The sequence below is a fragment of the Nicotiana tabacum genome, chromosome 19, assembly GCF_000715075.1.
Source record: "Nicotiana tabacum cultivar K326 chromosome 19, ASM71507v2, whole genome shotgun sequence".
Lineage (NCBI taxonomy): Eukaryota > Viridiplantae > Streptophyta > Magnoliopsida > Solanales > Solanaceae > Nicotiana > Nicotiana tabacum.
Genome location: NC_134098.1, coordinates 89,195,031 through 89,339,209, shown reverse-complemented (window position 1 = coordinate 89,339,209; position 144,179 = coordinate 89,195,031). Strand labels below are relative to the sequence as shown.

Below are 144,179 nucleotides of genomic sequence, written 5' to 3'. Positions count from 1 at the left end.
ATCCATTTCTTTTAGTACCACAACCAATAATCTTCTTGGTGAGAAGATCCTGGAAAAGGAAAAACTTTTGAAACATTAGTGCGCAACAGTTTAATTCTTCAGTAACTTGGCCAATAGATAAAAGCTTATTAGAAAGAGATGGAACTAATAAAGTATTTGAAAGAGAAAAGGATGGTAAAAGTGCCACTTTTCCAGCCCCTATAACTGGATATGTTACTCCATTGGCGTTAACAATGAATGACCGCCTTTGTTCGCTTCTTTCAACAAAATCCTGCGAATCAAATGTCATATGGTCAGTAGCTGCGGAGCAACTTTGATTACCTGGGATATGAAACGCTTCTGTTTTGTTCGCGATAGCTGGTACTGTTTTCTGTGGTATGAGTGACAATTGTTGCTCGGTGGATCCAGCGGCAGAGTGATCTGCTTTGTTCATAAGAGCGGATCGACCAACATCGTGTTTCTTTTTTGCTTTGAGATCATGCCACCAATCTGGATATCCATGTAGCTTGAAGCAACCATTCCTGCTGTGTTTTGTATTTCCACAATGTGTGCAACCCCCTTCTTCTACCTGTGATCTTTTTGTTGATGTATTTGGTTTCCCATCAGGTACTAGCTGAAATGAGGTTTGTCGTTGTGACTTTTGTCCTCTTGAGACCATAGCTACCCCATTCACAGTGTCTCCTTTTGTTAGCATAACAGATTGCCTTAAATCCTCTCGGCGAACGTGAGCATATGTTTGTTCTACCGTAGGAAATGATTGGAGTTGAAGTACATCTCCTCGGATTTTATCAAGTCGATCATCAAGCCCATCTAAAAAAGTATAAACTCGATCTTCCTGTAAAATAGAGTTATATATATATTTTAATATCAGATTCACATCCCATTGGGTTGGGACGACGAAAATCAATCTCTCTCCACAAGCCTTGAAGGTTATTATAGTATATATGCTTCGATGGATCATCCTCCTTGTCTCAGCCTTGTTACCTTTCTCTTGAGGTCATAGACTTGTGATGTATCAGTTCCATCAAAATAGGTTGTAGCAATGGCATCCCAAACTGCTTTTGCGGTTGGAAATCGGATGTAGTTGCTTATGAGAATTGGTTCCATAGAGTTGATTAGCCAGCCCTTTACTATTACGTTTCGGATCTGACTCATGTGGTTGTGGTAAATCGCCATTTATGTATCCCAATTTGTCTTTGCCTGAGATATACATCTCCACAACTTGGGACCAAAGTCCATAGTTAGTATCATTAAGCTTGATACCGTTCGGTGCAGCAAGTGATTCATGGGTTGTTGCTGCTGGTGTTTGGGTGATCAATTGAGATAGTCTAGACGTGATGTCTGCAAGTATAGAGTCTTGCACTGCAGTTTGGGAATTTCCTGTTGAAGGAGTTTGATCCCCCTTACTTTTTCTTTCTGCAATTCTACAGAGAGATATGATAAGGTTCTAGGTTTTTTTGTTTTTTTCTTTCTGATACCATGATAAAAAGTAAAACTATTATTTTTTGTACCCATAAAGTTATTACAGAGGAGCTGCTTTATAGCATGAACAGCAAGCTAATTTAGGAAGGAAATCACTAACGGCTATATAAATGATTTTAGGGATTCTCCAATATTCATGGAGTACAGGATCCCAGTAATTCCTCCGTATAATCTTCTAACTTATTCAATAGCACCACCAACATAATCCACAAAAAAATAAAGTTCAGCAACCTCCCCAAATGGGGAGAGTTGATCCCATTCTGCCTATGGGAGATTTGGCTCACTAGATATAGCAATTGTTTAAATGGGAAAAGAGAGCCAGTCTCCTTTAAAAACGCCATAGCTAAAGCTGTTGAATTCATTCATGTGGCTTGAGGATGCACTAACATACGTAGCACTATTGTACAAATTAAGTGGCATCCAACGAGGAGAGGCTACTATAAGCTCAACACAGATGGTGCAACTCTCCAAAAGGTGTTTATAGGATGATTAGGGGGAGTAATAAGGAACAACAATGGGGATTGGGTGATGGGATTCAAGGAGAAATACACTACACCAACACTCTCCACTATGAACTGACAGCTCTTATGCAGGGACTAAGAATGGCAGTCTCAAACAACTTCATGCCTTTGGAAGTTAACATCGATTCAACTGAGGTAATACACTGTATCAATAAAGGCAACCTAATTTATGAAACTATTATATGTGAATGCAGGTCACTTCTAACAGCATTGGGGAATCCTCATGTAAATCACAACTACAAAGAAGTAGGGTGGCGGACAAGCTGGCCAAGGAAGCAGGCAAGATAACATAAACAAACTTTTTGGTATTTTTTCCTGTGTTTGTCAATGAAACAATATGGGCATACATCCTAAGAACTATTTTTGAAAAAAAATACAAGGGGTTGTAATATTTCTAATGTAGTAATATACTACACTCTTGTTGTGGATAGTGATATTTCTCCACATGCTTCTGTTGTAACAAACAGTCAAGTAATTAGCTAATCTTCTCAAAGGATTACGCGATCACAGCACGTTTTCTGGATTATTGTAATGGCTTGAAAAATGGATTAGTGGCTGAGCTGAATAAGAAGATGAAAACTGGCTACAGTAACAATTTCTTCGTTGAATTGCTTCGGAAGACACCTGACAATCTTTTTGCTGATTATAAGGCTAAGTATAAAACTGCTTAATTAATTAAGGCTTCTCAGATTACATGTACATGAAGTAATATGACAGAAGATGTATGAGATCAGAAACGGAATAATGCTAATGGTAATCTATATCTATATTATATTAAAAGTACCAAGACTCTTAGTGAAATGTGTTCGCCTTTTTTACTCTTTAAATATAGATTTCACACTAGGCAAAATAGTCATTTAATTATATTTTTTTAATATTTAGGATTTTAATTTCAATTCAACTAAAAGTTTACTCATTAAATTTTTAAGCTCTAATATTTAGGACTTTAAAATCAAGAAAATTTTACGTTACCAAAAATCCTTGGCTTCCTAAATTTCATATTAAAATTTGCTATTTGTACGCGACCATATAGAATACCTACACGAAGAACAATTTCTTCAAAAGAAACATAACATACACAATTAGCACTTTACAAAATCCATGCAGTACGTTGCTGTAATACATACTGCTTTATACCAAACTAGAATTATTTATGAAGTAGACAAGCTTTTTCCATATTCTTTCAAATTAAAGTTTAGCTGATATAAATATATCTTTCGTCCTTATTCATTATTACATACAAAAATGTCAATATATATTCTTAAATACTGTTAAATATGAATAATCTCATTATATACCATTATTAAAACTCTAAATTGTATAAGTACTTACGCGAGGACACTTCATAATTTCAGGTCAAGTTCAAAAAATATAATTTTAGAGAAGATGAATAGATATTATTATTATTATTATTATTATTATATAACTTTATCATAATTGTTTTATATATCAAGCATATTCTACTAATTAACCCACGAGGGACAACCAGATAACTTTAGAAATTGGAGGCAAAATCAATAAGGGATCTAAGATATGTGGTGCAGGATTTATTCCTTTATTAAGTGATATACACGCACCATAAGTTTTACTTATATATCTTTTTTATTAATCTATATCTATATTATATTAAAAGCACGAAGGCCCTTAGCGAAATGTCGTTCGCCTATTTTATCCTTTAAAAATAGATTTCACATGGGATAAAATAGTCATTTATTTATTTTTCTAATATTTAGACATAGTCAGTTAATTATTTTCCTAATATTTAAGATTTCGAAATCAACTAAATTTTATATATTAAATTCTTCCTTATTAAACTAAGAGTACGTAATATAGCATTTTTCGTTTTCTTCATCAAGGGACTTTCACTATTGAAATTTACTTTTGGACCTTCTTTTTTCTCCCTCAACTCTATTCTTTTACGGTGTATTTATATAAATTTATCTTCATTCGTTTGTTTTTTGTTTGAGTATTTTTTTAAAATCTATAATCAAGATTAGTTGCATCTAATTCAGTTTCACATATCTTCGGTATCATTCTTCATGCGTCCTATTTTAATCCTACAAGAGAGGATAAAGTGCCGGACAAGATTAGTTTTGAGATAAAGAATCTATGTTAGTTTTGAGGTAAAGAATCTATAACACATTTTCATTATTCTAGATATAATTTTTATATTTTTTTTTCAAATATTATTCTTGCACTTTTTGGCAATTGTTTCCAATATAAAGAGAGCATTGTTATATATTTAAATATCTTTTTACTGGAAATTTTGTTTTTAATTCCTAAAGTTTCGTAAGATTGGAAAATAATAGGAGAGTACTGCTTTTCTAGATAAACGAAGAATGAAATTTTAGCAAACATGAGCAATCTTCCTAAATATTATTGCCTGAATTTTCTAGAAAATGAAAAGAGATGACAATTTAAACAGTTAAACAATTAGTTATGGTGTTTGGATTTCAAAATAATTAATCATTAAATTTCTGAAATTTTAAAAATGATAATTCCTTTATCCAAAGCAAAGAGGTTTCTTCTTACCCAAAAATCATAAAAAAATTTACGGGTACAGCATTCTCCTAATTGTCTCACACAAAATGAAAGTCTGAATCACCATTCTTTATTCCAACAACTATGAGTTTCTAATTTCATGACAAAATAATTTATTATACCCGAGAGATACAAAAGAATGGTGTACACTTAACTGAATAGGATTAACATTTGTTATTCTAAAGAATTTATACTTTTTTCTTAAAAAAATAATTATTCATTAATATAGGGTACATGCGCAATACGCATACGCTAAGACTAGTGTGTATAATAGGATTTTAATGCTTCTCCATCCCTTAATTAGAAGTTAAAAGTTCTAGACGTGTGAATGAATGTTTTTATAAGAAGCATTTTATTCCATAAAAAATTGCCTTTTACGGACAAATTTGAATTAGTCGTATCAATATGCTTCAATTTAATATCAAAGCAAATACCCATATGCTTCACTTAATGTACACTATTCTCTTTTTAATTTGTGACGAAAAATTAATACCTTTCTATAGTTTAAATTTTTAAATTTAACTTTTATTTAATCTCTAATGAGATGCTCTTATAGTTGTAATCATATCATGGCGTGTTTAAATTCACAAATTACAATAATACTTTTAATATATGACAAAAGTTTTTTTTTCTTTATTAGACTTCATGCCGATCAAATATTGACACATAATAGAAGTGGATCAAGTTAATAATTGTCACGACCCAAAATTCCCACCTTTGGATCGTGATGGCGCCTAATATTTCACTTGCTAGGCAAGCCAACATTAGAACAATATTATCAATTTTTAAAATAATTTTTTAAAAATTTATTAATAACAAAGAAATAAATGCGGAAGTAAGGTCTGAAATATAGTGAATAATCCATAAAAATAATGGTGTCTAAATACAATCCCAGAATTGGTATCACAGGTGCACGAGCTTTTAGAATAATACAAATAAGGGTCTGAATAAAATAAAGCTGCCTGAAAATAAACACACAGCTAAAGTAAAGTAGACGGAGACTTCAGAACTGCGGACGTCGTGCAGTTATACCTCAAGTCTCCTCTGAGTAGCTGAAATCCGAGCAAGTCTATGGTACGCCGCTGGGACCAACTCCAAAATCTGCACAAGAAGTGCAGAGTGTATTATTAGTACAACCGACCCCACGTACTAATAAGTGTTGAGCCTAACCTCGACGAAGTAGTGACGAGGCTAAGACGGGTCACTTACATTACCAGTACGCAATATTAGTAACAACAACAATAATAGAAATAAATTATGTAAATCATTTATAATAATTGAAGCCAATTCAGCAGTCATAACTAATTATCATTTCCATCAATTCTGTTTCAGCGTGCAACCCGCTCTCACAATATATTTACATTCAATTCTGTTGCAGCGTGCAACCCGCTCTCACAATATATTCATTTTCAATCCTCTCATATAATTATTTTGAATCAAGTATATATATTGACTTTTAAATAAGTCTATTGCGGCGTGCAATCCGATATCCCAAATATTGACTTTTAAATAAGTCTATTGCGGCGTGCAATCCGATCCCCCAAATATTGACTTTTAATAAGTCTGTTGCGGCGTGCAACCCGATCTTCCAATATAGACTTTTTAATAAATCTATTGCGGCGTGCAACCCGATCCTCCAATATGGACTTTTTAATAAGTCGGTTGCGATGTGCAACCCGATCCTCCAATATATCCATTTACCAATTCTTATAGAAGAAATTTTCCAAATAAATGCAACAATTAATATAAAATAATAAGACAACAAGCATACAATAATTATGATTTAATTATGAAATAAATAATTAATTTGACGACGTATAGACACTCATCACCTCGCCTATACGTCGTTCACATGCATTTCACATAACAAATAGTTTAAGGGTTCTATTCCATCAAATCAAGGTTAACCACGACACTTACCTCGCTTTGCAAATTCCAATCAATTACTCGACCATAATTTTTCCTTTTAAATTTGTCTCCAAAAGTTTCAAATCTATTCACAAATAATTCAATATACTCAATACGAATCGTAGGAATTAATTCCATATGAATTTACTAATTTTCTGGATAAAAATCCAAAATTTATTTAAATATTCGACAGTGGGACCCACGTCTCAAATCCCAAAAAATACTCGCGAAATCCGAATACCAATTCCGAGACGAGTCCAACCGTACAAAATTGTCCAATTCTGATATCTAATGGACCTTCAAATCTTAAATTTTCGTTTTCTGAAAATTTTTATAAAAATCTGATTTTTCTTCTATAAATTCGCGGATTCATGATATAAATGAGTATGGAATCATGACATATAAATAATATAGGATAAGGAACACTTACCCTAATTTTTTTCAGTAAAAATCACCCAAATTTACGCCTTAACCGAGCTCAAAATGACCAAAATATGAAAATAATATCGGACTCAAAACGGCACCTGGGCTCGCACATGCGATCTCGCATCTGCGAGAAAAATCTCGCATATGCAAAATGAGGCTACCAGGCGAGGCTTCGCATCTGCAGAGGACAAATACGCACCTGCGCTGCCTTCCGCTTCTGCGATTGTCAAGTCCGCTTCTGCGGACGCGCGGGTGCGTGCAAGTTTCCGTACCTGCGGACCTTTGCCCAGGCCGCTTCTGCGATGGAAGGCTCGCTTTTGCGAGCTCGCACCTGCGGTCAAAAATCCCCAAGTGCGATTACAACAGAAGGCAAAATTTTAGATTTTGCTTAAGTCCAATTCTTGTTCCGATATCGATTCGAGTCACACTCGGGGTACTCGGGACCACATGTGAATATACCAACAAGTCCCGTAATATAATATGGACTTACTCGGGGTCTAATATCACGTCAAACAATGCTGAAATTATAATTTACAGCCCGATTCGAACTTTTGAGTTTTAAACTTTTCCATTTGCAAATCTTGTGCCAAAACATATTAAATGAATCCGGAATGATTTTAAATTTGGCACACAAGTCATAAATGACATAACGGAGCTATTCAAATTTCCAGAATCGGATTCTGGCTTCGATATCAAAAAGCCAACCACGTGGTCAAACTTGAAAATCTTTAGCCTTTGAATTACTAGTTTCGTTAAATGGTCATAACTTGAGCTAGGAACCTCTAAATTAAGTTTTGGGCATACGCCCAAGTCCCAAATCATGATACGGAGCTACCAAAACTGTCAAAATACTGATCCGGGTCCGTTTGCTCACAATGTTGACCAAAGTCAACTCAATTAAATTTTAAGGCTCTATTTCACATTTTAATCTATTTTTCACATAAAAACTTTTCGGAAAATTTTACGGACTGTACACGCAAGTCGAGGAATGATAATTAGTGCTTTTTGAGGTCTTAGAACATAGAATTACTTATTAAATTTAAAGATGACATTTTGGGTCATCACAATAATAAATTAATAATAATATTATTATTAATAATAATAATAATAATCTATACTATATTAAAAGTACGAACGCCCTTAGAGAAATGTCGTTCGCCTTTTTTATTACCCTTTAAAAATAGAGTTCATACTGGACAAAATAGTCATTTACTTATTTTTCTAATATTTAGGAAAAGTCATTTAACTATTTTCCTTATATTTATCACTTTGAAATCGGTTAAGAATCTAAAATTTTGCTTATTAAACCTTTTCTTATTTATACAACCTAATAATTATTAATTTAAATCAAATAAAACTCTTCTAGAAACATAGATTTTATAGAAAATCACCATATAAAGCCAATGCAAAGCTTAACAGAAACGGTAAACCCAACCAAAAATAAGCTTTTGCCGAACACCCATTCCAGGTAATGTCCTTCATCCTATGAAATTCTCTCTCAAAACATTGATTCTATGTATTTTTTTCTTTTGTGGTAGTTTCATGTATTTCAAGAATGAACGACTTGTATGATATAATTAATATTGAATATTTTAGAAAAGTATTGTTGCTAATTATTATTTTTTAAGCTAGATGTAGATGCTGGCATGTGATGATGTGTAACTTCAAGTTATACTATAGCTTCAAAAATCTCAAAGCTATAACTCGGGTTTATGTCAACACCCAAAATCTGACCTGTCGTAATGACACATATCTCAATACTAGGCAAGCCGATAACATCAATAACCCCTGATTTCCTTTAAGTTTGAAAAACATAATATTTAAATATAATACAAAATCTCACAAATACTGATATGAACACTCCCCAAAACCTGGTGTCACTGAGTATATGAGCATCTAATATGAATACAAGTCTGGAAAATACGGTCTATGATAATCTGAGGCCAAATACAGTAACAAGGAGATAGGAAAAGAGAGACAAGGTCTGGGAAATACGGCAGCTACCTTTGAATCTCTGGACAATCAACCGTGCGAGAGAATCAACACCCGCTATGTCCGGGAACACCTGAATCTGCACATGAAGTGCAGGGTGTAGTATGAGTACAACCAACTCAGCAAGTAACAATAATAACTAAGGAACTGAAGATAATGACGAGCTATAGAGTTACAGTTCATTTTTAGTAATTCCAGCAGAGAGTAGACATGTTTTCAATTCTAAACGTTTAAGTCAAATCAATTTTATATAGTTCAAGTTCATGTGATCCGGATATAAAATCTTTCAGAAAATTTCACAACAATGACAGATAGTAACTAAGTGCAATAACAAATGAAAAGCAAGTACAGCCTCTCAGGCAACAGATACTCAACTCGTCACGATAGCTCAACCACTCGGCTCTCAGCCCTCAGCACTCACACTCAATGGGTACCTGTGTTCACTAAGGGTGTACAGACTTCGGAGGGGCTCCTACAACCCAAGCGTTATAATCTGCACGGCCAACTCACGTGCTGCACGGATAACTCACGTGCCATAGTATCAATATCTAAATCCGCACGGCCAACTCACATGCTGCACGGACAACTCACGTGCTATAGTATCAATATCTGAATCCGCACAACCAACTCATGTGTTGCACAGACAACTCGCGTGCTATAGTATCAATATCTCACAAACAGGCCCTCGGCCTCACTCAGTCATAAATCTCTCCAGTCTCTCGGGCTCTCAATAATCATGAAATCAGCCCAAACAACAATGATATGATGCATCCATAATGAATAATAGAGACTGAGATAAAATAAACAAGTAAACTGTGACTAAGTACCAAATAATAATTTAGCAAATAATTCAACACGTACACGACCTCTGTGGGTCCCAGCAGTACCAACATATAGCCTAAACATGATTTCTAACATGTCTTACAGTCAAATTTCCACAACACATAGAGAGCATATAGCTAACAACAAATTATTCAACTTTACAGTTTTATGGGTCGGACCAAATTATTCAACTTTATTCCGCTATGCCCTTGCCATGAGAATTGGTCTCTGAAAGCCTCAAATCTAGTCACAAATAATTCGTTTCAATCAATAAAATTTATTGGAATTAATTCCATAAGAAAATACTAATTTTCCATAAAAATCCAAAATTTAGCTCAAAAATCGCGTCTCGGAACCCGACAAAAGTTACAAAATTCGAAAGCCCATTCAACCACTAGTCTACCCATACCAATTTTACCAAAATCCGACCTCAACTCAAACCTCAAATCTACAAATCTTATTTCCAAATTTCTAGGTTCAAATCTCTGATTTACACCTCAAAAACATATAATCTAGTCGGATTATTCGATGATAATTCAATATTATGGAGTAAAAATGATCACAAGGGACTTACCTCAAGTTTTCCTTGAAAAGCTATCAAAAATCACCTCTCCTCAAGCGCCAATTTGCCAAAAATGGCGAATGGGACAAAGTCACATGCTTTATAATTCTGCCCAGACAGCCTCGGTCCTACCTCGATCTTGGCCTTCGATCGTGGTCCTCAATCCTGGGCCTCGATTCTGAACCTCGATCCTGGCCCTCGACCCTGGCCTTCGATCATGGCTTCGATCCTGGTCCTCGACCCTGCCTTTGATTGTTGCCCTTGACCATGGGCTCGATCGTGGCTTGATTCTGGCTCGATTCTGGGCTCGAATCTGGGCTCAATTTCTGGCAGAAGGAATTTCTAGCACAAGGAAATTGCAGCAGTTGTTGTAGTTCAATTTTTGATTCGTTAACCATCCAAAACTCACCCGATCCCCTCGGGACCTCAACCAAGTATACCAACAAGTCCTAAAATATCATACGAACTTAGTCGAACCCTCAAATCTGCTCAAACAATGCTAAAACCATGAATTACACCCCAATTCAAGCCTAATGAACTTTGAAAATTCTAATTTCTACCAATGACTCCGGAACCAATCAAATCACGTCCGATTGACCTCAAATTTTGCACACACGTCATAAATGACATAATGGAGGTATTCCAATTTTCAGAATTGGATTCCGACCCCGATATCAAAAAGTTAACCCCCTCCCCCTGGTCAAACTTCCCAAAAATTAAACTTTTGACATTTCAAGCCTAATTCCACCACGGACCTCCAAATAATTTTTTGGACACGCTCCTAAGTCTAAAAGCAGCATACGGATCATTAAAATTCAAATCCAAGGTCATTTACACATCCATATCGGTTCAACCTTTCTAACTTAAATTTTTAATTATGAGACTAAGTGTCTCATTTCATTCTGAATTCCTTCCGGACCCGAACCAACTAACCCGGTAAGTCATAAAATAACTATAAATCATAAATTGAGCAGTAAATGGGGGAACAGGGTTATAATACTCAAAACAACCAACCGTTTCATTACATTCTCCCCCTCTTAAACAAACGTTCGTCCTCGAACGGCTTTAGAATAATACTTGGAGTCTCAAATAAGGGTGGATATTTTCTCCGCATCTCCTGATCAATCTCCCAAGTAGCGATCTCTGGCTGGATGGCCTCTCCACTGCACCTTCACTGATGCTATGCTCTTTGACCTCAGTTTTCTAACCTGCCGAACTAAAATAGCCACCGGTTCCACATCGTAAGTCAAATTACCGCCCAACCGTACTGCACTGAAATCCAGAATATGAGACGGAACCCCGACATATTTTCGGAGCATGGATACGTGGAACACTGGATGAACACCTGATAGACTAGGTGGAAAAGCAAGTTCATAAGCCACCTCTCCAATCTTCTTAAGTATTTCAAAAGGCCCAATATACCGAGGGCTCAACTTGCCCTTCCTCCCGGACCTCAACACACCCTTCATGGGTGAAATCTTGAGCAGAACCTTCTCCCCAACAATGTGAACAACATCACGAACCTTCCTGTCGGCATAACTTTTCTGTCTAGACTATGCCGTGCGAAGCCGTTCCTGAATCACTTTGACCTTCTCTAAAGCATCCTGAACCAAGTCAGTACCCAATAGTCTAGCCTCACCCGGCTCAAACCAACCAACCGGAGATCGACACCGTCTCCCATATAATGCCTCATACGGAGCCATCTGTATACTCGACTGGTAGCTGTTATTGTAAGCAAACTCCGTAAGTGGCAGAAATTTATCCCAAGAACCTCCAAAATTAATGACACAAGTGCGTAGCATATCCTCCAATATCTGAATAGTGCACTCGGACTTCCCGCTTGTCTGAGGGTGAAATGTTATACTCAACTGAACTTGTGTGCCCAATTCTCGTTGCACTGCTCTCCAAAACTGTGATGTAAACTGCGTGCCCCGATCTGAAATGATGGACAACGACACACCCTGTAGGCGAACAATCTCGCAGATATAAATCTCAACCAAACACTCCGAAGAATAATTGGTACCAACTGGAATAAAATGCGCGGATTTGGTCAACCGATCTACAATCACCCAAACCGCATCAAACTTCCTCAATATCCGTGGAAGCCCAACTATGAAGTCCATGGTAATACGCTCCCATTTCCACTCCGGAATTTCAAGTCTCTGTAGTAATCCGCCCGGTCTCTGATGCTCGTACTATAGTTGTTGACAATTTTGACACCGAGCTACAAACCCAATTATATCTTTCTTCATTCGCCTCCACCAATAGTGATGCCTTAAATCCTGATACGTTTCGTGGCACCTGGATGAATGGAGTACCGCAAACTATGAGCTTCCTGGAGAATCAACTCACACAAACCATCTACATTAGGCACACAAAGCCTGTCCTGCATCCGTAATACATCGTCATATCCAATAGTGACTTCCTTGGCATCACTGTGCTGAATTGACCTTAAGGACAAGCAGATGTGGATCATTATACTGCGTTCTCTGATGTGATCATATAAAGAAGATCGAGAAACCACACAAGCCAAAACTCGATTTGGTTCGGGAACATCCAATCTAACAAACTGGTTGGCCAAGGCCTGAACATCCAAGGCGAAAGGCCTCTCTTCTACCGGTAAGTATGCTAAGCTGCCCAAACTCTCTGCCTTACGACTCAAGGCATCGACCACCACATTGGCCTTTCCGGGATGATAGATAATGGTAATGTCATAATCCTTAAGTAACTCTAACCACCTCTGCTGCCGCAAATTAAGATCCTTATATTTAAACAAATATTGTAGACTCTGATGGTCGGTATATACCTCACACTGGACACCGTACAAGTAATGCCGCCAAATATTTAGGGCATGAACAATAGCGGCTAACTCAAGATAGTGGACTGGATAATTTTTCTCATGTACCTTTAACTACCTGGACGCATAGGCAATCACCCTACCGTCTTGCATCAGCACTGCGCCGAGACCAATACGCGATGCGTCATAATACACAGTATAAAACTCTAAACCTGTAGGTAACACCAAAACTGGAGTTGTAGTCAAAGCTGTTTTGAGCTTCTGAAAGCTCTCTTTACACTCATCCGACCACCAGAACGGAGCACGTTTCTGGGTCAAGTTCGTCATAGGTGATGCAATAGACGAGAAACTCTCCACGAAGTGATGATAATAACCGGCCAAGACAAGAAAACTCCGAATCTCAGTAACTGAAGATGTCCTGGGCCAACTCTGAACTGCCTCTATTTTCTTCGGATCCACTTTAATTCCTTCACTGGACACTATATATCCCAAGAATTCCACTGAATTAAGTCAGAACTCACACTTAGAGAATTTGGCATAAAGTCTCTCCTCTCTCAGCCTCTGTAATACAATACCCAAGTGTCGTGCATGCTCCTGCTGGCTATGTGAGTACACTAGAATATCATCAATAAATACTACGACAAATAAATCAAGATATGGCTGGAATACACTATTTATCAAATGCATAAATGTTGTTGGGGCATTAGTTAGCCCAAATGACATCACAAGAAATTCATAGTGGCCATAACGAGTTCTGAATGTCGTCTTTAGAATATTCGAGTGAGCACTATAACAATTGTGGCTAGCTGATGCGCCACGATGAGCTGGATGACCCATCTGAGCGTATCTGTAAGAACGACCCCTACCACGGTAAACCTGACCCCCTAAATAAACACCGTTATAATCACCTGGACCACGAGGCCTCTTAGCCTCTCTCTCTCTCCACGTTCCTGGCTACGAACCATCTCTATCTGCCGAGCAATGTTAACTACCTCATCAAAAGTAGCACCAGACACCCTCTCCATAGTCATAAGTAACTGCAGCTGATACGTGAGGCCATCAATGAACCTCCTAATCCTCTCCCTATCAGTGGGAACCAACCAGACTGCGTGACGAGCCAACTCAAAAAATCTCATCTCATACTGCGTCATAGACATGCCATCCTGATGTAACTACTCAAACTGTCTGTGCAGCTCCTCTTTGCGAGACTGCGGTACGAACTTCTCCAAAAAGAGAACGGAGAATTCCTGCCATGTAAGTGGTACTGCGCCAACTGGTCTGCGCCTCTCATAAGCCTCCCACCATCTGAAGGCAGCCCCAGAAAACTGAAACGTAGTGAACGAGACCCCACTGGTCTCCAGAATACCTGCTGTCCAAAGCATCTGCTGACACCTATCCAAAAAACCCTGAGCAACCTCTGACTCTGCACAGCTAAAAGATGGAGGTGGAATCCTCTCAAATCTCTCAAGTCTCCTCTGCTCATCATCTGCAATAACAGGAACTACCGGGGCCTGAGCAGCTGCAGCAAGCTGGGATGGTAGTGCCCCCGGTAACTGAAGTCCCTGTACTACCTAGTTTGGAGTACGGGCAATAGGGGTATGAGTGCCTCCTCCGGCCTGAGAAGTGGCAGGTGCGGCCTGAGTCGAAACCACCTGAACCAGACCAATGCAAGCTGCCAATATCTGGGCCAAAGTCTCCTGAAGGCCTGGAATCTCGATGGGCACAGCTGGTGCCTGAGCCGATCCTGTCAGCTCAGCTATATCTGGCATATGCTCCTGAGCTGGAGCAACTGATGGTACTACAGGTGCTAACCCAACTGTGGTACGAGCTACACCTCGACCTCTACCTCGGCCACGGCCTCTACCACGACCCCGACCTCTCGCGGCCCAAATTGGTGGCACTGGTGGCTGACCGTCCAATTCGGTAGTACGGGTCCTCATCATCTGTGAGAGAATACAATAATTTAGTTTCTGGAATCAATAAATTCGCACAACAGAATACAAGAAAGTGAAATTTTCCTAAGGGTTCTGCAGCCTCTCGAAAATAGGTACAGACGTCTCCATACCGATTCGCAAGACTCTACTAAACCTGGTCATGACTCGTGAGACCTATGTAACCTAGGCTTTGATACCAACTTGTCATGACCCAAAATTTAACATGTTGTGATGGCGCCTATCTCAATACTAGGCAAACCGATAACATCAATAACCCCTGATTTCCTTTAAGTTTGAAAAATATAATATTTAAATATAATACAAAATCCCACAAATACTGATACAAACACTCCCCAAAACCTGGTGTCACTGAGTACATGAGCATCTAATATGAATAAAAGTCTGGAAAATACGGTCTATGATAATCTGAGGCCAAATACAGTAACAAGGAGATAGGGAAAGAGAGACAAGGTTTGCGAAACACGGTAGCTACCGCTGAATCTTTGGAAAATCAACTGTGCGAGAGAATCAACACCTGCTTTGATCGGGAACACCTGGATCTGCACATGAAGTGCAGGGTGTAGTATGAGTATAACCAACTCAGCAAATAGTAATAATAACTAAGGAACTGAAGATAATTGTGATGACTCAAAAGGTCATCTTATCTTTTAGAACTCTAATCTGCATTTTTAAGCCTTACAAATCTTATTTTTATCATCCTCGATTTGCGTGCATTGTTCGGACATGTTTTCGGAAAGCTTTTATGTTGAAAATTGATGAAAATAAGAATTTATGCCATAAAAGTTGATTTTAGTTGACTTCGGTCAAATGTTTTGGTAAACGAGTCCGAATCCATGTTTTGACGATCCCGGTGGGTCTGTATCGAATTATGGGACTTGGGCGTATGTACGGAATCAAATTCAGAGGTCCCTAGCTTGAGTTATGAATTTTTAAAAATAATTAAAAATCTGAATATTATTTATTTTTAAGAATTGATTGATGTTTGGCATTGTTAGTACCGGGTCCGGAGCCCGGTACAGGTTCATTATGATATTTAAAACTTGTTTGTGAAATTTGGTGAGAAACGGAGTTGATTTGACGTGATTCGGACGTCCAGTTGAGAAAAAAGAATTTTTAAAGTGTTCTTGAGAATTTTATTTGATTTGGTGCTAAATTCGGAGTTCTAGGTGTTATTTCAGCGATTTGATTGCGCGAGCAGGTCTGTATAATATTTTTAGACTTGTGTGCATGTTCGGTTTGGAGCCCCGAGGGCTCGGGTGAGTTTTGGATAGGCTACGGGATGTTTCGAACTTAGAATTTCTGTTGTTTTGCTGTTACTGGTGCACAGGTATTTTGTGCTTCGCGTCTAGGATGGGAGAAGATTTCTTCTTCACAAACGCGAAGGACTGGTCGCGAGCACGAAGCATTGGGGGTGGTACCCATCGCGAACGCGATCAGTCTCCCGCGAACGCAATAGGATAAGGGACGTGGGGGAGGGGGTCATGTTCTTCTACGCGAACAAGAAGGCTTGGGGGGAGGTGCCTTACGCGAATGCGAATAAAGACTCGCAAACGCGAAGGCCTTAGGCAGCTGTGCATCGCAATCGCGACATACCTCTCGCGAACACGATGAAGGCCTGTCTAGTGTTTTAAAACAGACTTCAAAACAGGATTTGTTCAAAATTTCATATTTTCTTCCATAGAACTCGACCTAGGGCGATTTTTGAAGAAGGATTTTGACACCCAATCATAGGTTTGCACTTTCTAACTTGTGTTTCTTCAATTTGCATCATCATTTATTGAATTCCTAGTCTTTAATCTTGTTCTTTAAGGGTAGAAATTAGGGATTTGGGGGAAAATTGAGAATTTTATAAATTTGGGGATTTAGACCTCGATTTGAGGTCGAATTCCGGAACTAATTACATACTCAGGCTCGGGGGTGAATGGATAAATGGAATTTGGTCTGAACCTCGGGTTTTGACCAAGCGGGCCCGGGGTTATTTTTTTGACTTTTTGGAGGAAAATTTGAGAAATTTAATTTATGCAATATAATTGATTTCTTTATCAATATTTGATATTATTGAGTCATTTTTGAATAGATACGAGTGGTTTGGAGGTAAATTCCAAAGAAAAAATTGTGATTGAGAATTAAGTGGCCTTCGGAGCGAGGTAAGTGTTTTGTCTAACCATGACTTGAGGAAATTAGGAACCTTAGATTATTTGCTAAGTCAAATTTATGTGAGCGGCGTATATGTGAGGTGGCGAGTACTTATGCCCCGCCAATTTACCTGTTTTGCCATGTTTCTTCCGTTTTCTTATATTGTCTCTTCCTATGCCTAATTGCTACATGTTTATACTAGTGTTGTTAAATTGATCGTCATTATCATGTTTACGGATTTTCTGTTGGTAATCGAGTATTTATTTAAAAGTTGAGATTTATATTGTGGAACCAAATGTTGAAGTAAGGTTTGTACTTATTATTCTATCTCCCTATTGTTATTTATGCATTGCATTATGGTAAGGGAGAATGTTAATGCACGAAGGGTAATGTCGTGCCATGATATGAGAGTTAATGCACGAAGGGTGATGTCGTGCCATATTGTAAGTGTTAATGCACGAAGGGTGATGTCGTGCCATATTGTGAGTGTAAAAGCACGAAGAGTGATGTCGTGCCATATTGTGAGTGTAAAAGCACGAAGGGTGATGTCGTGCCATATTGTGAGTGTAAAAGCACGAAAGATGATGTCGTGCCATGATATGAGAGTTAATGCACGAAGGGTGATGTCGTACCGTTTCTATTAATTTTATGGTGAGATGAGAGTAAAATCACGAAGGGTGATGTTGTGCATTTTTCCTTACTGTATTCACTATTCCTGTTGATTCATGGTATATTAACTGCTCCGGTGATCATTCTGTTTTAGTTCTTTATCTTGTATTTCCCTCAGTATGTTCCCCTACCAACATTTCCTATTTAGTTCTTCATTTCTGTTATTTGTATATACACTGTTAAATTGTACAGGTTGATTTGTAGGTGCCTTGTCCTAGCCTCGTCACTACTTCGTCGGGGTTAGGCTCGACACTTACCAGTACATGGGGTCGGTTGTACTCAAACTGCACTCTGCACTTTTTATGCAGATTTTTATAATGGCTCGGGTTGATCAAAATTTTGCTATTGGTCCGCTGTCCAGAGACTCAAGGTAGATCTGTCGGCGTTCACAGACCTTGAAGTCCCCGTCTATCTTTTTTGTTCTACTATTTTTTTCATTCAGGCAGTTGTATTTCTTTCAGACTATTACTGTAGTAAATTCTAGAATGCTCGTGAATTGTGACTCCAGATCCGGGTGGTAGTAATTAATACAGTTTTATGACATTCCGCTCTTATTATATTTCATCTTATTTAATTATTGTTAATTACTGAATGGGAATAAGGAATTGGTTTAATGGTTCTCTAACATTGGCTTGCCTAGCAAGTGAAATATTAGGCGCCATCACGGTCCTGTCGGTGGGAAATTTTGGGTCGTGACAAGTTGGTATCAGAGCACTAGGTTGCCTAGGTCTCACGATACACGAGCAAGCTTAGTAGAGTCTGGAGGATTGGTACGGAGACGTCTGTGCTTATCTTCCAGAGGCTATGAAGTTTAGGAACAAGTTTCACTTCTATTCTTCTCTGTCGTGCGATTTTGCTTTCTTAATGGTGATTAAACTCTTCTACCCTTATTCTCTCACAGATGGCGAGAACACGTACCGCTTCCTCAGCTAAGCAGCAGCCAGAGCCTCCAGTAGCAGCTCCTACACGGGGCAGAGGCCAAGGCAGGGACAGGGCTCAGCCTAGAGCCCGAGCAGTAGCCCCAGTAGTGTAGCCTCAAATAGAGCTTGGCGAGGAGGTTCCAACCCAGACTGTTCTTGCCGGACCAGCTCAGGTTCCGGAGGGGTTCATTGCTACCCCAGTACTTCAGGACGCTTTGGTCCGTTTGGTGGGCCTTATGGAGAGTGTGGCCCAGACTGGCGCATTTCCCATGGCACCAGCAGTCTCTCAGGCGGGAGAAAGAGCCCAGACTCCCACCACTCCCACTCCGGAGCAGATAACTCCCCAGTATCTAGCTCCAGCAGCTCAGCCAGTCGGATTAGTTCAGTCGGTTATTGCGGCACATGTCGGAGATGGGCCAGCTATGTCTTCTGAGGCTTTATAGAGATTAGACAGGTTTACCAAGCTCTTTCCTGTTCACTTCAGTGGTGCTCCTTCAGAGGACCCCCAGGAATATCTTGATAGCTGTCACGAGGTTCTACGAAACATGGGTATAGTGGAGACCAATGGGGTCGATTTTGCTACATTTCAGATGACTAGTTCCGCAAAGAAGTAGTGGAGAGATTACTTGTTGACCAGACCAGCTGGGTCGCCTGCTCTTACTTGGGACCAGTTCTCTCAGCTCTTCATAGAGAAGTTTCTGCCTATCATATTAAGAGAGGAGCGTCGCCGTCAGTTTGAGCGTCTCCAGCAGGGCAGTATAATTGTTACTCAGTATGAGACCCATTTTATGGATTTGGCCCGTCATGCTATTCTTATGCTTCCCACCGAGAGAGAGAGAGAGAGGTTGAGGAGGTTTATAGATGGACTTGCTCAGCCTATCATATTGCAGATGGCTAAGGAAACTGGGAGTGAGATTTCTTTTCAGTCGGTTGCTAATGTTGCCAGACGAGTCGAAATGGTTCTTACTCAGGGAGGTCAGGAGTCTTACAAGAGACCTCGCCATTCCGGTGAGTTCAGCGGTGCCTCATCTAGAGGCAGGAGTACTTTTTGTAGAGGCCATCCTCGCAGGTTGTTTCATTCAGCGCTCCAAGCATCTCACGGTGCCTCAGGTAGTCGTGGCCCTCAAATGCATTATTCCGACCAGCTAGCCTACAGTGCACCACCAGCTCCTATTAGTGCACCTCCACTCCAAAGTTATCAGGGTGGTTATTCAGGTCGACATGGTCAATTTCACGGTCAGCAGTCACAACAACCGAGGTTATGTTATACTTGTGGTGATCCAAGACACATTACTGGATTTTTCCCTCGAGCAACGGGCAGCTCACAGCATCATAGTTCTCGTGCCATGGTTCCGGCACCAGTTGTTGCACCACCTGCTCATCCAACCAGAGGCAGGGGTCAGGCAGCCAGAGGTAGAGGCCATACTGTTAGAGGTAGAGATCAGGCCATTAGAGGTGGAGACCAGCCAGTTAGAGGCCATCCCAGGGACGTAGTTCAGGGTGGTGGGGCCCAGCCCCGGTGTTATGCTTTCCCAGCCAGACTTGAGGCTGAGTCATCTGACGATGTTATCACAGGTACTGTTTCAGTTTGCAGTAGAGAAGCTTCAGTTCTATTTGATCCGGGATCTACTTACTCCTATGTGTCATCCTATTTTGCTTCCTATTTGGTTTTGCCTTGTGATTGTTTGAGTGCTCCTGTGTATGTGTCCACACCGGTGGAAGATACTATTTTTGTAGATCGTATTTATCATTCATGTGTGGTCACCATTGGGAGTCTTCAGACTCGTGTAGATATTCTACTTCTCGACATGGTTGATTTTGATGTCATACTGGGTATGGATTGGCTGTCACCTTATCATGCTATATTAGATTGTCACGCTAAGACGGTGACCTTAACCTTGCAGGGGTTGCCTCGATTAGAGTAGAGAGGGAATCGTAGCCATTCTGCCAGCAGGGTTATCGCTTATGTGAAGGCTCGGCATATGGTCGAGAAGGGGTGTCTAGCTTATTTGGCTTATGTCTGCAATTCTAGTACGGAGGTTCCTTCCATGGATTCGGTGCCGGTTTTTCGTGAGTTTCCAGAGGTGTTTCCTGCAGACCTTCCAGGGATGCCACCCGATAGGGATATTGATTTCTGCATTGATTTGGCTCCGGGCACTCAGCCTATTTCCATTCTGCCATATCGCATGGCCCCGCCAGAGTTGAAAGAATTGAAGGAGCAATTGCAAGATTTGCTTGTAAGGTCTTCATTAGACCTAGTGTCTCGCCCTGGGGTGCACTCGTGTTGTTTGTGAAGGATAAAGATGGATCAATGAGGATGTGTATAGATTATCGGTAGTTGAACAAAGTCACCATCAAGAACAAGTATCCATTGCCGAGGATTGATGATTTATTTGATCAGCTTCAGGGTGCCAAGGTGTTTTCAAAGATTGATTTGAGATCTTGCTGCCATAAATTGAGGATTAGGGCATCCGATGTTTCTAAGACAGCTTTTCGGACTCGGTATGGGCATTATGAGTTTCTAGTGATGTCATTTGAACTGACAAATGCCCCAGCAACATTCATGGATTTGATGAACCGGGTGTTCAAACCCTACTTGGATTCCTTTGTTGTTGTGTTTATTGATGATATCTTGATCTACTCCCATAATCGAGAGGAGCATGAGCAGCACCTTTGGATCGTTCTTCAGACTCTGAAAGACAGTCAGTTATATGCTAAGTTCTCAAAATACGAGTTTTGGTTGAGTTCAGTTACTTTCTTGGGTCACGTTGTATCAGTAGAGGGTATTCAGGTGGATCCTAAGAAGATTGAGGCAGTTCATAACTGGCCTAGACACACATAAACTACATAGATTCGTAGTTTCCTGGGTTTGGTAGGCTATTATTGTCGATTTGTGGAGGTGTTTTCATCCATAGCAATCTCGTTGACCAGATTGACCCAGAAGGGTGCCCCGTTCAGGATCTTACACACCAATACGGCACTGGTATTGGTGTTACCCACAAGTTCAGGATCTTATAAAGTATATTGTGACGCATCTCGTATTGGTTTGGGCGCGGTATTGATGCAGGGTGGCAAGGTTATTGTATATGCTTCACGGCAGCTGAAGGTTCACGAGAAAAATTACCCTGTTCATGATCTAGAGAAGGCAGCCATTGTTCACGCACTAAAGATTTGGAGGCACTATCTTTAAGGCGTGCCATGTGAAGTATTCACTGATCATCAGAGCTTGTAGTATTTGTTGAAGCAGAAAGAACTCAATTTGAGGTAGAGGAGGTGGCTGGAGCTATTGAAAGACTATGATATTACCATATTGTATCATCCTGGGAAGGCCAATGTGGTGGCCGATGCTTTGAGTAGAAAGTCAGTCAGTATAGGTAGCCTTGCATATATTCCAGTTGGTGAGAGACCGCTTGCATTGGATGTTCAGGCCTTGGCCAACCAATTCGTGATACTGGATGTTTCTGAGCCCAGCCGTGTTCTAGCTTGTACAATTGCTCGGTCTTCTTTGTTTGAGCGCATCAGAGATCGGCAGGATCACGATCCTTATTTACTTGTCCTTAGAGACACAGTGCAGCACGGTGGTGCCAAGTAGGTTACTGTTGGAGATGACGGAATTTTGAGAATGCAGGGTCGTATTTGTGTGCCTAATGTGGATGGAATTCGTGAGTTGATTCTTGAGGAGTCCCACAGTTCCCGGTATTCTATTCATCCGGGCGCCGCCAAGATGTATCAAGACTTGAGGCAACATTATTGGTGGAGGCGAATGAAGAAAGACATAGTTGCTTATGTAGCTCGGTGCCTAAATTGTCAGCAGGTAAAGTGTGAGCATCAGAGAACTGGTGGTTTACTTCAGAGGTTAGATATTCCTGAGTGGAAGTGGGAGCGTATCACTATGGATTTTTTTGTTGGACTCCCACGGACTCAGAGGAAATTCGATGTAGTTTGGGTCATTGTGGACAGGCTGACTAAGTCAGCGCATTTTATTCCTGTGGCAGTTACCTATTCCTCGGAGCAGTTGGCAGAGATTTACATTCGTGAGATCGTCCGTCTTCATGGTGTGCCCGTGTCTATCATTTCTGATTAAGGTACACAGTTTACCTGGAACTTTTAGAGGGCAGTTCAGCGTGAGTTGGGTACGCGGGTTGAGTTAAGCACAACATATCATCCTCAGACAGACGGGCAGTCCGAGCGTACTATTTAGAACATGGAGGATATACTCTGCACTTGTGTTATAGACTTTGGAGGATCGTGGGATCAGTTCTTTCCCACTGCAGAGTTCGCCTACAACAACAACTACCAGTCGAGCATTTAGATGGCTCCCTATGAGGCATTATATGGTAGGCAGTGCCAGTCGCCAGTTGAGTGGTTCGAGCCGGGAGAGGCTCGATTGTTGGGCATACACTTAGTACATGATGCTTTGTATAAGGTCAATATTATTCAGGATCGACTTCGCACAGCTCGGTCCAGGCAGAAGAGTTATGCCGACCGTAGAGTTCGTGATGTTGCATTCATGGTCGGAGAGAGAGTGTTACTTAGGGTATCACCCGTGAAAGGTGTAATGAGGTTAGGAAAGAAGGGCAAGTTGCGCCCTAGGTATATCGGACCTTTTGAGATTCTGGAGAGAGTGGGAGAGGTGGATTACAGACTTGCATTGCCACCTAGTTTAGCAGTTGTTCATCCAGTATTCCACGTGTCCATGCTTCTAAAGTATCACGACGATCCGTCCCATGTGTTATATTTAAGCTCTGTCCAGTTGGACTAGGATTTGACTTACGAGGAGGAGCCAGTGGCTATTTTAGCCCGGCAAGTTTGCCAGTTGAGATCAAAGAGTTACCCTTCAGTTCAAGTGCAGTGGAGAGGTCAGCCTATTGAGGCAGCTACTTGGGAGACCGAGTCCGATATGCGGAGTAGATATCCCTACCTTTTCACTAGCCCAGGTACCTTTCTATGTCCGTTCGAGGATGAACGGTTGTTTTAGAGGTGGAGAATGTGATGACCCAAAGGTCATCTTATGTTTTAGAACTCGAATATGCGCTCTTACGCCTTAAAATTTTTCATTTTTACCCTCCTCTATTTGCGTACGCAGTTCGAGCATGTTTCCGAAAAGCTTTTATGTTGAAAATTGGTGAAAATAAGAATTTATGCCTTAAAAGTTGATTTTAGTTGATTTCGGTCAATATTTTTGGTACGGGCCCGAATCCCTATTTTGATGGTCTCGGTGGGTCCGTATCAAATTAAGGGACCTGGGCGTATGCCCGAAATCGAATTCGGAGGTCCCTAGCTTGAGTTATGAATTTTTGAAAAACATTAATAGTCTAAAAATTATTTATTTTTAAGAATTGATTGATGTTTGGCATTGTTAGTACCGGGTCGATATTTTGGTTTCGGAGCTCGGTACATGTTCATTATGATATTTAAAACTTGTCTGTGAAATTTGGTAAGAAACGGAGTTGATTTGACATAATTCAGACGTCTAGTTGAGAAAATAGAAATTTTAAAGTGTTCTTGAGAATTCTATTTGATTTGGTGCTAAATTCGGAGTTCTAGGTGTTATTTTGGCGATTTGATCGCGCGAGCAGGTCCGTATGATATTCTTAGACTTGTGTGCATGTTTGGTTTGGAGCCCCGAGGGCTCGGGTGAGTTTTGGTTAGGCTCGAGATGTTTCGAACTTAGAATTTCTGTTGTTTTGTTGTTGCTGGTGCATAGGTATTTTGTACTTCGCGATTGCGAAGTGTATAAACTAGGGTGGGAGGTAATTTCTTCTTCGCGAACGCGAAGGACTGGTTGCGAACGCGAAGCATTGGGGGTGGTACCCTTCGCGAACGCGATCAGTCTCCCGCGAACACGATAGGATAAGGGACCTGGGAGGGGGGGGGTCATGTTCTTCTACGCGAACGCGTCTACTGGGTTGCGAACGCGAAGGCTTGGGGGGAGCTGCCTTATGCGAACGCGTAGAAAGACTCGCGAACATGAAGGCCTTAGGCCGCTTTGCATCGCGATCGCGATAGGCCTCTCGCGAACGCGATGAAGGCCTATCCAGTGTTCTAAAACAGACTTCAAAACGGGATTTGTTCAAAATTTCATATTTTCTTCCATACAACTCGATCTAGGGCGATTTTTTAAGAAGGATTTGGACACCCAATCATAGGTTTGCACTTTCCAACTTGTTTTCTTCAATTTCCATCATCATTTATTGAATTCCTAGTCTTTAATCTTGTTCTTTAAGTGTAGAAATTAGGGATTTTGGGGGAATTGGAAATTTTACAAATTTGGGGATTTAGACCTCGATTTGAGGTCGAATTCCGGAACTAATTACATACTCGGGCTCGGGGGTAAATAGGTAAATGAACTTTGGTCCGAACCTCGGGTTTAGACCAAGCGGGCCCTGGGTCAATTTTTTCGACTTTTTGGAGGAAAATTTGGGAAATTTAATTTATGCAATATAATTGACTTCTTTAGCAATATTTGATATTATTGAGTCATTTTTTAATAGATACGAGTAGTTTGGAGGTGAATTCCAAAGAAAAAGCTGTGATTGAGAATTAAGTGGCCTTCGGAGCGAGGTAAGTGTTGTGTCTAACCCTGACTTGAGAAACTTAGGAACCTTAGATTATTTGCTAAGTGAAATTCATGTGAGCGGCGTATATGTGAGGTGACGAGTACTTATGCGCCACCAATTTACCTGTTTTTTCCATGTTTCTTCCGCTTTCTTATATTGTCTCTTCCTATGCCTAATTGCTACATGTTTATACTAGTGTTGTTAAATTGATCGTCATTATCATGTTTACGGATTTTCTGTTGGTAAACGAGTATTTATTTAAAAGTTGAGATTTATATTATGGAACCAAATGTTGAAGTAAGGTTTGCACTTGTTATTCTATCTCCCTGTTATTTATGCATTGCATTATGGTAAGGGAGAGTGTTAATGCACGAAGGGGGATGTCATGCCATGATATGAGAGTTAATGCACGAAGGGTGATGCCGTGCCATATTGTGAGTATTAATGCACGAAGGGTGATGTCGTGCCATATTGTGAGTGTAAAGGCACGAAGGGTGATGTCGTGCCATGATATGAGAGTTAATGCATGAAGGGTAATGCCGTGTCGTTTCTATTAATTTTATGGTGAGATTGAGAGTAAAACCACGAAGGGTGATGCTGTGCATTTTTCCTTACTGTATTCACTATTCATGTTGATTCATGGTATATTAACTGCTCCGGTGATCATTCTGTTATAGTTCTTTATCTTGTATTCCCCTTAGTATGTTCCCCTCCCAACATTTCCTGTGTAGTTCTTCATTTCTGTTATTTGTATATACACTGTTAAATTGTACAGGTTGATTTGTAGGTGCTTTGCCTTAGCCTCGTCACTACTTTGTCGAGGTTAGGCTTGACACTTACTAGTACATGGGGTCGGTTGTACTGATACTGCACTCTGCACTTTCTGTGCAGATTTTGATACCGGCTCGGGTTGATCGAGATTTTGCTATTGGGCCGCTGTCCGGAGACTCAAGATAGATTTGTCGGCGTTCACAGACCTTGAAGTCCCCGTCTATCTTTTTTGTTCTACTGTTTCTTTCATTCAGACAGTTGTATTTCTTTCAGACTATTACTTGTAGTAAATTCTAGAATGCTCGTGAATTGTGACTCCAGATCCGGGTAGTAGTAATTAATACAGTTTTATGATATTCCGCACTTATTATATTTCATCTTAGTTAATTATTGTTAATTACTGAATGGGAATAAGAAATTGGTTTAATGATTCTCTAACGTTGGCTTGCCTAGCAAGTGAAATGTTAGGCGCCATCACGGTCCCATCGGTGGGAAATTTTGGGTCGTGACATCACTTCTTTGATTTTCAGTAATTCCAGCAGAGAGTAGACATGCTTTCAATTCTAAAAGCTTAAGTCAAATCAATTTTATACAGTTCAAGTTCATGTGATCCGGATATAAAATCTTTCAGAGAATTTCACAACAATGACAGATAGCAACTAAGTGCAACAACAAATGAAAAGCAAGTACAGCCTCTCAGGCAACAGATACTCAACTCATCACAACAGCTCAACTATTTGGCTCTCAACCCTCGGCACTCACACTCAATGGATACCCGCGCTCACTAGGGGTGTACAGACTCCGGAGGGGCTCCTACAGCCCAAATGCTATAATCTGTACGGCCAACTCACGTGCTGCACGGACAACTCACGTGCCATAGTATCAATATCTGAATCTGCAAGGCCAACTCACGCGCTGCACGGACAACTCACGTGTTATAGTATCAATATATGGATACGCACGGCCAACTCAGGTGCTACACGGACAACTAACGTGCTATAGTATCAATATCTCAGAATCAGGCCCTCGGCCTCACTCAGTCATAAATCTCTCCAGTCTCTCGGGCTCTAAATAATCATGAAATCATCCCAAACAACAATGATATAATGCATTCATAATGAACAATAGAGACTGAGATAAAATAAACAAGTAAACTATGACTGAGTACCAAACAATAATTTAGCAGATAATTCAACATGTACACTACCTCTATGGGTCCCAGCAGTACCAACATATAGCCTAAATATAATTTCTAACATGTCTTACAGTCAAATTTCCACAACACATAAAGAGCATATAGCTAACAATAAATTATTCAACTTTACAGTTTCATGGGTCGGACCAAGTCACAATCTCCTCGATGCACGCCCACACACTCGCCACCTAGCATGTGCGTCACCTCCAAAGTAATCACATGATACAAAAATTCGGGGTTTCATACCCTCAGGACCAGATTTAAAACTCTTACTTACCTCAAATCGTGTAATTCTTTATTCCGCTATGCCCTTGTCACGAGAATTGGTCTTCGAAAGCCTCGAATCTAGTCACAAATAATTCATTTCAGTCAATAAAATTTATTGGAATTAATTTCATAAGAAAATACTAATTTTCCAACAAAATCCGAATTTTCATCCAAAAATCACACGTCTCGGCCCACGTCTCGGAACCCGAAAAAGTTACAAAATCCGAAAGCTCATTCAACCACGAGTCTACCCATACCAACTTTACCAAAATCCGACCTCAACTCGACCCTCAAATCTACAAATCTTATTTCCAAATTTCTAAGTTCAAATCTCCGATTTACACCTCAAAAATATGTAATCTAGTCGGATTATTCGATGATAATTCAATATTATGAAGTAGAAATGATCACAAGAGACTTACCTCAAGTTTTCCTTGAAAATCTATCAAAACTCACCTCTCATCAAGCTCCAATTTGCCAAAAATGGCGAATGGGATAAAGTCCCATACTTTATAATTCTGCCCAGACAGCCTCGGTCCTGCCTCGATCTTGGCCTTCGATCATGGTCCTCAATCCTGAGCCTCGATCCTGGCCCTCGATTCTGACCCTCGATCCTGGTCTTCAATCATGGCTTCGATCCTGGTCCTCGACCCTGCCTTCGATCGTGGCCCTCGACCATGGGCTCGATCGTGGCTTCGATCCTGGTCCTCGACCCTGCCTTCGATCGTAGCCCTCGACCCTGGGCTCAATTGTGGCTTGAATCTGGCTCGATTCTAGGCTTGAATCTGGGCTCGATTTTTGGCAGAAGGAAATTGCAGCAGCTGTTGTAGTTCAATTTTTTATCTTTTAACCATCCGAAATTCACCCGAGCCCCTCGGGATATCAACCAAATATACCAACAAGTCTTAAAACATCATATGAACTTAGTCGAACCCTCAAATCACCTCAAACAACGCTAAAACCATGAATTACACCCCAATTCAAGCCTAATGAACTTTAAAATTTCTAATTTCTACCAATGACTCCGGAACATATCAAATCATGTCCAATTGACCTCAAATTTTGCATACAAGTCATAAATAACATAACGGAGGTATTCCAATTTTCATAATCGGATTCCGACCCCGATATCAAAAAGTCATCCCCCCCCAGTCAAACTTCCCAAAAATTAAACTTTCGGTATTTCAAGCCTAATTTCACCACGGACCTCCAAATAATTTTTCGGACACGCTCCTAAGTCCAAAATCACGATACAAAGCTATTGGAATCATCAAAATTCAAATCCGAGATTTTTTACACATCCATATCCGGTCAACTTTTCTAACTTAAATTTTTAATTATGAGACTAAGTGTCTCATTTCATTCCGAATTCCTTCCGGACCCGAACCAACTAACCCGGTAAGTCATAAAATAACTATAAAGCATAAATTGAGCAATAAATGGGGGAACGGGGTTATAATACTCAAAACGACCGACCGGGTCGTTACAGTTTAATGATATAACTTCAAGTTATGTATTAGTATAGATTGGGTTCAAAAATCTCATCGCATGTATTTGTTCATGTTATGATATGATCTACTATTTAAGAAAAGTTAAACTCTATTTTGTGGTCATATTTTTCTTTCGGGCTAAAAATGCTGAGTATTGAGTGTTGCTATTTAAGTTCTTAGTTACGTTGATGTGATTGACAGTTAAATATTTAACAGTCATCTAAATTTTACGTTCTATTATTTTTTATACAATTCAAGTTTATTGTTATATAATTTGTATGAAAGTTTCTTCGCTCTTCATGTGGTCATAACAAGTCCTATGAGGAAAAGGTTGATTCTTTAGATTTTTCTTGATGATACAAAATCAGCAAAGTGATTCGATGAATATTGTACGGATAAAAATTAACTATATCATCGTCTTTTATCTTATGTTGTCCAATTGCTAAAGCAAAATGATTTATATGTTTGAAAAGAAGAAAATCGGAAGTGTTCCCATGATTTTGAACTTATAAGTATCAAATTATGTGCTAAAGACTGTTGGATCCATAGAGGAAGAGATCTTCTTTTTAATGAAATTAAAATGCATTGGTTTTGGTTATTCATCAATGTTATACTCATCTTTCACATTCATTCGAAAGCAATATTGAACTTGTATTTTTTTCTTTCAGATTTTGTGTAACTTTTCACGCATATTACTTATATCTTTCTCTTTAAAACGGATTTCACATTTTACAAGATTATCATTAATTTGCTATTTAGGATTATAACAATGATTTAAAACTTAAACTTTAAAATCAATTTATTATAATGATTTAATTCCCTATAAGTACGATTGTCGAACAACTAACATACTTGTGCCGAGAAATTTTATTGTATATAATCCGGTCAAAATCCGGAGTATTTTTTTTAAGTTGCGGAGTTAGTTGCACGATTGCGTTAACCAGTCACTTTTTTTGGAAGGTTTTCCCCTCTATTCATATTCCAATTCGTCTTCACGTGTAGGTACTTCATCGTTCCTCAAATCTTCTCCTTTTAACGTATATTTAATTTGTCTTTTTTTTAGTTTATGCGTTTGATTTTAGAATTGTCATTTGATAATTTATTGTGTCTTAAAAACGAACTAATTTTGTTCTTTAGTGTCCAAACAGATATGCATTTTAATTGTTTATTCATGGCTACAAGAAAGGTGATAGTATATTGGGTAACAAGGTAGTTGTGCTATGAAAAATAGGTACTCAAATGAGCTAGATGATTATTTTCTATTAGACTTGAATGCCATACTGATGTTCGTAAGGCTCGATTTGTAGCCAGCGTGTATATAGAAAAAACTTTTTTCTTGACAATTTTATGTCCTTTTTTATGTTTTTCTTGCATGTTATCGGGTTATGTTCATTGTTTAGGTAGATAGAATATCTTATTGTTTCTTTCATTGAAACTTTATTTGAATCATCAATAAGAATTTTAAATTGCTAAATCTATTTTTATGTGTGTTTCTGTGAAAGTGATAGATCGAAAACTATTCTAGATAGCAAGAAGATTATGGAGCGGTAAGTCTCTCTAATTGGTCTAATTTCTTATAAATATCTTTATCTATTTTCAGTCTCTGCCGCCATGTTACATTACGTCATTTATCTACTAAATGGTGATTATATTGGCATAAATATCATTTGTGTTTTGCTAAATTATTTAATTTGTGAAAATCAATATGAGGTTTTGCATTACTTAAGTGTCGAAGTCTATATTTATGTTATGTCGCTCCTTAATTCATTATCATTCTGGAAGTAATTAAGGAACAAGCAACTACAAAAATCTTGAAATAATAAAAAAACATGAAATAAGAGAAACTGAAAATTTCAACATTTGTTGTCTGCCGACATTTGTGAAGCAAATAGTTTTAATGGGGTGAAATTTATTTTCTAGATTTTTCGAATATATGTATATATTGGGTAAAATCATAAAGCAACAGAGAAAATGAAGAGAAATTGGCAAGATACTAAAGGACAAATTAAAGAAACTAGATTATCATTGTAAAAACGTATTTACCGGTGAAAGAAATTTTAAAAAAAGTATTTTTAGTAGCTTTTTAAATTTATATCTGGTGTTTGCACCCCTATGATCATATTCTTCTTTGTTGTATTTAGAATAATTTGCAATAAGATCTGTTGGTAATAACATGTCATGTTTATTTTGAATTTTACTTCTCGATTTTCAATTGTGGGATCAACTTGGGTAAGTGATTCGTTGGCATAACATTTTATTTTTGCCGATTTTTTTCTTTTTTCTATCTCTTAATATTTTTCTATAATAGATAATAGTTTGAGGTGTTACATATATAAAAAAAACGAAGTCTTTCCTAATTACTCCTGGTATTTCGTTTCGATGGATGGTTTTATTTTTTAGTTTTTTATATTAAGATTTTAGACTTTTTATTGATAGTCTTCTTTGAGACATCCGAACACAATTTCTTAAGACATTACGTGCTAAGCGAGCAAAATCGCTCCAGAACTCTTTTTGGGTAATTAAAGTATTTGGCAAAAACTTTAAGTGTTTTCAAAGTGGAAAATAATTGAAAAATATGGAAGCAATTTTTTTTTCTTTAAAACGACAAAAACTTCTTAATTTTTTTCAAACAAACACGTTAGTTCGAGCTACATACAAATAAAGGTTATTCACATTATAAAAGTAGGAAGCCCCTAATCAAAAAGTTGAATTACCAATATATCCTTTAAAAATAATAATAGTAATAACTAAATAAATTACTTACAAAATTATATTGTTTCTTTTCCAAATAGCTGTGTTCTTTCATTGGTAACTACTTACTAACTTTCAAATTAATGACATGCAACTTTGCTATACATATATATGAGCGTTGTTTCACGTACTCATTCACAAAATATTCCTATCACTATGTTTTTTATTTACAAAACAACATTTTAAGAGAATGAAACCACTAAAAACATGTTGCTTCTCCTTCTTCACTATAACTTTCCTTTTTTATTTAATAAATAAAACCTAATGCCTATTGGATAAGCCAACGCTTCATACACATTTTTTTTAGAGCAAGAGTTGCCATCTGTTAAATACTTACAACAGTCCAAGGCAGCGCTTCAAAGTCACCCATTAGTGGAGTTGACAAAGCATCCTTTTCTTCTAAAGTATGACTTAAGCACCAAGCCTCTTCTGCTGCTTTAACAAAAAATTCATTTCTCATATGCTATTTTGATTTCATTATAGTTGTTTATTTTTTCACTGCGAGTCTCTACATTTCTTACTAAACTGGCTTCGCAGGTAATAAAGTTTAGTCTTTTTTCTTTCAAAGAAACCCTTTTTCATTTAATCCTTGTTTGGTTGGAAATATATAGATAGTTGAATAGTTGAATATAATTTTATGAATATTCATTTTGATTTTCACAAAAAAATAGAAAAAAAAAATTAACATGCAAGTGAAATCATCCAGCATACCAAGTATCACGGTAGTTTGTATTCCCTTTTTATTTCAATCCCTTTGTCAAAATTATATCTATATTTTTCAAACATAGTCTTTAGATAATCCACAAAATGCATTTCTTTTATTTTTTTTCATAAAAAGGACCGAGTGCAGACAAGACTAAAAGTCATAAATGAATTACTTAAGCACAAATTCAATTAAACAAAAGTAATGTGTTGAATTTTTAAATCATGCTCTCCAACAATTTTAAACTCCACAATGGTATGATAAAATGGAGATATGAATATCTAATATCATTTTCAATTTACACAAGTTTAAATATGTTCCAATTGTCAAGGTAAATTTAATATACAATGCCCTAAAACCAAACCAATGATCGAGTTGTTTGGCTAAACAGTTTTTCCAAAATATTTAAAGTATTATAGTTTAAATACATTTTATGTAGTTTTAGGTATGTATTTTGAGTATATAATTTTATCTTAAATTAAAAGAATTAATATTTATATTCAACCCAAAAATTATGTAATTAAAACCTTGTATTTTCAAATGCTATGTTTGTTTTTCTACATGGAGAGGTTAATAATATCAAGATATATGCAAACTTCTCATATGAAATATGACTTGACCAAACTAAAAAGTTCAAGAGTGAAACAACTTCTTATAAAAGGAAAAGATTGTACGTGTAAATTCATTTGAAATTTTAACTGTTGTTCCTTTCTTCTTCTTCTTCTTCTTCTTCTTCTTCTCGAGCTTCTTGTTGTAGAACAAGATTACAAGGCAACTCTAATGAAATATCAAAAATATTTATAGCAAAATCTTTTGTAACATAAATAGCTCTAGAATATGAATGTTGGATGAACGATGTTGCCATATGACTTATAATTCTGCTATTATTTACTTCTTTGCTCTTGCACACAAGATCCTACGTAAATTTAAACCCTTCAAATGGCATATGCAGCAATACGAGGATAATATGTAGAAGATTGGCAATAATGTCTTATATACAAAAATTATAACGTGTTATTAATCTGCTACCAAGCATATAGTTATCCCAAAAGTTCAATTTTCTCCCTCTGAAAATGAAGGATCTTCTTTCAAGTTTGTTTGAAAATAATTTCCTATAAGTTTATGTTGCAACAAGAGGTTGGTCATGGCAGAGGAGCCGAAGAGGATGAAAGGAATATATATCAGGTATATCATCTATAAGAAAGTATTAGGTGCGGTGCATTTTATTACATGTATGTACCAAATAAACTCTATATAACTAAAAACATTATATGTAATGATTGTTGATCTCCGTAGGTTCAGATGATATCCTATCATCTTTATTTCGATAAATAAGTTACCATCCGATGATCCACAAATTGAATATTCACAAAACCTTATATATTATTCTTTTATGTGTAACTACTTACTCAAAGTTTTATTTTAATGATATTGCACGTGTCGAGAAACTAGTGTATAAAAATAAAGGAATTAATCACTACTAAAAATCTACTAAAAACCGACCAACAATTGGTCGGTCAAAAAATGCGACCAAAAACCGTCCAGGTTGGATGCAAACTGGGGAAAAAAAATATTTACATTTTTTTAAAATAAAATACCGACCAACGTCGGTCGGTAAATTGGTCAATAGCTGGTCAGACAAGAAAATTTTGGATTACCGACCAACGTTGGTCGGTAATCTGGATCCAATTTTTTAAATTTTAATAATTATTTTATTATTTAAAATATTTTATAATATTTAAGAATTTATATTTAAAATTACCGACCAACGTTGGTCGGTTAAAGATTTTATAAAAAAAAACCGACCAAAGTTGGTCAGTTTTTGGTCAAACGGTCAGCACTTAATGTACCGACCAAAATTACCGACCAACTTTGGTCATTAATTCTAAAATCAGAGAAGTGAAAAATGGGGGAAACCCCCATTTCTCTAAAAATTTTCCCTCTTCTTCCTTCCCTTCTCTTCTTCTCCCAGCCCCTCCCCCTCACCGTCCAGGCCTCCCCCTCGCCGTCCAGCCCTCACCCTCGTCGTCGCCGCGCCGTCGCCATCGCCGCTGCCACTGCCACTGCCGCCCCTCGATCTCCTTCTCCATCTCCTACAAATTCTAGGTTTGAATTACAACCCATTTATTTATTATTTCCAAGTTTTGTTAATTAGTTTCAATTGATTAGTGTTTCAATTATTTGAACATTGCATTTTATTGAGGATTAGGGTTTAGGTCTTGTTTTAATTAGTTTTGTTAATTAGTTTTATTAACTAATTAGTTTTGTTAATTAGTCAATTATTTATGAATTAGTTTAGTTTAGGGTATGGGTTGAATTTCTTTAGTTTAGTTAGTTTATGTTTAAACTCGTAGGATATGAATTGAAATTTTAGTTTTTAGGATTTGTTCTTGTGAATTGAACTTTTAGGATATGATTTGAACTTTTAAGATATGAATTGGACCTTTTGGATATGAATTGAACTTTTAGGATATAAATTAGTGTAATTAGGAAACAATAATTATTTTTAATTAACTAAAAATAATATAATTAATTTATAATTGTAGAATAAATTAATTTGTTCTTGTGAATCGAACTTTTAGGGTATGGGTTGAATTTCTTTAGTTTAGTTAGTTTATGTTTAAACTCGTAGGATATGAATTGAAATTTTAGTTTTTAGGATTTGTTCTTGTGAATTGAACTTTTAGGATATGATTTGAACTTTTAAGATATGAATTGGACCTTTTGGATATGAATTGAACTTTTAGGATATAAATTAGTGTAATTAGGAAATAATAATTATCTTTAATTAACTAAAAAAGATATAATTAATTTATAATTGTAGAATAAATTAATTTATTCTTGTGAATCGAACTTTTAGGGTATGGGTTGAATTTCTTTAGTTTAGTTAGTTTATGTGTAAACTCGTAGGATATGAATTGAAATTTTAGTTTTTAGGATTTGTTCTTGTGAATTGAACTTTTAGGATATGATTTGAACTTTTAAGATATGAATTGGACCTTTTGGATATGAATTGAACTTTTAGGATATAAATTGGTGTAATTAGGAAAAAATAATTATCTTGAATTAACTAAAAAAGATATAATTAATTTATAATTGTAGAATAAATTAATTTGTTCTTGTGAATCGAACTTTTAGGGTATGGGTTGAATTTCTTTAGTTTAGTTAGTTTATGTTTAAACTCGTAGGATATGAATTGAAATTTTAGTTTTTAGGATTTGTTCTTGTGAATTGAACTTTTAGGATATGATTTGAACTTTTAAGATATGAATTGGACCTTTTGGATATGAATTGAACTTTTAGGATATAAATTGGTGTAATTAGGAAATAATAATTATCTTGAATTAACTGAAAATGATATAATTAATTTATAATTGTAGAATAAATTAATTTGTTCTTGTGAATCGAACTTTTAGGGTATGGGTTGAATTTCTTTAGTTTAGTTAGTTTATGTGTAAACTCGTAGGATATGAATTGAAATTTTAGTTTTTAGGATTTGTTCTTGTGAATTGAACTTTTAGGATATGATTTGAACTTTTAAGATATGAATTGGACATTTTGGATATGAATTGAACTTTTAGGACATAAATTGGTGTAATTAGGAAACAATAATTATCTTTAATTAACTAAAAAGATATAATTAATTTATAATTATAGAATAAATTAATTTGTTCTTGTGAATCGAACTTTTAGGGTATGGGTTGAATTTCTTTAGTTTAGTTAGTTTATGTTTAAACTCGTAGGATATGAATTGAAATTTTAGTTTTTAGGATTTGTTCTTGTGAATTGAACTTTTAGGATATGATTTGAACTTTTAAGATATGAATTGGACCTTTTGGATATGAATTGAACTTTTAGGATATAAATTGGTGTAATTAGGAAATAATAATTATCTTGAATTAACTGAAAATGATATAATTAATTTATAATTGTAGAATAAATTAATTTGTTCTTGTGAATCGAACTTTTAGGGTATGGGTTGAATTTCTTTAGTTTAGTTAGTTTATGTTTAAACTCGTAGGATATGAATTGAAATTTTAGTTTTTAGGATTTGTTCTTGTGAATTGAACTTTTAGGATATGATTTGAACTTTTAAGATATGAATTGGACCTTTTGGATATGAATTGAACTTTTAGGATATAAATTGGTGTAATTAGGAAAAAATAATTATCTTGAATTAACTAAAAAAGATATAATTAATTTATAATTGTAGAATAAATTAATTTGTTCTTGTGAATCGAACTTTTAGGGTATGGGTTGAATTTCTTTAGTTTAGTTAGTTTATGTGTAAACTCGTAGGATATGAATTGAAATTTTAGTTTTTAGGATTTGTTCTTGTGAATTGAACTTTTAGGATATGAATTGAACTTTTAAGATATGAATTGGACCTTTTGGATATGAATTGAACTTTTAGGATATAAATTGGTGTAATTAGGAAAAAATAATTATCTTGAATTAACTAAAAAAGATATAATTAATTTATAATTGTAGAATAAATTAATTTGTTCTTATGAATCGAACTTTTAGGGTATGGGTTGAATTTCTTTAGTTTAGTTAGTTTATGTTTAAACTCGTAGGATATGAATTGAAATTTTAGTTTTTAGGATTTGTTCTTGTGAATTGAACTTTTAGGATATGATTTGAACTTTTAAGATATGAATTGGACCTTTTGGATATGAATTGAACTTTTAGGATATAAATTGGTGTAATTAGAAAAAAATAATTATCTTGAATTAACTAAAAATGATATAATTAATTTATAATTGTAGAATAAATTAATTTGTTCTTGTGAATCGAACTTTTAGGGTATGGGTTGAATTTCTTTAGTTTAGTTAGTTTATGTTTAAACTCGTAGGATATGAATTGAAATTTTAGTTTTTAGGATTTGTTCTTGTGAATTGAACTTTTAGGATATGATTTGAACTTTTAAGATATGAATTGGACCTTTTGGATATGAATTGAACTTTTAGGATATAAATTGGTGTAATTAGGAAAAAATAATTATCTTGAATTAACTAAAAAAGATATAATTAATTTATAATTGTAGAATAAATTAATTTGTTCTTGTGAATCGAACTTTTAGGGTATGGGTTGAATTTCTTTAGTTTAGTTAGTTTATGTGTAAACTCGTAGGATATGAATTGAAATTTTAGTTTTTAGGATTTGTTCTTGTGAATTGAACTTTTAGGATATGATTTGAACTTTTAAGATATGAATTGGACCTTTTGGATATGAATTGAACTTTTAGGATATAAATTGGTGTAATTAGGAAATAATAATTATCTTGAATTAACTGAAAATGATATAATTAATTTATAATTGTAGAATAAATTAATTTGTTCTTGTGAATCGAACTTTTAGGGTATGGGTTGAATTTCTTTAGTTTAGTTAGTTTATGTTTAAACTCGTAGGATATGAATTGAAATTTTAGTTTTTAGGATTTGTTCTTGTGAATTGAACTTTTAGGATATGATTTGAACTTTTAAGATATGAATTGGACCTTTTGGATATGAATTGAACTTTTAGGATATAAATTGGTGTAATTAGGAAAAAATAATTATCTTGAATTAACTAAAAAAGATATAATTAATTTATAATTGTAGAATAAATTAATTTGTTCTTGTGAATCGAACTTTTAGGGTATGGGTTGAATTTCTTTAGTTTAGTTAGTTTATGTGTAAACTCGTAGGATATGAATTGAAATTTTAGTTTTTAGGATTTGTTCTTGTGAATTGAACTTTTAGGATATGAATTGAACTTTTAAGATATGAATTGGACCTTTTGGATATGAATTGAACTTTTAGGATATAAATTGGTGTAATTAGGAAAAAATAATTATCTTGAATTAACTAAAAATGATATAATTAATTTATAATTGTAGAATAAATTAATTTGTTCTTATGAATCGAACTTTTAGGGTATGGGTTGAATTTCTTTAGTTTAGTTAGTTTATGTTTAAACTCGTAGGATATGAATTGAAATTTTAGTTTTTAAGATTTGTTCTTGTGAATTGAACTTTTAGGATATGATTTGAACTTTTAAGATATGAATTGGACATTTTGGATATGAATTGAACTTTTAGGATATAAATTTGTGCAATTAGGAAACAATAATTATCTTTAATTAACTAAAAAGATATAATTAATTTATAATTGTAGAATAAATTAATTAGTTCTTGTGAATCGAACTTTTAGGGTATGGGTTGAATTTCTTTAGTTTAGTTAGTTTATGTTTAAGCTCGTAGGATAGGAATTGAAATTTTAGTTTTTAGGATTTGTTCTTGTGAATTGAACTTTTAGGATATGATTTGAACTTTTAAGATATGAATTGGACCTTTTGGATATGAATTAAACTTTTAGGATATAAATTGGTGTAATTAGAAAAAAATAATTATCTTGAATTAACTAAAAACGATATAATTAATTTATAATTGTAGAATAAATTAATTTATTCTTGTGAATCGAACTTTTAGGGTATGGGTTGAATTTCTTTAGTTTAGTTAGTTTATGTGTAAACTCGTAGGATATGAATTGAAATTTTAGTTTTTAGGATTTGTTCTTGTGAATTGAACTTTTAGGATATGATTTGAACTTTTAAGATATGAATTGGACCTTTTGGATATGAATTGAACTTTTAGGATATAAATTGGTGTAATTAGGAAAAAATAATTATCTTGAATTAACTAAAAATGATATAATTAATTTATAATTGTAGAATAAATTAATTTGTTCTTGTGAATCGAACTTTTAGGGTATGGGTTGAATTTCTTTAGTTTAGTTAGTTTATGTTTAAACTCGTAGGATATGAATTGAAATTTTAGTTTTTAGGATTTGTTCTTGTGAATTGAACTTTTAGGATATGATTTGAACTTTTAAGATATGAATTGGACCTTTTGGATATGAATTGAACTTTTAGGATATAAATTGGTGTAATTAGGAAAAAATAATTATCTTGAATTAACTAAAAAAGATATAATTAATTTATAATTGTAGAATAAATTAATTTGTTCTTGTGAATCGAACTTTTAGGGTATGAGTTGAATTTCTTTAGTTTAGTTAGTTTATGTTTAAACTCGTAGGATATGAATTGAAATTTTAGTTTTTAGGATTTGTTCTTGTGAATTGAACTTTTAGGATATGATTTGAACTTTTAAGATATGAATTGGACCTTTTGGATATGAATTGAACTTTTAGGATATAAATTGGTGTAATTAGGAAAAAATAATTATCTTGAATTAACTAAAAAAGATATAATTAATTTATAATTGTAGAATAAATTAATTTGTTCTTGTGAATCGAACTTTTGGGGTATGGGTTGAATTTCTTTAGTTTAGTTAGTTTATGTTTAAACTCGTAGGATATGAATTGAAATTTTAGTTTTTAGGATTTGTTCTTGTGAATTGAACTTTTAGGATATGAATTGAACTTTTAAGATATGAATTGGACCTTTTGGATATGAATTGAACTTTTAGGATATAAATTGGTGTAATTAGGAAAAAATAATTATCTTGAATTAACTAAAAAAGATATAATTAATTTATAATTATAGAATAAATTAATTTGTTCTTGTTTTATTTGTATAGATGGAACATCGTACTTGGATGTACAATAGAAATTATCCTAATCGGCGGGGATTGCGGGAGGATTTTGTAGAAGGGGTTGATGACTTTATTAGACATGCAATGTCACTTCCACCATACCAAAGTGAAGGAGTAATTAGGTGCCCTTGTGTCAGGTGCGATTGTATGAAGTTTAAAAAATCGGAGGAAGTTAAGCTTCATCTTTATAGGAAGGGGTTTATAGAGAATTACTTTGTGTGGACTAATCATGGAGAGATCGATGGTAGCCGTGGGATATTTCATAACATGGTTGTTGGTGAAAGTAGTAGGTCGGTGGAGAATACAAATCTTGATTCTAGAATTCAGGATATGGTTGCGGATGCATTTGGGGGTGAGCCTAATGAAAATGTTGAACAAACTCCTAATGATGACGCAAAACGTTTTTATGAACAGTTAGAGGAAGCTAGTCGTCCACTACGTGAAGGAAGTCCGCACTCTGAGCTATCTGTTGCAGTTAGATTACTAAGTATCAAATCTAATTGGAATATTTCTCAAGCAGCCATGGACTGTTTCATTGACCTTATGAGTGAACTAGTTGATCCTAATATCAACTTACCTAGTGATTTCTCTAAGGCGAAGAGATTGGTTTCTAAGTTAGGACTTTCGTCAATGAGAATTGATTGTTGTGAAGATGGTTGCATGTTATATTATAAAGATGATGCAACTTTAGACAGTTGTAAATTTTGCGAAAAGCCTCGTTTCAAGAGGCTTTCCAGCGGGAAAATGGTCGTTGTCAAGGCGATGCATTATTTACCTCTTATACCTAGGTTAAAGAGGTTATATGTGTCGATGAGTTCTGCTACTCACATGAGATGGCACTTTGAAAATAGAAGACCACCTGGTGTTATGTGTCATCCTTCAGATGGAGAAGCTTGGAAGCACTTTGATAGGACATATCCATATTTTTCTAGTGAACCAAGGAACATTCGGTTAGGTCTGTGTGCGGATGGCTTCACGCCATTTTCTATATCTGCGACACCATATTCATGTTGGCCTGTCTTTCGTACACCGTATAATCTACCACCTGAGTTGTATATGACTAGTCCATATATATTCTTAAATTGTATTATCCCCGGTCCACGTAATCCGAAAAGTTTGATTGATGTATATTTGCAACCTTTGATTGATGAGCTAAAACAATTGTGGTATGATGGTGTTGAAACATATGACATATCAACCAAGCAGAATTTTAATTTGCGTGCTAATTTAATGTGGACTATTAATGATTTTCCTGCGTATGGAATGTTGTCTGGGTGGATGACTGCTGGGAAGCTAGCTTGTCCTTACTGCATGGAAAATAGTAAAGCGTTCACTTTGAAACATGGCCGAAAGCAATCATGGTTTGATTGTCACCGTCAATTCTTGCCTGATGATTATGAGTTTAGAAGGATGAAAAATGCATTCAAAAAGAATAAAGTGGAATATGATTCTCCACCTCCGATATTTTCAGGTGAGGAAATTTGGGAGAGGGTCCAGAACTTCAGTAAAGTTACTGAGGCTCCACCTTATAGATTCCCCGGATATGGTGTTAATCATAATTGGACGAAACAGAGTATATTTTGGGAGTTGCCTTATTGGAAGGATAATCTTCTCCGACACAACCTTGATGTCATGCATATTGAGAAGAATTATTTTGATAATTTGTTCAACACAGTGATGGATGTTAAAGGTAAGACAAAAGATAACCCGAAGGCTAGAATAGACTTACAAGAATATTGCAGGCGGCCTGAATTATACTTGCAGACAGCAAACAATGGTAAGGTGTTCAAGCCCAAAGCAAGTTACACATTCACTTTGGAGGAAAGACGACAAATTTGTGATTGGGTTACGAAATTAAAGATGCCTGAGGGTTATGCGTCGAATCTTGGAAAAAAAGTAGATATGGAGGTAGGGAAGTTGAGCCATTTGAAAAGTCATGACTGCCATGTTTTCATGGAGACCTTAGTGCCTATTGCATTTTGTGGTTTGCCTGAAAGAATCTGGAAACCCATCACAGAGATTAGTTTGTTTTTCAAAGACTTGTGTTCTACCACATTAAGGGAAGAAAACCTACTTCGGATGGACCAGAACATCCCTGTAATTTCTAGTAAGATGGAAAAAATATTCCCATGTGGTTTCTTTGATGTGATGGAACACCTTCCAATACACCTTGTACACGAGGCACGACTTGGAGGGCCTGTTCAATGCAGATGGATGTATCCCTTTGAGAGGTAATATTATAAGTTTGATGTAATATTCTATTTTATTTGAATGTTATTGGCTAACATGAGATTATGTAGGACAATTGGCAAATGCAAATAATTTGTTAAGCAGAGGAATAAGATTGAAGGATCTATATGCGAAGCCTATCTTGCAAAGGAAACTGCACATTTTTGTTCTTATTATTTTGAGAGTAAAGTTCCATGTTCTAGGAATAGGACCAATAGGCACACGGTCGAATGTGTGAATGATCCATTATATCCACCAATGTCCATATTCAATCAACCAGGCCGATGTTCTAAGGATGTTAGAAAGAGAAGTTTGAGTGATATGGAGTACAAGTCAGCTACACTTCATGTGTTGCTAAATTGTCCCGAAGTTGTACCATTTCTCAAGTAAGTATTGATTTATTAGTTATCAAAATGTAAAATTTACTGTGACTACATATTGATGCAACTACTAAAAATATTTGATATGTCACAGTCACTTCGTGGGTCAATTTGGCTATGATGCTGTATATACGAGATTTGATACGTGGTTCAAATAGTTTGTAAGTGTGTATATATAAAATTTACTGTGACTATATATTGATGCAACTACTAAAAATATTTGATATGTCACAGTCACTTCGTGGGTCAATTTGGCTATGATGCTGTATATATATTGAATGTATAAAAATTGATTCATAAGTTGTGCTAACTTATGACTTTTTTTAACTCTATGTAGGTAAATAATCCAAATAATGGTGTAAATCAATTTTTGAAAGATATATCTTGGGGACCTGGGCTTCAGGTCACAACAATGTCTAAGTACGTAGTGAATGGTTATAAGTTTCATACAGAGGATTGCTCTAAAAATAAAAATAGCAACAACAGCGGGGTGTGGGTTCAAGGTGGTGATGGCAACCAAGTTGGAGATATTGATTATTATGGTGTGGTCAAAGAAATATTACAACTAGAATATACAGGTTGGCCATATAAGAAATTGATACTCTTTAGATGCAAGTGGTTTGACCCAAATCCAACAAGAGGTACAAGAGTACACAACTAATACAACATAATTGAGGTTAATCATATAAGGGAGTATGATCGCTATGATCCTTTCATAATTGCACATAACGTTAGGCAAGTGTATTATGCTCCTTATCCATTGCGGTGGAATAAGTCCGATTGGTGGGTTGTAATAAAAACTAAGCCTGTAGGTAGGGTGGAAGTCGAGAATGTGTTAGATGTAGCATATCAAAATGATATCTCCAATATTCACCAAATAGTGGACGATCAGTTAGAAAATGATTTGGAACATCCTGAACGCATATTGGAAGAAGTTGATATAAATGAAGTAACAATTATAGAAAATGAGGACGAGGAATCAACTGATGAAGCTCAAACAAGTGAGGACGAAGAATTCTCGGACGAGGAACAATACGTCGATGAGGATCGTCGATGAGGATTAAAAAGTTAGTTTTTTAAAGCACTCTCGTTTTATAGCTAGTTTCTTATATGTTTCAATCTAAATGTGTATTATATTATGCAGATGGCAGGCAAGGGTCAAGGTAACAATGACCCTACTAGTTCTCGGGATCGAGAAAAGGGTAGGAAGGGAAAGATGAGGGTAGAAAATAATACTCCCTCTTGTCCACCCTTTTCAGAGATGCCTATTTCTTATCCTCCACCACACGGCTATACTGAGCTGCCATAGCATCACAAGCCGTACACCTTCATTCAGACACCCAGTCTTCCATCACAGGGCCATAGGACTATACGTCCGACATACAGTCCAGCTGCCTCACAGCCATCTGCATCACATCCACATGGAACACATCCCTACATATCACAGCCACATGGATCGCATCCACCCATGTCACAGCCACTCGGGTCACAGCCATCGGTATCACATCCACTTGGGTCGCATCCAGCTATGTCGCAGTCACAGGGATCGCAACCATCTTCAACATCGACTCCATCTATTGCAAGCCTTCGCCTGGGAGGCATTAGCTCTGAACCGCCTACACCGTCTTCACATGCCTCTGATACACATGCTTCGGATGGTGATGACGAGGTAGTGCATTATGATCGATATGGCAGGATCATCATAGTCCCTGAGGGTGATGGGTAAGTGTTATTCATTATTTTTGCGTCTATTGATTTGTAACATTTTTACTAAGATATTAATGTGTTTTTATTGTTAAATTGCAGGTTCAGGCCGGGTAATAAGACTACGAGGATAATCACCAATGCCATCAGAAAGCTTTATGATGGCCCTTATGCGACTTGGACTAATTGCCCATTCTCACTGAAGGAGCAAATTTTCAATCACTTTAAGGTATAAATGTTCTTTTAAACAGTTTCATAATTTATATTTATGATGTTTCCATATAATATTTAACTTTTGAAATACAGAGCAAGTGTGTATGGGAAGACCGCTATAGCGCGGAAGTGGCTACAAATTTTCATCATAAAGCTCGCAAGAGATTGGCGGATGCTTTCTCGGATGCTAGAAAGAAGAACAAGAGGCCTGGTTGGTTACTTGAGAATTTATGGAATGATTTGCAAAGGCAATGGCTTACCGTAGAGTTCTTCGAGAGGAGCAAAAAAGGAAAGAAAGCTCGCGCATCCGAGAAGGGAGACTCCTTGCACACTGGAGGTGCGATCAGCCTAGGGACAATAAAAAGAAGATTGGTACGTAATTGCTTAAATTATTTTACTTTTCTAAGTATATCTATTCTGTTTATTAACTAAATTAATTTGTTTTCAGGAAAAGAAGTATGGGCGTCCAATGAGTCATGATGAGCTATTCAAGGAGACACATGTTGTGAAGAAGAAGAAAGAGGGGGATCAAGATAGGTGGGTCGAGGACCGGGCCTCGACTGCATATGTAAGCTTTCAATTTTATTTAAGTATTATAATTTACTTTTATAAACAACTTGAAATACTGATTTAATTTAAAATAATATAGGGTCGCTACCAAAGTAACGTGGAGGAATTCATCCGTAGTCATTCAGCTGGTGAATCGGGTGAGCCAACCCAACCTTCGGACGAGGATGCTGAAAGAATATGGTTGGAGTCTGTTGGCGGTCCAAAATAGGGGAAGGTATACGGGCTTCCTACTAAAAACTTCCATTGCTATAAGTGTGGAATGCGAGGAATAGGGACTTCCTCGCAAGGCGAGCAACTTAATAGGGAGAGCCTCTCCGCTATGCGGGAGACAGTGACAAAGCTCACATCAGAGCTAGAAGCGGACAAAGAAAGAGAAAGGCTTAGAGATGCTCAATTCCTTGGCATGCAAGCTCAAATCAGAACTCTCCTATCTAGTGGAGTTTTTCCGTTGCCCCGATCTCGTGAGTCATCTCCAGAGGGTCGACCTCCACGTGATCGTTCCTCCCGCCCTGCTCGTGATCGTTCCTCCCGTCCTCTCCGTGATCGTGCTTCCCGTCCTCCACAAGACCGTTCTCTATATCGTCTTGTAGATGAAAGTTCATCAGACGGTGATGATGATGTTGTACAAAATACCCCTTGACTTTTATATACTTTGAACTAGACAAATAGAACCAGTTTTGAACTAGTTGTAATTAGTTTTAACTTGGTTTTGGATTTTTATGTTCAATTGAACTTTAATTTGTTAGTTTTAAAGTATTTATTGAATGTTTTGGTTGTTGTTGTTGTGTTGTTGTTGTTGTTGTGTTTTTGTTGTTGTTGTTATTGTTGTTGTGTTGTTGTTGTTGTTGTTGTTGTTGTTGTTGTTGTGTTGTTGTTGTTGTATTGGTATGCTGGCAGGTGGTTTAGCTGCCAAAACAGGTATTTTATGCCAAAATTAATCCCAGAAAAACCGACCAACGTTGGTCGGTTTTTAATATAAAAAAAATAAATTATTCCAAAATACCGACCAAAGTTGGTCGGTTAATGAACATTGAATTCCCAGAATTCAACACTACCGTCCAACTTTGGTCGGTATTTTGCTTGCATTGTTGAGATTACCGACCATAGTTGGTCGGTAATGTTTAATTTTAATTAGTTTTAAAAAATGTATATTTTCAATTACCGACCAAAGTTGGTCGGTTTTTTTTTAATTTTAATAATTAATAAAAAAAATATAATTTAGTTAAACCGACCAACTTTGGTCGGTAAAATTAAATTAAAAAAATATGTTTTCGATCAAAGTTGGTCGGTAAGTAATTAAAGTTGTCAGATGGTCGTTTTAATATACCGACCAAAGTTGGTCGGTAATTTCCGACCAACTTTGATCAGTAAGCCATTCCGGCCATCAAAATACCGTCCACACTGTAATGGTCGCGTTTTGGTCGGTAATTTACCATAACCGACCAACGTTGGTCAGTTTTTAGCGAATTTCAAGTAGTGAATATTAAGTACTTAATTTGGATTAACTACAAGTCATGAGGAGATTATAATAAGTCTACCTCATTGTGTTTGTTCTTTGTACCTTACATTTTTCGTGATTTTGCCGTATTGTGTCTATCTAAGGCTGGCAAGTGGACCGGTCCAGGCCCGGGACTGGCCCGGGACCAAACTGGCCAAACGGCTAAACGGGCCAGGACCGTTTGGTCCGGTTTCAGCAGGCCTGGTCCGGTCTCGTGGGTCGGTCTTATGATTTGGGCCCGTCAGGCCCGGGACCGTTTGGACCGCCAGGGCCCGGGACCGGCCCAGTCCCTTAGCCGGCCTAGCGGGCCCAACGGCTATTTTTTTAAATAAAAAAAAATAGTCGTTGGGCTGTCAAAAATAGTTGTTGGCTATTTATGAAATAGCCATTTAACCCCTCCCCCCCAACTTTGTTTTGATCCCAAACTTTTTATAATTACACTTTTTCCTTATTTTCAACTATAAATACCCCATCATTATTTCATTTTTTCTTACAAAATCATCAATCTATCACAATCTCTCTCTAATTTACTTCTATAATTGCTACTATTGCTTACTTTATTGTTACAATTTGTGAAACAATTGTAAAGTTGGTGAATTGAAGTCTTCAACGATAATCAATTTCCAACAAGTTGTTCGTCAATTCGGTAAACTCGTTCCAACTCTTAAGTTTTAATATTATAATTTTGTTTGTTTTATTTACTTTGCTTGATTAATTAAGATGGTTTATTCCTTAAAAAATATGTTTAGTAAAAATAAGAGAAAATCTAAGAGTGGTGAATCTAGTGGCCAATATGTTCCTCTTCCACTTCCCCCGGCTCCCCGACCCAAACATGTTACCCGTCCTACACCTCCTATTCTTGATAGCGATAATAGTTTATTACAATTTACCGAGAGTCAATTTTTCCATAATATTGCACTCGGTGAACAATTAAACCATGAATATATGAATGCTCTTTATGGTAATCCAACTATTGATGAAAATGATGATGAAGAAATAGATTTTGATGAAACGCAATCGGATGATGATACACCCACTAGTCCTGCTCCTGAAGTTAACCCAACTAATAATAATCTAGATGATCCCCCGTCTGACCCTCCTATTAGTGCCCCTACTTTTTCTAGACAACCTTCTAAACGGGCAGAAACATCTCTTGTTTGGCAATTTTTTACTCAACTAAGAGAAAAAAATAGGGCTAAGTGTAAAACTTGTGGCAAAGAGTTAGTTTTTCAATATGTTGGAAGTCGGGGGAGGGGGGACGGGAAGTTTGACTAGACATATATTGCTACACCCTCAAGATAAAGCTGGATATTTTCGTATGAAAGCTTTGGCTGAGGGGACAAGTACACCTAGTCAGGCTGACTTTAGTACCGGGTCAAATCAATTTCAACCGGGAATTAACACTATTACCGGTGGTATTTTATATTATGATCCAAAAAAGATCGGAAAGAATTGGCAAAAATGGTCACTGTTACTTCTAACCCCCACTTTGTGCAGTATATTAGAAAAATTTATAATCCTACTTATAAAGGTTTTTATCGCACAACCGTAAAGAGTGATATTTATAAATATAAACATGAATATGAGCAATATTTGCGCTATTTATTTACTCATATAAATTGTCGTCTTGCTATTACAACTGATATTGGTAGAAGTGATAATGACTGTGATTACCTTACTGTTACCAGTCATTGGATTGATGAGCATTGGATAATGCAAAAGCGCATTATTGCTTATAGAATAATTGATTCACGTCACACAGGACAGTTTATTTCTAGCACGATTGCGTATATTTGTAGATATTTTTACATTAGTGATAAAATGATGTCAGTTTCAATGGATAATGCTACTAGTAACACAAATGATGTAGCCTTGCTTACCACTATACTAAGTCCTGTATTTAGTAACATTTTTCATGTTAGATGTATTTGTCATATTTACCATTTAATTGTGAGTGATGGTATGCGAATTTTAAATGTTGAAATTGAAAAGGTTAAAATGGCTCTTAATTGACTTTTTTATTCAAACCGTAGAAGTAGACTTAGAGAATATTTTAAAAGATGCGATGAATTTGTCCTAAGAGAAAGAAAGGTTCCTAAACCTTGTCCAACTAGATGGAATTACATGTATGAAAGTTTAGTTGTTGCATATGAATATAGAAACCCCATAAACTCAACGTTTAATGCTCATGTAAGTGATGATGATGAGCACCTTACAAATGCGGATTGGGCTAATGTTAAAATGCTTGTAGATTTTTTAGAAAAATTCTATATTGCTACAAATAAATTTTCTGGGCAATATTATCCTACTATTTCTAACTGTTTAGTTTATATTGCAGAACTTGCAAATTTGTTTGATCATTTTTCAGAGGGTGGAGAAATTTATCAACTGGCTATTGATTCCATGAGAAAAAAGTTTAAAAAATATTTTTTTCCTATTCCCCCTATTTATGGTATTGCTGCATTGTTAAATCCTACTGTGAAATTAGGAGGTCCTCAATTTTAGTATGAAACTGTTTATAATGGTTTAGCACTTGAAGATGAGGAGTTGTCTAAACTTCCGAACGCAATAGCCTCAATTAAAATAAATGTTCAAACTATTTATAATGCTTATCAAGTTGCATTAGATCATGCTAGACCAAATGTTCCAACTCCTTCTTCTTCTAGTTCTCAATCATCTAAAAGAACTGCGGGAGTAAGAGCACTTAGTGCTTGGGCAGGGTTCAGGGGTTCTCAAGGTTCTAGTACTAGTGATTTTTCACAACTAAATGAGATTGAAGTATATTTGTCACAAGGAATTGAGGAAGTGAATCCCGACGGCTCCTTTAATATTTTGGAATGGTGGAAGGACAAAGAAAAAAACTTTCCGATTCTTTCAAGGATGGCACGAGATATTTTAACTATTCAAGCTTCAACAGTGGCATCAGAGAGCGCTTTCAGTCAAGCAAGACTTCAACTCGGTGATTATAGAGCGTCTATGAGGGAGAGCTTGGAAAAATCAGTACTTTTCAGAGATTGGATCCGTTCGGAAAGAAGAAATTTTGGACTTGCTGAATCACAACCAGAGGTAGACGAAGCTTACGAAGAAATGCTAGCTGAACTTGCGGAGGATGATGCTTCGCCTGGAAGCGGTGATGACCAAGCTTCATTTCTGCCACCACCAACGGAAATTCCTCCGGACCTTGAAGGATTTATGAAATTTGTAAGAGATACCATGTAAATTAATATGTAACTTGTATTTTGGCACATCTTGATTAGTTTCTTTTTCTTCTCAATGGTGGTATTAGCACCTTGTTGTGCTCATTCCATAGGGGGAGGAAGACTAAGAAAGATATTGCCATGATTTTTAATGCTATAATAAAAATATAACGCATTGATTTGAATATCTATTTACAATATTTTTGTTCTTTTATATATCTTAAGCTATACATATAGTATATAGTATAATATAGTATAGTATAGTATATAATATACTATATATACAACTTAAGATATATAAGCTATATTCGATATACATATACATATATATGTATATATATATATATATATATATATATATATATATATATATATAAGCTTATATTTATACTATACTATAGTCTATACTATATATACATCTCATAAGATATATAAGCTATATTCGATATACATATATATATAAACCTATATATATACTATCGAATACGGCTTATATACTATAGTATAGTATATATATACTATATATACAACTTAAGATATATAAACTATATTCGATATACTATATATACATCTTAAGATATACTATATATACTATACTATATATACATCTTAAGATATACTATATATACATAGTATACTATAAGATATATATATATACACACACACTATACTATATATACATAGTATATAAGTCATATTCGATAGTATACATCTTAAGATATATATAATATATATAGTAAGATGTATATATATTATAGTATAGTATAGTATATACTATATATACAACTTAAGATATATAAGCTATATTATACTATAATATACTATATATATACTATAATATATATACATAGTTTATAAGTCATATTCGATAGTATACATCTTAAGATATACTATATATACATCTTACTATATATATATATATATATAGAGAGAGAGAGAGAGCTTATATATCTTAACATGTATATATAGTATATTTTAAGATGTATACTATGTATATATATCTACTATACTATACTATATATATATATAGTATATCTTAAGATGCATATATAATATATTTTAAGATGTATATATAGTATATAAATCGAATATAGCTTATATATCTTTATTATTATTTTTTTTCTCTAACTTCTATAAAAAAAAATTAAAAATACAAAGTTTCTGTTGGGCCCGTTTAGGCCCGGGACCGACCCACTTAACCCGGGACCGTTAGTTCGTGGTCTCGGTCCCGAGCCGGTTCCAGCAATAAGCCCGCGAAGTCCGGGACCGTTTAGGACCGGATCGTTTAGGACCGACCCACTTAGGACCGGGCCCGGCCCACTTGCCACCCTCATGTCTATCGATTTCATAGGAAGATATCATCGTTGTCATGCATGTTATGAGCTAACTGAAAAGTAAACAGAAAAAACAAAAGGATGAAAGATTTAAACCGCAGATGAAGATATACATAGTATATCTGGTGATTTATCACAAGAACCAAAAAAAAAAAAAAAAAGTGGTCGAACAAATTAAATTAAAATAGTATAAAGTGCAGATGAAGATATATTGATTACCACAAGAACAAAAAAAAGTAGAACAAAATCTCTTTAGGCTAATATATTAAACTTGCTTTAATAACAATTTTTCTTCCAAAAATTCCCCCTGCTGGGAACGCGGAGCGCAACCCCCCCCCCCCCCCCCCCCCGCGGCCCAAACAACCATTTGGATTCATTTGGATTAAGTTGAGCCTCTACTCTAATATAATTATACGATTGCAATAATTTGTATACACATACATAAATTGAAATACTAAATTACTATATAATAAATAATTCGACATTTTTCTTTGTTCAACATTTTTAAATAAAAAATTAAACTCCAATCTGGATTATCACATTACCAAATATTAAACAAAACTGGACCAATTCATAAATTGTTACAATTAGCGGGGCCTTCTTTTGATGCACTTTAGCTACTTGTTCTACAAATATAATAATAATTCTCGACGGCACTTATGAATCAAGTTCTTCTTTGGTGTGCTTTATGAAGTTCCCCTAGTCCCCTACCAATGAAATAAAGACGAGAGTAGTTTTGCAAATGAATTAAAAAGTACTTGTTCTTCTAGACGAAATCTCTGGCTTGCCTTATTAATTTTAGTGAGAATTTTTTAGTCTTCTTAATTGTCTCTTCTCAAAAGTGTTGAGCCTTTAATCCAGAGTGAAGCAAAATTTGGGTTTTAATGTAGTCGAGAAATGCACTTTGCTTCATCCAAAAAAGACAAGAAGAAGAATTACACATTCGTTCGGCTAAAGCGCATTTGTAGTAACTTTTGCTACTATAAGCACCACATAATTAAGTATTAAAGTAATTAATCAATATCTCATCTTACTGTTCGATTTAATTAATTACTTTATTACAACCTCTTATCAAAGGATTTCTACGGGTCTTGTTTTGTTCCGGAAGTAAATTATTGCTTTGGAAAAACCAGATTATTCTTTTCTAATAAGCCCACGATTGACCGTTACTCCCCGTCTCCCCTCCCCCCCCCCCCCCTTTTCTTTTTTCTGGTCAGAGGAATGTTCCTCATGTCCTAGTTTCTTTTTGTTTAAATAATTTTTTATAGTAACTCCTAATCTGTATTTGGACGCGTTCTGGACTTGATCCATAATTGTAAATAATGCGCGTTGAATTCGAGGTCAAATGAAATGAGAAGCTATAATTACTAGTTGAATAACTTGTAGATTAGTAGTAGTATTAGCTATAATGCATTTTCGTAGAAGAACATTTTTTTTTTCTTGAGTTTAAGTAGTATAAGATTAGTGTAATTAGTTTTTATATTATCAGCTCACTTAACTGATTCTCCCTCCGTTCATTTTTACTGGACACGTTTTGACTTTTTATGCCCCTTAAGAAATATTAAATAAAATGCATAATTTATCATGATACTCATATTAATTGATGCATATTTTATTGGATTTGAGAAAATGATTTGAAATGAGTAATAAATACTGTGGGTATAACAAAAAAAACTGTTTTATCTTGATATGAGTAAAGTGACAAGTAAAAATAAAAATCTATTTTTAGTATATATGTCAAGTAAAAGAGAACGGAGTGAGTATATACAGATAATTAATCTTCTTATAATGTGACATTCGGTGTCTTAAAAATAAGATACTATAATGATAAAGCTGATCTAATTGATTGGTCTAAACTAATTAAGTACACGACCTAATTTTTTCTCAAGAAAAGCATTAAATTCTCTAACTCGGCGGCTTTTAATTACTTCACAGTCAACTGACTTAGTCAAGCTTCACTATTTATTAAGTATATCGAAATACTATATAAATGATCGTCTTCTTACAGACTATATCACTCGCTTAGCAAATTAGTCATGGCTCACAAGATTTTCTTCATTTCTTCTCTATTTGTCCTGGCAATATTCACCCAAAAAATCCATGCAGTTGATTACTCTGTGACCAACACGGCCGCAAACACCGCCGGCGGTGCCCGTTTCAACCGAGATATCGGTGCTCAATATAGTCAGCAAACACTGGCAGCTGCTACTTCGTTCATATGGAATACCTTCCAACAGAATTCTCCGGCTGACCGCAAAAATGTGCAAAAGGTAAGCATGTTTGTTGACGACATGGGCGGAGTAGCTTACGCTAGCAACAATGAGATTCATGTTAGTGCCAGGTACACACATACATGAACTCAACATATAATTAAGCAGGGAATGCACGTTTTAAATTCAAAAATAAATATTTACTCTCACACGTGTGTGTATATATATATATATAGAGAGAGAGATTAAATAGTACTAACATATGCATATTTCCTTTTATGTATCATAGTTTGACTAGACACGATAAAAAACTTTTGATTATTATAATTTTAGATAAAGTTAGTTTATAATTTTGTTTGAATCTTATGATCTTAGACATATCATGTCATTCTTATAAGAAAGTGTCACTAATTAATATCGAATCGAAATATTGGAATAAGATACTTATTAAATATCAAAATGTAATATTCTTTTCTAAACAAACTAAAAACACTATATAATCGTATAAAACAGGAGAATATTAAGTTTTGCCTTATAATATTTAAATCTTAAATTCGTTTTTGCAGGTACATCCAGAGTTACTCTGGTGACGTGAGGAGAGAGATTACTGGAGTATTGTACCACGAGAGCACCCATGTTTGGCAGTGGAATGGGAATGGTGGGGCTCCTGGAGGATTAATTGAAGGGATTGCTGATTATGTGAGGCTCAAAGCCGATCTCGCACCTAGCCACTGGGTGAAACCAGGTCAGGGCGACCGATGGGACCAGGGCTACGACGTGACCGCTCGATTTCTTGATTATTGCAACAGCTTGAGAAATGGATTCGTGGCACAACTTAACAAAAAGATGAGAAATGGCTATAGTAATCAGTTCTTTGTTGACTTGCTGGGGAAGACGGTTGATCAACTTTGGAGTGATTACAAAGCTAAATTTCGTGCATAGCCTAACTAGATAAAAAAATAAGAAACATCATCTAATGCCATTGTACCAATAAAAGGCTATTTGTGTCATGGTCTTGTTGAAGAATCTATATATTATTAAAAGGAGAGGAAAAAACCCTCTCCTTTAGTTAAGTGGAAATCTAAAAAATGTCACATGACATAAGTAATTAATAATTAATTATTGATTATTGTGTTTATTCAAATTGGAGAGTAGTTCCAAGTTAGAGTTTTTAAATTATTTTAAAATTAAAACTAAAATTACAAAAAATAAAAAACTGCCAATTCAAAATTTCTTTATTTTTTTAAATAATTTTTGTTTTTGTTTTTAAAAATAAAAAGTTTATTTATTCAGAAAATATTATTGAGAATAATAGAATAAAATTTTATTATTGGGTATATCATATTGACAAATAAGATGGCAATTTATTAAAGCAATACGATCGAATATGTTCAGACAAGCCCGATCACAATTTAATGTAATTAATATTTTTTAATCTTGACCGCGCATCGCTATAGTAACAACAATAATATAAGCACAAGGGGTTAATCAGTACAAGTTATCTCACTCGTGTGACTGATTAGTTACCAATTCCACTGCATTGGAGGTGGACCCATGTGTTGTTAAGGGGATAATTACAAGTTATTTCCAGACTCCAGTCATAGTTTGTTTCATTACTCATATCCAATAACGATATTCTAAAGTCTATTTTACTGCCAAAATATTGTTAAACCTTTTTACAAAGTATATTTTTGGTTCTCTTCTCATGTTTTTTGCTCAAACATTCAAGTATATGTGTTGAAATTATTTATGATTTGTTGGCTTAATTTAAATTAGATGTGTCACACCTCCTTTTTCCCGCGGGGTAGGGGAGTTTTTCCAATTAAAGTGACATTAATCGAAAAGGGATTATTTATTTGATCAGAGTCGCCACTTGGAATAGTTGTTATGGTGTCCCAAGTCACCGGTTTATTTTAAATCCCAAATCGAGGAAATTGACTCTATTTTATGGTCCGCGAACACAGAAGACCGGGTAAGGAATTCTGTTAACCCGGGAGAAGGTGTGAGGCACTCCCGAGTTCCGTGGTTTTAGCACGGTCGCTTAACAATTAATACTTGGCCTAATTATCTGATTTATTACATATTTAAAGTCTATTGTGCTTTTGACCGCTTTCTGACCGCTTTTAATTATTTATGGAGTTTGTTTGAACAAGTCGCGATGTCGTACACTTGTCATTTTGGCACACGTCGCAAACCGCACCACATGAAATGCACCCGCGATTTACGACATGCTTATTTTATTAGTGTTTGAAGTTATGGTTAGGTCACATGAAATGCACATCCGAATTTAGATTTATGGTTTTAGTACATTTTACGAATCGCGCCACGTGAAACGCACCCGCGATTCACAACATGTTAATTTTATTGTTGTTTGAAGTTATAGTCGGGTCACATAAAATGCACACCCGAATTGAAATTTACGTATCGCGACTATGCCACGGGAACCGTACCCATAGTTACGATGCTTTATTTATCGCGCCTAAAGCAAGCTACGATTGTTAGTTTACTCAAATATTTGAGATGCATTGTGGGGCATACAAGTTATAGATATCACTTTGTAGATGAAGTATACAATTTGATCACTATAAATTATTTGGGCTTCTGGCCGAACTTATCTTACTATTATTAAACTCAAACAATACCATGTCCCAATATTTTTGTAACAAGCTCCGGCTCCTCTATTATGATATAATTTCAATAAATTAATCCCATCTCTTATACTATCAACAAACTATATATTTAAACTTCTGCCACCACTAATTATTTTTGCATTTTTCAACTAACAAATAAAAAAGAAGAAACCAAATCATGAACAATTAAAGCATTTTCTAACAAATATGCAGAATATCCAAAACATAAAATGAAAAGATGGCAACATTTTAAATCAGAGAGTAAATCAGAACATACAAGACCATATTAATGTGGCCACGTTTTATTCAAGCTTGGCATGAACTAGAACAAGATGAAGCAAAATGAAGATTCAAATCTAAGAGTTTTAAAAAAACGGACCTTAGTGAGCGGATTTATCTCTGATTAATGCAACTCTGAATTTACATTTCTGTTTAGTCGAAAAGCAAACGAGAATCTGGCCGAAAAATTGAGCAGCGACCAAAGATGCTAACGGGGACACGAACGCGACGGAACCTCCAACAAAACCTCGCGCCGGCGATAAATCGACCCTCTCCGCTTAGACCGGAATACTCGATCAACTTTTGAGACGAGAAAGAATTAGCTGGAAGTATTATTAAAGTAAAACCTTCTAATCCTTCTGTTTTCTTTTGTAAAGCTTTCGTTTCCAAGACTTTAAAATCGAAAAAGTGATGATTATGGAAGTAGCTTTTGTGTGTATGCGTGTAGTGAGTGTCATTTGGTAAAAAAAATCAATTATGCGGTAAGATGAGGTGTGGGCAAAGCGGCTAGGTTCTTGTGAATTAGCTTAGGGTTTTTGGGTGTTAATTTGGTTTTTATATAGTAGTGGGGAGTGAGTATTGGCCTTTGGATGAAAGGAGATCAATGACTATGATTAAGGGAGGGGTTTGATGGGTAAGAAAAAGGTTTGGGCTTGGATTTAGGAAATTGGGTTGGGTCCATGTCTTGTTGGGTTTTAATTTTGGGCTAAGAAGACTAAAATAATGTACTGTATTTATAAAAATCACTCCTAATAAACTACTAAAATAAAATTAAATATTAAAAGGAAAACTATATTTTTATATTTTTAAATGTTATAATAAAGTAAAAATAGAGAAAATAGGCTAAAGTCATGGTAAAGTTAAAATACTATAAACATAAATATACTAACTGACCTTAAACTAAAAATGAAAGTATTTTTGAGTTTTTAAATTGTAATTTGAAGTAAAAATTGATTAAAACTCCATAAATATCAAAGCTAAGTTAAATAAATATTTTAAACACTAAAATAGCTCAAAAACGTGCCGGATCAAAAATTACGTGCTTACAAGATGTATGTTGAAATTATTTATTTGTAATTACACTGAAAATTTTGGTTTAGTGCAGAACCATTACACAAAATATAAATTCTTCAATTATTAATTTGTGTTAATCTAGTTTAGTTTAAAACTCTTTCTTATTTGTCTAATTAATTAATTTCTCATTAGTCTAGTCTAATTAATTTCTTATTAATTAGCTTAGCGGGATTTAATTTCTTAAGCGGTAAGCTCATCATACTGTTCGATTGAATTATTACTTTGTTACAATCTCTTCAAAAGAATTTCTACGGGTTTTGTTTTGTCCCGGAAGTGATTTATTGCGGGGAATCTTACGGGAACATACCCAGGAAAATTACTATTTACCAACAACTAGCCATTTTAATCATGCTACTAAAAATAGCCAAAACAATTACTAATAATATATAACATTAAGAAAACATAGGCAAAAAAAGATTTTTTTACATAGGGTATTGTTGCGATTCATTGAAAATACATAGGTGAGGCAATATATAAAATTTGACGAAGTTCGAAGATGAGTTAGACTAGTTTGGAGTTAGAATTCATTAACAATAATATATAATATTAAAAACAGTTAGGCAAAAAAAGAATTTTTTTCAATGGGCATGGTTGAAATTCGTTGAAAACATATAGAAGAGGCAATATATCTGAGCGAGATTGGAGGTTATTTGAACTAGTTTTGTATCACAATTCGTAGTTAAAATAGTTTCAAAAATTCTTCTACGACACATGTATCAAACAAGTATGAGGCATGCATCTCACACACAAATAAACATGGATATACATGTGATACACATGTCACACCATTTGTTTTACCTCGCTAAATATATGTTATGGATTGTGTTGTGGATTAAAGGGTATTTTCAATTAAATCGACGATTTTAGATAGGGATTATTGTAACGACTCGACCGGTCATTTTGAGTATTACAACTCCGTTCCCCCATTTACTGCTTATCCTGTGTTCAATTATGATTATGTGACTTGTCGGGGAGGTTTCAGAATGAATTGGAATAGTTGACCGGATTTAAAGCTCAAGTTGAAATAGTTGACCGGATATTGACTTATGTGTAAACGACCCCGGTATAGAGTTTTGATCATTCCAATAGCTCCGTATGGTAATTTTGGACTTATGAGTGTGTCCGAAAAATTAATTGGAAGCTCGTAGTTAAATTAGGCTTGGAATGGTGAAAATGGGAACTTTAAGTTTGAAAGTTTGACCTGGGAGTTGACTTTTTGATATCGGGGTCGGAATACAATTCTGAAATTTTTCATATATCTGTTATGTCATTTATGACTTATGTGCAAAATTTAAGGTCAATCGGACTTGATTTGATAGATTTTGGCATCGCATGTAGAAGTTGCAATTCCTTAGTTTTATTAAGCTTGAATTATGGTATGATTCTTGTTTTTAGCGTTGTTTGATGTGATTTGAAGTCTCGACTAAATTCGTATGATATTTTAGTACTTGTTGGTATAATTGGTTGAGGTCCCGGGGGTCTCGGTTGAGTTTTGGATGGTTAACGAATCAAATTTGAGCTTAGAGGAAATCTGAAACTTCAGTCTTCTGGTGCAATCGCACCTGCGAAAATTTGTTCACAGGTGCGAGCTTGGCATCGCAGAAGCATGAGGTCCACAGAAGCGGACGGAACCTTGCAGAAGCGAGTCCGCAGAAGCGATACCAAGGTCGCAGAAGCGAAGGCGGGAGAAGCTGGGCAAAATCGCAGATGTGGACAACTTTTTCGTAGAAGCGAGTCCGCAGAAGCGAAGGAGGCGCAAAAGCGGCTTAATGACCGCAAAAGCGGTTGCACATAAGCGGTTAAAAAGTCCGCTGGTGCGGAACCTCTGGACAAGGTACAAAAAGAGAGTTCCGAGCTTTTGCCATTTTTGGTCATTTCCAACACAGGGTGAGGTGATATTTGAGCGAGAATTCATGGGAAAACTTGAGGTAAGTCACTTGTAATCATTGTTATTCAATAATATTGAATTATCATTAAGTATTCCAACTAGATTACGTGTTTTTGAGGTGTAATTTGAGAAATTAGGCCTAAGGATTTGAAAATAAAATTTGAAGATTTGGAGATCGAGTTGATGTCGGAATTTGGTAAATTTGCTATGGTTGTACTCGTAGTTGAATGGGCGTTCATATTTTATAACTTTTGTCGGTTTCCGAGACGTGGGCTTCAGTGACAATTTTGAGGTGAATTTCGGATTTTTGTTCGAAAATTAATATTTTCGTATGGAATTAATTCCTATAATTTGTGTTGATTGTATCAAATTAATTGTGACTAGATTCGAGGAGTTCGGAGGCCGATTCGCGAGGCAAGGGCATATTGGAATAAAGAATTACATGATTTGAGGTAAGTAACACTTCTAAAGTTGGTTCTGAGGGTATGAATCCCTAAATTACATATTATATGAATTGTTTGGAGGTGACGCACATGCTAGGTGACAGGCGTGTGGGCGTGCACCATAGAAATGGTGACTTAAATAAATTCCGTAGAGTTGCATAATCAAAGAATCATGTCATTATTCACATGTTCCCCACGTGTTAGAGAAATTGAGCTGAGGCTCGTATTAAAGATCATGTTTAGGCTACGTGTCGATATTTTTGGGACCACATGATCGTGTTGCTGTTGAATTAATTATTTTAAATATATAAATTTCATACTCACGCATGTTCATTCATTTGCGAGAAATTTATGGGATCGAGCTGCACGTCGCAGCAGGCCATATTGGCTTTATATTTATTATTATATGGATCAGGGTTACACGCCGCAGCAGGCCTTATAAGCTTTATTATTATCGGATCGGACTGCATGCCGCAGTAGGCCATATTGGCTTTATATAGCGCTTGGGCTAAAGGAACCCCTCCAGAGTATGCACCTCCACAATGAGCACAATTGATGTTTATATTTGGGATGGACTTTCCAGGGCATGGAGTTGCCTTATTTATTTATTTATCTTAGGGATGGATCTTCCCTGGGCATGGATCTTGCCCGAAGCATTTATATTTCTGGGCTGGATTGGCCTTATATAGTACTGAGTGACTGACCGTCAATTGATGTATATATATATGGGATGAATCTTCCCTGGGCTGGATTGGCCATATACAATACTGAGTGATTGAGTATTTTGAGATTGTGAGTACAAGAAGTTTCCACTGAGGTGCATCACATACAGCACGTACATTGTCATGTAGATATAGAGATGTCATATCTCTCGTATCATTCATAATTGATCTATTTTTCTTGTACTAAGTTTAACTGTGAATTTGAAAGCATGCCTACATTTCTGTATCTACATGATACAGACTGTACCTGTTGAGCTCGTTACTACTTTCAGCCCAAAGGTTAGTCTTATTACTTATTGAGTACATGGGGTCGGTTGTACTCATACTACACTCTGCATTTCGTGTGCAGATTCAGGTACTTTCGGATACGGCGGTTGCTAGATTTTAGAGTTTTATCTGTTGGAGACTATCAAGGTAGCTGCTTGGCGTCCGCAGACCTTGACTCTCTTTCCTTTTAGTTATTATACTGTTCTATATTTTCATACAGCGTTCCTATCAGTTAGACTATATTATCATTTAGATGCTCATGTACTCAGTGACACCGAGTTTTGGGAGTGCATTGTGTAAAGACAGTATTTTGTATCAAAAGTTGTGGGATTTTACTCTTAAATTTATATATTATTTTTTTAAACTTAAAAGAAATTGTGGTTTATTGAGGTTGTCGGCTTGCCTAGTATTAAGATAGGCGCCATCACGACAGGTGAGATTTATGGTCGTGATAATTATTTTATTTATAGAGTCGCCACTTGAAATTGAGTTTTGGTGTTCCAAGTCACCCTATTGAATCCCTAATCAAATTGAAATTTATTCTCTTTATTACTAGTGTGCGAAAACATGAGACTGCGTAAGGAATTCGGTTTACCGAGGAGAAGGTATGAGGCACTCCCCAAATTCCGTGGTTCTACCACGCTCGCTTTATTAATTACATTTGGCTTAAATTAATTTTGAACAAGCTATGTTTGTTGAAGTTGTGCTTTGCCTCTTTTACTTAATGTCATGACCTCGCCACGTAAACGAATTCGTGATCAAAACGAATTATTAATGTTTTTACTTTTAAAAAAATTACTATAATTGCGATTGATGTGAATTTAAGTTAAAAATTTATCAAATATCATAACCATGCTACACAAGCGAGTCCTGGTTATGGTAATGCACTAATTAAAATTAAGAAGCAATTAAAGTTATTGGAAAAGGATATGAGATTATTTATGAAGTTAATTATTGAATGTTAAAAATCATGCTACGCAAACAAATCTGTAATTGAAAGATTATAAAGCGCGCCTTATAGTTGCCTAGCGTTTAAATTATTTGAAAGTGATCTAAGTCATCAAATTATTATAATTATTTGACTTAATGGGCCAGCCCACCCGCTACTTCGGGCCAAATATTAATCAACTCAATCATTATAACCTCCCTTAACCCCGGTATTAGATAATCAATATGTAAAGAATATTCAGAAGAGATTTTTACATATATATACTACTTTTTAAATTTATATACTCTCAATATTTAAGTTTTAATGTAATTGCAAGTTGATATACAATTAATCAATTGTATATAAAATAATATTTAGTCAATGTTTTTCCCACAAAGCAGGACAACCCTTCATAACTACATTAATGGCGAATCCAATATGCAACTTACAATATTGTTCAGATATCCAAAACCCGTGAAACACATATGAATTGAATGACCAGAGCTCATTCATTTGCATAATTATTCATAATTCCATCACAAACCGAGTCACTAAGTGTAAGAATTCTGATGAGAAATTATTTCATTTCACGTGTTTATAACAATTTCAACTAGATTAAAAACTCCATTGACAACTATTTTTGAAACTTTGAATTCAAAAATTGAATTTTGCGAATTTATTATTTGCTTAGATTGGGTGTTGTTGCAAATGATTGGGAATATCTTTTAGAGTTTATACCCCGATTTTAAGAGAATTTGGTGAAGATTCGAGGTGGTTTTAATTTGAATTTCAGATTGAAACTCGAAGAAGAAGACATAAACTAATTGTGTATATTTTGTATTTCGAGTGTACAAATGATATTCAAAATATATGCAACTAACATAATTTTATATAGGTTGTATATAAATTGTATGTAATTTATAATGTTTGATCGGACTCCCTACAAAAAAGTATATTCAAGTTATAGATAAATTATAGATTTTGACCGAATTTGTATATATTTTGTAAAAAAACTTTAGTTAATTTCTGTAATTAAAAAATCTAGATATATCGGATAAATAAATTTAAAATTTAGTATATATACGAAAAAGTCCCTATTCAAAAGTCAAAACGTTATAGACTTAGATGGATACTAAATCCCGGGCATGGCGTTAAGTGACAGAATCAAAACGAGAGCAAATGCCTTGTTAAATATATCTCTAACTTAAACTCTAAAGCAACCTATTAAACTTGCTGCAATTTAAACCAAACACACTGGACTTTATTCACTGTTCTTTTCCCCTTTAAAATTGATGCATGTAACCTGGATGTAAATATGGAATACGTGCTAACAATAAACTTCTAATAAGACAGAATATTAAAAGAAGTTTGTGCTTTCAGGAAGTCAATGACTAAACTATAAAGAAAAATAAAGGTTTCTTAATAAATTACTATTACATTAACTTTTGGTAACTTTTGACTTCAAACATCAACTTTAAACATGCATGTTGCTGAATAGAAGAAATATTACCGGACAGCAATTCAACAAGAATAGACGCAATTCAACATCACGACCACCAGCAACAGCAGTAGCAGTGAAAATGTGATGACCTAAAATGTGATGACCTAAAAGGTCATCTTATATTTTACACCTTGAATTTGCGCTCTTAAACCTTAAAAATCTCATTTTTATCCTACTCGATTTGCGTGCACAGTCTCGGCATGTTTCTGGAAAGTTTTATGTTGAAAATTGATGAAAACAAGAATTTATGCCTTATTGATTTTAGTTGATTTCGGTCAACATTTCTGGTAAACGGGCCCGAATCTATATTTTGATGGTCCCGGTGGGTCCGTATAGAATTATGGGACCTGGGCGTATGCCCGGAATCGAATTCGGAGATACCTAACTCGAGTTATGAATTTTTTAAGATAGTTAGAAGTCTGAAAATTAATTGTTTCTAAGAATTGATTGATGTTTGGCATTGTGTGTACCGGATCTGTATTTTGGTTCCGGAGTCCGGTAAAGGTTCATTATGATATTTAAGACTTGTTTGTGAAATTTGGTGAGAAACGGAGTTGATTTGACGTGATTCGGACGTCCAGTTGAGAAGATATGAATTTTAAAGTGTTCTTGAGATTTTTATTTGATTTGGTGCTAAATTCGTAGTTCTAGGTGTTATTTTGGCGATTTGATCGCGCGATCAAGTTCGTATGATGTTTTTAGACTTGTGTGCATATTTGATTTAGAGCCCCGAGGGCTCGGGTGAGTTTCGGACAGGCCACAGGATGTTTTGAACTTAGAAAAATCTAGTATTTTTGCTGTATCTAATGTCTGCAATACTGTGCTTCGCGATCGCGAAGGGGAAACTGGGCTGGGGGAGGATTTACTCTACGCGAACGCGAGACCATGATCGCGAACGCGGAGCATTGGGGGGAGCTGCTCTACGTGAACGCGACAGGTCGAACGCGAACGCGTAGCTCTAGCTATGCTGGGCAAGGGACCTGGGGAATCTCTACGCGAATGCGATCCATTTTACGCGAACGCGAAGGTAAGGCGAGCTATGCCTTCGCGAACGCGTAAAGCCTCCCGCGATCGCGTAAGTCCTTAGGAGGCTGCTCTTCGCGAACGCGGCAGTGTTCACGCGATCACGATGAACACTGTCGCCCAGTGCATAAAACATAATCAAATACCGGTTTAAACCATTTGTTCAACATTTTTCCAGAACCAAACGGGTAGAAGCGATTTTTAAGAGTCATTTTCTTCCCCAAAGTATTGGTAAGTGCTTCTAAACCATTTTCTTTCAATTACCCATTATATTTTATGAATTATCGACCTAAAATCTAGAGTTTTCATGGTAGAATTAGGGGTTAGGGTAGAAACTAGGAATTTCGAAAATTTGGGGATTTAGACCTCAATTTGAGGTCAAATTCCAAAACCAATTATATATTCGGGCTCGGGGGCAAATGGGTAAATGGATTTTGGTCCGAATCTCGGGTTTTGACCAAGCGGGCCCGGAGTCGATTTTTCGACCTTTTGGAGGAAAATTTCAGAAACTTAATTTATGCAATAAAATTGATTCCTTTAGCAATATTTGATATTATTGAGTCATTTTTGAATAGATACGAGTGGTTTGGAGGTGAATTTCAAAGAAAAAGCTGTCATTGAGAATTAAGTGGCCTTCGGAGCGAGGTAAGTGTCGTGTCTAACCCTGACTTGAGGGAATTAGGAACCTTAGATTATTTGCTAAGTGAAATTCATGTGAGCGGCGTATATGTGAGATGACGAGTACTTATGCGCCGCCAATTTACCTGTATTCCATATTTTTTTGTTTTCTTATATTGTCTCTTTCCTATGCCTAATTGCTACATGTTTATACTAGTGTTGTTAAATTGATCGTCATTATCATGGTTACGGATTTTCTGTTGGTAATCGAGTATTCATTTAAAAGTTGAGATTTATATTGTGGAACCAAATGTTGAAGTAAGGTTTGTACTTGTTATTCTATCTTCCTGTTGTTATTTATGCATTGCATTATGGTAAGGGAGAGTGTTAATGCACGAAGGGTGATGTCGTGCCATATTGTGAGTGTTAATACACGAAGGGTGATGTCGTGCCATATTATGAGTGTTAATGCACGAAGGGTGATGTCGTGCCATATTGTGAGTGTAAAAGCACGAAGGGTAATACCATGCCGTTTCTATTAATTTTATGGTGAGATTGAGAGTAAAAGCATGAAGGGTGATGCCGTGTATTTTTTCTTTACTGTATTCACCATTCCTGTTGATTCATGGAATATTGACTGCTCCGGTGATCATTCTGTTTGATAGTAACTAATACAGTTTTATGATATTCAGCACTTATTATATTTCATCTTAGTTAATTTATCTAATATTGGCTTGCCTAGCAAGTGAAAAGTTAGGCGCCATCACGGTCCCGTCGATGAGAAATTTCGGGTCGTGACAGAAAAAAACCAATGAAACAATCTAGAATACACCTTGAAACTCAACAACTTTTAAAGAAGAAAGAAACTACAAACTAACTGCAAACTTTTTTGTATTTTTTGGAAGGTTTTTGTTCTTAATTTCAGCCTACTCTAATGTATTCAACGTATGACTTTTGCTCTCTAAAGTTGTGTGTAGGGTGTGTGAGCTTGTGTCTATCACAAAAGAAGAGAGGAAAAGTGTAAAGAACGGATGATAGGACAAGGGAATAGTGTAGTAAGTAAGGTGATGAGACAAGAAAATAGTGTAGTGAGTAGGGTGATGAGACAAGTAAATAGTGTGGGAAGATAAGAAGTAATTTTATTAGATTTGTCGATATTTAAAATTGATTATTCCGACTTCTATGTACTTTAGTTGATTGTGTTAAAATTATTATGTATTTTCTAATAAATCCTACTAAAACAATAACAAAAAAGTTAAATAATCAAGATTAAGCATAAAAAATATCAAATACCAAAAAAGGTAGAAAACTGAGTGTGGCAAAACATTTAGGTGCTCACAACACATATAGTATATATGTGATATACATATGATACACAGTGTGATACACATATCATTATCTTTTTTCATGTTCATCTTCTCCTTCGTATTTTCAATTCAAACCACCTCAAAACTCCACCAAATCATCCCAAAACGGATATTCAAACTCTTTAAGATATACTCAATATATTCTAATAACACCCACTCAAAAGAAAGCAAAAACTTAACTTTTTTTATGCAAATAGCTAATTGGCTAATATTGGTAGCATTTGGCTCTAGTACGAAATATTTGATGCATTAGCTAATTTTTATATTAATTTGCTTATGGGCTGACATAACTGGTAATTTTTCATATTGCTTTGGAAAACTAGAATATTTTTTGTAATTATAAAAGGATGGACCGTTACTCCTCCTCCCCCCCCCCCCCTCTTTTTTCTGGTGAGGTCATCTCCAACCCTTGCCTCCATTTTCTCCTTCAAAATGGAAAGTTACTCCAACCATTACTCTATTTTTTACTCCAAAAAAGAATATTTCATTTTATATTCTTCTCTCTCATCAATATTATATTACTATCTTTTATTTAAATTTTATTTTCTTATTTCTATTAAAGAAATTCTATCTTTTTTCCTTTTTTACATATTCATCACATATAATTTATATTCCTTTCTTATATAACTATTTAAAATAAAATTATTTTAAACCATAAATTTTTAATAATATTGTCACGACCCCAATTCACCCTCCGTAGGATGTCGTGATGGCGCCTAGTCTCTAAGACTAGGTAAGCCTAACAAATTGCGGAATAACATATTAAGAGTCTAAACTCAATCCTCAATAGTTGTAATAAATGAAAGTTGCAAGTCAAGGAACTACAATCTCCCAAAACCCGGTAGAAACAAGTCACAAGTTTCTAAGAGAAATACTACTTGTCTCTATACATCAAAGTCTACTAAAATAAAGAAACACCATGATAAGGATAGAGGGGGACTCCGAGGTCTGCAGACACTGGCAGATGTACCTTGAAGTCTCCGTGTACAGCTAATTCACCGATACCTGGTCTGATAAGAAGTACCTGAATCTGCACAAAAAAATATGCAGAAGCGTAGTATGAGTGCACCACAGCGGTACCCAGTAAGTGCCAAGCCTAACCTCGTTAGAGTAGTGACAAGGTCAGGTCAGGCCCTACTGGAAATAATAGAAAAATATGACAGAGGATATAATAATATAATGAAATGACTGAAGAGTGAACAACACAGAAAATAGAGAAAATAGAGGTAAACAACACAAATGGTGGTCAGTTTGTGGCCTTGAGTCTTGGGCAGCTTGGCTTTTGCTCAATCAGCTTGAGTCAGTTTCAAGAGACTTTTTGCTCTGCATCAACCCTGATTGTTTCACACTCAGTACCATTTGTATTTGTGGCTCAATCAATCTTATCTTAAAAAAGATATTTCTTTTCTTGGATAACCTTTTCTGATATTTTGAATGGCTTTGCTTTTGGAGCAATTTGTCTGTCAGAGAGAATCACAACTGGTAAGAGCATTTTGCACGATGTGCACACTTCATAGTAATTGTTCAGTACTACAGAGAATCTCTGCTTAACCTTGAGGTTATCTTTGCTTTCTTTACCCGAATATGCTGACATCTTTTGGGGGAAAGCCTTTGCGTGAATCCTCAAGGCATGTTGACAGTAACAACTGAGTGTGATGGCCAAATTTACTTTGTGCAACTAAAAAGCTGGTAGCAGATTTTGAAATCTTTTCTTACTTATTTTGACAAGGACTAACTCAGAGTGAAGGGACACATTGGTGCAAAGTAACAGTATTAACAAGAAGTGCCTCTGTCGGAAAGGACAAAAGGAAGAGTTTTTTTTTTCAATAGCTAGTCGTAATGATCATGACATGCATTTTGGACATGACGGTCTGATCTATCAAACTGACCAAATCTTTCCTTTTACCATTCTTATGATTTTGAAGTCGGGCTTGTTCGTGCCAATCCTTTGCATCAGCTTCACGACTCACTATCGACTAATGGTGCCCCGAGGGGTTTTCACCAACAACTCTCTCTCATTTATTCATCTCTGCTAACCGTCGTCTTACAGTGCCCGTGAGGGTTTTCACTAGTAAGACTCTCTCATTTCTTCTTCTTTATTTTTCTTTTTCTTTTGCTTTCTAGTGTGAGCAAATTGACAGTGTTCTATGCGTGTGACAACTGTTGCTCATTGCATGCGTCTCTTTGCATTCTTGAAGGCATATCGGGAGGTCTTTATTTGAAAGGTTTTTGGATAGGGTTGGAAAGAAGGGTCGGCGTGGAGGCTCTAAGTATACTCAATATGATGGCTTGTACACTTTACAACTCTTGGAATCGACTCTTTCAAAAGTGAAATAACATTTTTGCCCCAGTTTCTGATACTAGGGATTTTTGTATTTTTTTTCTTCTCTTTTTTTTTTTCCTTTTTTCTTTTCTGAATTCTTATTTGGTTGGACCGAACCGTGTAAGGCTACCTACGTATCCTTTTTTTTTTAAAAGGAATCAGGTCTAACGTAGTCAAACCTCTAACATAATTTTTTTTTATCTCTATCTTTTTTCCATTTTTTTTTCTTTTTTTTTTTTTCAAAACAAGTTGCCCCAACTTTTATTTTCTGGGAGCATGAGCTTTTGACTGTTCTTTCTTCTTTTTTTATTTATTATTTGAACTTTCTAAAAGTTGCCCCAGTTTGTACTCTTAGGACATGAACTTTTCTTTTCATTCATTTTTTTCATTTTATTTTCTTTATTTTTTGGACTTTTAACTCTAAACTTGATTCCAAAATAGGGTGGTCAAAGAAAATAACACAGGATCAAAAGGGGTAGAAAAGGGTATAAAGTGTTTAGGTATCAGAAAAAGGGCCTCCCAGCCTCGAGAACGCCAAACATAGCATCCTTTCGTGATCGCCTCATTGATGAACATGTTGCTTTTTGGGTCTTTTTCAGTGTAAAGCTGTATGAGCAATATTTTCCTCGCAGTTAATGACCTTTGTCAATTTGGGTGACTTTTTTCGATTTTGTCTTGATGTAGAAGATGCATTTTGCCAATAAACTGATCCATTTCAAGTTGACTGGGATACACCTTCTTTTGAAAAACACTTTCTATCTCTTAGTGCTAAATAAATTTCAACCCGTCCGATTATCCTTAAGCCCGATCTTCTCAATGATTCAAAAGGTAGAGATCCTTAACTATTATGAGCATGACTGCTTTTGTTCCATGTAAACTTGGCTCACGCTTATTTTCCAAATGTTTCATGTCTCTATTCTCTTGAATTGGATAACTGAGAAAGAGACACTTTTGAAGATGAAAGGTAGGCAACCCACATCTTGAATTTTTCAAATGCAACCCACATCTTGAATTTTTCAAATGCTTCACCGGCTTTGCAACTTGTCCGAACCTCGTTCTAAAATTAGGATATGACTCTAACAGAAAAGAAGCCACGCGAAGCGCACGCTTCCCAGAAGATTTAGAAGACTCAGAGAGAAGAAAGGTTTCATAGCAGTTTATATACAATTCACACAATATCAAAGCGGTAAAAAAAAAAGCGGCATTTAGCACATTAGGCTCAAACACGTAAAAATCAGACAATCATTAAATCCAATCATAACAGCTATTCTAAGCTCGAATTCTAAACCCTGAACTAGAAGTTCTGGGTTCTTGTCCCCAGCAGAGTCGCCAGAGTTGTCACACCTCCTTTTTCCCGAAGAGGATATGGAGTTTTTCCAATTAAAATGATGTTAATCGAAATGGGATTAATTATTTATCAGAGTCGCCACTTGGAATAGTTGTTATGGTGTCCCAAGTCACCGGTTTATTTTAAATCCCAAATCGAGGAAATTGACTCTATTTTATGGTCCGCGAATATAAAAAACCGGGTAAAAAATTCTGTTAACCCGGGAGAAGGTGTGAGGCACTCCCGAGATCCGTGGTTTTAGCACGATCGCTTAACAATTAATACTTGGCCTAATTATCTGATTTATTACATATTTAAAGCCTATTGTGTATTTTTACTTTTTAACCGCTTTTAATTATTTATGGAATTATTTCTGGAACAAGTCACGATGTCGTACACTTATCGTTTTGGCACACGTCGCAAACCGCGCCACATGAAATGCACCCACGATTTACGACATGCTTATTTTTATTATTGTTTGAAGTTCTGGTCGAGTCACGTGGAACGCACACTCGAATTGAGATTTACGTATCGTGACCATGCCACGGGAACCGTACCCATAATCATGATAATTTATTAATCGCGCCTAAAGTAAGCTACGATATTCATTAGTATTTCTTTTATGATCAGGATTAAGTGTGAAGTCTAGAATTCATGGATCTTCATATGTGGAGAGTAGTTCATTCTTTTAAATTATTAACAAAGTTATTTTGGAGAAAAGCATTAGAATTACTAGAATTGCTTTGGAAGTCATTTATTATATAAGCTCATATGCGCCTACAGTGATTTCAAAGAAACTTTACAATGTTTCAAAGAGTTTGGGCTTCTGTAACAAGCCTACCAGTACGGAGTGCTAGCCATGGTCACCAAGACAAACACAATTCATGGTCTAAGAACTCTGTTCAACTCAAAATTACGGAGATTCAGCAATTGGCATTTATGAACTATAAGATTCCCCAATCTAAAACTAATTTCATGTTTCTGTTATATGCTAGATAAATGAGCTAGTTGACTCTTAAGAAATATATACAAATAACAGTCACTCACATACTAATTTTGCTAATCACTATAACCCAAAAATATAGTCATTACAGGTTCATTTCATACTAATTCTGCACAAAAAAAAAAAAACAGATTTCCAAAATTCAAAATCCAAGGAATTCGAACAATGTCCAAATAACACATACAGTTATTTATGAATTCACCTCATATCCTTATTTCTCAGTGTACTCGGTCCAATTCGAATTTAAAGTTAAACAGTGAAGGAGTATTCAGCGAACATATAGATGAACAAACTGAGGCAAATTTTATAATGCTAAAACATCCGCATGGCAATACATAATCTGAGAATGAAATTAGTACCTGGATCAGTAGAAAACAAAGCTAACGCAGCTAAATAAAAGTTGAAGGAAGCAGTAGGGTAGGAGTTCAGCAGCGGATTCGAGTAAAACAACAGCATAAATAATATGATTCCAGCCCGATTAAGCCTTAAAACTTTCGAAAACATGTAGTGCAAAACTAGCAAAAATTGAAGCGGCTATCCAGATCCCTTTCACTCCTCTTGTTCGAAGCTTTTGTGTGTGTATGTGTGTGTGTTTTCGGTCCCTTTGCTGAGACTGAGGTGGGAGAGGGGATAGCTGCTCGGAGGGAATAGATAAGAAGAAGTTGGCGGCTAGGGTTTTTTATGTGTAAGGGGAAAATCTGATCTCTTCTTCATGGGAATGAAGGCAGTGAGGGGAGTGCGCCCATTCTCTGTTGTGGTTCGCGAGAGAGAGGGAAATTAGGGTCTATTTTAGGGATAAAGGGGGATATTGGGCCGGCGGGTTGCGGGCTTGGGCGAATGGTAGGAAAATAGGCCACTAGAAGCACCTGGCCCAAAGCTGTAATGAGACCCTATAGCCTTCTCTTTTCTTTCTTTGTATTTTGCAAGACTAATCAATTTATTTAACACTCCTAATTCCAACTAATTTATAAAATTAATCTAATGACCTATTTTTCTATAATTAACTAATTCATTTAGCTAACCAATGCATGTAGAGTTACTAATGAATTTTTTTTTTTTGGGTATTTTAGTGTTTTACAAATGCAATTGATTATGCAATTAAAATCTAAAAAATGTAAAAATTAAAAATATTTTTGTATTTTATTTAGGATTTAAAATGCAACTTAAAAATGCATCAAACATGAATATGTACAAAGCAAACTAAGTAAAAATATAAAAAAATAATTTAAAGCTATTTTTTGAATTTTTTAGGAGTAATTTTGTATTAGGGCAAAAATTAGGTGCTCACGGTAGGAACCGACTCCACGGTAGGAGTATCAACACTAACATCTCTCACATAGGCCAGATACATATCGCACCCCGTCTCAACCATTCGTTGAGCCTTAAGAAATGAAACAACCCTACTTGGAACATGATCCATGGTACCTCTCCACTCTAGCCGCGGTAGACCTGGCATAGCCAACGTCACCGTCTTGGCGTAACAATCAAGGATAGCGTGATAGGGCGACAACCAGTCCATGCCCAAAATAATATCGAAATCCACCATACTGAGAAATAATAAATCAGCTTTGGTCTCAAAACCACTGATAACAATCAAACACGACCGACACACGCGGTCAACAATAATAGAATCACCCACATGTGTAGATACATAAATAGAAAAACTCAAAGAATCACAGGATACGCCCGAATACAGGGCAAAATAACATGACACATAAGAATAAGTGGAGCCTAGATCAAATAAGACCGATGCATCTTTATGACAGACAGGAACAATACCTGTGATAACAAAATTGGATACAACTGCCTTCGTCCTCGCAGGAATGGCATAATATCTGGCCTGGCCTCCCCTCTAGGGCGACCTCTACCTGTCCGACCTCCATATCTAGCTGGTTGTGCAGGTGGAGTGGCAACTGGTGCAGTAATCATGGTCTGAGAAGCCTGAGGGCCCTGTGGAATAGGTAGGGCCTGCGAAATTTGTGGAGGTGCATTCCTCCTGAATCTGGGGCAATCCCTAACAATATGATGAGTGTCACCACACTCAAAACAAGCTCTCGGAGGATATGGCTGTTGTGACTGGCTCGGGCCTGATCGATTGGACTGACCGTTGGAAGCACCCCGTACAGGAGGTACAATAGACACTGGCGGTGCATAATAGCGATCCTGGGTCCTAGGAATGGCCTGGAGTACTGCTGGCGGTTAGAAGTACTGAATGAACAGGTCGACTCCTATAACCCCTACCCTGATGAGCTGTAGATGGGGCACGAGAACTGTTATACGTGCCAAAATCTCGGGGTCTCTTAGCTTCCCTCTCTTCTCTCTCCCAGATCCGCATACCCTCCAATCTCCTAGCAATAGACACCATTTGCTGGTATGCGATGTCCATCTCCAACTCTCAGGCCATACTGAATCTGATACTAGGGTGGAGCCCCTCAATAAATCGGCGAACCCGCTCTCGAATAGTAGCAACCAAGGCTAGTGCATGCCTAGCCAAATCAATGAATCGGACCGCATACTCTGGCACGGTCATAGAACCCTGACGCAGTTGCTCAAAATCTGCGTGCCATGCATCTATAAGACTCTGAGGAACATACTCCCTCAAGAACATATCTGAAAACTGAGTCCAATTGAGTGAAGTTACCTCAGCCAGACTATCCAACTCGTATGCCCGCCACCACTGGTAGGCCGCCCCTCTAAGATGGAATGTCGTGAAAGAAACCCCACTGGAATCCACAACACCCATAGTTCGGAGGATACGGTGACATTCCTCAAGAAAGCCATGATTATCCTCTAAAGCTAAACTGCTGAAAGTGGGAGGGTGGTACTTCTTGTACCTCTCGAGCCTGAGCTGCTCCCCCTCTGAAACTACTAACCTAACTTCGGGTCGAACTGTGACTACTAGTTGCACTGGTATAACCTCTAGGGCATGCTCAACTTGGGCTCATGGCTATGTGGTACTGGTGGCGGGAGTCTGTGATCCTCCCTTGGCCTGAGATGTGGCAAGAGCAAGTGGAATCAACCCTGCCTGAGTTAGAGTGCCAAACATGCTCAAAACTGGGCACGAGTCTCCTGAAGTTTAGGGGTAGTAGCAGGCGTCTCAGGTGCCTGTTCTCTAACTAGAGTTACTGGTGGCTCTGCTGTAGCAGCTCGTACAGGTGTGCTGGCTGCACCACGTGGTCTTCTTCGGCCTCTAGACCGACTTGACCTCTTGCGGATCTAACGGGGGGCGTGGGTGTCTAATCATCGGATCCAGTTGTGCATGTCCTCACCATCTGTGAGAGAATAGAAATACAAAAGTTTAGAGCTTCGAAGTCGACAAATACGCACGATAAGGAATCAAAGAAATGAACATTTTTCTAACAGTTCCATAGCCTCTTGAATATAAGTACAGAAGTCTCCGTACCGATCCGCGAGACTCTACTAAACCTGCTTGTGACTCATAACACCTATGAATCTAGAGCTCTGATACCAACTTGTCATGACCCCAATTCACCCTCCGTAGGATGTCGTGATGGCACCTAGTCTCTAAGACTAGGTAAGCCTAACAAATTGCGGAATAACATAATAAGAGTCTGAAACTCAAACCTCAATAGTTGTAATAAATGAAAACTGCAAGTCAAGGAACTACAATCTCCCAAAACCCGATAGAAACAAGTCGCAAGCTTTTAAGAGAAATACTACTTGTCTTTATACATCAAAGTCTACTAAAATAAAGAAACACCATGATAAGGATAGAGAGGGACTCTGGAGTCTGCGGACGCTGGAAGATATACCTCGAAGTCTCCGTGCACAGGTAACTCACTGAAGTCGGGGCTGGTAAGGAGTACATGGATCTGCACAAAAAGATATGCAGAAGCGTAGTATGAGTACACCACAGCGGTACCCAGTAAGTGTCAAGCCTAACCTCGGTAGAGTAGTGACAAGGTCAGGTCAGGTCAGGCCCTATTGAAAATAATAGAAAAATATGACAGATGATATAATAATATAATAAAATGACTGAAGAGTGAAAAACATAGCAAATAGAGGTAAATAATAGGGGCGCTCCCGAGATACCGTCTCGTAGTCCCAAAAGTAAATATGCAATACATGGGGATGTCCCGAGGTACCGCCTCATAGTCCCAAAGTAAATATGCAGTACAGGGGAATCTCCCGAGGAATCGCCTCATAGTCCCAAAGTAAATATGCAGTACAGGGGGATCTCCCGAGGAACCGCCTCGTAGTCCCAAAATAAATATGCAACAGATAATCGGAGGAACAATAATTTTTTAGCAAGAAATCTTACAGTTAATGATTTAAATCAAATCAAGAAAGAAGGTAATTCAGCTAAGCATGTTGCACATATTGCAAGTAAGAGTTAAGGCACGTAGACATGTGATACTAGGCTAAACATGATCACTATATTTGTTGAGGCAAATCAGTTAGTGTATTTTAAAAGATGACAAATCAGTAATGTAACGACCCGACCGGTCGTTTTGAGCATTTGCACTTCTCTTGGTAGTTTACGGGCATGAGTATCTCCGTATGATGTATTATGATTTATGTGAATTATCGATTTTGGTTTTCAGGTTATTTGAAATTGATTTGAAAGAATGATTCTCATCTAGAAGCTTTAAATTTGAAAGAGTTGACCAAGTTTAACTTTTTGTGCATTTGAACCCGGAACAGAGTCTTGATGGTTTTGTTAGCTCCGTTGCATAATTTTGGACTTAGGAGCGTGTCTGGATTGTGATTTGGAGGCCCATAGTGAAATTTGGCTTGAAATGGCGGAAGTTGGATTTTTGGAAATTTTGACCGGGAGTGGATTATTTTGATATCGGATTGAGATTTCAGAAATTGGAATAGCTTCGTTATGCTATTTGGGACTTGTGCGCAAAATTTGAGGTCTATCGGACGTGATTTGATAGGTTTCGGCATCAGTTGTGGAAGTTTGAAGTTTCAAAGTTCATAGATTTCGATTTGAGGTGCGATTCATCATTTCGATATTGTTATGTGTGATTTGAGGCCTCGAGTAGGTCCATATTATGTTATGGGACTTATTGGTATGTTTGGACGGGGTCCAGAGGGGCTCGGGCATTTTTCGGATTGATTTCGAATCATTTTCTTCAATGTTGCTATTACTGGTTCTGGTGTGACCGCACTTGTGGCTGGTTTGCGCAGGTGCAATGGTCGCAGAAGCATTGGTGATGTCGCAGAAGCGAGAAGAGGTTAGGTGATGAAGACTGCAGAAGCGTATTTTAATAGCGCACCTACATGCGCGCAGATGGGAGATTGGAAGCGCATGCGCGAAAATCTTCGCAGAAGTAGAATTTGATATCCGCAGGTGCGGGGGTTGCTGGGCAAGGCTATTTTCACAGAAGCGAAGCTTTTACCGTAGAAGCGGTGGTCGCAGATGCGATGATTGTCCGCAAATGCGGAAATCGCTGGGCAGAACCTATAATTTGAGGTCTTTGGTTTCTTTCTTCATTTTTGGATTTTGGAGCTCGGATTGGGCGACTTTAGAGAGGAAATTTTTCACACAACTTGGGGTAAGCGTTTTCTACTCATTTTTTATCTTATATCACGAATCTACCTTCGTTTTTGGTAATTGGATTGTGAATTTTAAAGAGGAAATTGGGGGTTTTGGCCTAAAGTTTCATAATATGAATTTTTGAATTTTGAACATCGAATTTGAGTGAAACTAGTATGGTTAGACTCATAATTGAATGGGTTGTTGGATTTTGTGAATTTGGTCGGGTTTCGAGGTGCGGTCCTAGGTTGGGCTTTTGGCCGATTTTGGGCTTTTGATTCAAGATTTGATCTTTTTCGATCGGGATTGGTTCCTTTAGCATTGTTTGATGTACTTGAGTTGTTTTGGTTAGTTTCGAGCCGTTTGGAGGTCGGAACGCGCGGGATGGCATCTTTGGAGCACCGCTTGGCTTTCTCGGCATTGGTATTAGCTTGTTCGAGGTAAGTAACTCTTATAATCTTAATGTTGAGGGTATGAACCCCAAAATACGTGTAATGTGATTGGTATTGAGGTGACACACATGCTAGGTGACGGGCGTATGGGCATGCACCATGTGAATTGGGACTCTGTTGCTTCCATGGCATTGTATAGTGATCTTACTTTGTTGATATCCGTGTTTTCACCATGTGATAAAGTAGTTAAGCTGTCAATCATGCTAGATATCATATTTAGGCATTATGCCGATATTGTTTGGACCCATAGTGGTCGTTTCTTACTGTCATCTCACTGATTTCATTGATATTTCGTACTCAGTTATATTCATGCATTCATATCATATCTCAGTCTCAGTTATTTATTGATACATCATATCAGTGTTGTCGGGCTAGTCTCATGACATTGTGAGACTGGAGATATTGATGATTGAGTGAGGCCGGGGGCCTGTTTGTGAGGATGTTGTCACTATACCACGTGAGTTGTCCGTGCAGCACGTGAGTTTTTCGTGCAATTCCAGATGTTGATATTACAGTACGTGAGTTGTCCATGCAGCATGTGAGTTATCCGTGCGATTCCAGATGTTGATATAATAGCACATGAGTTGTCCGTGCAGCATGTGAGTTGTCCGTGCGGATTATAGCGCTTGGGCTAAAAGGACCCCTTCTGTAGTTTGCACACCCCCAGTGAGCGCAACCGACTATAAATATGGATCGAGCTGCATGCCGCAGCGGGTATGGTACAGCACTGAGTGATTGAGTGTGCTGAGCATAGTGAGAGAGAATGCGAGACAGTGAGATTGAGTACTCTGAGAGTGTGAGTACATGAGCTCATCATCGATATGCATTGCATTTGACATGCGTACTTGAAATACATGCATATAGGTGCATTTCCTTCTGCTACCCAGTTTTGGGGACATTTGTGATTTTACCTGTATCTTGACATGTAGGCATAGAGAAGTACTTTCCTCATGCTATCTGGAAATGAAACATCTTACTATTTGTTGAAAGGAGTTTTGGGAAAAATCACAGTTTTCAAACTTACTCGTATTTTGGCTTTTTCGGTAAAAGATTTGAATTTTCACTGAGATACTTGAAAAGAAATGCCTATTTTTCTGGAACTGTGAACGGACTGAGCCTTTTATTTCTGAGATACTCTTTTGTTACGTGTACTATGTTGTTATGAACAATTGTGGAATATTGGTGTTGGACCCGACCTTGCTGTTAGCTCGTCACTTCTTTCAACCTAAGGTTAGGTTTGTTACTTATTGAGTACATGGGGTCAGTTGTACTCATACTACACTTCTGCACCTTGCGTGTAGATGTTGGCTGCTGATGTTGCTGTGTTCGATGGGAGCTGGATTTGAAGATGTACCTGCGTCCCGATTGTAGATGCCTCTTGTTCGTGGTAGCCTTAGATCTATAAAACTCCGTTTATGTACTTTACAAACAGACGGTGTATTTATTTCATTTTCGCTTTGTAAACTCTATTCTTAGAACCTCATGATTTGTACTACCAGTTCTTGGGGAATGTATCAGATTCAGAGAATTTCTTTACTTAATTATTTTATTGATTGTTATTGGAATTGGTTAATGGTTAACTGGCTTACCTAGTGGGTTGGGTTAGATGCCATCACAACTAGTTGGATTTTGGGTCGTGACAAGCAAGAACTCAAGTTTTCCATAATTAGCCCATGTACGCACTCATCACCTTGCGTACACGCCGCTCACATATCACAAACTGTTACAACAGTACCAAAACCTATGGGGATTTTCCCCACACAGAGTTAGACAAGCCACTTACCTCGAATTTCGCTCAATCAGTTAAATAGTATGCCTTTCCCTCGATTTTCCGACTCCGATCGGCTCGAATCTAGTCATAATTAATTCGATTCAGTCAATACAAATTATAGAAATTAATTTTATATGAAAATACATATTTTTAAACTAAAATCCGAATTTTAACTCAAAAATTGTCTGTGGGGCCCACGTCTCGGAACCCGACAAAAGTTACAAAATCCGAAAGTCCATTCAACCACGAGTCTAACCATACTAATTTTACCAAAATCCGACCCCAACTCGACCTCCAAATCCTCAAATCTTATTTTCAAATCCCTGGGTTCAAATTCCCGATTTACACCTCAAAACACATGTCATCTAGTCATGTTATTCGATAATAATTCAATATTATGGGGTAAAAATGATCACATGTGACTTACCTGAAGATTTTCCGTGATTTCTCGCTCAAAAATCGCCTCACCCGCTTTTGGAAATGTCAAAAATGACAAAATTCCTCAGACCCTTCTGTTTTGTACAATGCCCAGTGCTTTCGCACCTGCGGCTCATTAAGCCGCTTCTGCGACCAAGCTGCCGCTTCTAAGGAGCTTTGTCCGCATCTGCGGACACGCTTCTGCGGACCTTGCCCATCTCCCCTCACCTCTGCTTCTACCACTTTTGAGTCGCTTCTGCGGACTCGCTTCTGCAAGTTTTCCTCCACTTCTGTGGACTTTGCGCACTTGCGATGCTCATTGTGCTTCTGCGTGCTCGCACCTGCAAGCCAAATTCCACAGGTGCGATTGCACCAGAAGGCAGAAACTTCAGCTTTTTCTTCTAAGTCTGAATTTGATCCGTTAACCACCTGAAACTCACCCGAGGCCCCCGGGACCTCAACCAAATATACCAACAAGTCCTAAAACATCATACGAACTTAGTCGAAACCTCAAATCACATCAAACAAAATGCTAAAACCACGTATCATACCCCATTTCAAGTTTAATGAACTTAAGAATTTTCAACTTCTACATTCGATACCGAAACCTATCAAATCAAGTCCGATTGACCTCAAATTTTGCACACAAGTCATAAATGACATAAGAGACCTATTCAAATTTTCAGAATCGGATTCCGATCCCGATATCAAAAAGTCAACTCCCCGATCAAACTTTCAAACTCAAATTTCTATTTTAGTCATTTCAAGCCTAATTTAACTACGGACTTCCAATTAATTTTTCGGACACACTCCTACATTTAAAATCACCATACAGAGCTATTGGAATCATCAAAATTCTATTCCAAGGTCGTTTACACATAGGTCGACATCCAGCCAACCTTTTTCAACTTAAGTTTTAAACTTTAGAACTAAGTGTTCCAATTCATTCCATGACCTAACCGGACCCGAACTAATTACCCCGGCAAGTCATATAACAATTGTAAAGCACAAATTGTGCAGTAATTGGGAAAACAGAGCTGTAATACTCGAAGCGACCGGCCGGGTCGTTACAAATATAATTTGTAAGCAAATATTATAGATTATATGTATTAACGGATAATTCAAATAAAAGTGAAATCGTTGAGATACACGATAATTAAATACATATTATATTATGGTAAAAGTCAGATTAAATACTACATAAATATTCAACTTCCACCTCTAGTATGCTCGCATAAATGATCTATTAATGTATTACGAAGTACAAAATGAGCACCTTCGTCCTTAATTCTTTTATGTCGAGCTAAAAATTATTCAAATCGGTGATTTTCATCTATTACCATTTCTACTGTTAGAGGTGGACATACCCAATCATCTTGAATTGGTGCATTAATATCACGTTCATCCTCGATTATCATGTTGTGCAGTATAATACATGTAGTTATTATATCATGTAGCACTTCTTTTCTCCAAAAACGTGATGGTCCTGCAACAATTGCAAAACGAGCTTGCAAAACCCGAATACAAGTTCAACATCTTTTCGAAACACCTAATGTTTTATATTTGCACCATTCAATTTTAGCAACATCTAATATTTTATATTTGCACCATTCATCTTTTGAGATGATTATATATTTTTTGTACAATTATAACTTATAATAAAATTAACTTATAATTTTATATAAAAATAATATATGCACGAAAATTAATTTATCAAAATTATACGCCAAAGTTAAGATGTAAAATTAATATTATAAAAATATTACATAAACATAATTAAGTATATATAAAGAGTTAAATAATAAAAATAATAATAAAGTAATAGGGAAGTCACTCTAAATTTGGAGTCACAATATTCACCCCATTTTGCAGCCAATACTGGGGGAGCATTGGAGCCAAATTTCTCCAAAAACTGAACTGCATTATGGCAAAATGCAGCAACGTTGGAGATGGCCTGAGGACTGTTCCTCATGTCATACTTTCATTTTGTTTAAATAATGTCTAATCTGTATTTTCGACGCGTTGTGGAATTGATCCCTAATTGTAAATGGGTGTTGAATTCGAGGTGAAATGAAATGAAAAGCGATGATAAGTGATAATTAGTTGAATAACTTGCATTTGCTAGGAAGGTGTTTAATAGAATAGTATTAGTTACACTTTCGTAAAAAAAACATTTTTTCCTTGACATTAATTAGTCCAAGGTTAGTGTAAATAATTTTTTTATTATTAGGTCACCTAAAGAATATATATAAGTACTTAAGTTTTTATAAATGTGACATATGTAATCTTGAAAAACAAATACTATAATGGTAAAATTAGTCTGATGGTGTAAATATTTTTCCCCTTTAAAATTGATGCATGTAACCTGGATGTAAACATGGAATATGTGCTAACAATAAACGTTTAATAAGACAGAATATTAATAGAAATTTGTGCTTTCTAGAATATTATTTAATTTACAGTCAATGACTAAACTATAAAAGAACACAAAGGTTTCTTAATAAATTACTACTATTACATTAGCTTTTGGTTACTTTTGACTTCAAACATCAACTTTAAACATGCATATTGCTGAATAGAAAAATACTACCGGAACATCCCTTAAGAGCAATTACTGTACTCTTAAGAGTCTCACATGAAGATAGAACCATTATATTAAATAGGGAAAAGATCCAAAAATGATCTTGTGCTATTCGAAATGGATCAATTATAACCCTCGTTTAAATTTGAATTCAAAAATGACCCTGCCGTTATAAAATGTGTCTAATAATGCCCTTGTGTTATTCAAAATGGATCAATAATGCCCTGAAATTTTTTTTTAAAAACAATACTTTTAAAAACTGAAAAATATATATTTTGTAAAAACTAGAAAAAGAAAGGAATTTACAAAATATATATTTTTAAGTCTTTTCAGTTTTTTTAAAGTATTTGTTTTGTAAAAACTGAAGAAAAAAAAAATTAAAAAACTGGAAATTTATTGGAAAAAAAATTTAAAAACTGGAAATTTATTAAAAAACATCCGACATATAACTGTAAATAAATATTTAAAAACCAACTAAACCGACATAATCGTACCATGCCGAACCGATTTTTAGGTTTTTTTTAATAAAACCGTATGTTTTTATATAAATTTATAACTGTACCGATAATTATGGTAGATTTTTTATTTTATAAAAATAAACCGAAAAAATATTGAACCGTCGAATTGAAAAAAAAAATATTTTGCAAAATATTTTTATTTTTTTAAAACTAATGCATATGTAGTCCACTGCTTTAGGAGAACTTTTTCAGTTTTTTTTAAAAAAAATCAGTTTTTACAAAACAAATACTTTAAAAAAACTGAAAAGACTTAAAAATATATATTTTGCAAATTCCTTTCTTTTTCTAGTTTTTACATAATATATATTTTTTAATTTTTAAAAGCATTTAAAAAAATAAAAAATTCCAGGGCATTATTGATCAATTTTGAATAACACAAGAGCATTATTAGACCCATTTTATAACGGCAGGATCATTTTTGGATTCAAATTTAAACGGGGGTTATAATTGATCCATTTCGAATACCAAAAGATCATTTTTGGACCTTTTCCCTATTAAATATTATTCATCACAGCCCCAATTTTTCAGTCATGGTAAATACTACAATGTAAAATATCTTAAACATTCATGTATAGCAGAAAATGAATCCAAATCAGTTTATGGCTTAAAACAGTCATTTTTATAGGTAAATCAAATCATAGCAGGTAAAAAGAAAGATGGAATCAGCTCAAAGCACTCACGTCTTTCATTCGTAGAACTAAAATTATATTAACGAAATTAAAAGGTTACCTAGATTGTAGATTAAAAACAGTAGAGAACATTGATCCAAAGCGGACAACAATTTCAACAAGAAGAGAGGAAGAGGGCAGGGAGTGTGGTGATGGGACAAGGGAATAGTGTAGGGAGTGAGGTGATAAGACAAGAAAATAGTTTAGCGAGTGGAGTGATGGGACAAGAAAATAATGAGTAAGGTAGGAGGTAATTTTGCTCTCTCTCTCTCTATATATAGTAGATTGTGTTAAAATTATTATATATTTTTTAATAAATCCTACTAAAAAATAACATAAATGATAAAACATCAAGATTAAGCATAAAAAATATCAAATACTAAAAAATGGTAAAAAACTCGAGTGTGTCAAAAAATTAGGTGCTCACAACATATATAATATATATGTGATACGCAGTGTGATACACATATCATCTTTTTTCATGTCCGTCTTCTACTTCGAATTTTCAATTCAAACTACCTCAAAACTCACCGAATCATCCCAAAACTGTGTGATTCAAGCTCCTTAAGATATACCCAATTTATTCTAATAACACTCACTCAAAAGAAAGCAAAAAATTAATATTTTTTTGGATACAAATAGCTAATTAATTAATATTGATAGCATTTGACTAATATTAATAATATTTTATGAATTAATCAATTTTTACACTAATTTGCTTATGGACTGACATAATTGCTTTGGAAAACCAGATTATTCATTTCTAATAAGCCGACGATGGACCGTTACTCCCCGTCTCCTCCCCCCTTTCTTTTTTCTGGTGAGAGGACTGTTGAATTCGAGGTGAAATGAAATGAAAAGCTATGATAAGTAGTTGAATAACTTGCATTTGCTAGGAAGGTGTTTAATAGAGTAGTATTAGTTACATTTTCGTAAAAAAAAAACATTTTTTCCTTGAGTTTACGTAGTGCAAGGTTAGTGTAAATAATTTTTTATAATATCAGGTCATGGATCATGGATATATATAAGTACTTAATTTTTTTTTAAATATAATATTTATAATCTTGAAAATAAGATACTATAATGATAAAAATGACTTGATATATAGTGTAAAATTTCTTTACACTATATATGACTTAAACTCTTTTTTTTTCTCAACAAAAGCATTGATTGGCCAATTCATTTCTCTACCTCGGCGGCTTTTAATCACATCAGAGTCAACTGACTTAGTCAAGCTTCACTATTTATTAAGTATATTGAAGTACTATATAAATGATCATCTTCTTAGAGACCATATCACTCGCTTAGCAAATTAGCCATGGCTCACAAGATTTTCTTCATTTCTTCTCTATTTGTCCCGGCAATATTCACCCAAAAAATCCATGCAGTGGAGTACTCTGTGACCAACACGGTCGCAAATACCGCCGGCGGTGCCTGTTTCAACCGAGATATCGGTGCTCAATATAGTCAGCAAATACTGGCAGCTGCTACTTCGTTCATATGGGATACCTTCCAACAGAATTCTCCGACTGACCGCAAAAACGTGCAAAAGGTAAGCATGTACGTCGACGACATCGACAGATTAGTAGCTTGCACACAGATGTGGCAATTTGAGCCCAAACACATCCAAGCCGACCAACTCACCCAAAGATTAATGGGTTGGGCTACAACATTTTAGCTCATAGGTCAATTTGGGCTGAGCCCACGTTAACCCATTATTTTTTGTAACTCATTCTAACCCATGAAGTAGCCCAAATACAACCCATGAAACTCACCCCAAAACAAAGGGATCCCAACCCAACTTATCTAGAAATTTACTTAGTTACCACCCACCCCCACCCCCCAATTTTTTTTTTTTTTTTGTATTTTCAATTTTCTGTTTTCTGTTTTTTCGTTTTTCTGCACCACCCCCCACCCAAACCCCCCACCCCTCCGCATTTTTTTTTTTACTTTTTTGTATTTTCAATTTTCTGTTTTCTGTTTTTTGGTTTTCCTGCACCACCCACCCCGCAAAATAGTTTTCAACTTACACATTTTAAATACTAATTTGTTATTTAAGAGAATATATTTTAATTCTCAAAATGCTAATAGTATTTATTTACCTTTTATACATAGGTGAATAAAAGGTAAAATGCTTTGTTTATACAAAATGAGCATGGTTCTAAAATATGGGTCAAGTTGGGCGGGTTGTGCTATGACCTATTGTTTAGCCCATCTTAGCCCAAGTAAACTTTGAGCTGAGTTGGGCAATGACCCATTTATTGACCTAACCCATCTTGATCCGTCCAAATTCAGCCCAACCCGCCCATTTATCAAACCTAAGCTTACACTAGAAACGATGAGATTCATGTTAATGCCAGGTACACATACATGAACTCAATATATAGTTAAGCAATGACTGCTATTTTAAATTCAAAAATTGAATTGTCTATATATATAGAGAGATTATTATATAGAGAGAGATAAAATAGTAGTAGTAGTACTAACATATGCATATCTCGCTCTGTCTCATTTTATATATTATAATTTGACCAAATACGACATTTAAAAGATAAAAAATATTTTTGAATATTATAATTTTAGATAAAGTTGTTGTCACGATCCGAAATTCTCACCTACGGGACCGTGATGACGTCAAATATTCCACTTGTTAGGCAAGCCAACGTTAGAATATAATTAGCCATTTTAACAAAAAATTTAAATTAATTAATAACAAGAAAACAAATGCGGAAATAAAGTCTGAAATAAAGTAAATAATCCATAATAATCGTGATATCTAAATACCATCCCAGAACTGAAGTCACAAGTGCACGAGCTTCTAGAATAATATAAATAAAGGTCTGAATAAAATTCAAGCTGTTTGAAATATAATACACAGCTGAGACAATATAGAAGGGGACTTCGGAAGTGCGAACGTTGTACAGTTATATCTCAAATCTTCACTGGTAGTTGTATCCGGATAAATCTACAGTATGCCGTTGGGACCTACTCCGAAATCTGGATAAAAAGTGTAGAGTATAGTATCAGTACAACCGATCACATGTACTAGTAAGTGTCAAGCCTAACCTCGACGAAGTAGTGACGAGGCTAAGGCAGGTCACATACATTAACCTGTACGCAATAATAATAATAATAACAATAATAGAAATAAAACAGGTATCTCTTTTCAATAATTGAAGCCAACTCGAGAGTCATAACCAATTATTATTTCAATCAGTTTCCATTGCAGCGAGCAACCCGATCCCACAATATATTCACATTCAATTCTGTTGCGGCATGCAATCCGATCCTCCAATATATTCATTTCAATTAATTCTGTAATGGCGTGCAACCCGTTTCTCCAATATATTCATTTCAATCAATTATGTTGCCGCGTGCAACCCATCCCAACAATATAGTTCCTCAATAAATTTCCGTTGCGGCGTGCAACCCGCTCCAATAATATAAACTTTAAATAAATCTGTTGTGGCGTGTAACCCGATCCCCCAATATAAACTTTATACAACTCTGTTACGGCGTACAACCCGATCCCCCAATATATTTATTTTTATTTTCGTTGCGGCGTGCAACCTTATCCCCCCATATTTTTTAACAACTCTTAAATGTAATAAAAATACTTCAATAAATACCACGTTCAATGAGAAACTATTAAGAATCAAGACATACAATAATTATAATTCATTTATGAAACAAACAATAACAAGTAGCAATTAATTGTGAAAATCAAGGAGAAAATAGGCAGTATAATATTTAATATGCTAAATGTCAAATAGCAATTAAGTCACATAAATCAAATAAGCATGTAGCAATTATTACAGGAATTCAAGAATTGATATTTGACAAGGAATATGAGAAAAACAATTATTATAACAATTAATTTGTGTCCTAAATAATTTAAGATGTTAAAATAATTAAGCAAATAATTAATTTGACAAAGTATAGGCACTCGTCACCTTGCCTATACATCGTTACACATGAAATTCATATAGAAAATAATTCAAGGGTTCTATTTCCTCAAATCAAGGTTAACCACGACACTTACCTCGCTCTGCAACCAAATTCATGAATCCAATAAACCTTTGCCTCGCGAATTAGTGTCTGAAATCCTCAAATCTAGTCATAAACAATTTAACATACTCAATACAATTCGTAGGAATTAATTTCATATGAATTTACTATTTTTCGGATTAAAATTCGAAATTCATTTTAAAAATCATAAGTGGGGCCCACGTCTCGAATCTCGAAAAAACATACGAAATCCGAACACTACCATTCCAAGACGAGTCCAACCATACAAAAATTATCAAATTCCGATGTAAAAATGAACCTTCAAATCGTAAATTAAAGTCTTTGAAGATTTCTACCATTTTCAACCCAATCTTTACCCATTTGAACTCAAACATCCTCCCACAAACCTTATTGGTATATGCATATATAAATAATATTCTTACACCCAAGAATCATACTCCTAATCAACCATCTTCTCTCCAAATCCGAAATTGAAAAACTAGGGTATGAAACCTTACCTCTTAGATGAAGAACTTGAAAAATTTCTTGTTGGATTTCAAGGTTTGAGCAAGATTTGATGAACAAGACACTTGAGCTTCTTCATCTCTCTAGAACACTCTCACTTCTCTCTAAAAATATCAGGTTTTAGCTCTAAAATGACTTAACACCTCTCCCTACCCGGCCTTGGGGGTATTAAATGAGCTCCTACGTGCGCGGCCGCGCACCTGGGCAAGTGGCCGCGCATCAAGGCAGAAACACCTCTTCTGTGCGCGGCCGTGCATCTAGGCGTGCATATGGCATAGGTCCGGTAAAATGGCCATAACTTTCTGTATACATATCCAAATGACAAATGGTTTGATGCGTTGGAAACTAGACTCAAAGGGCTTTAATTTTATATGTATATCATATATATATATATATATATATATATATATATATATATATATATATATATATATATATATATATATGTGTGTGTGTGTGTGTGTGTGTGTGTGTGTGTGTGTGTGTGTGTGTGTGTGTGTGTGTGTGTGTGTGTGTGTGTGTGTGTGTGTGTGTTTGGAACTTTAGTCTATTATGAAATTTTCCAACTTGGTTTAGACTTAGGACTTTTCTTAGAACCCATATCACTTATAATATGCCCCGTACACTTATTATCATATCCAATAGGTGTCCATCATGTTAATAGTCCTCGAATGAGAAGTAGAGTCCGCCCCCAAACACATAACATAACTTATCTCTTCTTTCGCACATTGCAATTTCCCGAAATTTACTAACTCCTAAAATTTCCAAAAGTTTCGGCAGAGTTTCCTTTGTAACTAGGCCTATCCACCTGCCAGAGAATCCCAGAAACCAATCCTAACAACATATAAATAATCCAATCAACGTAACATAACATGAAAACAATACTAACAGTGGCCTCATAAGCAATATATTTCTAGAAAATGAACGACATTAACATCAACTATTCCGGTGATACGTATCTAATAGCAGGTAAGCTCCCAACATCTTCATAAAACACATAAATGAATGTTTAAATTAAAGATGAAATTTTTGGGTCATCACATTCTCCACCTCTAAAACAAACGTTCGTTCTCGAACGGAATTAGAGAAGTACCTGAGCTGGTGAAAAGATGTGGATATTTGCTCCATATGTCCAACTCGGACTCCCAGGTAGCTGCCTCAATCGGCTGACCTCTCCATTGTACCCGAACTGAAGGATAACTCTTACACCTCAACTGACGGACCTGCCAAGCTAGAATAGCTATCGGCTCCTCCTCATAAGTCAAATCTTTGTCCAATTGAACTGAGCTGAAGTCTAATACATGAGACGGATCATCATGATATTTCTGAAGCATGGATACATGAAACACCATATGAACTGCTGATAAACTAGGTGGTAGCGCAAGCATGTAGGCTACTTCACCCACTCTTTCAAGAATTTCAAAGGGTCCGATATACCTAGGGCTCAACTTGCCCTTCTTTCTGAATCTCATTACACCTTTCATAAGTGAAACTCGGAGCAATACTTTTTCTCCTGCCATGAATGCAAAGTCACGAACCTTATGGTCGGCATAACTCTTTTGCCTAGACTGAGCTGTGCGAAGTCTATCCTGAATAATCTTGACCTTATCCAAGGCATCCTGTACCAAATCGGTACCCAACAACCGAGCCTCTCCTGGTTCAAACCAGCCAACTGGCGAACGACATCGCCTCCCGTATAATGCTTCATATGGAGCCATTCGAATGCTCGACTGTTAGCTATTATTATAGGCAAACTCCGCAAGTGGCAAGAACTAATTCCAATAACCTCCAAAGTCTATAACACAAGCGCGAAGCATATATTCCAATATCTGAATAGTGCGTTCTGATTGTCCGTTTGTCTGTGGATGAAATATTGTACTCAACTCAACCCGCGTGCCTAACTCATGCTGTACAGCCCTCCAGAAGTGCGAGGTGAACTGTGTACCTCGATCAGAAGTGATAGACACAGGCACACCATGAAGGCAAAAAATCTCGCGGATGTAAATCTCCGCTAACCGCTCTGAAGAATAGGTAACTGCTACTGGAATAAAATGTGTCGACTTGGTCAACCTGTCCACAATGACCCATACTGCGTCGAACTTTCTCTGAGTCCGTGGGAGCCCAACAACAAAATTCATAGTGATACGCTCCCACTTCCACTCAGGAATTTCTAACTTCTGAAGCAAACCACCAAGTCTCTGATTCTCGTACTTAACTTGTTGACAATTCAGACACCAAGCTACATATGTAACTATATCCCTTTTCATTCTCCTCCACCAATAATGTTGCCGCAAAACTTGATACATTTTGGCAGTACCCGGATGAATAGAATACCGGGAATTGGGGGCCTCCTCAAGAATTAATTCATGAAGCCCATCCACATTAGGAACACAAATACGACCATGCATCCGCAAAACTCCATCATCTCCCACATCAACCTGCTTGGCACCACCGTGTCGCACCGTGTCCTTAAGTACAAGCAGATGAGGATCATCATATTGTCGCTCTTTGGTGCGCTCATATAAAGAAAACCGAGTGATTGAGCAGGCTAGAACCCGATTGGGTTCTGAAACATCTAACCTCTCGAATTGATTGGCCAAAGTCTGAACATCTGAAGTTAACGGCCTATCACCAACCGGAATATACACAAGGCTGCCCATACTCACAGCCTTTCTACTCAAAGCATCGACCACCACATTGGCCTTTCTGGGATGATATAAAATGGTGATATCATAGTTTTTCAAAGGTTCCAACCATCTTCTCTGCCTCAAATTAAGATCTTTTTGTTTGAACAGATACTGTAGGCTACGATGATCAGTAAATACCTCACACGAGACACCATAAAGGTAATGCCTCCAAATATTCAGCGCATGAACAATGGCTGCAAATTCTAAGTCATGAACGGGATAATTCTTCCCATGAACTTTCAACTGCCGTGACGCATATGCAATCACCTTGCTATCTTGCATCAATACTGCACCAAGCCCAATGCGAGATACATCATAATACACCGTATAAGATCCTGAACCTGTGGGTAATACCAACACTGGCGCTGTAGTCAAAGCGGTCTTAAGCTTCTGAAAGCTCAACTTACACTCGTCTGACCATGTAAATGGGTCACTCTTCTGGGTCAATCTGGTCTTAATAGTTGTTCATAATTAATTACAAAATCGTCAATTAACTTTATGTTAACAAAAATCTCGTTGCAAACCTTCACAATACTGATAACGAGATGTGAGGCATGAAGACCTCATAATTATTTACCCAAATTAACGAGTCACATTTAACGCCACCTGGGCGGGCACCTACCTCATAGGTTAAAACTCAATAATTACAACACGAATTTGGCAAGTATGCACAGAGAATTTCATACAAGAATTTTCAATTAAGCCTAATAGGCATGACTCCCTATTAGTACTATAGTACAAATTTAATTTCACAAGGGAGAATTTAAACACAAGAATTTTCATCACAAGGATCTCGTCCTTGTATAACTTCCACCGCAGCTCGTATCCCGGTTTAAACATATCAATTTATATTAAAATGCGAGGATCTTGTCCTCAGTTCTGAATCACAAGTAATATGCACATTGTGCCAATCGAAAATTTCCATTTTCTCCTTTTAAATAATTTATGTTAAACAAAATCACAACACATAATGAACCCCACACCGATAGGGCATATAATTCATAATTTATAATTATTTATCCGGAAATTACATCAAAACTTACCGAAATGAGTGACAGAAAGCCACCTTTAGCCTCACAGCTCTTATTAGTGACCAACATGGAATGATAGGCGTAGTTATCTCCATAGAACCTCCCAACAGGAGTAAACACATTAGTAGATTATAGAATTACGAAGCTCACTCATAAGTGGAGCACAATAGGAGGACTTGTCTCAATACTCAGAACCAAATCAAGTTAAGGAAATTATTCTTTTATATTAAATCGAGGTTGTACCTGTAATGACACCATCTAATGTAGCGACCTCCGCCATACCATAAAACAAATATATCAACGGCTGGGCCTCCACCTCTAGGATGCCTTCTACCTGTCTGTCCTCCACCCCTAACTAGTCGTGTGGGTGGTGTAGTAACTGCAATGCGGCACGTAGCCTGAGTGCTTTGATGAAATATGTCTCTCCCAAGTCTGGGACAATTTTCTCATGATGTGCCTAGTATCACCGCATTCATAACAACCCATTTGCGGGTTTGGCTGCTCATACCGAATCTGTGCCAGATAACTTGAACAACCATTGTAGGAAACTCATGTCAGTGGTGCACTAAAAGAACTTACTGGAGCACCCCGATTAATCCGATGTACAGACTGGGCTGGCCGACTGCCCGAGCTCCTCGCTATAATGATTTATACTCGCAGAGTAGAATCCATTGAATCCCCCAGGACCTCGAGATGTCTTGGTCTCCTTAGTTTCCTTTTTCCTCACCCCGAACACGTTCTAATATCTTGTCAATTTCTATCACTAGCGGAAATGAAGTATCATCATGTAGCTCCCGAGTCGTACAAAATTTTACGATCATAATTGAGTCCTTTAAAGAGTCTGTGGGCTCGCTCTCTGTCTGTAGGAAGCAAAATATAAATATGACGGGCTAACTTATTAAACCTGATGGCATATTATGACACTGTCATGGTGACCTAACGCAACCGTTCAAACCCTATGCGCCACGCATTACGGAGAGTCCGGGAAATAAACTCTTTCAAAAGTATTTCTGAGAACTGAGCCAAGTGGGCGGTGTTGCATTGGCTGGTCTGCCCTCTTCATAGGCTTGCCACAGACACCTGCGGAGAATAATCTCTCCCAATGCCAATTTCTTCTTTTGTTATGCTGACTCAACACTGTTGAGCTGACCCATTTCTTAGCATACTCTTCGAATCTTCTTTGGGGTAACCCTTACCCCTATTTATACACAACAATCACAAAAGTAGAGCTCCATACAGACAAATCTTGGCACGAACCACATAGTTTAGAATCTCGTCAACTACCATACTTTCTCCGAAACACCCCCAAATTCGCAACCATGACGTCCACGCTAAGTAGACCTTCTGTAAATTTAAAGTTGTTTTTCTAACTCCTTTGGTATTGAAGTATAGGATTATTAAGTAGGAGGACATACCGCAAGTCCCAACCTTATCAACAACAACAACAACACAGTATAATCCCACTAGTAGGGTCTGGGGAGGGTAGTTTGTACGCAGACCTTACCCCTACCCAGGGGTAGAGAGGTTGTTTCCGATAGACCCTCAGCTCCCTCCCTCCAAGAACTCCCCACCTTGCTCTTGGGGTGACTTGAACTCACAACCTCTTAGTTGGAAGTGGAGGGTGCTCACCATTAGAGCAACCCACTCTTGTCCTCTACAAAAAGCTCAGGCCTTAAACATGTGTAAATTTTTGGGGAACCATTCAGTATCACATATATATATTTCAAGCCAAAACTGATATAACACATGACCCCTCAATCCATCCATTGATAGTGGACTTCCCCCACTCGGCGCAAAGTCATAGTTCACCACATCCGATGATCCACAATACTAACCTTCACAGCTTGTATAAATCAACCAGATGTCAAGGTCCGTTGCACCCCCCACATGATTCACTGGGTTGTCTCTCAATGCGTCCGCATCTTTAGTCAAACACACATGTTGAGGTAATGTTTGAGCATTTCTGGCTCCCTCGTAGTCCATCTGCGGCATCACGAACCGTCGACGCACAATTGATACCGAGTGCACAATGTCATACACGAGTGGATACAAAGGAATACGAGATATATGTTTCAAGCTAAATCAATGTCGCACGATAAGGAATGAAAGAAGTGATATTGTTCTTAAACGTCATAGCCTCTTAGAGATAAGTACAAACGTCTCTGTACCGATCCTTCAGACTCTACTAAGCTTTCTCGTGACTCGTGAGACCTATGTAACCTAGTGCTCTGATACCAACTGTCACGACCCAAAATTCTCACATTTGGGACCGGGATGGCGCCTAACATTTCACTTGCTATGCAAGCCAACGTTAGAATATAATTAGCCATTTTAACAAAATAATTATATTAATTAATTACAAAAAAATAAATGCGGAAATAAAGTGAATATTCCATAATAATCGCGATATCTAAATACCATCCTAGAACATGAGTCATAAGTGCACGAGCTTCTAGAATAATACAAATAAAGGTCTGAATAAAATTCAAGCTGTTTGAAATATAATACACAACTGAGATAATATAGAAGGGGACTTCAGAACTGCGAACGTTGTGCAGTTATACCTCAAGTCTCCACTGATAGCTGTATCCGGGCAAATCTACAGTATGTCGTTGGGACAAACTCCGAAATATGCACAAAAAGTGCAGAGTGTAGTATCAGTACAACCGACCCCATGTACTGGTAACTGCCGGGCCTAACTTCGACGAAGTAGTGACGAGGCTAAGGCAGGTCACATACATTAACATGTACGCAATAATAATAATAATAACAATAATAGAAATAAAATATGTATCTCTTTTCAATAATTGAAGCCAACTCGACAGTCATAACCAATTATTATTTCAATCAGTTTCCGTTGCGGCATGTAACCCGATCCCACAATATATTCATATTCAATTCTGTTGCGGCATGCAATCCGATCCTCCAATATATTCATTTCAATTAATTCTGTTGCGGTGTGCAACTCGTTCCTCCAATATATTCATTTCAATCAATTCTGTTGCAGCGTGTAACCCGCCCCAATAATATAATTCTCAATAAATTTTCGTTGCTGCGTGCAACCCGCTCCAACAATATAAACTTTAAATAAATCTATTGTGGCGTGCAACCCGATCCCCCAATATAAACTTTAAACAACTCTATTATGGCGTGCAACTCGATCCCCCAATATATTTATTTTTATTTCCGTTGCGGCGTGCAATCCGATCCCCCCATATTTTTTAACAACTCTTAAATGTAATAAAAATACTCCAATAAATACCATGTTCAATGAAAAACTATTAAGCATCAAGGCATACAATAATTATAATTCATTTATGAAACAAACAATGACAAATATCAATTAATTGTGGAAATCAAGGAGAAAATAGACAGTATAATATTTAATATACTAAATGTCACGTAGAAATTAAATCAAATAAATCAAATAAACATGTAGCAATTATTGCAGGAATTCAAGAATTGATATTTGACAAGGAATATGAGAGAAACAATTATTATAACAATTAATTTGTGTCCTAAATAATTTAAGATGTTAAAATAATTAAGCAAATAATTAATTTGACAAAGTATAGGCACTCGTCACCTTGCCTATACATCGTTACACATGAAATTCACATAGCAAATAATTTAAGGGTTCTATTCCCTCAAGTCAAGGTTAACCACGACACTTACCTCGCTCTGCAACCAAATTCATGAATCCAATAAACCTTTGCCTCGCGAATTAGTGTCCGAAATCCTCAAATCTAGGCATAAAAAATTCAATATACTCAATACAATTCGTAGGAATTAATTCCATATGAATTTACTAATTTTTCAGATTAAAATCCGAAATTTATTTTTAAAATCATTAGTAGGGCCCACGTATCGAATCTCAAAAAAACTTACGAAATTCGAACACCCGTTCCGAGACGAGTCCAACCATATAAAAATTATCAAATTCCGATGTCGAATGAACCTTCAAATCTTAAATTAAAGTCTTTGAAGATTTCTACCATTTTCAACCCAATCTTTACCCATTTAAACTCAAAAATCTTTCCACAAACCTTATTGGTATAAGCATATATAAATAATATTCTTACGCCCAAGAATTATACTCCTAATCAATCATCTTCTCTCCAAATCCGAAACTGAAACACTAGGATATGAAACCTTACCTCTTAGATGAAGAACTTGAGAAATTTCTTGTTGGATTTCAAGGCTTGAGCAAGATTTGATGAACAAGACACTTGAGCTTCTTCCTCTCTCTAGAACACTCTCACTTCTCTCTAAAAATATTAGGTTTTGGCTCAAAAATGACTTAACCCCTCTCCCTACCCGGCCTTGAGGGTATTAAATGAGCTCCTACGTGTGCAGCCGCACACCTGGGCAAGTGGCCGCGCACATGAGGCAGAAAGTCTCAAATATGTGTGGACGTGCATATGACACAGGTCCAGTAAAATGGCCATAACTTTCTGTATACATATTCAAATGACAAACGGTTTGAAGAGTTAGAAACTAGACTCGAAGATCTTTCATTTGATAGGCTATCCATCATATAACTCCTTATATATATGTAGATATGCTCGTCCAAAGTGTTATCTTATGCGTACTCATTTGGAACTTTAGTCTATTATGAAAGTTTCTAACTTGGCTTAGACTTAGGGCTTTCCTTAGACCTTATATCACTTATAATATGCCTCGTACACTTATTATCATATCCAATAGGTGTCCATCATATTAATAGTCCTCGAATGAGAAGTAGAGTCCGCCCCCAAATAAATAACATAACTTATCTCTTCTTTCGCACATTTCAATTTCCCGAATTTTACTAACTCCCAAAATTTCAAAAAATTTCGCCAGAGCTTCCTTTCTAACTGAGCCTATCCACCTGCCAGAGAATCCCAGAAACCAATCCTAACAATACATACATAATCCAATCAATGTAACATAACATGAAAACAATACTAATAGTGGCCTCATAAGCAATATATTTCTAGAAAATGAACGACATTAACATCAACTATTCCGGTGATACGTAACTCATAGTAGGTAAGCTCCCAACATCTTCATAAAATACAAAAATGAATGTTTAAATTAAATATGACATTTTTAGGACATCACAGTTGTGTATAACATTTTTTTTATGGGTTAAAAATATTTTCCTTTTAAATATGTAGCAACATGAGTTTTGAAAGTATGATTGAAATTTGCCTCCACATGTGGTACTCTTGACTTTTTTCTTTTGATAAAAATCTTCATTATCATTAGATTGGCTATAGCTTGATTCGAACCCGCCTTGAACCTGTCTTCGATCTAGCTCTGAACCACTGACTCTGATACCATTTGTTGCGATCAAAAATAACAAGGCGTCATGCGGAAGCTATCAATACAAACCTTGAATGATAAATGAGATGATAAAAGAAACATATACTAAACTAGGCATAGTAATTTAATAGATTTGGTCAATTGACCAACATATGAGAAAACTAATATAAAAGAATAAACCATTTGAATCTTATGGTCACAGAAAAAATGTGATATTTCTTTTTTAAATGGACTAAAAAAATATAAAGCATATAAAACAGGAGAGTATTAAGTTTTGCTCTATAATATTTAAATCTTAAATCCATCTTTGCTACTCCGATGACGTCAAGAGAGATTACTGGAGTATTGTTCCACGATAGCACCCGCGTTTGGCAGTGGAATGGGAATGGTGGGGCACCCGGAGGATTAATTGAAGGAATTGCTGATTATGTGAGGCTCAAAGCCGGTCTCGCACATAGCCATTGGGTGAATCCAGGCCGGGGCGACCGATGGAACCATGGATACGACGTGACTGTTCGATTTCTTGATTACTGCAACAGCTTAAGAAATGGATTCGTGGCACAACTTAACCAAAAGATGAGAAATGGCTATAGTAATCAGTTCTTTGTTGACTTGATTGGGAATACGGTTGATCAACTTTGGAGTGATTACAAAGCTAAATTTCGCTCATAAAATAAGAAACATCATCTGATGCCTTTGTACTAACAAAAGGCTATATGTGTCATGATCTTGTTGAAGAATTATAATAACAATAATAATATAATCACACGGGGTTAATCAGTACAAGTTATCTCACTCGTGTGACTGATTAGTTACCAATTCCACTACATCGGAGGAGGACCCATGTGTTGTTAAGGGGTTAATTAATGACAAGTTATTTCCAGTCATATATTGTGTCGTTACTCATATCCAATAAAAATATTCTAAAGTCTATTTTACTGCAAAATGTTAAACCTTACAAAGTATATTTTTGGTTCTCTTTTCATACTTTGAATACATAATCTTCACATGTCTTGTGTGACAAACATTTTAGCGCTTTTTGTAAATTAATTGATTTAATTAAAAATAACGCTTATGGAAATATATTTGCTTTATCCATACATTTATTAAGCATCATTGAAGATAATTAATTAGCCACAAACCAATAACACACTTTATTCATATTCTTTTTCTTCAGTCAAGGGTCCAGACATAGTTTCCAAGGAAAACAAAATACAAAGACAACACTAAGATCATAACACAACACAAAGACATCATTAGATCATAACAAATACAAAGACAACACTTAGATGATCTTAACACAATACAAAGACAGCATAATAATGAAGAGTTCCAACTGCTTTTGTAAGGTCAACCGTCCGATGCTTTTTCCATGATAATGTAAGTAGTACGTAATAAATAATAGTAATCTATTACGCAGCTCACTTGCAAATAGCTTCTTATGATCAGGATCAGCGTATATTTAGCATACTGTGCAATCGTACTATGTTGGACATGTTCTGTCTGTTTTTTTATTAAGGTGTTTTTTTTTTCCTTCACATTTTTACATAAGGGGAGGGGAAGGGGAAGGGGAAGGGGGCAATGGGAATTGAAACTGCACCTATCGTGTAAAAGACTTTCACTCATACCACTAAACTCTGAGCCTTAGTAGTCTATCAATGGTTAAACTATCTTATTTGCATCCTTTTTTGGTAAAAAATGGTACAGTAATATTTTCTTTAGTTCGGAAGTAGATATTCACAGTGTTGCCTTCGTACCAGGCCTTGTCATGCAACTTCGAGCTTTTCTCTGGCCTATAATTCAAAGTCTGAACTTCGAGTATTCAAAGTGTGCATTTATCTGAAAATACGTCAAAACAAAATGGCGATACTTACAGGGGTAGAGCTAGACTACTGGGAAAAGGTTCGGCCGAACTCAGTAATTTTGATTCAAAATTCATATTTGTATTAAAATAATTATTGAATTTGCACAAATTATTAATTTAGAACTCAATAACTTAAAAAGATTAGAATTGCGGACCCAAAAGTTAAAAATTCTGACTCTCACGTCAGACACTTACCAGCTTCTAGTTTCCTATTAATCCAATACTGTTCGAGTTTTTCTTTTTTCCCCTTTTAGATAACCCTTGTCTGGGTGGATATATATTAATTAAAGAAACAATCAACTGATCTTTCAGTTTTACCAGAAAAGGTCATCATTGGAAAAAAAAAAAGTAAGTGTGAATATTTAAGCCGCTTCCGTAATGAATCTCTTTGTTGCGGCAACTAGGTTTCAGCGAAAGAAGAATAAAAATTACAGTTAAAAGATAAAGTTAAGCAAAAAGAGAAATGGAATTTTCATTCATAATCAGTAATGGACAAGTACATTGAGGACAGTAAGGACCAGATAACTCTATGACAAGAGGGTGAGTAATGGTTGTTGGAAGCTCATATCATGGTTTGAGTTAAGATACATAAAAGGTGGGGTGTAAGAGAAGATGGGAAGAAAGAGATAACTTATAAGCCACAGTGCCAATTTTCTGTAGGATCTGATAAGAGCCATAATACTTAGCAGATAGTTTGGAAAAGTGCTTCCCAGACACAGAAATCTGCCCATAAGGTTGGATTTTTAGATAAACCAAATCCTATTCCTTAAATTGTCTATCCGACATGTGTTTGTTAGCTTGTGCTAACATCCTTTGTTGATCTCTATTCAAGTGATACTTTAACAATTGCACCTTGAATTCTCTAGTTGACAAGCTTCTATCCACTTCTTCTACCCCAGAGCCACCAGCCACATAGGGAAGATGCAGAGGTAGGGGTTGACCATATAGTGCTTCATAGGGAGTGCTATGTATAGAAGTATGAAAGGTGGTATTGTACCACCATTCTGCTGTATCTAAGAATTGGAACCAATTCGATTGGGAATCTGAGCAGAAACATCTCAGGTAGGTCTCTTGGCACATGTTCACTACCTCTGTCTGCCCATCTGTTAGAGAATGATAGGATGTTGAAGTGTTGAGAGTTACTCCCATCATGGAGAACAGTTCTTGCAACATTTTACTGGTAAAAATTGGATCTCTGTCACTGATTATATCCTCTAGTATTCCATGAAGTTTGAAGATATTGTCCATAATAAGCTTGGCAACATCATTGGCAGAGTATGTGTGGGAAAGTCCAATGAAGTGAGCATATTTGGTAAGCCTGTCTACCACTACCCAAATAATTATTTTTCTTTTTGACTTGGGCAGTCCCTCTATAAAATTCATATTAATGCTACTCCAAGTAGCTACTTGTATCTTCAGGGGTTGCAAAAGTCCAGGATATGGAGCATTATCATACTTGTTTCTCTGAGAGACTTCACAAGCTTTGACATAGTCATGTACCTCTTCTCTCACGCCTTTCCAGTAAAAGAGGGAAGACACCCTTCTGTAAGTGTTTTCTATGCCTGAGTTCCCTCATACTAGTGTATTGTGCCAGACTTGCAAGATGTCTTTTCTCAGTTGATCATCAGGTCCTACTACCAACCTCTCATTCTTCCTTAGTTGCTCATGAATGAAAGTGTACTATTTTGCCACATCTTTTTTCTCCTTTAGGGATTGGATTAGTGCCTGCAATTCATCATCCAAATCCTAGTTTTTCATAATCAGTTCCAACAGATCAGTCTTCATAATGGAGAGTATTATGGCAGTAACCTTCACCAATGGTAGTCTAGATAGAGCATCTGCTGTCTTGTTCTCCTTTCCTTTCTTATACTCAATTTCAAAGTCATACTGCATTAGTTTGGTAATCCATTTCAACTGAGTCTCTGTGTGTAATTTCCGCTCTAATAGAAACTTGAGAGCCTTTTGGTTTGTTTTAACAGCAAATGGTCTGGTTGTTAAATATTGAGACAACTTACTCACAATTAAGACTAGAGCCAAGAGTTCTTTTTCATATACTGATAGAGACTGATGCTGCTTTGATAATCCCTTACTGATAAATGCATTTAGTTGTCCCTTCTGAATTACAACAGCTCCAATGCTTATATTACAAGCATCGGTCTCAACTACAAACATCAACGAGAAGTCTGGCAGAATCAAGACATGTGTTGTGGTGAGTTCTTCCTTCAATTGCTGGAAAGCTTTACTAGCATTCTCATTCTAACAAAAAATATCATTCTTCAACATATCAGTGAGGGGTTTACTAATGATTTCATACCCTCTGATAAATCTTCTATAATACCTTGCTAATCCAAGAAAACTCTTCAATTGTGTTACAGATTGTGGTTCAGGCCATGACCTTACTGCTTCCACTTTCTTAGGATCAGTGGACACACCCTCGGCAGAAATGTAATGTCATAAATACTCTACTCTTTTAGCAGAAAATACATATTTGCTCTTCTTAGATAAGAGTTGATGTTGCACCAGCAGTTCAAATGCCAACTCAAGATGATGTAGATGCTCTTTCAAACTTTTTTTTGTAGATTAGGATGTCATCACAGAACACTAGGATGAATTTCTTGAGGTGTTCTTGAAAGATGCGGTTCATTAATCCATGAAAGCTGGAAGGTGCATTGGTCAAGCCAAATGGCATGACTATATAAGTATTCATAGTGCCCTGACTGTGTCTTAAAGGCAGTTTTGGGACATCTGTTGGGGCCACTCTTATCAAATAATATCGTGCCCTTAAATCTATCTTTGAATAGAATTGAGATCCCCCCCCCTCAAGTTCATCCAATAGTTCCTCAATAATAGGAATTGGGAACTTGTCCTTGACAATTGCATTGTTCAAGGCTCTATAATCTACACATAATCTCCAAGATCTATCTTTTTTCCTACTAGCACCACAAGTGATGCATAGTGACTTAAGTTGTACTGGATGATTCCCTGATTCATCATTTCTCTCACCACGGATTCAATAACATCATTTTGAAGTGGTGAGTATCTGTACGGCCTGGAAATAACTGAAAAATCACCCTCTACTAATGGAATATGATGGTCAAATACCCCTCTAGATGGGGGTAGTTGAGTTGGCTCACCAAATACATTAACATATTTATCAAGGACTTCTTGGATCTCTACAGGTTCTTCCCCAAGATGAGCTTCCCCAAGGACTTCTGTCACCTCTGCCTCCTTCTCTTTTGTCCTTATTTTGATCATAAAATTTTTTGAACCTCCTATTGATATTTTCTCCAAAGATTTAGCATTTACAATTTTAAAGGTGGGTTGTATTCCCTGCAGAGTAAGTAGTTTTCCCTTGTATTCAAATTCAATCATAAGCTTTCTGAAATTGAATTTGATGTCCTCCAAGGGCTAGAGCCATTATACTCCCAGTACTACATCACTCTTACCAATGGGAAACACTAAGAAGTCATCCTGGAACACTGCACCTTGCATCAACTATTAAAACCATGTACATACTCTATCTGTTGGTACCTCCCTACCATCTGCTACTTGCACTAACTGGGGCTTGGTCTTATTGATTTTGCAACCTAACCTTCTAGCAGCATCTTCATGTATGAAGTTGTGAGTGGAACCACAATCAATAAAGATCTCTAATGATTTCTTCTCTATGAATCCCTTCATTCTTAAAGTCTGCTAACCCATAGTTTTATTTAAGGCATGCAGTGAAATAGCACAAATTTTAAGAAGTTCTATTATTCCCTGATGTTCTTCTTCTACCAACTCTATTTCCATCTCAATTTCTTCTTCTTCCTCTATGTCTCCAATTCCATTAAGAATAATTGCCTTTTAGCTTGGCACTTGTGGCCAACTACATATTTCTTATCACAAAAGAAACATAGTCCTTTAGACCTCTTCTCCTCCATTTCTGTTGGACTTAGCATTTTTCTTCTGTTGTTTTCAAACTTAGAAGTGATAGGTTTCTTAAAGGTGTTGGTATGATTCTTCTACCAATTACCAGAGTTACCTGTGGAGGAACCCTTAATGGCTTTGCTTTGAGCAGCAAAACTTGCCTCATGTAGCCTTGCTAAGTAGTAGGCTTGTGGCAAGGTGCAGGGATTGCGAACCTTCACTGCCTGACTAAGCTCTGTCTTGAGGTTGTTCAGGAGGATGCTGATAGCATGCCCAACTGAACTATCCAGCCTAGTCATCACCCCAACAAATGCCTTCTGGTAATCCTTCACTGTTTATGTATGCTTGATATTCATAATCTCTGTCATAGGATTAGAGTATTCAGCTCCAAAGTTATCACATAATACCCATATGTACTCTTCCCAAGTAGGAAGACCCATCTGTCCTCTACTCCATATGTAGCCCAAATGCCATCGTAAGGCATCTACTTCAAAATATAGGAAAACTAGTTTCATCCTCTGTTGTATGGTAATATTCCTCTTCAGCAAAAACTTGATCCACCTTATACAACCAGGTTCTCAAGTCATCCTCATTGAATTTAGAGAATTCCACCTTAGTATATTTGGTAAAGGGTATCCTGTGCAATGGGACATTATGGTTATTGTGTGGTATTTGAGGGTTGTTCTGAGGGTAGTTATTTGTGAATGTGCTCTGATAGGAAGTTGGTGTTATGGAATAGGGAAATTGGTGGTACAATGAGGGTGGAATATGTGTTGTAGTGGTGTTGTAAGCAAATGGGAATTGGGCATTCTGGTTGTAGGAATTATAAGGTGTTGGCACATTGCTAGGGGCTCCTAGGTTCTGGAACTGATTTTTTTTGTGAGGCTCAGTTTGGACATAGAAAGGTTGTGGTTGGGACCCTATAGGTCTGGGTTGTGGGAAGTGTTAGTTATGAGATTGGATTGATTGTGTTGTGGACACCCGTGAATGGTGGCTTTGGAATGGTGGGTTAGTGTTATGCAGCATATGGGAAACCTGCATCACAAAAGCTGGAATATAGGGCCAATTTATACATTAGGTGAATATTGGGTCTGTACACTAGCTGGAGTTGGAACACTAGAAGCAAAAGGCAAAGAAATCTGAGTTTGTCCACTAACATGAGGTGAAACATTACCTAAATTTTCACTACCCATTCCAGTTGCAATCGAAATATTGAACCTGACAGTGATAGGTGTAGCTAACTCGCCAAGGTCGAAAGGCTTGTCGTTAGGGGAATATTGTTCTTCACCACTGTAGCTTAATTCTTTATCTCGTTCAGATCTCTTCCTTGCGTGAATTACCATATTGAGTACTTCTCTCATCTCGCTCATAGCTTACTCGTGATGTTGGCAAGACTGCTCGTGACTTGCTTCAAGATGGTTCTGCTTCTCTGTAAATTGAGTCGCCTCCATTGCTATCTTGTGTAGCATATTCATGACCTCACTCATTTCAGTATCCATTATTCGCAAAGCCGAGGAATTGCTCCGATACCACTGTTGCGGCAGCTAAGGTTCCAGCGAAAGAAGAATAAAAATTACAACTAAAAGATAAAGTTAAGCAAAAATAGAAAAGGGATTTTCAATCATAATCAGTAGTGGGCAAGTACACGGATATATATGCCTCCACTACACACTAACTGCCAAAATAGCATACCTAATTCTGTACGACTAAAGGAAATATAAAAAAATACTTCGAGGACTTAAGTGTATTGCTTTCAAACTTTACCTATACAGACTTCTAACCAACTTAACCGTTAATTACAATCCCGCAAACTCTACGTACAACTCCCTAAGCAGACTTCAATTCTTCATTGTATCACTCTTCTGTGATTTATTGCATTATATTCGGAGGACGATAAATATGAACTAGTATTAACTACGGAGTACCAGTTAGATCATCATCATTAGTGTATTTTTTTGTCAATATCATCACTGTTATTAGTATTATTGAATATCTTCTTTAGTAGAGTTAGTATCACTACCATCAAAACTGCTGCTACTTAGCATTCTCTGCGTATCTTCTTTTCTATTACTGCTACAAGCCTGCAACTACTACCATGCCACCACTACTACTTAGCGTGCTCTATTACTATATATAACATATAATTTAATAATAATTATTAAAGTTTAATTTGGTTGGAGTTGTATAGACGGTGAGTCAATAATGATATATCACATTTTCTCTCATTAGCTGGGTATATTTATGTATACTCAGTTAGATCTTCAATTCTTATTTTTCATCTATGTATATTCATTTTTTTTATGTTTTCTGACGCTTGACTTTCTAATTTTGACTCAGTTTTTTCATATTATCTATTTTATTTTGTCATGTTTGATTGATCCATAGATTAAAAGACAGGTTCTTTTCTATCTCATTATTGTATGAAATTTATTAAATAAGTTTAAGAGGCCGGCCTCTTAATATTTTTGGCTTTAGACCACCAACACCGTCGAGCCCCCTCTATTTGTTTAAATAGTTTTTTATAACAAGTCTTAATTTGATGACTTGATTCCACAACCCCAAAACCGTCTTGAACTCAGGTGCGATGAGCTTTAAGACCTGATCTTGAAATGAGAAGATAAAATAATATAATTGTCACGTTCCAAACTACCCCGCCGACGTGATTGGAACCCAACTAACACCACCTACCAGACGAACCATACTTTCATACCTTAGCCATTAATTTGAGCATTTGATTAATTATATGAGTATCCAAATAATCTGATAACTAATTACGGACAATTAATATCTCAAAATATTAAATTAAAACTCTAGCCCAAATCTCATACTAGACCATGGAGCATCTAAGAGAATTATAAAAGACATCATATAAATAAAGGATAAAGACTCTTTTGGCTGCCTCTACCAACAATGCGGCGGCTTGCCTCAATAACTGAATCAACTCTAGCGAACTCGTTAGCTACTAGCTCTGTCTTCACCAATAGTACATTCATAGACATGCATGTAAGGTGTGAGTTATACATAAATATAATCTAGTAAGATCCTCGACCCGCCAATCTGAATACCTCTGGAACGAGTGTTAGAAAATACAAACACACAATAAGCACAAAAATAATATGCACCGAAATTCTTTCACCATATACTTTACTCTAAATCATCCAAATAATTATTCAACAACAACACTATATATCTCAGCACAATATACACTAAGGACTTGTCATAAACGATAGTGCAGTAAATTAACCAAACACCCTAACGAGTCCACGACAACATACACAAAATGCCCCAAATCTATCACGGCATCATACACAATGCCCCAAATATATTATGACAGTGAGGAAATAATTTCTAACACCCCAACGCCATAGCACGAGGCTATGCCATATCACACCACACCACAAATCACTTATTAAGTAATTTTAGCTTTTTACAAAATAATATTTATTTGCGGATGGTCAAAGACCACCGATTCTGTCAAGCGCACGCTCGTCCGAACACATGGACCAGGCAGACAAAACATACTTTCAAAACGGATTTTGAAAAAGCAAGAATCAAAACTTAAAGTCTCTCTTACCTCGCTACGACAAGTCTCTCAATATTGTTATGCCCATAACACCAACCAAACGGGCTCCAATGACCTCAATCTATGAAAAATATTAATTATCGATGTCAACAATACTAGTCGGGGTCAAATTTCAATATCCCTAACTTTCAAACTTAGAACTAAATCTTAATATTCTACCTATTAAGTATCATATTTTTAAAGGTACAAACATATCCCAATATCTCAATCTAAACTGAATATTTAATATAATCTAGTTTACTAATATTTATGTCCCGAAATAATAATCATAGAGTATAGAATAGAAAAAGAAGATCAAATACATCGACAACCCCCTAAAGTTGAGACCACTTTCCACTCTACTACTTCTTTAGTCTGTTCCATTTAAATACTTTAACCAACCCTTTAATGTGCCACTTAAATACTAAAATCCCTCAAGGAACTTCGCGTGTGAATCACATATAATGAGCGCATGAATGTAAAAATATAGTCTGACTGGACTATTTCAACGGTAAAAATCCTAAACCCCGCGTTATATTACCCCCTTTTCCCATTTCTTCTTCTTCTCCAAGCCCTAATTCCTTTTCTTCAATCCGAATTTCTCTAGTAAAATTGAAAGTTTTTTCTCCAATTTGAAAGACCACCGTCATCCTTCTTCGATTTCAGTTGAAGCTTTCTTCACATCTTCTCTCCCTCAGTCTGTTGCTTGCCAATGACTAAAAATTCAGAGAGGACTGATTCGTGCCGATGTGGTCAGGCATTTGTGTTAAAAATCTCATGGAGTTTGGTAAACCCAGACAGAAGGTATTGTGTATGCAAAAATGGCGTAGTAAGTATATATTTCGATAATCTTTTCTATTTCTTTGATCTTAATATTGGTACGAATCTGCAGTTTTTAAAATTAATTTAGTTGGATATGTTTTAAAGGACAAAGGAGGATGTAACTACTTTAGATGATTTTAGGAGGTATTTCCTGACCAAGAAAATAAAGTTATTTGGGGTTTGTTGAAGAGAGTCAAGGCCTTTGATCAAGAAAGGGAACGAGCTAGACAATGTAGGAAAAAGTTGTTATTTATTGTACTACTAATTGCTCTAACTATTTGGTTGTACTGTTGTTCTTGCAATTGTTGATGCCAACATAATTCGAAAGTGGCTGAAGGTGGTTGTTAGTGCAAAAATGAGGATTGTTGTTAGTGTTCTTAGTGTTTGAGAGTTTTTTGGTGGTTTCTGTCTTTTGTTGTTTGGATGTGTTTGTGTAATTTGTGTAACAAGTTGTTATAGGATGTTTACAGTATATTTAGTTGTTGATGTAATTTACAATGTTTGAATCATATTTTGGTCGAATTGGTTCTAAGAAATAGTTGTTGGAATTTTCATTTGGTGCCTATTGTAGAAGCTGGTAACACCATGCATGTTTTGTGCCTATTGATTCTAGTAATGCAACCAAATGGTAAGAAATTGGTAACAAACTGGGATTGTGTAATCCAAACATCACAAAATTTTAATAGAAAATTCAAGATATAACCTACTCATAGCGTGTTGTACAAGTTGTAAATAACTTGCAAGACACATTTTGTAACCATAGATAATAACTTCAAACATAATAATAAAAGGGAATAAAATCACATAATTCAAATAAGTTCTATAAATGTGAAAAACTGCAGCACATTACAAGTAGTCAAACCATAATGGCAAAATGAGGTTCAACAAAATACAGTAGGTTCTCGGCAAGTCACTAAAAACTACTTGCTGCAATCCAAGTCACTATAGAATCCATATTTCTATTACAGTACAAATTGTTGTAAACTAAAGACTGTCAACTATAAAATTCAAGTCACTGAAACTATTTCTTGGCAAAGTTATCCATGATCACTTATGTTGCAACTTTTTTGTGGTGGTTGTTGATTTGTGGGTTGTCCAACTTTATTTCTTCGACTTGCACTCATTTGCTGAAGTTGGGAAGTAGTAATTGCATCTCCTCCATTCCATCTTAGTCCTGGTAGCCTAATTCCATCACTTGGCTACACATTTGTGGTACTACTCAACCTACTCCCATGGTTGATAATCCTTTCACTAGTAGTACCCGGCTAAAAATGTGTAAAGTCTGTAATATTAGATAGGGAAAAGTCAAAGAGTAACAGAACTAAATTTATAAATTGTACTTACATTGAGGACTGTTCTTCCAGTCTACGGGTTAGTGTAGCATCCAAATCCAACATGTCTTGGCCTTTTTTCTCCAGTAGCAAGTGAAGATCCAGTTTAAGAACCCCTTTTCACACCAGTCGAAGTTCCTCTTCCTCTTGGTATTATACCCATTTCTCTGGGAGCAGTTTGAGGAATAGCATCTCGGAATACATCCCTGGTACGTCTAATTGACGTACTACTTGCCTTTCCTCTGCCTATTCCCTTGCCCTTTCCTCCAGTAGTGTAACGACCCAACTGGTCATTTTGAGCATTTACGTTTCTTCCAACTATTTGAAGTCTTGAATAACTTCCTATGAGGTATTATGACTTGTGTGAATTGTTGGTTTTGATTTTAAGGTATTTCAGAGTTAGCTTGGAAGAATGAATTTTCATGTTGGAAGCTTAAGTTAAAATAGTTGATCGGATATTGACTTATGTGTTAACGATCTCAGAATTTAATTCTGATGATTGCAATAACTCTGTATGGTAATTTTGAACTTAGGAGCGTGTACGGAAAATTATTTGGAGGTCCGTAGTGGAATTAGGCTTGAAATGTCAAAAGTTGAATTTTGGAAAGTTTGACCGGGGGTTGACTTTTTGATATTGAGGTTGGAATTCGATTCTGGAAATTTGAATAGCTTCGTTATGTTATTTATGACTTGTGTGAAAATTTTAAAGTCATTCCGGATTGATTTGATGTATTTCGGCACAAGAGATAGAATTTGAAAGTTCAAAGTTCATTAGGCTTGAATTGAGGTGTGATTCGTGGTTTTAACATTATTTGATGTGATTTGAGGGCTCGAGTAGGTTTGTGTTATGTTATGGAACGTGTTGGTATATTTGGTTGAGGTCCTGAGGTGCTTGCGTATATTTTGGATCATTGGTTGAGAGATTTATAAAGTTAAGAAACTTGGGAGTTTGGCTATGGTAAATATCGGATCAAGACGACCTCTTTCAGTGTTTTGAGTGCGCGAGCAGGTCCGTAGCATGTTTTATGTGTGAAATTCATATATGGTTTGTGTCCAAGAGGTTCCGGATGAGTTTTGGGGTGAGTTTTGAGCGAGTCCGGGCATTTCGGCACTCTAATATTGTTCTGGCACATTTGGGGGTGCGGACCGCATATTTTTGTGTGTTGAGGCGAAGGAGGGGCGCGGACCACACATAAGAGTACGGACCGTAGCAGAATTTCATGGTCGCGCTTGGAATTCCGCGGACCGCACAATTCTGTCCGTGGCCACGCTCGAGGAAGTTTTGCAGATTCGTCGGTCCGACTTTGGGAGCTTATATCTTTTGATCTACAAGGAATTTTGAGATGATTCAAAAATGAAAGTTGTAGTCCTTCGTGTCTAGTTTCCATAAATGTAAAGAAGTCATCATTTGGACATATGTAGAGAAAGGTATGGCCAAAATACTAAAGTCTGGCAGTACAACCACCAAAAAATGCGGCTGCACCATTTTTTCGCGACCGCAGGACCTGGGAGGCACGGCCGCGCTTGGAATTTCGTGGACCGCACATGGTGAGTTCAGAGAATGGGCTATATAACCGAGGCTTAGATTATTATTTTATTTTTGGACCTTGGGAGCTCGGTTTGAGACGATATTTCGTGTGTTTTTCAAGAAATCCATCAGGGTAAGTGATTCTAACTCAGATTTGGTTAACATACATGAATATATCATTGTTTTCATCATGTAATCAGTATTTTGAGATGGAAATTTGGGAAAATTGTAGAAATTTCATAAAATAAATTTTTGGGAGTTGAACACCGATTCAGAGTCGGATTTGAGTGAAATTAGTATGGTTGAACTCGTAATTGAATGGGTTGTCAGATTTTATAACTTTTGTCGGGTTCCGAGGCGTGGACCCCACGGGTAATTTTTGAGCTAAATTTCGGATTTTTATGAAAAATTAGTATTTTCTTGTGGAATTAATTCCAATAAATTTTATTGACCGAAACGAATTAATTGTGACTAGATTCGAGGCATTCAAAGGCCGATTTGCGAGGCAAGGGCATAGTGGAGTAAAGAATTTTACACTCTGAGGTAAGTAATAATTTTAAATCTGGTCGTGAGGGTATGAAACCTCGGAAATTGTTATCATGAGATTACTTTGGAGGTGACGCACATACTAGATGACGGGCGTGTGGGCGTGCACCGAGGGGATTGTGACTTGGTCCGACCCGTGAAAACTGTAAAGCTGAACAACTCATTGATAGTTATGTGATCTCTATGTGTTATGGAAACCTGACTATAAGTCTTGCTAGAAACCATGTTTAGGCTATATATTGGTATTGTTGGGACCCACATAGGTCGTGTACATGTTGAATTATCTGTTTAAATTATTGTTTTGTACTCAGTCACAGCTTACTTGATTATTTTATCTCAGTCTCTATTGTTCTTTATTGACGTATCATACCATTGTTGTTTGGACTAATTTTTATGATTTTTTTAAGCCCGAGAGACTGGAGAGCTTTATGACTGAGTGAGGCCGAGGGCCTGATTGTGAGATATTATACTATAGCACGTGAGTTGGTCATGCAACACATGAGTTGACCGTGCGGATCCTTGTATAATACTATAGCACATGAGTTGGCCGTGCAGCACGTGAGTTGGCCGTGCGGATCCAGATATTTATATTATGGCACGTGAGTTATTTGTGCAACACATGATTTGTCCGTGCAGATTATAGCGCTTGGGCTGTAGAAGCCCCTCCGGAGTCTGTACACCCCCAGTGAGCGCGGGTACCCATTAAGTGTGAGTGTTGAGGGCTGGGAGCCCAGTGAGTGTTGAGGGCTGGGAGCCCAGTGAGTGATCCTGAGAGTTTGCTTTTCATTTGTTGATGCACTTAGTTGCTATCTGTTATTGTTGTGAAATCTCTGATAGATTTTATATCCGGATTACATGAACTTGAACTGTATAAAATTGACTTGACTTAAACTGCCGGATTTGGAAGCATGTCTATTCTTTGCTGGAATTACTGAAAGTGAAATATAACTGTGTGGCTCGTCATTATCTTCAGTTCCTTAGTTATTATTATTACTTGCTGAGTTGGTTGTACTCATACTATTCCCTGCACTTCGTGTGTAGATCCAGGTGTTCCCGAACATAGCGGGTGTTGATCATTTTGCGCAATTGATTTTCAGGAGATTTTGAGGTAGCTGCCGTGTTTCGCAGACCTTGTCTCTCCTTCCCTATCTTCTTATTTACAGTATTTGGTCTCAGACTGTTGTGGACCATATTTTCCAGACTTGTAATCATATTAGATGTTCATGTACTCAGTGACACTAGGTTTGGGGAGTGTTCGTATTAGTATTTGTGGAATTTTGTATTGTATTTAAATATTATATTTTCAACCTTAAAGAGAAGTTTTGGTTTATTGAGATTATCGGTTTGCCTAGTATCGAGATAGGCGCCATCACGACAGGTTGGAGATTTTGGGTCGTGACAAGTAGTTGCACTTGTTTGGGTACCATTGCCACTTCCTACAGTAGTTGCACTTGTTTGGGTACCATTGCCACTTCCTCCAGTCACTTCACTTGTTTGGGTACCATTGCCACTTCCTCTGGTCACTACACTTGTTTGGGCACCATTTTCACTTTCCCTAGCAGTTGCACCAGTTAGTATAGCATTGCCCATTCCTCTGCCCCTTCCATCAGTAGCTGAAGACTCTCTAGGGCCACTCTAAAATAAAAAAAAATTCAGTGAATATGTAGTGAAGTTACAGAAAATACAGTGAAGTTAAAGAAAATGCAGTGAAGTTAACATGCAATGAAATTTCAAGAAAATGCAGTGAAGTTCATACCCTTATTGAACATCTTTTTTTGTTGTGGCCAAGTTGATGACATTGTGAACAAGTCATTTTAACTCCTTTTTTTGGACAGCTTGTCCCTTTTTTTGCTGGTTCATTCTTGGCCTTTCTTCTATTCTTTTGGGGTCTGCCTGGCATTGGCTTTGGTGCTGGTGGTTCAATTGGAGGATTGTTGCTCAATGGCCACATTTCTAAGTTAGGAATTGGCTGAATGAAGTGCCCATAAGCATGTAGAAATTTATCATTTTTGTACCAGTGCTCCACATGTTCATCTGGATCTTGCTGTAAGTAATAATATGCATACAATGCATGTTCACATCGGATGCCCCTTAATTTCCACAACCTACAAGTGCAAGTCTTGAATGTAGTATTTACTACAAACCTTAACTCTTTCTGTTTGATTTCAAATCCATCCCGACCATTCCATATAACTATGCATTGTCTAGTTAACTCCTTGCTCTCTTCTAATATTAGCCTAGCCATAAGTGATATATCTTAAATCCATGTCTCAGCAAACTTAATCATATCAACATTTCTAGCCATGATCTTATGCCTAATTTCTTCTAGCATGGTAATAATACTCTTCTGCCTAACAACCAATATCCATGAATTAAAAGTCTCATATACTATGTCACGCCTGGAATGTTCTTGGAAGAAAGCACTGCACCATTCCTCCCTTGGATACTTCATCATGTCTTCACATATATTCTGTGAGCCGAGTCTCCTCATGTTCTCAACTTCTTTGTTGTATTTAAACACATAGCTTGCCTTTGAAACCTTCCAGAATTGCTTTCTTCTTTCTTCACCCCTCTATTTCTTTAACCAATTGGATCATATGTGCCTTGAACACATCCTGACTTCTGCATCAGGAAGCAAGTCCTTCACAGCTGCCAAAAATCCCTACATAAAAATATAGGCAGAATAAAACATTAGAAATTAAAACAAAGAAAGGTATTACTTTTAATAAGCAAGAATAGCAAAATATTTACTTTCTGCATGTCTGACATAACTGTTAAAGCTTGACCATATCCCAGCTGCAGATCTTCCATTAAGTGTCCAATGAACCAGCTCCGTGAATATTTGGTCTCATGGTGTACAATAACCCATGCAATAGAAAACATCTATTGGTTCCCATTTCTTCCTACAGCAACTAATAATTCACCCTTGCAATGTCCTTTTAGAAATCACCCATCAAAGCTAATGATCTTCCTGCAACATTCTAGCCAACCTTTCTCCAAGGCATCAAAACAAACATAAAAGTACTTAAACAAGTTCTTACTAGACTCTGATTCTCTGTCAATTTCTACCCAACAAGAGTTACCAGAATTTGTTTCTTTAATACTATTAGCATAGTCCCAAAGTCTAGTAAACTCCAACTTCCAATCCCCCATAAACTTTCTAAGAACTATTTGTTTGGCCCTATAAGTAATTGTTCTTCTTACATACAATCCCAAATTCTCTATAACAAGTTCCTGAATTTTCCAGATCTTTATATAAGGTGCAGCGGTTAGCTCTTTTTGAATTTGTTAGCAATATACTTGGAATTGCACAACTTGTTTGTGTTCAATAGTTGACACTTGTGAATAGGGTAGTATTTTTTCACCATAAAGTCATTAGAATCCCTATCAATACTAGCAAATAACTCCCATCTGCATCTTTTATGTTTACACCTTACCCTTACTCTATGCTTCTCATTGGGTCTAAGCTTCAATTGAACCTTGTACTCAACTGCATAATCAGTCACTGCCTTCTTAAATACCTTAGCATTCTCAAATATTATGCTCAATTCAAATATTGAAACTACACAGTTTGGGTCATATCTAACCTTTGTGCTCTTCCTTCTACTTGGAATGTCAGCACCTGGCTCAAAGTCCACATCTAGCTCTTCACTAGCGTCATCACTTCCATCATCTGAACTATCTATGAATTCCTCATCACCTCCTAATCTGCCAACATATTTTTGTCGTTTGTTCACCCATATATCTTCAAAATCTCTATCAATTTAAGCTTCTACTATTGGTACTCCAACAGTTTCAGGTTGTTTCTTTCTTCTGCTGGCCTTCTTTTTATTTCTCCTATCATTTCTTATGACTCTCAACTCTTCATCAACCTCACTATCGTTCTCATCGGGAATTTCATCTACATCAGACTCACTACTAGCCACATCTGATTCAACCCCTTCTTCACCACCTATAACATCATCTTCTGCAACAACATAATCATCTTCCTCGGCAATAACATCTTCTATAGTTGGTTCTTCAGCAGCAGTTAGTTCTTTAGCAGAAAAATCATCAACAGAAACACCAGCCTGTGACTCTTCAAGTGGAGGCTCTTCAAGAGGTTGTTCTGTATTTATATTATCTGGACCACCTTCATTTGTTGCCCTAGATGACTTATTTAATGAGTCACTACTATCTTCATGAATTTTTGGCCCACATAAATAGCCAGTTGGGACAAATGTCTCAACAACCTCATCAATAACATGTAAAACATACACATTTAATTCCTCGTCAGTACAGTGGCAACCAATATTATATAATTGTTCGTCATTTTCTACCAATACAAATTCTTTACTATTATGGTTAAAGACATAACCCATAAAAAAACTAATAGTGTGGTACCCCAGCCCCCTTGTATAATAACCAAATTCAAAAAGGGAAAAACGATCCTGATCAATAGAAAATTCGTTCACCTCAATATTGGTGACATATTTTGTGTCTGGAGGATCGGTAAAGGTTCCACCATGATGAAAGTGTAGAAGAATAAATGTGTCCCCAGACATACTTTACCTTACATTGACAAAGACGAAACACGAAAAAATAAAGGCACGTCTAAAGATTCGTCAAAAAAGAAGAAATTTGGGTCTGGCATTTCACTCCCCAGTTACTAACATGCACCCAAAATAAACAACAAATAACTAAGGATAAACAACAAATGTTGCTTACCAGTATCAAAAGGAAGACAAACGAATGAAAGCCAATGGATTTGGTAGTATGAACAAGCGATTCAACCGATGAAAAATCGTCGGGTTAAGATTTTTCTTTTTTTTTACGGACTGATAGAGGTAAAAAATGGGGATGGGTTATTAGTTATTAGATATAATAATTTTGTGACGGGTGAACTTGGTACCCAGGTAAATTACGTGGACAACAGATCCACATGGCGTACATTTATTGGGCTGAAATTACACATGGACAGCGCTTGCACACACGCGCTTTTGTTTTAATATGGGTTGAAATTTTAGTGTTTAATTGGCACATTAAAGAGTTAGTTAAAGTGTTGAAATGAAACGACTTTAGGGACTATCGATGTATTTGGCCGAAAAAGAACGATACAGTGGTTTATAAATCCTACATGTCCGAAATTTTGAAAATTTCATTATATTTTGCTTGTATTTATGTATTTTGAAGGTTTGTATTTTTTTTAATACAACTGAATATGCATGTATTCATGCATGAATACAAGATATAAACATTGAAATACACTAAATAAAATATTTTAAAAATATATATATAAACAGTGAATACATTTAATTTTAAAATACAATGAAAAACAGTAAATTACATTGAATACAAATAGAAATATATTGAATACAATCAATGAAATATATTAAATACAGAAGTAATAACATGTATCGGGAATAACTAACATATTGTTAATACAAATTTATTTGAATACACTGAATATAAAATAGCGAACATACTAAATATAAAAGTTATATACAATTGAAAAATAATTCTAATTAATTGGGTTGATAATGAGGCATGTTAGAATTGATTTTGTTGAGTTATATTAGGAGTGTATCACGCTAATTGATATTATTTACGTTATTAGACAGCTGGACATACCTATTTTTAAGCTGATTGTCGTTACTGTATTCATGAATACAGCGAATACATGTGAATACATGCGCGTACTGCTGGACTGCCCTGATTTTAGGAGCTTTTTATTGCTGTATTCATGAATACAGCAGCGCGAATACATGTGAATACATGCGCGTGCAGATGGACTGCCCTGATTTTAGGCGCTTTTTACTGCTGTATTCATGAATACAGCAGCGCGAATACAACGAATACACTACCGTAATAACTAAATAGTAGCTATAGGAAGGAATTATGTATATGGTAGCCATAGGAAGTTAATAGCCACTGAACAATAGTTGTTTCTGAAAATTTCTCTATTTTAAATCGGGAATCTTGTCCCAAAAAAGTTTCAACTTACCAACCTCTAGCCATTAATCACAGATTTACTAAAACTAGCCAAATACATATAAAAATTTAAAACTCAAATAAATAAGGTTCTTTCTCTCCAAGAATCATACACAAAGATCTCCTTCCATATTTTTAAGCGTGATTAGCAACATTAGATGCAAGACGGAAAGAAAATTTCATGGACGAGGTAACAAATAAGATGATGAAATACAAAAATATATATATACAAGATTCCAAAAGTCAAAGCAAAAAAAGGGCTTTTTTCAATGGGTATGGTTGAGATTCATTGAAATCATTTAGATGAGTCAATATACAAGATTTGAGGAAGATTGGAGGTGATTTGGACTGATTTGGATTTCTTCATGTATCTCACACGCGGGTATATGTGGATATACATGTGATACACATTGGATACAAACATGATACATGTGTGATACACTTATCATTTTTTCATGTTCATCTTCTACTTTGAATTCTCAATTCAAACTACCTCAAAACTCCACCAAATCATCCCAAAACTGAGATTCAAGCTCCCTAAGATGTACCCAATCTATTCTAATAACACCCACTAAAAAAAAAGCAAAAATTTGACCTTTTTTGGCTACAAATAGCTAGTTGGCTAATATTGATAATATTTTATGAATTGACTAATTTTTGTAATAAGCTACTTATAAATGGACATAACTGGTATTTTTCCCTTTTAAATCCCTAGGTCAAACGTGGCAGCACATTTTAAGAGAATGGGCTTGGCCCACTCCTTTTTCCATAATAGTCTTAAGCACAGTTACAAAATAAGCCACTAGCCACTTATTTAATACACTATCTTATTTATTATAATAAATTTACTTTCACTAGCTTAGTATTTGACCTAATAATTATAAATAAAATTAACTCTCCATATTTCACAACTAATAGGTATACAAAAAAAAAAATCGGGTTATTACAATAACCATTTGAGTAAGTGCATTTTCAAGCAAGGTGTGTAATAGATTATTAGAAGTTACATCCTCGCGGCATGAAAGCCCGACTTGACCGACTATAATAAAACTAGTTGGAAATTTTCGTTTATCATAGTAGGCGGCTTTTAGCAACATAATCTTTAAAATTAAAGAGATTGACATATTCACCGGTGACTGGACGTTCAAGATCAAATTCTATGCCTAATGTTTACCAGAGCCTGAAGCAAGCCTCTTCTTTCCATACCATCTTATTTGATATAAATTAGTCACTTTAGAAATCAAGAAACATTCTGGTCATTGTTTTTTTCTAATTTACCCTCTTTCCAAATAAATGATCTATTTAGTTTTCTTAAAGGTCCATTAAAAGTTATATTACTCATATTGAGGAATGATAAAGGGTAACTTAATCAAGTAACTCTTATGATTAATATTAATAAATAATATTTTTGATGGATGTGTGAAAAACTTAACAGACCAATAATAAATTAAAATAAAATAAAATTTAGAATTCACATTTTCCCATTTTTTATATTAAGAACTTATGTCTATATTATATTAAGTATTAACATATCATCGAAACACAATTGATTTGCAAATGTGATCTTTCTAAAAACAAAGTCTTAAAGAAAAAGTAGCTAAAACTGCAGGGAAGAAATTAAATAGGATAATGAAGGAAAGCCTCTTATCACACTCAACTGACTTGGTCTCTTTCTTTCATCCCTTTTTTTTGTTTTTGTTTTTGTTTTTGGGCAATACTCAACTGACTTAGTCCAGCATCACTATTTTAGAGTATATGGAAAAACTATATATATAAGTGATTGTCTTCTTAGAGACCGTATCACTTCTATCTTGGAACAAAACATGGCTAAAATGATTTCCTTCCTTGCTTCTCTACTAATTATCCTTGCAATATTCACCCCTGAAATCCATGCAGTAGATTACGCCGGTACTAACAGGGCCACAAACACCCCCGGCGGTGCCCGTTTCAACCGAGATATCGGTGCCCAATATAGCAAGCAAACTCTCTCAGCTGCCACTTCTTTCATATGAAAAATCTTCCAACTGACACTACTAGAAATTCGCTAAAAATCGATCAAAAAAACCGACCAACGTTGGTCGGTTATGGCAAATTACCGACCAAAACGCGACCATTACAGTGTGGACGGTGTTTTGATGACCGACCAACTTTGGTCGGTATATTAAAACGACCATCTGACAAGTTTAATTACTTACCGACCAACTTTGGTCGGAAACATATTTTATTAATTTAATTACCGACCAAAGTTGGTCGGTTTAACTAAATTATATTTTTTTATTAATTATTAAAATTAAAAAAACCGACCAACTTTGGTCGGTAATTGAAAATATATATTTTTTAAAAATAATTAAAATTAAACATTACCGACCAACTATGGTTAGTAATCTCAACAATGAAAGCAAAATACCGACCAAAGTTGGTTGGTAATGTTGAATTCTGGGAATTCAATGTTCATTAACCGACCAACGTTGGTCGGTATTTTGGAATAATTTATTTTTTTTATTAAAAACCGACCAACTTTGGTCGGTTTTTCTAGGTTTAATTTTGGTATAAAATGCCTGTTTTGGCAGCTACACCACCTGCCAGCATACCAATACAACAACACAACAACAACAACAACAACAACAATAACACAACAACAACAACCAAAACATTCAATAAATACTTTAAAACTAACAAATTAAAGTTCAATTGAACATAAAAATTCAAAACCAAGTTAAAACTAATTACAACTAGTTCAAAACTGGTTCTATTTGTCTAGTTCAAAGTATATAAAAATCAAGGGGTGTTTTCTACAACATCATCATCACCGTCTGATGAACTTTCATTTATAAGACGATATAGAGAACGGTCTTGTGGAGGACGGGAAGCACGATCACGGGGAGAACGGGATGAACGATCACGAGCAGGACGGGAGGAACGATCACGTGGAGGTCGACCCTCTGGAGATGACTCACGAGATCGGGGCAACAAAAAAGCTCCACTAGATAGGAGAGTTCTGATCTGAGCTTGCATGCCAAGGAATTGAGCATCTCTAAGCTTTTCTCTTTCCTTGGCCGCTTCTAGCTCTGATGTGAGCTTTGTCACTGTCTCCCGCATAGCGGAGAGGCTCTCCCTATTAAGTTGCTCGCCTTGCGAGGAAGTCCCTATTCCTCGCATTTCACACTTATAGCGATGGAAGTTTTTAGTAGGAAGTCCGTATACCTTCCCCCATTTTGGACCGCCAACAAACTCCAACCATATTCTTTCAGCATTCTCGTCCGAAGGTTGGGTTGGCTCACCCGATTCACCAGCTGGATGACTACGGATGAATTCCTCCACATTACTTTGGTAGCGACCCTATATTATTTTAAATTAAATCATTATTTCAAAATTTTTATAAAAGTAAATTATAATACTTAAAGAAAATTGAAAGCTTACATATGCAGTCGAGGCCCGGTCCTCGACCCACCTATCTTGATCACCCTCTTTCTTCTTCGTCACAATATGTGTCTCCTTGAATAGCTCATCATGACTCATTGAACGCCCATACTTCTTTTCCTGAAAACAAATTAATTTAGTTAATAAACCGAATAGATATACTTAGAAAAGTAAAATAATTTAAGCAATTACGTACCAATCTTCTTTTTATTGTCCTAGGCTGATCGCACCTCCAGTGTGCAAGGAGCCTCCCTTCTTAGATGCACGGGCTTTCTTTCCTTTTTCGCTCCTCTCTAAGAACTCTGCGGTAAGCCATTGCCTTTGCAAATCATTCCACAAATTCTCAAGTAACCAGCCAGGCCTCTTGTTCTTCTTTCTAGCATCCGAGAAAGCATCCGCCAATCTCTTGCGAGTTTTATGATGAAAATTTATAGTGCGGTCTTCCCATACACACTTGATCTGTATTTCAAAAGTTAAATATTAGATGGAAACATCATAAATATAAATTATTAAACTGTTTAAAAGAACATTTATACCTTAAATTGATTGAAAATTTACTCCTTCAGTGAGAATGGGCAATCAGTCCAAGTCGCATAAGGGCCATCATAAAGGCATTGGTGATTATCCTTGTAGTCTTATTACCCGGCCTGAACCTGCAATTTAACAATAAAAATACATTAATATCTTAGTAAAAATGTTACAAATCAATAGACGCAAAAATAATGAATAACACTTACCCATCACCCTCAGGGACTATGATGATCCTGCCATATCGATCATAATGCACTACCTCGTCATCACCATCCGAAGCATGTGTATCAGAGGCATGTGAAGACGGTGTAGGTGGGCCAGAGCTAATGCCTCGCAGGCGAAGGCCTGCAATAGATAGAGTCGATGATGAAGATGGTTGCGATCCCTGTGACTGCGACATAGCTGGATGCGACCCAAGTGGATGTGATACCGATGGCTGTGACCCGAGTGGCTGTGACATGGGTGGATGCGATCCATGTGGCTGTGATATGTAGGGATGTGATGCAGATGGCTGTGAGGCAGCTGGACTGTATGTCAGACGTATAGTCCTATGGCCCTGTGATGGAAGACTGGGTGTCTGAATGAAGGTGTACGGCTCGTGATGCTGTGGCAGCTCAGTATAGCCGTGTGGTGGAGGATAAGACATAGGCATCTCTGAAAAGGGTGGACAAGAGGGAGTATTATTTTCTACCCTCCTCTTTCCCTTCCTACCCTTTTCTCGACCCCGAGAACTAGTAGGGTCATTGTTACCTTGACCCTTGCCTGCCATCTGCATAATATAATACACATTTAGATTGAAACATATAAGAAACTAGCTATAAAACGAGAGTGCTTTAAAAAACCAACTTTTTAATCCTCATCGACGTATTGTTCCTCGTTCGAGAATTCTTCGTCCTCACTTGTTTGAGCTTCATCAGTTGATTTTTTATTTTTCGTCCTCATTTTCTATAATTGTTACTTCATTTATATCAACTTCTTCCAATATGCGTTCAGGATGTTCCAAATCATTTTCTAACTGATCGTCCACTATTTGGTGAACATTGGAGATATCGTTTTGATATGCAACATCTAACACATTCTCGACTTCCACCCTACCTACAGGCTTGGTTTTTATTACAACCCACCAATCGGACTTATTCCGCCGCAATGGATAAGGAGCATAATACACTTGCCTAATGTTATGTGCAATTATGAAAGGATCATAGCGATCATACTCCCTCGTATGATTAACCTCAATTATGTTGTATTGGTTGTGTACTCTTGTACCTCTTGTTGGATTTGGGTCAAACCACTTGCATCTAAAGAGTATCAATTTCTTATATGGCCAACATGTATATTTTAGTTGTAATATTTCTTTGACCACACTATAATAATCAATATCTCCAACTTGGTTGCCATCACCACCTTGAACCCACACCCAGCTGTTGTTGCTATTTTTATTTTTAGAGCAATCCTCTGTATGAAACTTATAACCATTCACTACGTACTTAGACATTGTTGTGACCTGAAGCCCAGGTCCCCAAGATATATCTTTTAAATATTGATTTACACCATTATTTGGATTATTTACCTACATAGAGTTAAAAAAATTCATAAGTTAGCACAACTTATGAATCAATTTTTATACATTCACTACATATATATATATATATATATATACACTTACAAATATATATATATATATACACTTACAAACTGTTTGAACCATGTATCAAATCTCGTATATACAGCATCATAGCCAAATTGACCCACGAAGTGACTGTGACATATCAAATATTTTTAGTAGTTGCATCAATATGTAGTCACATATATATATACACACACACTTACAAACTGTTTGAACCACGTATCAAATCTCGTATATACAGCATCATAGCCAAATTGACCCACGAAGTGACTGTGACATATCAAATATTTTTAGTAGTTACATCAATATGTAGTCACAGTAAATTTTATATTTTGATAACTAATAAATCAATACTTACTTGAGAAATGGTACAACTTCGGGACAATTTAGCAACACATGAAGTGTAGCTGACTTGTACTCCATATCACTCAAACTTCTCTTTCTAACATCCTTAGAACATCGGCCCGGTTGATTGAATATGGACATTGGTGGACATAATGGATCATTCACACATTCGACCGTGTGCCTATTGGGCCTATTCCTAGAACATGGCACGTTACTCTCAAAATAATAAGAACAAAAATGTGCAGTTTCCTTTGCAAGATAGGCTTCGCATATAGATCCTTCAATCTTATTCCTCTGCTTAACAAATTGTTTGCATTTGCCAATTGTCCTACATAATCTCATGTTAGCCAAGAACATTCAAATAAAATAGAATATTACATCAAACTTATAATATTACCTCTCAAAGGGATACATCCATCTGCATTGAACATGCCCTCCAAGTCGTGCCTCGTGTACAAGGTGTATTGGAAGGTGTTCCATCACATCAAAGAAACCACATGGGAATATTTTTTCCATCTTACTAGAAATTACACGGATGTTCTGGTCCATCCGAAGTAGGTTTTCTTCCCTTAATGTGGTAGAACACAAGTCTTTGAAAAACAAACTAATCTCTGTGATGGGTTTCCAGATTCTTTCAAGCAAACCACAAAATGCAATAGGCACTAAGGTCTCCATAAAAACATGGCAATCATGACTTTTTAAATGGCTCAACTTTTCTACCTCCATATCTACTTTTTTTCCAAGATTCGACGCATAACCCTCAGGCATCTTCAATTTCGTAACCCAATCACAAATTTGTCGTCTTTTCTCCAAAGTGAATGTGTAACTTGCTTTGGGCTTGAACACCTTACCATTATTTGCTGTCTGCAAGTATAATTCAGGCCGCCTGCAATATTCTTGTAAGTCCATTCTAGCATTCGGGGTTATATTTTGTCTTACCTTTAACATCCATCACTGTGTTGAACAAATTATCAAAATAATTCTTCTCAATATGCATGACATCAAGGTTGTGTCGGAGAAGATTATCCTTCCAATAAGACAACTCCCAAAATATACTCTGTTTCGTCCAATTATGATTAACACACTATATTCGGGGAATCTATAAGGTGGAGCCTCAGTAACTTTACTGAAGTTCTGGACCCTCTCCCAAATTTCCTCACCTGAAAGTATCGGAGGTGGAGAATCATATTCCACTTTATTCTTTTTGAATGCATTTTCCATCCTTCTAAACTCATGATCATCAGGCAAGAATTGACGGTGACAATCAAACCATGATTGCTTTCGGCCATGTTTCAAAGTGAACGCTTTACTATTTTCCATGCAGTAAGGACAAGCTAGCTTCCCAGCAGTCATCCACCCAGACAATATTCCATACGCAGAAAAATCATTAATAGTCCACATTAAATTAGCACGCAAATTAAAATTCTGCTTGGTTGATATGTCATATGTTTCAACACCATCATACCATAATTGTTTTAGCTCATCAATCAAAGGTTGCAAATATACATCAATCAAACTTTTCGGATTACGTGGACCGGGGATAATACAATTTAAGAATATATATGGACTAGTCATATACAACTCAGGTGGTAGATTATACGGTGTACGAAAGACAGGCCAACATGAATATGGTGTCGCAGATATAGAAAAAGGCGTGAAGCCATCCGCACACAGACCTAACCGAATGTTCCTTGGTTCACTAGCAAAATCTGGATATGTCCTATCAAAGTGCTTCCAAGCTTCTCCATCTGAAGGATGACACATAATACTAGGTGGTCTTCTATTTTTAAAGTGCCATCTCATATGAGGAGCAGAACTCATCGACGCATATAACCTCTTTAACCTAGGTATAAGAGGTAAATAATGCATCGCCTTGACAGCGACCATTTTCCCGCTGGAAAGCCTCTTGAAACGAGGCTTTTCGCAAAATTTACAACTGTCTAAAGTTGCATCATCTTTATAATATAACATGCAACCATCTTCACAACAATCAATTCTCATTGACGAAAGTCCTAACTTAGAAACCAATCTCTTCGCCTTATAGAAATCACCAGGTAAGTTGATATTAGGGTCAACTAGTTTACTCATAAGGTCAATGAAAGAGTCCATGGCTGCCTGAGAAATATTCCAATTAGATTTGATACTTAGTAATCTAACTGCAACAGACAGCTCAGAGTGCGGACTTCCTTCACGTAGTGGACGACTAGCTTCCTCTAACTGTTCATAAAAATATTTTGCATCATCATTAGGAGTTTGTTCAACATTTTCATTGGGCTCACCCCCAAAAGCATCCGCAACCATATCCTGAATTCTAGAATCAAGATTTGTATTCTCCACCGACCTACTACTTTCACCAACAACCATGTTATGAAATATCCCACGGCTACCATCGATCTCTCCATGATTAGTCTACACAAAGTAATTCTCTATAAACCCCTTCCTATAAAGATGAAGCTTAACTTCCTCCGATTTTTTAAACTTCATACAATCGCACCTGACACAAAAGCACCTAATTACTCCTTCACTTTGGTATGGTGAAAGTGACATTGCATGTCTAATAAAGTCATCAACCCCTTCTACAAAATCCTCCCGCAATCCCCGCCGATTAGGATAATTTCTATTGTACATCCAAGTACGATGTTCCATCTATACAAATAAAATAAGAACAAATTAATTTATTCTACAATTATAAATTAATTATATCTTTTTTAGTTAATTCAAGATAATTATTTTTTCCTAATTACACCAATTTATATCCTAAAATTTCAATTCATATCCAAAAGGTCCAATTCATATCTTAAAAGTTCAATTCATATCCTAAAAGTTCAATTCACAAGAACAAATCCTAAAAACTAAAATTTCAATTCATATCCTACGAGTTTAAACATAAACTAACTAAACTAAAGAAATTCAACCCATACCCTAAAAGTTCGATTCACAAGAACAAATTAATTTATTCTACAATTATAAATTAATTATATCTTTTTTAGTTAATTCAAGATAATTATTTTTTCCTAATTACACCAATTTATATCCTAAAATTTCAATTCATATCCAAAAGGTCCAATTCATATCTTAAAAGTTCAATTCATATCCTAAAAGTTCAATTCACAAGAACAAATCCTAAAAACTAAAATTTCAATTCATATCCTACGAGTTTAAACATAAACTAACTAAACTAAAGAAATTCAACCCATACCCTAAAAGTTCAATTCATATCTTAAAAGTTCAATTCATATCCTAAACTAAACTAATTCATAACTAATTAACTAATTAACAAAACTAATTAGTTAATAAAACTAATTAACAAAACTAATTAAAAAAGGACCTAAACCCTAATCCTCAATAAAATGCAATGTTCAAATAATTGAAACACTAATCAATTGAAACTAATTCATAACTAATTAACAAAACCTAAAAATAATAAATAAATGGGTTGTAATTCAAACCTAGAATTTTTAGGAGATGGAGAAGGAGAGGGGCGGCAGTGGCAGCGGCGAGGGCGAGGGCGAGGGCGAGGGCGACGGCGAGGGCTGGACGGTGGCAACGCGGGGTGTGGAATGTGAGGAAAATAGAGAAGGAGAGGGGAAGGTTTTGAGTGAAGAGAGGAAAAAAAAATTCAGAGAAATGGGGGTTTCCCCCGTTTTTCAATTCTCTGATTTGAGAATTACCGACCAAAGTTGGTCGGTAATTTTGGTCGGTACATTAAGTGTTGACCGTTTGACCAAAAACCGACCAACTTTGGTCGGTTTTTTTCTAAAAAAAAATTAAATTCTTTTTTTTTGTGTGTGTTTTTTCTTAAAATATTATAAACTATAAAAAAATATTATAAACTACAAGCATTTATTTTATTTAACTATGCAATTATTATAAATAATTATAAACTATAAGCATAATCTTTATAAATAATTATATTAACTATTTAATTTTAATAAATTATAATAGCATCTATCTAAGTAAATTTTCTAAGTTATAATTAAGTATGTGAGTAATTTCTCACACACACACATACACTATATTGTAATTGATGCTAATAACTTCTTTTTTCATTCCCCAGTTTCCGTCCAACCCGGACGGTTTTTGGTTGCTTTTTTTGACCGACCAACGTTGGTCAGAAATAGTTGGTCGGTTTTTAGCAGATTTTTAGCAGTGAGAACTCTCCGGCTGACCGCAAAAACGTGCAGAAGGTAAGTATGTTCGTCGATGACATGGGCGGAGTAGCTTACGCTAGCAATAATGAAATTCATATTAGTGCCAGGTATGCAATAAATTGATTCAGTAAATAAGCAGTGGGTGCGCGCACGTCTCAAACTCAAAATACATATATGCATATATTAAGTGATGCCTTTATATTTGTGTTTTACAGGTATATTCAGAGTTACTCTGGTAACGTCAAGAGAGAGATCACAGGAGTATTGTACCACGAGAGCACCCATATTTGGCAGTGGAATGGGAACGGTCGGGCTCCCGGCGGATTAATTGAAGGGATTGCTGATTATGTAAGGCTCAAAGCTGGATTTGCACCTAGTCACTGGGTGAAACCAGGGCAGGGCGATCGATGGGACCAAGGCTACGACGTGACTGCTCGATTTCTAGATTACTGCAACAGCTTGAGAAATGGGTTCGTGGCACAACTAAACAAAAAGATGAGAAATGGCTATAGTAATCCGTTCTTTGTTGACCTGCTGGGGAAGACGGTTGATCAACTTTGGAGGGATTACAAAGCTAAATTTCATTGCATAGTGTAACGTTGTCTGAGATAGTTAGACTTTGTATAAACTCAAGGCTATCTGAATCATGGTCTTGTTGAATAAATAATACAATATAATAAGAATAAGTACAAGGGGCTAACTACAAGTCGTTATCTTACTCATGTGACTAATTTGTAATGCAATATGTACCTTGCATGTTTATCAAATAAAATAAGAGTTCAATATATGTGTAATCCAAAACAATTATCAGGTTTTTCAGACCCATGCGCATGTTATAAAATACTATAGCTGTACGAAGACGCTCTATCGGTAATGTTAATAATTGTGAAGCCACTTTCATGTATTTATCCAAGTATTTCCTCTTCTATCGTTTCGTTAGATGTTTATAAAAGATTCTTATGTTTGGCACTTTGGCGTGGATAAAATTTAGGATGCCAATATTTGCTTGTGAACTATAACTCCGGAATTGGCATTCTCGAATTGGAATAAGCTCGTCCTATCTCTTATATATGCTCAACTTAACAATTGTACGACGTCAAAGAATCATACTTTAAGTAATTGTGTTTAAGGGGTCAAAATTTTGAGGCAAAACCACCGCTATACCCACAACTAGGTCAAGCTTTTGGCTTTTTAATCACTTAACAAGATACAAAATTTTGAAGGAAAAAGAAAAACTAGATTTAGTTCTTTCACTATCAAAATATCCCTAGTCAATCTTACAAGACCAAGAAACTAAAATTGTGTCACAACAGATGCGTTTTGGTCAATTTGGCCGTTTTCGGAGGCATACCAAAAAGGGCACCAGGCCAAAAAATTTTCAACCCTCACTCTAATTGACAATCCGATCCCCTGTATCAAACAAAACTTGACGGTCACACACAAACTAAATAGGACACCAAATACAATAGAGGTGTATCTAAATGATATATATAACTCAGATTTTAATGTTGAAGATAAGGAATTCTCGTTATATTATACTAATCGCATGTATAACTATTTTCTAGTGCTTAGAAATTTAGCATTCTCAATAAGACCAAAAGTCCGTGGAAAATAAAAATTGTACTTAATGGTAATTGTCGAATTTTTTGTCTCCACCGGAACCATTTGATTTTGACATAATTCCAGATAAATACACAACAAGACTGCAGTATAATTCTGTTAAAATCCTATAGGCAACTATCAAGATCAACTCAAGCGAACAGAATGTGAAAAATATGAAGTTGGTGCAAAAGTAAACTGGAAATGATAAAAATCCTCCGTAATAGAATGACTATTGAACCAAAGAAAAACTCACCAATTTTTACCAAGATACTTTAACCCCTAACAGAACTGAAAGAACAGATCTGACATAGTACAATTGTCCGGTATGCTAACCATTGCCAACCGACATGCAATTGCACTAAATAACAGGGGATTATTTCTGATTAATGGCCAAAATGGCCAACATCTTTACATTGTCTATTTTACCTTGACATTACTGCAAATGAACTTGCTCAATTGTGGAAACAACTTCATCAATGCTCTTGAAGTTTCGTCTTTCCTTAAGAAGCTTCTTTGCACAGTTGAGCGCTAGTCGTTCACAATCAGCTCGTTTGGCAGCATCCTTGATTGATTCGAAATCTTCTACATGAGCTACCCCAACTATTCGCCTGTGTATTATTAAGAAAATAAGAAATGAGGTTATTCGCGACAACGTGGGTGTGGCCCCTATTGAGGACAAGATGCGGGAAGCGTGGCTTAGGTGGTTTGGTCATGTGAGGAGGAGCACAAACGCCCCGGTGAGGAGGTGTGAGAGGTTGACATTGGAGGGCCTACGGAGAGGTAGAGGTAGGCCAAAGAAGAGATGGGGAGAGGTGATTAGGCAAGACATGGCGCAACTTCAGCTGACCGAGGACATGACCCTTGATAGGAAGGTATGGAAGTCGAGGATTAGGGTAGTAGAGTGGGTAGTCTACAGTGTTCATAACAGTAGTATTGACATGTAGTCTCGATTTCTGTTGGTAGTAGATTTTTTTATGACTAACCGTTGTTTCCTTCATTGTTGATCACCTTACTATCTTTTTATTTTTATTCTGCTTTTATATGGCTTTTTGGTATTGTCCCTTGTCTATATTTTCATTAATGTGGTGCTTATGTTTGCCTGAGCCGAGGGTCTATTGGAAACAACCTCTCTATCCTCACAAGGTAGGGGTAAGGTCTGCGTACACACTACCCTCCTCAGACCCCACGGTGTGGGATAATACTGGGTATGTTGTTGTTGCAAGAACTTCAATCACATGAAACAAAACTTCAGAACTTTCTTGGGATTAACAAGACCATTGCTCTTGAATTCCGGAACAAGGCTTAGTTGCTTGGCAGGAATGTAATTTTGTAAGGGGTTGTTAAATTAAAAGAAAAAAAAAAACAGGGGGAGAGAGAGAGAGAACACGCATAGAACGAAGATTAGAAATAAGAATTGACCAATCACCTTATCATTTTAGCAGCACCAAATCCAAGGGTGTCCTCAAAGAGTTCTTTCGTGTATTTCTGCTTCACCAGCTGTTGAAGCTCAGTATTGTTGTATATTTCAGGAAGATATGCCTCACCAGGACCATCCTTGTGTTCATCCCAGAGTGCAAGAAACTTTTTGTGAAAGAGGTTCCAAGTCTCTGTTATTGTCTTCAGAATCCAAACTTTATATGACTGAAAACAAACGAGTTCAACAGTAAGTGCCAAAAACAATGTCAGTGTATTCTTCACTCCGCAAATGTTGAAGAAAGAAACAAATGTCAAGTCTACCAATCCATAAGCACATATACATGTCATCACTGGCAAAATCTTACATAGAACACTAATAAGCTGAGGAGCTCATCACTAAAAGCTGAGGAGCTCATCACAAGGAGAAAGAATCAAACGGGGGACAATGACCTTTACTATGAAACAATGAAATCATAGTAAAAGAAACATAGCATAGAAAGGCAAATGTTGCAGTAGATATACCTTGCGGTCATTGGCCTGATCCGCATGTCCATCTTGGGAAAAGTACGCCAGAATCAGATTTCCAATAAATGCTCCAATATCAAAACCCATTGGCCCATAGAAAGCAAATTCCGGATCAATTACTTGGGTCGAATTGTGAGTGACCATCAAAGAACCAGTATGGAGATCGCCATGGACTAGAGCTTGGGCTCTCTCACAAAACCTGTAAAGTATTACATAAAGATTGTCATGATTTTCAAGCTAAAGCAAACAAATACAGATAAAAGTCAAGCATATCAATTAGATGCACTATATAGCAACATCTTCTAGAATCACAAACGTACTTGGATTTAAGCTCAGCAACTTCAATCTTCAAACCATTATCGTTGCGAACTGCCTCAGCATCGGCATCTAGATAAGGAGATGTACATCGATTATATTGTGACACTTTGTAGGGATCTGAGAAGACAACCTGCTCAGTGAGCCGACACAACTCGACATTTCCACAAAATTCAGTAACTGCAAAAATGAGTAGAGGTCAAAACCAAACAGAAATAACTGTCATGGCCATGATATAGCTTGCCAGTGGCCATCAAAACCAAAAGTGAATAGTTTTAATCCATAATAATGAATTGGTCCTGGGAATGTGCTAACAGATGTCGATTCATATAGGTACACCCTTACAAGACGAAAACCCCTTATGAAGGCTGAAGATTAGTGTATGGTTCAATTTGTTGAAGAAAAAATGGTCTAGACGAAAGAAAAGATCAAGAGAAACGAAAGATCAGAAAGAAACAGACACGCAGATAATGAAGAAGAGACAAAACAGAAACTATAATTAGTTAGAATAACTATCTACACATGCAGAGAAAGATTTTTTTTATAAGCGACATGCGGAGAAAGATCTCCAATTCATAATAAAGATGTTGCAAGATAAAAATAGAAAAATAAAGTTGCCTCCCCTGCTACCCGGCCTAACCCAGCTTCAAAAATTTAACACACGCACAGGACCTTTGTGCTACTTTTTGACATTACATGCTAGTCTGCAACTCTAAATTTTATAAAATAAGCTACGACTCAAGATTTTCAAAAATTTACAGCTCACACCATAGACCAGCAACACCAGTCCCACCATCAATGTATGCCTTACAGCCAATATTTTCTTAAGGGAAGTCACCCATCACAAGCTAGAAGATAGAAATAAATAGGAGAACAGAAAGAGAAAGAATTAGACGACTATTCTCTTTTCTTCATTCCTTTTAGAATGGAAAAACAATTTAGAGATTTCTTTAATTTAAAAAGAATTGCACAACCTCCCATGACATTTCTTCCTGTAACACAACCTTTCCTTAAGTTACCAATATAGCATTGTTCCGCTTATATCAAGGATTGGGTACATAAACTTATTTTATTGGATCATTAATCTTAATCCTACCATCATTCATTCAACTTTTTCAAACAATTTCTCCAACGTTACAAAAATAAGGAAAAATAAATAGTTAAAGTTACAAGGTAAAGACATTATACAATAAAGCAAAGGAAAAGATAAGCTCAAAAGAGAGGAGAGAAGATATTTATTCCTATTTACTTTGTACCTTGTCAATTTTATTTTTTTTCTGTCTTCACCCTTTTTTGTGTAAGGATTTTACTAAAAGAATTTGAATGATATGAAAAAGATCAAATGTATGCATGAAATGATTACAGTTATCGCTAAATTTGTTCCTCGAGATGGAAGAAGAATAAAATTAGCACATCAGAGGCGAATTATTCCATGTGGGTTACAACTTAGTTTTGTTACAAAAAAAGTATAAAAGAATGGAGGTTTGCACATAAATACAAAACCACTGGAGTAGAATGTGCCGCATGTCAAAATCTGAGGAAAAGCATATGTAATTCTCCAGTACCTTTTTTGAAAAGGATGCACTTCTCCCATATTTAATTTATAACAAGAAACTTCAATGAGTTTTGCGAACTACAAGGAACGTGCTCAAGATCGGCCCAAAATTGATTTAGCCGGGTGAATTTGGTTGGCTGTTCTAAATTTTTAACTTTCAAATATCAGAATTAAAAAAAAAATATCAACCAAAATAGTTGTATAGTCTATCGGAAACTGCCTCTCAACCTTCAAGGTCCGGGTAAGGCCTGTGTACACACTACCCTCCCCAGACCCCACTTGTGGGATTACACTGGGTTTGTTGTTGTTGTTGTTGTTGTTATCAACCAAAATACTTGTATAACACCCTAACAAGATATATTAAAGAGACTTGCCAAGTCTCAAGAATTGAAGACTCGGAAACATACAACTATGATTCATCTCTAATCCTTCTTTTTTTTTTCTTTTGGTGCCAGGTCAGCCTCACTTTCTCAGCAGAAAGACAAGTGTCAAACAGAGAGTAAATGCTATGAGTGAGCATATGCGAGGTTTGAGGTGTTGTAATGCGTTTGAAATGAAAAGGGTGTGTGGCTGTTCTAAAATAAAAGAGAGGGATTGTAGTTATAAATAAATATTACATACAATGGCAGTTACTAATTGAATTCCAGAAATTAGTTACGGTTGTTAGTGGCAGTTGGGTAATTAGTTGAGCCTGTATAAATAATTGTAATTCCAATTCCGAAGTCATTGATTCAGAATCTCAGCTATTTTTCCCTTTTTCCCCTTTTCTTCTACTTTTCTTATCCGACATTATTGAGCTTTGAAGATCAAGACTGTAACAGTAAAAAAGTCCATACACTTGAACTTGCAGAATTGTAGACACTTGCTAGTTGAGGTGCGCCCAAGCTTGCCCAAGCACCGCCATTGTGAAAAAAAGAAAAAAAAAGATAGCTCGACCAACTTTCAGTTTTGAACAACATGAAGTGGTTTCTAATCTTTTGACTAACTATATTCGTCCTCAATAAAAGTGCTGCCTCACTAAAAGACAGCAACAATGACAAACTATCAGTCAGAATGCACCAGAAAAGCAAGATTTATTGACGGCAACAAGTGTAGCAATGGCACACCGATGTTGCCCTTTTCCTAACAAGGAGGATGAGATGAGCAAGTTAAGATGTATTAATCAGTTAAAGGATCCAGATTTTGAATTGGCAATGTGTATTATCATGGCTATAAATGACAGTGACGAAAAGCTTGCTGACGTAGAGCTTGTCACTGCACATTTAAATCAGAAATAGATAAACTGGAATTCACCTGATGAGCTTTGTTTATAAAAGTGTAAAAGCTCTCCTGGTCAAAATTTGATTTCTAATAATTGCCCCCAAAGGTACCACTTTTACCAAACAAGAAGAAACCAGACCACATGTTGTACAACCAATATCTACAAGTCTTACCATAAGTTTTTATAACTTTCATTAATATGCTTAACCTTCAATAATGTAGCCTAACCATTGTAAGAAGTATATTTTATAGAAGAACCAATTATGTGTATTCACACAACTGAAACCTGCCCGGATAAACAAGAAACTTTCATGAACATTCACAAAGCCTAATGCAGAAACACAGGTGCGGAAAGTGTATATGTACATCTACAACTATATGCAGTCCCGTTGAGATTAATATGGCTCACCTGCATGTTTGTGATCCGTTGTTGTAAGATAAAGCAGGGAGGTGAAGAAAAGAGTCTTTGCCATATAGTCCGAAATGTTTTCTGCCAGCAATGGATACTCGACCCCAGCAATCAATCCCTTCCTCAATATAATATGAGGAGGTTCAAGGTAGCCCATACCAATCACACACATAGTCCTGTCAAAATAGTAAACCTCAGGTACGTGCTCGGGACACAGACGACCATGCTCTTTTAGCGCAGTGGCTTCAAAGTAAGCGCGCTCTTTTGTCATTGGCCATGACTCTCCAATGCATCGAATATAAGGAAGAGCCTGCAGACGCCATCACCATATAGAAACATAAACATGATATAACATCAAGGATTACACAGTCACCTTAAAATATTACTATTTCATGTCACTTAAAAGCCAACTAAGATGCGGAAAGTGTATCCATTAACCCAAAAAAGTGGGCACAAAATATGTTACGACAGGTTAATATACACTGCTAATGCACTTATTCTATCAGTGTAGATCACTGAAATCCAAAGAAATGTTAGTTAGTGTCAGAATCCTTTTTATTAAATGGCAATTGTAAGAACAGAATAACTTGATTGCAGAAAAAAGAAAGCGACACTAATAAATATGGGGAGTCCCTAAGTTCACTTCGGGGAAAAAAAACTCCATAGCCCGTTGACTGCTAATTGACTAAAAAATAGGAATAATTATAGCAGAAAAGGGAAAGGGACAAAAAGAGATGAACGGCACCTGTTTGATGACAAACGAACCAGAGGGAGCAACAACAATATAAACAAAGTTGAGATTTCCATCACCAACTTCCTTAATTTCAAGTTTATCGAACTCCGTGCCTAATATTGAAACCAAAGCAGGAGTAGCTCTAATGTACTCCACTAATGATTTCTCGTCCAACGGCCGGAACCCATCGGATGTCATCGTCGCTGCCGGCGGAGAAGACGGTAGGTACGCGGTGGTAGTTGGCGAATAAAGACAGATGTTTTGGGGCAAAGGAATTTAATAGTACTAGTTTAATAATACTAGGAGTAGTAATTACCACGAGAAAAATGTTGCTTATTTTGGGAGTAGTATTGTGTGTCAGAAATAGTTGGAAATTTGACGAGAATGAGTTCCAATCATCACACCGCAGTAATATTGTTACATTGTACCTGGTCACTTTTCCAGTAATATATGAAATTTCTAGTATTTCCAAATGTTGCTTAATTTCTAGGCTTTGTTACAAAGTCGTGATTAATTTACTGGCGGTTATAAAATAAAAACAGTAAAGTAAATATAAGTACAGAGAGAAACTGATATATTATTCAAAGTTCGAATTATATATATAATGAACTGAAATATCATCTATTTATAAAAGAAAATAAGTTATTGTATAAGCTGATCTTCTATTAGGGGTAATGTTTATTCGTAACGGAGTACCGAAAGGATAAGCTCATTATACCAGATATAGATAATTCTCTACCGGGGGTGATGTTTATCCATAATGGAGTACCGAAAGGATAAGCTCATTGTACCAGATATAAATAATTCTATCGGGGGTGATGTTTATCCATAAAGGGGTACTGAAAGGATAAGCTCATTGTACCCGATATGAATAATCTTCTATCGGGGTGATGTTTATCCATAACGGGGTACTGAAAGGATAAGCTCATTGTACAAGATATGGATAATCTTCTACCGGGGTTGATGTTTATCCATAACGGGTTATCGAAAAGATAAGTTTCTTGAGGAGACTTATTTCCATTAGAGTACTAAATAGATAAACATATTTACGGCGGAGTCTCATATAGATAAGCTTCTTCAGGAAGTTTATTTACAACGGAGTACTAAATGAACATCCATAATATAATATATTTATAACACCCCCCTTGGATGTTCATTAAAAGATAATGTGCCTCCTTAAAACCTTACTAGAAAAAACCCCGTGGGAAAATCCTAATGAAGGAAAAAGAGTATACATATTTGGTAATACGCATAACTAGTTGTCTCATTAAAAACCTTATAAGGAAAACCATGTGGGAAAAACTTTTGTAAGGGAAAAAAAGTGTATGGCGTATTTTACTCCCCCTGCTAAAAAACTTGTTTCAAATATTTGAGTCTCCGTATTCCAATCTTGTATACCATCTTCTCAAAAGTTGAAGTTGGCAAAGATTTAGTGAATAAATCTATCGTATTGTCACTTGAACAGATTTGTTGCACATCGATGTCACTATTTTTCTAAAGATCGTGTGTATAGAATAATTTTGGTGAAATGTATTTTGTTCTATCTCCTTTTATAAATCCTCTCTTTAATTGAGCTATGCATGCATCATTGTCTTCGTATAAAATTGTGGATCTTTTATCACATTCCAAAATATATTTTCCTCGAATAAAATGAATGACTAATCTCAACCATCCGCATTCCCTACTTGCTTCATGAATAGCTATTATCTCAGCATGATTTGAAGAAGTATCAACAACAGATTGCTTTGTAGAGCGCAATGATAAACACGTACCCGATTTGAGATCGAGCTTTATGTGGATCAGATAAATAACCTGCATCTGCATAACCAACAAGATCTGCACTACCTTTGTTAGAATAAAATAAACACATATCAAGTGTTCCCTTTAAATATCGCAATATATGCTTAATCCCGTTCCAATGTCTACATGTAGGAGAAGAGCTATATCTTGCTAGTAACTTAACAGAAAAATGGTATGTCAGGCCTTGTAGCATTAGCAAAATATATAAGTGCACCAATTGCACTAAGATAAGGTATTTCGTGACCAAGAAGTTCCTCATCCTCTTCTGGAGGTCGGAACAAATCTTTTTCACTTCAAGTGATCGAACAACCATTGATGTACTCAATGGGTGCACTTTGTCCATTTAAAAGCATTTTAAGACCCTTTATGTATAAACAGATTGATGGATAAAGATCATGTCTGCTAAATGTTCAATTTGCAGACCAAGATAAAGTTTTGTCTTTCCAAGATCTTTCATCTCAAATTCTTTCTTAAGATATCCAATTGCCTTTTGGAGTTCCAACAAGATTTATGTCATCAACATAAACAGTAAGTATAACAAATTGTGATGCCATTTTCTTTATAAAAATACATGGACAAATAACATCATTTATGTAACCTTCTTTTATCAAATATGCACTGAGGTAATTATATCACATGCGCCCAGATTGATTTAAACCGTACAAAGATCTTTCTAATGTGATTGAGTACATTTCACCATACTTTGAACAATATGCTTCAGGCATTTTAAATCATTTAAGGATCTTCATATAGACTTAATCAAATATGTCATATAGGTTATGACTTGCATTTAGATGGCATGTCATTTTCAGGTGTCTGGACTACAAGTCTGATCCTCACAATCTTTTACAATATTGTGAACTATATTGTATCAAATATATCGTCGACGATCATTTTGTATCGGTTCCTAAGCGACATAACTTGTTGAGATCTCATTACTTTCTTTATTTTCAGGTACCTGAACTTCTTCTGGAGTTTCATGAAATGTTATGCTGTGGGCTATTCTAGAGCTCATTCCCTCCTCATTATGATCATTTTGATCATTTGCTCCTATCATTTTTCAAGGATTGTTACCTTTGGTACCGATCGGTTTACTACGCTTCATGCGTGCAGTAAAATTTATCCTTCAGGGATTTTAATTTTAATAGGAGCATTTGCAGCTGAAATATGATATTTAATTTTGGATCAGCAAATGCTTCTTATATTTGACTTGAATTATCTTCTAAGTGAGGATCATATTGATGATAATTCGATTCATATAGCATATTTTCTAGCTATTTATTCCATCCCCCAAATGTTAGAAAAACTAACACATATCCCTAATCTTCTTTGGAAAACCTATCTTTGTGTATTGTGGTAGATAAATTAATTATATACCACACATCAAAAGTTATTAGATAGTAAAAATATTTGGTTTCTGATCCTAAACCAATTGTGAGGGGATAACTTATCATATTTTGTTGGTCTGATGCATACAAGTGTTGTTGTATGCAATTTAGAAAATCTTAGACCAACACATGAGGTTTTGTTCTCATAAGCAATAGTTTAATCATTAATAGGAGGTATTCAATGCTAAACTAGCTTGGATATAAACCAACATCATCAAGATGAACTATCTTGATTTCATAATCTGAAAATTATGCCCTTAATTGATAAAAGCAATTTCAAATGCCAAACTGCAGGTTGACAATAAACACACATGTAACCATTTCATATATGCATCTATAAGTGGTTTACATGATAGGTGAATGAACCCATATTCACCTTTTATATATTCCAGAATTCAGGGGTCTTAGTCCCAACTTTAGTTGGTATAATCAATTTATTATGAGAATAAGCAACACAAAAGAATTCTTGAAGAATTTTCTAGTTCTTCAGTATATGCTTATTTGAATTCTCAAATAGCTCATTTAAAAATGGAAAATAAAAACTTCAAGTTTATCATGGCATGTGCTATCTCTTAGTAAGCTTCTGATTTACTATGGCATAAACTTTTGCATTAGTAAACTTCTGATTTACTGTGGCTACTTTTGTATCAGCGAATTTATGCTTTACTGTAGCTACTTTTGCCTCAGTAAAACTTCTGATTTACTGTGACTGATTTTGCATTAATAAACTTCTGATTTACTGTGATACATGATATAGTACAAATTAAAGAATAAGGTGGGTCACTTTTCACATACATATTATTTTACTCCCTATAATTGTGGAAACATGAAGATTTTCAATCTTCCAATCATTTGTAGTCTCAATATGATAGCCATTTGTATTAGTAAACTTCAGGTATACTACAACATATGTTTTGACCATAATCATATAATATGAATGACATATTTGTATATAAGCTCTTCGAGAGTCTTCGTTTATTATTCACAATCTAATATTTATCGGACACTACTGGTGTCATGTGTTTTCTAGAAAAACAACTAGCTCTTCAGGAGTTGTTGATACATTTTGTACTATCAAATATTGCTCACACACTTTTGGTATCATAAGAGAAAATTTCTTCAAAATGACATAAACAAAATAAATATGATAGTATACATCATTATCAAAGCATAACTTTTATTGATGTACAACAATTACATAACCATACTATCTACTATAAACAACAAAAATTAAAATATTTACATTTCTACAGATTCATCACCAATCACATGACTTGTTTCTCCTTCCGGGAGTGTAAAGTAATCAGCTACATCCAAATGCATGAAGTCTAAATTATCTTCAGAAATAAAATTTATTTCAGCATTTTTCTCTGTCTTCTTCAGGGAGGCTTGATACAGCTCAACCAGGTGCTTTGGCGTACGACATATACGTGACCAATGCCCTTTTCCTCCACATCTATAGCATGCATTTTCTGCCTTTGCTGCTTGCACCGCTTTATGCTTTTGTTCCTTCCTTTTTCACTGCTGGTGGTGAGGAGGGTTCTTTGGTGCATTATTATTATCATGATTAGAGTTTCTTCCCCGACCACGACCATGACCACGACTGGGGCCACATCCTCTTCCATGCTTAGCTTGGTGGAAGTTCGTCTCATTCACTTCAGGGAATGGACAAGAACCAGTAGGTCAGCTTTCATGGTTTTTCATTAATAGCCCATTATGTTGCTTGGCTATAAGAAGATGTGAGATAAGTTTAGAATACTTTTTGAATCCCATCTCTCGATATTGCTGTTGTAGAAGCATATTCAAGGCATGAAAAATGGTGAAAGTTTTCTCCAACATATCATGATTAGTAATATTATCACCACATAATTTCAATTGGGAAATAATTCTGAACATAGCAGAATTATACTCATTGATAGATTTAAGATCTTGTAGCCTTAGATGAGTACAATCATAACATGTCTATGGAAGAACGACCATCTTCATGTGGTCATATCTATCTTTCAAATTATTCCACAGTATGATTGGATCTTTAACAGTGAGGTATTCCATTTTCAAGCCCTCATCAAGGTGATGGCGTAGGAATATCATTGCTTTGGCACGGTCTTGGTTTGATGCTTGATTTTTATCCTTGATGGTGTCTGCCAGACCCATCGCATCAAGATGAATTTCAGCATCAAGCACCCAAGACATGTAGCCTTTGCCCGATATATCGAGGGCTACAAATTCAAGTTTAGAAAGATTTGACATTATTTAGAAAAAGAAAGTTCGTACCTCTGATACTTTCAAAGTATTTGCTCGAGATGGCAGAGTCTCGTGCTGATAACGTGTTATAAAATAAATATTGTAAAGTAAAGACAAGTATAAAGAGAAACTCATATATTATTCAAACTTCACACTCATGTACATAATGAACTGAAATCTACTCTATTTATAGAAGAAAATAAGTTGTTGTGTAAGATGCTACTGTACTAGATATAGATAATCTTCTACCATGGGTAATGTTTACCCGTAATGGAGTACCGACATGATAAGCTCATTGTACCAGATATAAATAATCTTCTATCGGGAATGGTGTTTATCCATAACGGGGTACCGAAAGGATAAACTCATTGTACAAGATATAGATAATCTTCTACTTGGGGTGATGTTTATCCATAACGGGGTATTGAAAGAAAAAGCTCATTGTACCAGATATGAATAATCTTCTACGAGAGGTGATGTTTATCCATAATGGGGAACTGAAAGGATAAGCTCATTGTACCAGATATGGATAACCTTCTACCAGGGGTGATGTTTATCTATAATGGGGTACCGATAGGATAAGTATCTTCAGGAGACTTATTTCCAATAGAGTACTAAATAGATAAATATATTTACGGCGGAGTCTCATATAGATAAGCTTCTTCAGAAAGCTTATTTACAACTGAGTACTAAATGAACATCCATAATATAATATATTTATAACACTAGCCACTTTTTAGGATATTTTTAGGTTTCTATTTGTGTACAAAACATCAATTACGCAACCAAACGTATTTAAGTTCTATCAATTGGGCTCAAAGACCAGAGCTTAAAAATTACCCGTGAAGTAAAGAGTTTATGAGTAGTTTGTTATATTTTCAATGAGTAAATTAAGGTTAATATGATCAATTTCATTGTCAATTAATGCTAAAAAGTGAATTCCTTTATATGTGTGAAAAGAGTAAAAAAATCACTTAAAGTGGACGGGAGTGAGTACTAATTTACTAGCCACTTTTAGGATATTTCTAGCCTTCTAGGTTTCTATTTGTGTACAAAACATCAATTACGCAACCAAACGTATTTAAGTTCTAATCAATTATGCTCAATTCCTAACGGATTTATTGGTTATTTTACCCCTCCAAGACCCGAGCTCATTAATTGAGCTACCAAAACCAGTTAGCACGATTCTGGGCGTGCAATCAGTCAGGTTAACATATCAGATTGGCTTTCCTTTTGTTTAAAGGTAAGAACTAAGAAATGTGCTCGAATAAAGATTATCTGTGTATGGGTTTCTTATATTTTGCCTTACTACATAAAATCAGAAAGGAGAAATTGTAAGACTCATGTTTTACCTCAGTCTAAGATGTGGAGAGTCACTGCTACATAAAATTAAGTAAGATAACACAGATTTTTTCTTTTTCAAATATTTTACTGCGAACAGTTGTGCATCTAGAGATATCCCTATTCCCAATTCAAAACAAACATGCCCAATTCAACTCAGTCCAGCTCAGTCCTATGAGGCCGCGAGCTAACTGGGGCTTGGTTTAGTAGTCTCATGTTTAAAATGGGCTGAAAAATCTTAACCAACTCAAGTCCACGGGCTAGCCTCTCAAATCTGTACCCTACTTTGGGATCTTACATTTTCCTTGTTACACTCTTCACTCTTGGTTCATTTAAAATTACAATGCCTGATGTTGTAGAAATGGTTGAAGTTGCGATATGCTCCTTTGCCCTTTTACCATATAATATATGGCTGGATCATATCACCTCTAACTTCACCCTGCGATTAGTAAAAATGTATCTTGATGAGGTGATAAAATGGTGTCCCTAAAATGTTAATGTCATACATATATAACTGTAAAGAATGGACTGTGTAATCCCAGATGCAGATTTAAGATTTAACTTGATGAATTTGATTTTTAAAATAATAAAATCTTACTATCAAACGTATTGTACTTTGTTATTATGGGATTTTATATTTATTGAAATAAGAAAACGATTGTACTTCTCTGGCCATATATAGATAGTTTAAGGATTTTAAGACCATGATGTTGATAATTGGGAGTGGTACGAAGCAATCAGATTCTCATAAGGCACCTAGGTACTCAGCATTACTTTTAAATTATGGTCAAGCAGCTATATTATTGGACCCGGTAATGTTGAACTATCATTTTCCATCAACTTCCCTAAAGTATTTGCTCATGGGATATATATTATATCGACACATAAATTATACTAATATTGCATGCTGTTTTATTCCTCAAATTCTTGGAATTTCGACATTTCCAAGTGGGAAGAAATTGTCACTTAACTTGTAACAACAAGAAGGGGTGAGTTGTGTGGTCTAATTTTTCGCGTGCACTGATTATAGAAAGGACATGGTTCTTCTATGTGTTCCTTATACTAATGTTGCGGAAATAGTAAATGCGAAAAGTAAAGAACACAAGTATTCTTACGTGGAAAACACCCAGCTCAAAAGGTGAAAAAAAAAATCACGACCTACTACTCAATAGGATTTTTTTCAATACTTCACTAAATCACTGAGCCAAAACAGCATTTACAAAATTCTTTGTAAACCTAAGGATTACCTCTAATTCCTTTGTAGCAACCAACCTCTAACTGTTGCGACAACTTCAAGTTAACTCTAGCTTGAATACTTAGAGTACCTAATAGAATTACCTCTAGATAAAGCTGAAATGTACAATTTGAAAAGCCCTACTACAATTGAACTAGAATAAAAGACAGACACTTGGAACTGGTTCTTCTATCTAGTTCATGTAGCTTCAGGTTCGCACACTTGAATCACACATGAATTGTTTGCAAAATGCCTTACTACTTTGCTCTCAACTCACGTTTAACTTCAGCGTTTGTGCGTACCTGTAGAATGAGAACATCCTGCAATTTATAGAGTTAGTAGAATAAGAAATAATTAGAGTTCTAATTCTATACTCTTCCTTGGTGGAAGAGTTCTAGTTATCTTTAACTTCTAACTCCTCCCTTATCTAGGATAGAGTTCTCTCGAGTAAGGAGTCATTCTCCTTATCACTTATGCAATATTTTCGATCAGGAGATATTATATATAACAACTTGAGCTTATCTCCTTCACGTGCATTCCGTATGCTCGAATCTACCCGTGTCTGTGTATGTGATGACCCAAAAGGTCATCTTTAAATTTAATAAATTATTTATGTGTTCTGAGATCTCAAATAGCACTATTCATCGTTCCTCGACTCGCGTGCACAGTTCGTAAATTTTTCCGAAAAGGTTTTTATGTGAAAAATTGATTAAAATATCAAATAGAGCTTTAAAACTCAACTAGGTTGACTTTGATCAATATTTTGAGCAAATAGATCCGGATCAGTATTTTGACAGTTCCGGTAGGTCCGTATCGTGATTTGGGACTTGGGCATATGCCTGGAATCGAATTCGGAGGTCCCTAACTCAAGTTATCGCATGTTGTCGAAATTTTTAAGTTTAAAGATTTAATGACTTAAAAGATTTGACTAATATTTGACTTTGTTGATACATGGTCCGTATTTTGGTTTCGTAACCCGATATAGCTCCATTACTAATGTTTAAAATTCAATGAAAAACAGTAAATTACATTGAATACAAATAGAAATATATTGAATACAATCAATGAAATATATTGAATACAGAAGTAATAACATGTATTGGGAATAACTAACATACTGTTAATACAAATTCATTTGAATACACTGAATATAAAATAGCGAACACACTAAATACAAAAGTTATATACAATTGAAAAATTATTCTAATTAATTGGGTTGATAATGAGGCATGTTAGAATTGATTTTGTTGAGTTATATTATAAGTGTATCACGCTAATTGATATTATTTACGTTATTAGATAGCTGGACATACCTATTTTTAAGCTGATTGTCGTTACTGCATTCATGAATACAGCGAATACATGTGAATACATGCGCGTACAGCTAGACTGCCCTGATTTTAGGCGCTTTTTGCTGTTATATTCATGAATACAGCAGCGCGAATACATGTGAATACATGCGCGTGCAGCTGGACTGCCCTGATTTTAGGCGCTTTTTACGGCTGTATTCATGAATACAGCAGCGCGAATACAACGAATACACTACCGTAATAACTAAATGTGAGCATGTGATTTTTTGCCTGACTGAAAATACTCCTATAAAATTCACAAAAAATAGATTTTTCTAATTATTTTAATTTCCATAGAATTTTTAGGATTTTCTAGTTAATATTTGTGTGCATTTTTAATATTTAAAATTATGAAAAATACCAAAAAATATCTAAAGTATTCCTTCCATAGCATTTTAGGTCTTAATTATATTTAGGATTTAATTACATAAGTTTATTGCGTTATTAAACAAAAAATCAAAAAATAGTGGTCATTTTTATATTTTAGCTTTTAGTTGCAAATTAGTAATTTTCTTTCATTAGTCTTAAGTTAATTAATTATTTTTATGTTAAAAATAGACAATTAATTTAATTTTATAAGTTAGATTTGATGTAGGACTTAGTTTAGGATTTTAATTAATTTTATTAAGCTAAAAATCAAGAAAAACAAAAACAAAACAAAAAAAAGAAAGAAAGAAAGCTTGCTTAATTCCGGATTGGGCCACAACCATTTTCAGTGGCCCAATTGCCCCAAACATTACCCCAAAAATCCGCCCAGCCCAACACCTTTTCCCCCTACCCAGCTTTTGACCTGTCTGTCCAAACCCGCCCCACTCCCTTCTTCAATCTGAGCCCTTCAACCCATCCCCATCCAAAGGACATAATCAACTCACACACCTCATATAAAATACCAATTATAACACCCACCAAAAAAACCTAAACCTAATCCTTCATCTCCCACGGTGCCCCCCACCCCTCCTCCACCTCTCTGCTGCCAAACGACCCCCCGAACCCAACGAAAAATCAACACACGCGCCTCACGTGCTCCCTCATCTCTCCTCTTGCCACGTAGCGTAACTAACTCTGATAACAGAATTATTCCTTCCGGATTTTGAACATTTAGATTTTTCTTTTGAGGCGGTTTTTAGATGAATGGGGG

General features: G+C 36.2%; 3 protein-coding genes and 1 pseudogene across 3 annotated transcripts; 3 read left to right on the top strand and 1 right to left on the bottom strand.

Annotated features, from left to right (window-relative positions):
* Positions 1 to 53,136: 53,136 nt before the first annotated feature.
* On the top strand, positions 53,137 to 54,544 carry LOC107818055 (uncharacterized). Its single transcript, XM_016643975.2, has 2 exons — positions 53,137 to 53,531; positions 53,967 to 54,544. The coding sequence occupies exons 1-2, from the start codon at positions 53,227 to 53,229 to the stop codon at positions 54,340 to 54,342; spliced, it is 681 nt and encodes a 226-aa protein (XP_016499461.2). The 5' UTR covers positions 53,137 to 53,226; the 3' UTR covers positions 54,343 to 54,544.
* A 29,463-nt stretch (positions 54,545 to 84,007) lies between these two features.
* LOC107782699 (uncharacterized) lies at positions 84,008 to 96,936 on the top strand (annotated as a pseudogene).
* A 28,991-nt stretch (positions 96,937 to 125,927) lies between these two features.
* LOC142173587 (uncharacterized) lies at positions 125,928 to 126,467 on the top strand. Its single transcript, XM_075239208.1, has 2 exons — positions 125,928 to 125,977; positions 126,086 to 126,467. Exons 1-2 carry the CDS (start codon positions 125,928 to 125,930, stop codon positions 126,465 to 126,467), a joined length of 432 nt encoding a protein of 143 aa, XP_075095309.1.
* A 1,184-nt stretch (positions 126,468 to 127,651) lies between these two features.
* On the bottom strand, positions 127,652 to 134,166 carry LOC107797640 (methylthioribose kinase). Its single transcript, XM_075238172.1, has 6 exons — positions 133,698 to 134,166; positions 132,953 to 133,262; positions 129,734 to 129,908; positions 129,411 to 129,612; positions 128,899 to 129,113; positions 127,652 to 128,080 (listed from the first exon to the last, which is right to left on the bottom strand). Exons 1-6 carry the CDS (start codon positions 133,881 to 133,883, stop codon positions 127,906 to 127,908), a joined length of 1,263 nt encoding a protein of 420 aa, XP_075094273.1. The 5' UTR covers positions 133,884 to 134,166; the 3' UTR covers positions 127,652 to 127,905.
* Between the last annotated feature and the right edge of the window lie 10,013 nt (positions 134,167 to 144,179).

What these genes read in the sequence shown, in the direction of transcription:
- LOC107797640 (XM_075238172.1), bottom strand. Translation starts at nt 133,883, where the DNA reads ATGACATCCGATGGGTTCCGGCCGTTGGACGAGAAATCATTAGTGGAG. An exon ending in GTTCGTTTGTCATCAAACAG is followed by an intron (nt 133,263 to 133,697) that starts GTGCCGTTCATC and finishes TGGCGTCTGCAG; the next exon opens with GCTCTTCCTTATATTCGATG. An exon ending in GGTGCTGCTAAAATGATAAG is followed by an intron (nt 128,081 to 128,898) that starts GTGATTGGTCAA and finishes AATAATACACAG; the next exon opens with GCGAATAGTTGGGGTAGCTC.
- LOC107818055 (XM_016643975.2), top strand. Translation starts at nt 53,227, where the DNA reads ATGGCTCACAAGATTTTCTTCATTTCTTCTCTATTTGTCCTGGCAATA. An exon ending in GAGATTCATGTTAGTGCCAG is followed by an intron (nt 53,532 to 53,966) that starts GTACACACATAC and finishes TCGTTTTTGCAG; the next exon opens with GTACATCCAGAGTTACTCTG.
- LOC142173587 (XM_075239208.1), top strand. Translation starts at nt 125,928, where the DNA reads ATGGGCGGAGTAGCTTACGCTAGCAATAATGAAATTCATATTAGTGCC. An exon ending in GAAATTCATATTAGTGCCAG is followed by an intron (nt 125,978 to 126,085) that starts GTATGCAATAAA and finishes TGTGTTTTACAG; the next exon opens with GTATATTCAGAGTTACTCTG.